The 144,179-nt window shown below is 36.8% G+C and overlaps 3 protein-coding genes across 3 annotated transcripts; all 3 read left to right on the top strand.

The window, feature by feature from the left end:
- The first annotated feature begins 56,836 nt into the window (after positions 1-56,836).
- Positions 56,837-72,201, top strand: LOC134848101 (ADP-ribosylation factor-like protein 8B). Its single transcript, XM_063865449.1, has 3 exons — positions 56,837-57,016; positions 67,719-67,904; positions 70,601-72,201. Exons 1-3 carry the CDS (start codon positions 56,840-56,842, stop codon positions 70,790-70,792), a joined length of 555 nt encoding a protein of 184 aa, XP_063721519.1. The 5' UTR covers positions 56,837-56,839; the 3' UTR covers positions 70,793-72,201.
- A 2,405-nt stretch (positions 72,202-74,606) lies between these two features.
- Positions 74,607-77,085, top strand: LOC134856944 (transmembrane protein 17B-like). Its single transcript, XM_063873238.1, has 2 exons — positions 74,607-75,005; positions 76,459-77,085. The coding sequence occupies exons 1-2, from the start codon at positions 74,664-74,666 to the stop codon at positions 76,735-76,737; spliced, it is 621 nt and encodes a 206-aa protein (XP_063729308.1). The 5' UTR covers positions 74,607-74,663; the 3' UTR covers positions 76,738-77,085.
- Positions 77,086-82,858: 5,773 nt separating this feature from the next.
- Positions 82,859-95,900, top strand: LOC134848094 (RAC-alpha serine/threonine-protein kinase-like). The gene is made up of 5 exons (XM_063865440.1): positions 82,859-83,287; positions 85,823-86,208; positions 88,472-88,727; positions 94,110-94,516; positions 94,590-95,900. The coding sequence occupies exons 1-5, from the start codon at positions 83,008-83,010 to the stop codon at positions 94,992-94,994; spliced, it is 1,734 nt and encodes a 577-aa protein (XP_063721510.1). The 5' UTR covers positions 82,859-83,007; the 3' UTR covers positions 94,995-95,900.
- Positions 95,901-144,179: the final 48,279 nt, after the last annotated feature.

The raw sequence follows: 144,179 nt of genomic DNA, 5'->3' as shown, positions 1-144,179 counted from the left end.
GGTTGAATGCGTATTGTTCCGCTGTAAAATATGATCAACAAATCTGTTCAGAGTTGGCGATTGGTTCACCACGCCAAATTTAATTGTATTATGACAATGTTAAATAAGCTTTTCAAAATTGAATTTGAAAGGGGGAGCTGGAAAAGAGCCGAAAACTTTTTTAAAAAAAACAGGCAAAAAAACGGCGTTTTTAGGTACTTGTTGCAAAATTTTGACCCAAAAAATTGTGTTTTTTCGCGCGCGCTCTTTTTACTCAGGTAAGTTGGAGAGGGGGAGGAAAAGAGCCACAACTATGAAACCCCAAATCACCTGAGGAAAAGCTTTATGGTGTAATGAGGGGTTTGACAAGGTTAATTATGGAGAACAAATATGTTTGTCATGGCCTAATTAGTCTGTATATCAGTTTTCGTAACAATCGCACACTGTGAACAAAACTTTTACCTGTAAACTGTTGCAGGTAGGGTAAAAGGAAAAAGAGCCATAGTTGTTTTACGGGATCAGTTGAGCAATCTCCCTCCTGCGGGGCCTAGGAAATTGGACGACAGCCATATTAGACGACCATAATAAAACAAAGTTTAGGCAATAAATTTCTGATAACTTTGACAATTAAGGACTAGGCTAACAATATTGTTTATTTAGGTTGTTTGAAGCTATGCAAAAACAAAAAGAGTATATGACACAAAACTGATCTGAAAGGTTATCGTAAGCTGATTACAAAAGGATGTAATCGAAAAAAATAAATAACAATTTTGAAATGCATAAATTATAAAAATGAGACCTTAGTAACCTGATTGCTGGTTGGACAACCAGTACTCACTCAACCAAAAACAAAATTTAGGTCTGTAAACATATTTGACACAATTTGCACGCAAGTTATCGTCCAAATTCCGCTATTTTCTGGTAGTCTAATTTGCTTGTCGTCTTACTTTCTAAGCACCTCTCCTCCCCATTCTCGCGCGGGTAGGAGATAGCTCACTAGCTACTTGAATTATCTTTATAATCACTTGAAAAAAGCAACCATTGAACCACCAAATACTATAATTGTACAAATCAAAACAATACTTGCAAAATGAGAAAAACTTACGCCAACTGATGCAGACGTAGCCGTTGTTTTCAGTTGCAAATGAACTAATGCTATCGCCTACAATATTGAGGTGCTGCAGAGAACAATTTACGGTTTTTAGATACACAGTTAGACAACTTGCTACTCTTGTAGCATAGACTGTCCGAGCAAAAGATCGCAGAAAAAAGTTAATTTAAAGGATAGTAAATTTTTTCAAACCGATTTGAGGTGAAAAGAGTGATCAGATTTGACTAGTGAGCTGTTTTGCTTTTTCTCGTTATAAGACCATAGGATGTTTTTCTTTCATATTTTTCAACTGCTAAAAAGACGTTGAAGATGATGATGATGATGATGATGATGATGCTGATGATGATGATGATGATGATGATGATGATGATGATGATGATGATGATGATGATGATGATGATGATGATGATGATGATGATGATGATGATGATGATGATGATGATGATGATGATGATGATGATGATGATGATGATGATGATGATGATGATGATGATGATGATGATGATGATGATGATGATGATGATGATGATGATGATGATGATGATGATGATGATGATGATGATGATGATGATGATGATGATGATGATGATGTTGATGATGATGATGATGATGATGATTATGATGATGATGATGATGATGATGATGATTGTGAGGATAATGATGATAATAATGATACGTTCGATCTGCTGATCCACTTAAGCTCCCCAGGCAATATAATATCTACTGGGTCTTCTCCATGTGTTTTCATAATCTTTGTGGGCCGACTCTACGGACAAAGTTTTCTGCTCCGAGTCTTTGGGTCCAGCCTCACTCAGTGCCTAATTGTGAGTCTCAAAGGTGACTGTCTTCTTCTGATTTTCTATCTTCTTCTGCCGTGCATTTAATGGTATAGTTATCAACACACTCTAGGCGATAAAGTAGACCAGCTGATGAACTACTGTCCTACAGAACCTTTCGTTCCCATGATGCTGACGTTTTGACGGTTTGGTCCAAATTTTCTCGTCACTTGATTTTTCATTCCTCAACGTTCTGTGTTAACTTCCACCTTTTATCTATAGTCACTTGTCTTTCCACCCTGTAATGTTCTGTGTTTACTTCCACCGTGTTATCTTGCAATGAGAGACTGTTTATTTTTATGCAAGTCAGTTCCTGCTGAAAACGAAAAATAATCCTTTATTGCTGCCTGAGTGACTTGCTTCTGTTCCATCTTTTTATAAAACCTGTCTTTTTGCTAAGGCTGTAAACATTTTGGTGCTTGTCACGCATCCTATACTCAATTATCATGAAATAACTATCCAGCCGAACTATCCAAAAACGAAGGTTACCCCGATCCATAGCGTACGGCTTCAACCCGTATAAAGCTCAGCTTAAAGAGGCCACTTCCTGAATAAGCGCGATATTTCTCAACAAACTTAACCACCGCAGACGTCCTGCTTTTGACTCACTATATTTCTTCAACTATCGCTCAATACTTTTTTTCTATTTGCCATGGGACAGAGAACAGTTCTCTCATTCCATTCTTGTTCTTGATATAGAGATTATTCCAGAGATGGCAACTACTGAGGCATTAGTTTCGAGAGGATACAAGTCTTCTGTAAGCATGCACAGAACTGGTACCTCCCACTTTTTGTTTCTCAAAGGCTGCTTGAGCCTTTTCATTCCAATCGAGCTTCCTATCTTTGTTGCTGCATTGGACAGATTTTATTTGCATACATTTTCACAGTTTTCTGTAGTAATTCGGGAACTCTAAGAAGCCAATCAATTGCGTGTCTGTTTTGGGCCTTCCATGTCAACACGGCTTCCACCGCAATAGGATCCGGCCTCACACCATGCCTACCCACCATCCTACTCAGGTACTTTTGAATTCCTGAGGATTTCGCATTTCAAGGGTTTTTATTTTGAGCCAGCTCCTTTCATACGATCAAGAACTTCAACTAGCCTGTCAATATGGTCCATCAAGGTGGGTGCCGCTATCACTACATCATCCACAAAGCACATCACGAGGCTTCCCCTTTTCTTTGTCACGCTAGTTAAAGCATGATCCAGTTACAACTTGAGTCTCTGAAAGGTCGCCGTTGCCTTGCACAAGCCGACGGACATCCTATTCCATTGACAAAAGCCCAAATCGTACTTCAAACCCCTCTTTTTGTATACTTTTTGCACATTGGGACTCGCCAAAAGAAAGAACATAGGTCCATGTTAGCAAAAAAAACTTGGCATCTCCAAGTTTCGACAGGCTGTCATCAATGCGAGATACAGAATACGCATCCTTCATTGTTACCGCAGTGAGGTAGCAAAAATTGCAGCAGAATGTGAGTGGTCCTCCATCGTCTCGAAACTGATGCCTCAGTAGTTGCCATCTCTGGAATAATCTCTATATCAAGAACAAGAATGGAATGAGAGAATTGTTTTTTGTCCCATGGCAAATAGAAAAAAAGTACTGAGCGATAGGTGAAGAAATATAGTGAGTCAAAAGCAGGACGTCTGCGGTGGTTAAGTTTGTTGAGAAATATCGCGCTTATTCAGGGAGTGGACTCTTTAAGCTGAGCTTTATACGGGTTGAAGCCGTACACTATGGATCGGGGTAAGAAGAATGGAGGACCACTCACTTTCTGCTGCAATTTTTGCTACCTCACTGCGGTAACAACATGCCCATGGCAATTTCGAGGGCTCTATCATGTCGTAATGCAGCCACATTTTCATCTCTGATTGTCATGCCTCTGACTTGTGGGGTATCATGCGTCTTGCTCCCACTCTGAAGGTTCAAATTGTATCTCGTGCTCAACAAACTTACAACAACCTGTGTCCGCTTTGTGTTTTGACAAAAAATTCTGGGTTCCGGTTTAAGATATTCTCAAGCATCTCAATTCTATATCCTATATTTTGCTTCTTCATTTCTCTATTTCTGGTGAAACATGATTATTAGACGCCAACTCGTATGACGAAGCGCGTTCCAGAAAACTTGAGCTCCTCGATAAGCCATCATCTGTCTCAAACATCATTGAAAACATTTTGTTGAAAAATTTTATTTCAATGATTCTTTTCAAAACTAGGTCTCTATTTGCATCATTAGGGCAGTCCATTACTCGATTTTTCCCGAGTTTGATTGTTTTTTCATAAATTTTCCTCATCGGCAACTGTTATTCAAATGGGTTCTCAATGGGTTCAAATTTCTCATCAAAAAAACCACTACGACTGCCAGCCTGGAATTTAATTTCTGTCCAAAAAAATCAGCTTCTTGTTTTCATTTTTTACTATCCTATTTATTGGTCTCTTAAAATAGTTCCTTTTCCTTTCTGGGTTCCTTATCCCTATCATTCCACTATTCAGATCATTCATCACGTCGGAGTTCCTGACAAAATCACACCCCAAGATGAACTGATGCGAGTTGTCCAAAGTTTCCTACATCCCATCCTGAAGGCTATTTTTGGATTAGATGGCTTTCCTATTAGCTGCTGTCGATGCAAACTCATTCTATCCCATTTTTTGATCCCAATCACAATGATCACTGTCGAGAAATTCTTTGAGATACTGTTGATCTCCTATTTTCATTACTCCTATTACCTTTCTCCTGTCTTCATTCCACTCGTTAATCCTATCTTCATTTCATCTGTTTCCAGCATCCATCATGGCGTCGTGGCCAATTCTCCGGGCATTCAACTTCTTTTGACCAAGGTATAGTTGTCCCATCTGGTCATTGTCAGTCGCGACCTAAGTCTTATTGTAGATGCTATTTCTAATCTATGTTCAGCATCACTTGATAAGGTCCGCCGTACTGCTTGTCTCAGATAACCTTATAAATGTCCAGATGCATCATTGTGAACACTGACGGATAAATCAGATTTCTGATCACCTGATATCCCTCACCGCGATAATTGACTGTATCTTGCATCCCTGAGGCACTTTTCCAAATATTTGATTATGCTCAAGCTACTCGGTGGTTAGGTTTCTTCCACTGATGATTCCTCGAAAGCGTTTTTTTGTTCCTGCTCTTTCTCAGCCTTTTCAGTCCAAGCCTGACTTTCTGTTCCTTTTCTCTAGCTGCCATTCCTGTTGTACCCTGTTCAAGGCATCTCGCGGCAGCTTTTTATGCGATTCTAAAATCCTGCGCCACTGTCTCGGCTTTGGCTCCGGTAGTTTCCTTCATTACGGTTTGCATCTTCTTCGTGGCTAACATTTGATGCTTCTCCATTTTTTGTGGCTTCCGCTTCACTAATTCATGCTTGGGAAGCTTCATATCTGCCATCGCACCCTAAACTGTAGACAATCCGAATGACACTTTAAGTTAGCACCTGGGGCCAAATTTTGAAGTTAATCCCCAACAAAAGTTCTCATGATCGATGCCTGATGCATCTTCGTCCTCTAAGCAAAAACTGATTGCTTTCACGCCTTGTTTTTACATTGTCTTGAGTCCATGTCATCTCTCTGTTTTTACCAACTGATGCGTTAGTTTGCAGATCCATTGCTTAAATTGCCATAAATGTTTTTGTAACCATTTCATCTCTTTGATGGCTTCAGCAGTAAGATCTTTTTGAACTTGAGTCTCAACTCTTCCGCAGTTCAAGCATTAATTGAGAGAAGCGTATAGTGAGTTGCCATAATCGTTCCGAGCTCGTCACTTTTCACACCATCAACAGATTTTGAGGCAACTTCCAGATTCAATCTACTAATTGGTTCGTCCGGTTGGCTACGTCTTCTTGGCATCTCCAGGTCATCTAGTAAACTGTCTATTGTTTCTTCCTCGTGTTGTCGTCCTTCTCAAAGCGCATCATTGCTTGATAGCCTTGGAATCGGACACCAAAACGATTCAACAGTATCTCAAAGAATTTCTCGACACTATCCCGTTGTTTTTGCTTCTTCGCCCTTGCAAAATTCAGGGCTGTTCCTTTCAAGTTACTGGTGAGCGTGCTGCTCTCCTGTATTTCAGTCAAGTCTTCGTCCTCAGATTTCAACTTCATCACCTCTATCCAGGTGTATACGCAACCTTCTGACTATATTCAATGCGTTCATTTGTTCTGGATAGTCTTGCGAGGAACGTTTTCCTAGTGATTGTTTTTTCCGCCTTAATATCCTGAGCATACCTCCATGCACTCCTGTACATCAGACATTTGAGGCTCTGGAATGTCTTGTCTACCAGAATCGCTCAATTGGGCCCTTGCCGTGTTCGAGTGATTCCATCCTGAAGAGCCACTTCTCCTGTTCGCGTAGGCCATCCGCGTAGCTCGGTTGGTCGCGGCTGGCATACTGCCAGTTGAGCTTCCTCTATAACCATTCTTGGGGTTCACTGTGATGTGATTCCCAGTGGAGTTGTTGGCTGAACTGCCCCTTTATGTTGGCTGAACTGCTCGCATATTATGAAACGTTATGCCGTTTTTTATTCCGTTTCCTGTGTTCAAGAAGTCTTTTAACCTCTCCATTATGGTTTGAGTGTATCTTTTTAACGTGGCATCCAGCCTAGTGCCTAAAGTCCCAAGAGAATACTCTTGTTAGCTCGATATCTTCTCTCAACCGTTTTGCCCACAGTTCTGCTTCTCGACTCATTCGCGACATGATCCTGGCCAGGTTGTCATCCCTTCTTTTCTTCATGTGCTTCTTTGGTTTCGGCTAGTTTCTTGCCTGTTGCGAAGTGTCTTTTCTCGCAAAAACTCTTGTTTGATATAAACAGCTCTTTCTATTTGACTCATCCTGATCGAAACATGTTGCTCTTGTTCGCTTTTCTTGTCCATGATCCTGTTATAGGCCTCTTCCACTGGTATCCCATCGTTGACCAGGGGTGTAAATATTGGTGGCGTCACCCTTTCATGACAGGCAAATTGGTGCTAATCGAAACTCAAGCCGCATCCTTCTGTCTCGATGACCCATCGTATTTCACTTTCATTTTTCTCAGTGTCCTTCCTGGCCGCGTGGCTGACGTCGTAGTCAATCTAGCATTGCCACAAGAACTGGATAAAATCACTTGTATGCTGCATTTCTTTTGAAGCCGCGCCAATTGTTCTGACCGTGCCAAACTGATCTGAAGAAGCGTTCCCCGTAGTCACGAGCATTTTCTCTCCGTTGGTCGAAATGTTGAAACTCAGCTATGTTTTTTAATCTTCTTCTTCCCACGTATCTGCTTCTTTGTGGGTGTCAATCTCCTCACCAGCTCTTGTTACCCTCAAAAACGGGAGGGAAGAGAGTGAAGGAGGAGTGATTATTTTTTTGGACTCCCATTGGATCATCGTGGCGTCAGTGGGTCAACGTTCAACTGCTGGTTTTTCAATCGAAACATCGAATAGTTCCGACAATTCTCCCAAATCAAAAATCCAGTCGAAGTCGCAAAGTCATGTTCCTACTAGCATGTAGTAGGTTCACTCGCCAGTCGTCTCATCTCGGTCCCCACGGCTTTAACATCTGCCGGATCCTTGTTGTGGACTGGACCCCGGTGTTTCTCGAACTCCAACGTTACTTGTTTCTCTTGGTCTTCAGAGACCTTCTGACTCTCGGTTTTAACCAGTTCGTCTGAAAATTTGTTTTCTTTTGTTTTCCCGAGACTTCTGGTTCCTCGCCACAAAAATATAATTCATCGAAAATTTATCTTGTTTTGGTGCAAACATCTGAGGGCTGTCGCTCAGCTTAGGTACCGTCGAATTGTCTATACTTATCTTAATCTATCACTGTTTGTCGCTTACTGACTCAACTAGCTTAACTACTATCATGTGCTAAATGATAGATATTGCAAACAGAACAAATCAATGTTCGAGTTTTAAGCTAACGAGTGACCTTAGTACTGACAACCTTACAGTAAATTTTCAATTTTATACACAAAAATGGTTAATGAATACTTGAATGCAATGCTAGCACGATATTATGATACCAGATTGGTGTAGTAAACAGTAAACTAATTAACCGATTTTGATGTAAAAATATTTGTTCAATTCAAAAAAAAAAGAATCAAATAAATGTGAAATGCAATCAGTCTGTCGCAACTTGATAGTTGAAATACCTCCCAAGGAAAAAAAATATTTTTTCAGTACTGCACGAAACAGACAAAACGTGCAAGCAATTATCTTGTATTGCGCCCACCGAGTTCTGTACTGCTATTCTGCCTCCAGGTTACCCGAGCTAGGCCTACTAATATCCTCAATGCAACCACAGTTCTTTCCCCAAAAGTTTTTTTTTCCGGGATTCCAATCCTAAGCTTCTATTCAATAGGCTATTTTTATTGACGTTTTAACTTAGAGTCGCAAATCTGTGGGTTTGGTTTCGCTTTCGTCATATTTCGATGCTTGCTTGTTTTACTTTGCCCTACCGTGGCGACTTTTTTGTTTTGCTTATGGTGGAGTTTTTATTTTGCTGACACTTTCGGATCTACATCTACGTTCACGGACGGTGAAGGGTATCTTCTATAACCCATCCTGATCAGCGAATGATAACGCTTCCGGATCGGGACACTTCCTGATTGGCAAAATGGCGAAACCTCCGGGTACTTTCTAAACTTCTGGACCCTTCCGTATAGGTGAAAGAGACGTGATACCCGGATTGGGGTAATTCCAGATCGTAAAGACTTTTTTGGGTAGGGTCCTAAATTTCACGATCCTTCCTGGTTTGTTCCTTGAATCAACCAAAAGGGAAGACTCTGTTTTGAAATTGGACCCTCCGAAAGCAAACTAAGCTGCTGATTTTGCAATTTCCACTAATGGGAGGGTTGTCTCAGAAGATTATTTGTCCTTTTTTGCTTATTTCTTGGGTCGTTGATTTTTCTTAAATGTTAGTTAACCGTTACTACCGTTTCGTGGGGGTACAAAAGCTTTCGGAAGCATTTTCTATGAACAAGGAAGGGTCTACCCTCAAACCCATATTTTTTGCTGGAAACCTTTTTAAAAAAATTCTGTGGTCAAATTTTTCAAACATAGTTCATTCACGTGTAAGATTATTAAGTTTACAATCTAATGGTATCAAAGAGAATCAAAAGTGTTCAAAGATTCTTGAGTTATGGAACGAATTGTATTTCGTCAAAACTCAAAATAATTCGGCTCGTATAGGTTTTGCCTAACTTTTTCGCAAATTTTGTTTTTTAGACTTAAAAACCATTGTTTTGAGCTCAAAAGGCCTACATTTTTAAGTTCAACGCAAAAGAAAATTAAATTCAACGTTTCGCTTGAAAAAAATTCGGGAAAACCATACAAATTGAACCCCTTCGGATTGATGAAACTACAAAATCAAACTCGCTAAGACCATTTTCCTGGAATCGAGAAGCTTGCCGGTAAACTGGTGTTGCAACTTGTTGATTCACTAGTATACATTACCTGAGCAATAATTCCAAAACTCTCCGTTTCGCGTCTCCAAAATTAGTGAAAAATCAGATCACGGCATTTATTTTTTTTTTAGCAATATTGAGACTAGTTTTAACCGGTTCCAACCATTATAAAAATGAAATACAAAGTAGTGCAATAATTTAGCAGTTTTGGCCCATAAAAGACAGAGATATGCCAAAAAATTTCAATCTCGAAACGCTCAAAATATCAATTTTTTGGCCTTAAATTTTATTCTGTTGCTGGACTATATGGCTGAAAAACGGCTGAAAAACTGAAATGGCTGAAAAACTGATACTTTATTTAGTAATGCTTGTAATATTGTTTCCCTCCGGGTCCGTTCAATATCCGAATTAACTTGCTTTAGGTGAGAATTCACTTCAGTGCAGTCACTGTCGTGCACCCCAGGGATCGACTTTGTACTTTCTTTACTGAAAACTATACAAAGTTGTTTAACGATCACTAAAAATTGAGTTTTGTTGTCCTTGTCCTTTTGTTGAATCTGACGTGGGCCTTTCAGCAAACAATAGATAAAAGACTGATTTCAGTCGTCAGTCAGGCTAGAACCTGTATTGATTTAAAAACTGTTTCAATATATTATTTTTTGGCCTTGAACGAAAACGTTTTAAATATTTTTTTAGTGTTATCGTGCGAAGTTTTCTCATATTCCCAGCTGCAGATCCCATGGCCCTGCTATACTATCCTAATACCTTTGCAATATTACCTTAATCAACTTAGTTAATAAACCAATTCAATTTAAAAGTGTTGCGATCAGGGCTACTCTTGATTCAAGCTCAGGTTCGGCTTCAGCAGTTTGAGTTATCGGAATTTTTGCCCTCGAGCGATGTTCATGTGTTACTTCCTGTGGAGGTATACTGTTTCCTCTGTTTTTGCAAAGATCGTTATTGTCCAAGGCTATCAGTAGTGCCACGCAAATTAACCTAAGTTATAAGTGAATATAGTGAGCTCAAGATGTCAATCCTAAGAACCCCACTGGTACACTATCATTATCAAACTACTATTTTTCGGTTGTTTTCGTACAGTAGAAAAAAATTACCATTTCGGGAATCAGGCCATTCCTGGAAGCTTATATCTGTTTAACTTATAGTTCTCCAGTTCAAAAAGAGACCTTTGGGGAGAAGCCCACTTCACTGTAGAAACTCTTTCTTCAGCGCCAGGAAGGGTTGCTAACGGCACTTCTAGACTTACCGATCGGCAGAAAACCTCCTGTAACAATTGAAACTTCGAGCGCTTCTGAATAGTATTTTTTTAGGCGACCACAACGAAGATGCGAGGACTTGAGACGCCTTATCTCGGCGTCGGTGCTTCGATTCCAGGAAATAGTTACACATGCGATAAGCAAGGTATTGCAATCGGCTACAAGACGTTTACCCGTAAAAAATTTTTGTTCACAGGTTGATCTCCGGTTTTCGGGTTTCCTTTTTCAATAATTTGCTTCTTTGACAGTCTTTAGAGTTATTGTGCCTAGGGTTTATGCGTGTCTGGATCTATTCGAAAAAAAATCAGATACTTGATTGTTTTTTTTTGTAAGCTTAATTGATTTCCGCCCAACTTTCCGGCTTATTTGCTTTTTTTTCTCAAATTTTTGTTTGATTGCTAAATTCAATTCAAAGAAAATAGGATGATGTAGGCCGTTTCAAAGATGCTAAAAATTTCACTTTGAAAACAGAACAAATTCAAGCAATTTTGTTCGGTATTTATTTATTTCTTTTTTTTAGATTGCGTATTTTTTGAGAATAACTTCAAAATTAGTCAACCATCCGGCGCATGTGCGTACAAGTGACAAACCTGCTTGAGACAGCAAAAGCATGTGGTTCGAAATCGAGCGGGACCTGTTTTTACAGACTGGAAATTTGGCTTTTTTGGTTTATCGTCAGTCTGCCCATTTTGTCAACTTGATTATCCAGCCTATTTTCTGAAGTTTCGGCTTTTTTCCAAATTATAATAGCACCGATGCTTGAGACAACAGAGCGAGAATTTAGATTTCAGTTAAGACCGGTTTCTTTGTAAATTGAAAATTTCTGGCTATTTTAGATTTTGTTGTCTGCTTTTTTCACTGACTTAATTCCCACAGCAAAGAGCTTTTTGAAAGTTCAGCTTTTTTATAGCGGTTCAGATAATTTTAATCTGGAAATTTTGAGCTTTAGCATTTTTTTTCTTTTTGTTTCAGACATAGTCATTAATTTATGAATGGCAAGTGGTGCAATGCTCAGTTTTGCTAATGTTACGAGTAAATTGAGTGTTCTCTGGAATCTGACGTGCGCACTCTTCGAAAATGAGGGTGACCTTCAGGTAACAATAGATATAAGACTGGTTTCAGTCGTCAGTTAGGCTAAGATCTCTCAGGAAGAAAAGACTGTTTCTATGCACTCTTTTCCAGTTATAATCAAAAATGTTTAGAACATTACTTTAACATTAATCGTGTGACTTGTTCTCCTAGTCCTTGCTGCAGATCCAAGGGCCCCTCTGTCTTATCCTATTACGTTTGTAATATCAACTTAAAACCTTGATTAGCAGTTTTATTTTAATTAGTATTGCTTAGAAGTTTGAGTTAGGGGACAGTTTGCCCTCAGGCGGTGCTCAAGTATTACTTCTTATGGAGTTATAGTGTTTCTTCTGTTTCGCAAAGACGATGTGTGTGAAGAAGTACAGTCCACCGCGGTTCATTTTGTCTCTTTTAGGATCGTAGATGGGTATGGAAGCTTCTTTCAAGTGCCAATTCTGCATGAAGTCTCGCAGTTGTCGTCTCGCACCGGTTTTCTTATTCGCCGAATTCCTAGTTCCTGAACCGTAAATGTAACATTCGCCCCTGAACTACCTACCGACGCAAAATGAAACTGAAACCTAATAGGTATTAATAGAGCTTTTCGTGCTTTTACCGTCTTTGCCGTAGCTAATTCAATGTGGTTCACAAAAAATTGGGCCGACAAAATCATTACTGTATAAGGCTATCAGCCGAGCCACGCAAACTAATTCAACCTATATAAGAACTCAGCGAGGTCATGACTTGCTGTCAGTCAGTATTCCCAGACCACGAGGTCACTCCTTAAATCAGGACTGGTACACTATCATTATTAGATTACTTTATTACTAATGCTTTTATACAGTGGAGAAAATCGCACAAACGCACTTTATCCATCGGCGATGAATCAATGCTATTCCTCAACTCCTAGTTTTTCATAATCTGAAAAACAACTATGATGTTATTAAACCAAATTCTGGCCAATCTGTGAGGCTAAAAACGTTAAAGTTATAGATTCCCTCACTTCACTGAAGAGGCTATTTCTTTAGCGCCAGAAAGGATTGCTACCCACACTTCTAGATTTCCCGATCGGCGGAATACCTCAAGTAACGATTGATATTTCGAACGAACCTTACACGTTTAACTAATTTAAAGCTACCACGGCACAGATTCGAGGACGTGAGCCACCTTGTCTCAACATCGGTGCTTCGATAGCAGGACATAGTTATCTATGCGATTAGCAAGGGTTTTGCAATCGATTACAAGTCTTTTTTTGCCGTAAAAAATCTTTGTTAACAAGTTGATCTCCACTTTTGGGACCTCGTTTTCAGTACTTTGCTTGCTTAACAGTCTTTAGAAATAAGAACCAAAAACTCGGGAAAGAAAATTGAAGCAAAAAAAAATCTTTTTATTGTGTGATACGTCCTGCAAATTTTCTTCGCAAAAATTATGTTGACTCCCGGAATTATGAAGATGAATTGATGAACACCTTAAACCATATCTTTAAAGAAAGCCTTCCACAAACAAGTAAGAAACGCATTTAGCTCCCTATTTCATACAGTTCTCATACACTGCATCTGCACAATCAATTCAAGTCATGTTCGAAAAAAGTTCAAAAGTGCAATCGCCCCTCAAACTCACGACTACTGAAACTACCTGGAAAAAAATCTGGAGATTCAGTAGATCTTGAGAGTGCTGTCTTGATTGGCGATTTTATTATAAACCGGAATGGAATATCCGATTGTTACAAGCTCGTGAATCTGCTGAAGAAAAGAGTTACTAAGCCAATTAAAATGAAAGACAGAAACAAGATATGTACAAGTAATTCTGATATCAACGAGTTTTTTACTTCTGTTTATTGCAAGCCTTCATTGCAGGAGGACTCGGTGTTCCATTGAAATATTTGACTATTGGACTAGTTTTTGTCGAAGGTTCCTAGTCAGGAGATAAACACGGAGCAGGCCCGGCAAGTATTCCTGGCGATGCTCTTTCGCAACCCACTAGTTCCCTTTCTCCTCCTTGGCGATGCCTCTTCAATTGTTTTCTAGAAACCGCTGAGTACCCAAAGCAGTGGAAAACATGCACCATCACTCCTCTTCCTAAAGGTGATTCTAAAACCGTGTGACAAAGGTGATTCTAAATGCTTCAAACTATCGGCCAATCAGCGGTCTTCCAAATCTCTCTTTTGCGTTCGAACGTCTTCTATTCAATAAACCCTATGAATATATTGCTCCGAATTTGGGGTTCACCATTTGTCACTCTGCAAAAAGGTGAATCAATGTTTCTGATTCTAACAAACTCATAACGATTTTGTAGATAAGGCGATAAAAGTTTTTGAAGTTTTCTTCCAATACCGAACTTCAAATTTTGATATTAGGATAGCAAGTTCGTGAAGTCACTGATGTGGTCTTCGGAAAAACAGATTGACAACTCTACAGCTACTCATCTATCTAGAGGAATGTTACACAAACTTCAATATATCAGTGCCCTCACAAGCTTGCGTTATATTTCCAAAAATCTTTTGGTAAAGTCCTTCATGATATTCTAATATCAAAGTAGGGAAGTTCGATATTGGAGAAAATTTTCAAAAAATATTATCGCTTTATCTACAAAATCGTTATCAGTTTGTTAGAATCAGAAACATTGATCCACCTTTTCGCAGAGTGACAAGTGGTGTACCCCAAATTCGGAGCAATATATTTATAGTGTTTATTGAATAGAAGACGTTCGAATACCAATAAGAGATTGGGAAAACCGCTGATTGGGCGATAGTTTGAAGCATTTAAAATCACAAGTGACAAGTGGTGCACCCCAAGGCTCTATTCTAACACCGCCACTTTCCCTAATCGTTATCGACGGTTTACCATAATCTTGTTTAGAAGCTATTTCTATTTTTTTCCGATGACAGTAAGATTGTATCCTATACAAAACAGTACATCGAGAAGATTTCGAACGCCTGTTGTTGTGGCAAAATCAAATTAAATGATTTTTAACGAAACGAAAAATCAACTGATTGAATTTTCTAACGCTCGTGCAGAAAATGAAACAGATGAAATTGAAGAACTGGTCTTTTTTCTTTTTTTTTCAGGTCATTCTGAGTTTTTTTTGTCCAAGTGTTGGACACTTGGACAAAAAAAACTCAGAATGCCTAAAGAACATATTTTGGACTCAAACATTCCATTCCATCCACATTGCCAAGAAGTATAAGGAGAAGCCTTCACAAAACCTATCTACTGTTTGCTCTCTTATACTGTTCCGAATGTTGGTATCCAAACCTGACTCAGTTAATCAAGCCAGAGAGTCTCCGTGAAAATAAAATCAAAACGGTTCTGGAGTGATGAACCTTACAAAGATAGGCTATAAGCTTGAATTGATGAAGATGAATTGATGAACACCTTAAACCATATCCTTAAAGAAAGCCTTCCACAAAAAAGTAAGAAACGCAATTAGCGCTCTATTTCATACAGTTCTCATACACTGCATCTGCACAATCAATTCAAGTCATGTTCGAAAAAAGTTCAAAAGTGCAATCGCCCCTCAATCTCACGACTACTGAAACTACCTGGAAAAAATCTGGAGATTCAGTAGATCTTGACAGTGCTGTCTTGATTGACAATTTTTTTATAAACCGGGATGGAAAATCCGATTGTTACAAGCTCGTGAATCTGCTGAAGAAAAGAGTTACTAAGCCAATTAAAATGAAAGACAGAAACAAAATATGTACAAGTAATTCTGATATCAACAATTTCTTTGCTTCTGTTTATTGCAAGCCTTCATTGCAGGAGGACTCGGTGTTCCCATTGAAATATTTAACTATTGGACTAGTTTTTGTCAAAGATTCCTGGTCAAGAGATAAACCCGGAGCAGGTTCGGCAAGTATTCCTGGCGATGCTCTTTCGCAACCCACTAGTTCCCTTTCTCCTCCTGAGCGATGCCTCTTCAATTGTTTTCTAGAAACCGCTGAGTACCCAAAGCAGTGGAAAACCTACACCATCACTCCTCTTCCTAAAGGTGATTCTAAAACTGTGTGACAAAGATGATTCTAAATGCTTCAAACTATCGGCCAATCAGCGGTCTTCCAAATCTCTCTTTTGCGTTCGAACGTCTTCTATTCAATAAACCCTATGAATATTTTTTCCGAATTTGGGGTACACCATTTGTCACTCTGCAAAAAGGTGAATCAATGTTTCTGATTCTAAAAAACTCATAACGATTTTGTAGATAAGGCGAGAAAAGTTTTTGAAGATTTCTTCAAATACCGAACTTCAACTTTTGATATTAGGATATCAGGAGCAACTTTACCAAAAGTTTTTTGGAAAAAAAGATAGCAAGCTCGTGAAGTCACTGATGTGGTCTTCGGAAAAACAGATTGACAACTCTACAGCTACTCATCTATCTAGAGGAATTTTATACAAACTTCAATATATCAGTGTCCTCACAAGCTTGCTTTCTATTTCCAAAAATCTTTTGGTAAAAACCTTGATGATAATCTAATATCAAAGTAGGGAAGTTCGATATTGGAGAAAATCTTCTCAAAATATTATCGCTTTACCTACAAAATCGTTATCAGTTTGTTAGAATCAGAAACATTGATCCACCTTTTCGCAGAGTGACAAGTGGTGTACCCCAAATTCGGAGCAATATATTTATAGTGTTTATTGAATAGAAGACGTTCGAATACTAATAAGAGATTGGGAAAACCGCTGATTGGGCGATAGTTTGAAGCATTTAGAATCACAAGTGACAAGTGGTGCACCCCAAGGCTCTATTCTAGCACCGCTACTTTTCCTAATCGTTATCGACGGTTTAACCCAATCTTGTTTACAAGCTATTTCTATTTTTTTCCGATGACAGTAAGATTGTATCCTATACAAAACAGTACATCGAGAAGATTTCGAACGCCTGTTGTTGTGGGCAAAATAAATTAAATGATTTTTAACAAAACGAAAAATCAACTGATTGAATTTTCTAACGCTCGTGCAGAAAATGAATCAGATGAAGTTGAAGAACTGGTCTTTTTTTCAGGCATCTTGACTAGGATTAAACACTTGGACAAAAAAAACTCAGAATGCCTAGAGAACATATTTTGGACTCAAACATTCCATTCCATCCACATCGCCAAGAAGTATAAGGAGAAGCCTTCACAAAACCTATCTACTGTTTGCTCTCTTATACAGTTCCGAATGTTGGTATCCAAAGCTGACTCAGTTAATCAAGCCAGAGAGTCTCCGTAAAAAGAATATCAAAACGGTTCTGGAGTGATGAACCTTACAAAGATAGGCTATATGCTTCCAATCTCTAATCAAATACACTAAAACTTTTATGGATAGACGTATCATTGCTGACGGCCTCCTCAATCAAAACTGTCGAAGATTATTCAAAAAATATTGTCTGGAAGGTTCCGGCAATTTTTTTCACTCGTAGTTTTACCAGGTACTTGGGTTCTTCTAACGTTTTGTTTGAAGTACCCAACACTAATTCGGAAAAGGAAATTGAAGCAAATGATTTTCTACAGTGTGCTATTGCCGACTTTCTCTCCACAGTTACACCGATATAAATTCTGTTGAGATTCAACAGTGGCAGCCTATCGAAAAACGTTGAAACTTTATTAAAACAGCTTCAAAAATTGCCAAAAAATTGCTTCATTTAACGCTAAAAAACAGAACTTAACATCTTCAGAAGAAAAAGTTTCAGAAAAGATGATCAAAAACAAACAATTGTACTTGACAAAACTTTTATTTAAGAAAATAGTCATTGTGAAATATCTCGGAGTAACACTTGATCAGTTTTAAACATTTCAAGTCGATTTGAAAATGATCTTAAGAAAACTGGCCTCTGGGATTAGCACACAAATCAGTCGATCAAAAATCAACTCCTATCAGAAAAAGACTACTGATAATGAACGCACCTACCTTACCCTGCAATCCTTTTGAACGAAACTCCAGCAAATTTGATAATCTCATTAGAAAGACAACTTAGTTGGGCAGTTAAAACTTGTGTTGATCGTGCAAAGCTAGATTTATCATCTGGTCATGAATTAAAACAATGTATTACCAGTAACAATGTTTCTTGACTGGAAAACAATTTGCCTTTTCCGGAGAACAAAACACACTTTTTATCGCCAGATGACAAAAAACTCAAATGGAAAATAATCACACAGTAATAATCACAAGAATTAAAAAATTAAAAATTGTCAAAAAATTTGATGAGCAAAAAATCAGAAATCTTTTTTATGAAAAATCACTCACAATTTGAAAAAATTACATGATGAGAGAATCAATTTCAAGAGTATTCTCACGCACAGAAAAGCAAAAACAAAATTTAAGAATTTTTACTTTCTATTTTTTAAAAACGAGCCAACAGTTCCACCCAATGCAAAAAACTCATGAAGACTTTTCAACTTTCTGTATTGAAAGTTTCAAAGATAGTGATACGATCAATTAAACGCGTCAAACTGTTTTACTAGAAAATCACAAACAATGAATTTCCCGTTAGTGTAACATTTATATAAAAGACACAAAAACATGCAGTGTATACTTTTAGTGTAGTTTATAATAAATTTTCGCAAACTTTTATATGTATTGGAATAATTTTAAGTCACTTCAACATACTTTGATGGACCAGGAAAAGTTTTTTTTTGTATCTTATCTAAGATGTTGTTCTGCTCGTCGGTAGTTGTAATGAAGCTTTTTATAATAACACTTTCATCAAAGATTTTACTGTGAGAGCGCATGATACAGAGGAGCTTCTCGTGCGAGGAAAAAAATTCCCGGTTTGGTAAGTTTAGACCCTTTTCCGAACTGAAAGCAGGTTTCTGCTAGAAAATTTTTTGTCCACAATAAATTGATATTCTTTAGTCAAGAAGAAGTCTAATTGGTAATAAGCCAATATTCGAATTAAGTTCAGCAGAGGTAATAATTTTGCGTTTATAAAAGCAGGCTTTGGCGGCCAAACTTGGCGGCTAATTTTCTAGTGTTAAGATAAGATTTTGATATACTGTCGCAAAGATCGCCGCCGAAAATTGTAGATGACCTAAGACCAAGGTATTGATTATGTAACGGCGCCTACTTAAGTCACATTTGAGGCTAAGAGAAAAAAGCCCAATAACCATTGGCTGAAGATTCAGGGACACTATCTCTTGTGTTTTTCTACCTCATGCGGTCGGAGCCAATTCGTTTCACTTGCGACATGAGACTACAAACCGTGTTACAACTTAAAGGCTACTACCAAAATACCCCCACTCTAGAAATAAGAACGCCCACATGTTCACGTCTCAAAATACTTAAAACACGCGAACGCCGTAAAAAACAGGGTCGGAACCTTAAGTATGTTGTTAGTTTTTACCGGACAGTGGACCTTTGATCAATTTCAGATGGATCAACCTAAAAACTCTCCTTAACTCAACATAATAACAGAAAAGACACTCAAGAAATTTAAATTGGGTACTCACATACCGACACGACCTCTAGAAATGAATAACTAGTAAAGTTAAAGCAACTCTAGAATTGGTATAGGGTAATTAAGTTTAACAAGAAATAAGTTTTATAGGAATAAGTTTTAATTCAAGCAATAAACTTTCTGTTTGGACCATTGGGCAGCTCCAGTTGTCCACCTTTCCACTCATGGTTCACTTTGGTCCACTTGAACGCTCCTTCTATCTGTTCTCCATCAGTCCTGATTCTCTGCAGGAACAAGACAGCTCTACTCTCGATTGATTTGTAGTAAACTTGCGAATAGCATTTTTACTCCACAATATTTCAGCTACTTTGCCGCAATTGTTACTCAATTCTTCTGATTGATTTCTTTTTGCATTTTCAGTTGTCGCACAAAACCAGAGCATGACAGGATCAATTCGACTATTTAGTCTTCAAAAATTACATTTCTCCCCAAAATCAAGACCAAACGTTCAGCTCAAGGTCAAACTTTCAAATATGACCGACTGGCACATACTCACCGGACTCAAGATCGATGTCCTAATCTTGAGTCGTCGTTTATCAATGAGCCCCCAGAATGCTGAGTGCGTCTCAAGATACAGTGCCAGTGGTCATTTACAGAAGTTTGCAGCATACTTAACTTTATCTACACCGAAAAATTCACAGTCATGCAAAATGCTCACATTATCGCTAAACAGCAATCAAAATCTGCATCCAATTGCATCCTGAATTCAGCTTTATAAGCTATTCATTAAACTTTTTTTTGACCTATCCAATCAGAAAAACGTCATGCAGCATTTTGATTCATAGACTAAATATAGTATACTAATAACAATATTTTGTATATTAAAATTTCTTTTTCGTGCCCTCAGATTTCATCTGATTTCACACTCAAGCCCCTTTTGCCTTCCACGCTGAAGACTCAAGAACCAGCCCCTGAGCACCCTGCTCAGTTCGCGCTCCCGTCTTTGAGGTTTTGGGTCCGAATGCACCTGACATCGTAATTTGCATCGATAATTCTTTTTCATCATTTGAACTGATCACAATTTCTTCCCATGCCTTCAGCTGTTTGTAGGTTTGCATCCATTCCCTTTGCTCTTGCAATCTCTTCGCCTGGTTCAGTAGACTCTTCACTTTAGATTCCATGTTCAAGCAAAAGGAGTTGTGCAGGCTCAAGTTCACGTTCTTCGCCAAGTCCTTCTCCAATATCGATTCCCTCGCTTTGGTATTATCTCAACGTTACCAACCCTTTTCCCACTCCTGGTTTTTTCATTGCGATGTGTTAGTAAGGGTCTCTTGAAGGCCTCCAGCCCGATCTCGGTCAGGAACCGACGATATTCTTTGTGACGCTTCTTCATGTGATTCTTCGTCAACGTATACAGCCAAGACGTGAGTGTCGCCCGAAACCATGAGAAGAATCGTATGCGAATCCAGGCGTGCCTCACCTCCATGGGTACAGCGAACACTTTGCACACAGTATCAATTACCATGAGAAGAATCGTATGCGAATCCAGGCGTGCCTCACCTCCATGGGTACAGCGAACACTTTGCACACAGTCTCAATTAACTCAAGCCTCCGGTTTTAGTAAATGGCATGTAACGATTCCACTGTTGGTGTCTTCGACTCCCGATACTTCGTTACGTTCTCCTCAATCCATCGAGCATCGAGCTCACCACGAAGAGAGTGATCTTCTGTTGATGATCGTGTAGCCCTATCGACCAAATTTTCTCCCTATCCCATATCAAGTAGAGGCTCGACTGCTCCGGGTACCATACTGTCTGTGCCAGACAATGACATGGGCATTCCCCGTGCGTCAAGTTGATGCTCCGAAGATTGCGCTCTCCCTAAGCTTCACGCAGAGGTAGTAACCTTGCGTGTGTCGCGTCAACTTCATCCACGGCTTGGGCAGTATTCGTTGTATTCCCAATCGCATTCTGCCTCTCGAAGTCACTAGCATTCTCTTTTTCCAAACTCAAGAGTTCTTCCCCCCAGATCTCAGTGAAGTCCTCCCTTCGATCTCCAGGCAACGCTCCTAGCATCTTCCGCAACAACCGATGTGAGTGATGCGACATCCACGCCAAGCGCACGCACTTGGGCACGGATGTGTATTGGATAATGGCTTCCGCACAGGTTAGCCATGACTGATCTCACCAGAGACTTCGCATTCATTGGTAGACTGTAGGCCTCGCTCACAGGAAACCCCATTTCTGCCTCATGACCGATTTTCTATCCCCTGATGTGCTTGTGAACCATCTGCAGCACTCCAGGCCAAGACTCCACATTTAACGTCGTCACCAGATAGTGCTCGGACTCTAGCATCTCCAGTGACTATAAACTACACATCCTTGAGAGGAATCCCAACGCCGTTGCCAGATTTACGGTGGCGCTCGCGTAACACTCAGCCACTATTGGCACCTCGCTCTTCTCCTTCTCAGTGATGTCACCAAACCAGGTGGCCAGATCTTCCCTTTGAAAGAATTGTATCCGGACACAAGATGGTCCGTCACAAGAATGCTCTCCACCTCCACTCGCTAGATCAAGACAACTGCGCGGCTCCAAATTCTTTATTAACTTATCCGGCGTGTGCCTCAACCGCCCCGTGACTTCTTCGTTTAGACTCGACGAGGGATGTGGGCACCAAAATGGTCTCAACAACTTCCAAATAGTCCCCAGGTTCGTAGACAACACGTTGTCTTCGCCTCCCAGCCTCAGCTCCTTCTTCTTATCGCGGCACACTGACGACTTATGGCATCTTCTCAAGTAGCAGACCTTGACGCGGTCTCTCCTTTTCCGTCTGATCCATCTCAACTATTTTCTCTGTCCAGAATTTCAACAATTCCGCCACCTCAAAATTCATTTAAGCAGCCCCAGCCTCCGGATCCAAGAAGGGGTTGTAGGATATCCCCATCACACCGGATACGTACTGGTACTCTCCCGCTTCGTGGGCTTCAAATAATCCTCTGCCACAGCCTTGCTACGATGCACGTCATGATCCTCATCTAATCTCTTGTTGGAGAACCTCCGTATCTCATCAAGCTTCCCATGGTTCTCCAGAGACTGCCTTGAACCATCTCCCTTAGCGATCCCGGTACTCTGGTACATGTTCAAGATGACGGTTGAGACTCGCCTCTCCCTCGCTTTTTTTCCTGTCACTTTCTGACTACATGCCTGGACGGTGATGTCAGGCATCAGCTACATGTTCCATCTCAAGAATCAGGTGGCATCTTTCCTCCGCGCCAGAGTTAGTCCCGAATTGTCCCGAGCAATATGCAGCAACAACATCTGGTACACGCGCAAGCCCTTTTTGGGCAGCCCAATTCCGACGGTTCCTGGATATCCCGCAATCAAGTTTCTTCAGGCAGCTTACCAATTCTTTCGTGGTTTCTAGGACTATCCACCAGGGGCGAGCGGTGTTTCTCGTTGGTCCTCTTCCAAGAGGGCCAATTGTCACCTGTTTCCCTATACTCTGGTGTTGAGTCGAAATCCAATGTTTGCCCACGTTTACTTTCCAAATCTGTCCACTGGTGGAACCCCTTTTTGCAATCGCCTTATGAGCTTTGAAGTCTTCTTCCGTTCCCAGAGGCGTGGAGGCTTCCATTTTGATTAACAATTCAGTCAACCTCCGGGCCGCTGAATTACCCTTGTAGGCCGCCGTCTTCCACCTCGCTAGAACCATGGGAGCCGTCTCCTTCAAGTTCTTCTCCGAAACCGCCTCCGTGGAAGGAGACGCTTCTTCTACCTCACGTTTCCTTTTCCTAGATCTCACTCCTTTGCTCGGGGGCGTAGTCACAATCATAACTGACACCACTTCTTTGTCCGGATCTCCTTCATCCGACTCTTGCCTCCTCCTTCTCTAGCCTATAAGAATATTATTATCTTTAATTATAATATCAGTTTTACTCTTATCATCAATTTCAACCCTATTTTCCTTATTTTGAGTCTTTTCATTTAGAAGAGAGCTATCTTTACAAGATTTGGCCTCGGTACTCTGCTTCTGCTCCCTCAGCCGAACCATTTTTTCGGGCAGCTCTCCTCTTGCTTTCTCGTGTAGTCCAGTGGCCATCAAGACAGGTTCCCCAAAACCCACTCTAGTGTCCCACAACTCTTCATTGAAATCGTCCAACTTGACTTTACGTTCCATTTCTGATTGAGTTTGCTCAAAAAATCCCGGCGTGCCTTTTCATCCAGCGTGCTCAGAAACATCCACTTGTTCCCATCAAAGGTATTTTTTTCCCTCGCTTCATCGCTCAACAGCACCATCCCATTAGAGGGTTCACTCGGCAGAGGCAGCTCAAGATTCTTGCAAAGAGACCCCAAGGGTGGGGTGGCCGTGTTCGCTCAGCCATCACCACTCAAGTCTTGCAACAGCTCACGCGTGGTGCCAGGACTAAAATTCCCGGTCACTGCTCCCTCGTCGGACGTAGTCCCCAACTCCATTTCTTCTCCAGCTTCACTGAAAGATTCTTCCATACTTTCTCCCTATCCTGACTCCGCTTAATCTCTCTCCAATGCATCCTTGAATCTATTTTTTACGGGAAGACTTCTTCTATTCCCTGGGGTGCCGAATGACGGGGTGAAGGTATTATTGGGTCTGTTGCCTTGTGTTCAGCAAGGGGCACATAAAGGGTCCCTACCGCGTCCAATTTTTGTCCCTCCTGTCTCAACTCCACCTCCTCCAAGCCATAAGGTGCTAGATGCTGTCTCGTAGTGCACGTTATGTCATCCTTCAGAGCTATGTGACCTTCCTGCATGAACATCCTCCAGTTGTCGTATATGGCCATCTTGCTTTCGAATCCAGTGTCTCAAGCGTCTTTAGAACTTCCCAAATTTCATACTAAGGAGACATCGAACCCCGCATCTTCTTTGCTTGAGTAGTCCACGAACTTATTTTAATTTCGCAAGTGTGGAAGTACACCGCTTCCAAGTAACCGATGAATAAGGGGACCCAGCTGTCCGTGAACACCTTCTACTGCCACTCCACCGCTTCTTTCGCATGTATCGACGGGACTACCATCGGGCTATTCATCCCCAACGTCATCCGTCTCACCGTCGGGAACTCGGGGATCATAGCGGGTAGCACGTCCTGCTCAAGTATCGTTTCTTAATCCTTCTTCTCGAACACAAAACTCTTCAACCACGCCGGGATCCTCATGACCTCTCTTGTGTTTCATGCCACTGGATTCAAGTTCCAGAACTTCGGGTAGGCCTTGATGGGACCTTTTCGTTTTGCCCCCATCCTGCACTGGAGCTGGCCACAGGAGTTGAGCACTATTAACTCTGGATCCTTCACTTTCCTGAACAGCACCGTTTTAATCATCTGTGTTCTCAAGTCCTCCTGCTTACACCAATTCAGCGCCGTCCCATCCAGAATGCTGGTTAAGCTCACGTGTACCATTGAATGTCGATACGCCGCAACAAGTGGGTCCGGCAGGCATACGTCACGGCTGGCCTGTAGATGCAGGTCACTACCTCCCCCAGCCCTCTGATCATTCCCAAGGGATCAGATCTCATCGCCAGACACAATTCGGTTAGGAGAGTTATGCCTCCATTTGCCTCCCTCATCTCTTCTCTAGTCTTCGGATTCCATTCCTTTCCTTGCCAGTCAGGTTCTGCATTAAGAGGTATTCCACCAGCAGTGTCTTCAACCCAGCAGCAGATTCGTAGGAGTAAATCTCCACACTCGGGTGGGCCTTTCTCATCGACAGGGGCTACCCATACTTCATCAGTCGATGAAACGCCGTCAGGTTCCCATGCGTCAACAGTACCAATGTCAAGTATCCGTCGATCCTGAGCGTGTCTGCACCTCTACTAAACATACATGCCGGACCCATGTTGAATAAGTACCTGGGGTATATCAGATACAAGGCTAGTGGGAGTTGATGGGCATGTTCAAGAGGTCCTGCACAAATGCATCGAAGATGGTATTCCCCGCGTAAAACATTTTATTCATGTATTTCTTCTCCCAGCATGGACTCAAGAATCTCAAGATTTCGTATATCTTCCTGGTCCTCAGTTCAATATTCGCATGCTACCTCCAGAAACCACCGATAGTTAGCTCATTGGCTGTAATGACCTATCTCCCTACTGTCATTTCTCTCTTCTCTGCGATTTCAGGCTGCTCCTCCAAAAATTCACGGATCTGCTTAACCAGGGGAGGTGCGCTCTCCATCATCTTGTCCTTGACATTCTCCAGTCTCGGTGTTAGGAACGGCCACCTTCCTCTTTCCTGCGTCGAACGATATCCCATCGATTCCAGTTGTTTCTCGTTGTCGGCTGCCGCTACATTCCTTCGTTCATTGTTTGGCCCTCTCACACTGCTGGTGGAGCTCGTTCTAGAAAGATCTATGCTCCGGAACCACAGGCTGGCTGTCAAATGGGTTATCACGGGATGATCGTCCCATACCTCTGGGTTGAATTTCAACTGGCGGGGGCAAGATTCGACACCTCAAGACAAAGGACCTCATCCAACACAATCAAGATGACCACAAGCTCTTAAAACCCCTCAGAGCATGGAACACATCCTCGCATGTTGCGCCACTTCCGATTTCAGAAGCCTCAAGTTTATAGGCTCTAGCTCACGATTCGGGGCTGCCGTAAGCATTCGCCATCCGTTGCCTTCTGCTATCAGGATCAACATTGCATACACGAACTGTAGAGCTGGTGGCATGCGTGCGTAGGCTGGCGATGATGCAAACACCACCTTCGTTTTTGATCCCAATCGGGAAGCTACCAACTCCTGCACTTCGTTCATTGCTGCAAACAGCGTCTGGATTGCCTCCCAGGTCTTCCTTGGCGTCGGCTCCCCAACCCTCAAGTGCTCAAGTAATCCCGATGCGTGTCGGTGGTCATTCATTCCCGCAAATAACAACAGCTCCGGCTCACGCGGCGTCTCCGACTTTATTGCCACAATCAGAGTCAGCATCTGATTTAGCTCCGCGCCTGGCAATAGATATACCAACGTTTCCGGCCAATACAATTTCGGGGACGTCCCCTCGAAGTCCGAACCCGCTACAATCATGGCTCTCGCTGCTCCAGGATCTGATCGATCAGAAACTGCCAACGTTTTGGCCAGCTGCGAGTTTCCATAGGATCTCCCGTACCTTGGGTCTTCGGCCAGCTTCGGACCCGTTTATACAGTGTCAGTAAGCCCCACACTTTTCGGCTCAAGAAGCTTCTTCACTGCCCTCAGCTGCGCGGGAATCGCCCATTCTGATCCTCGCAATACTGGTCCGATGCTTCGGAGGCTCCACTATGAGGCCTGGGCTACCCAGCTCCTTGAGGGGCATGTAGTTGACCGGCCCCATTATAGACTCCTTGGAAATCCCCGTCAAGTCTGCTGCTTTCTTGGCTTGAGAAAAGTGCGCCTCGTGTACCTTCAGCCAATCCACACAATAATGTTTGCTCAAGTCCTCATGTGACAGACTCTTGAGTACTAGGACCTCCACTAAATCTTGTCTACAGGCCAGATCCTCGAGATCCAGATCTTTCACTCGCTCCAGGTACTGGGCTCTGCTCACTTCTCCAGGACCTTCTGCCTTCTTCTTGCTGTCAACCACCACTACCGATGACATTACCGAGCTCTGGGGGCGTAGAAGACTCCGCTTCGTCTATCTCCATGGGTGTTAAACCCAGTTGTCTACTTCTGGGAGTTGAATCCTGTTGTCTCCTCTAGAATCGACCCTTCCTCCCAAGCGATCAGCCTAGCCGGGAAGAAGGAAGGTCTCGGGGTTGAACCAAAGGTGAACTGACCACCAGTTTCCACCATATCCGACTCAAGAAAGTTTTTGTGCTTCTTGAAGACACCGTTCAGCCACTCCGTGCCACTGGGCCTGTCGAAATGGATGCCGTCCGGGGATGAGCTTTCCGGAAGGCAATCCTCCATCATTCTTGCTACGTCAAGCAATCTCACGGCCAGTACGCTTCTTTGTTGAATTTGCCTATTGATTTCGTTGATGTGGCGCACTCTTTCATTCATGTTCGTCACGTTCTGTCGGACATCATATTGTAGGGGACAGTGCAAATGGTGAGTATGGCTGGGTTCAGATAGATTCTCAGCTTCTCAAGAATGCAACCCTTTTGGCATGCAGCCTCATCATCTTCCTTGATTCACCTCTGGAAACTTCGTTGGTCCCTATCATTAAGGTGACCGTGTATATTTTCCCCATCTCAAGCATCTCTAGCGACGCCAACATCTATGGCCCTGCTGCACAAGAGAAACACAAGATCCCCACTTGCCACTGCGCCTGGATTCTTGTCAGGACCCGGGCAAGACTGTCCCCAATGATCAAGTGGACTGCACCTTCTGGTATTCCAGGCTGCGTGAAGCCCTCAGCCCAAGCTGCATCGTGGTAGGCATCCCTCCTCTCACGTTGCGCCGTCGTCCAATTCTCTTGGTTGTGCCTGTGATGAGCGCCGTCGGTGTTCTTCTTATAATTCGCTATGATGACACTCCTCACTGGATATTCCCTCCAGTTGGCCGGCTGCTCCTCACGCGCTGGACTCTGGAGAGCTCTTGACTGCAACCTTTCCTGCAACTCCTTGAGGCGTGATGTCCCCATTCCAGTTTGAGTTCCACTGGTCGAACTGGGCGTCAATCCTGGCAGTGCAATGTCCATTAATGGTCTGATTCGACCTACCTCCAGATTTCTCATAGACGAGACGAGCTCGGCAGTTGTCCATGTTTCCAGGCCTTCATTCATGTGCTCCTGGGCCACGCGATTCAGATTTAAGCGACCGCTCGACCTGGGGGCTTCATCCACTTCCATCCTCGACTCTGGTCTCGATCTTGTCACCTCACTTATCTCTCTTTCAACCAGGAAGTCCCTAAGCCGTGTCAACGCCAGCATCACATGTAGGTAGCCCAATTCCGACGCTTCCTAGATATCCCGCAATCAAGTTTCTTCAGGCAGCTTTCCAATTTTTCGTGGTTTCTAGGGCTATCCACCACGGGCGAGCGGTTTTTCTCGTTGGTCCTCTCTCAAGAGGGTCAATTAACACCTGTTTCCCTAAACTCTGGTGTTGAGTTGAAATCCAATCTTTGCACACGTCTACTTTCCAAATCTGCCCACTGGTGGAACCCCTTTTTGCAATCGCCTTTAGAGGTTTGAAGCCTTCTTCCGTTCCCGGAGTCGTCGAGGCTTCCATTTTGACTAACAATTCAATCAACCTCCGGGCCGCTGAATTGCCCCTGTAGGTCGCCGTTTTCCACCTTGCTAGAACCATGGGAGCCGTCTCCTTCAAGTTTTTCTCCGAAACCGCCTCCGTGGAAGGAGACGCTTCTTCTACCTCACGTTTCCTTTTCCTAGACCTCAAACCTTTGCTCGGGGGCCTAGTCACAATCATCACTGACACCACTTCTTTGTCCAGATCTCCTTTATCCGACTCTTGCCTCCCCCTTCTCTAGCCTTAAGAATATTATTATCTTTAATTATAATATCAGTTTTACTCTTATCATCAATTTCAATCCTAATTTCCTCATTTTGTGTCTTTTTTTTGGATAACTTTACATGATTTGGCCTCGGTACTCTGCTTCTGCTCCCTCAGCTGAATCATCTTTTCGGGCAGCTCTCCTCTCGCTTTCTCATGTAGTCCAGTGGCCATCACGACAGTTCCCCAAATCCATCTACAGTGTCCCACAACTCTTCATTGAAATCGTCCAACTTGACTTTACGTTCCACTTTCTGATTGAGTTTGCTCAAAAAATCCCGGCATGCCTTTTCATCCAGCGTTCTCAGGAACATCCACTTGTTCCCATCAAAGGTAATCTTTTCCCTCGCTTCATCGCTCAACAGCACCATCCCCATGTTAGAGGGTTCACTCGCCAGAGGCAGCTCAAGATTCTTGCAAAGAGACCCCAAGGGTGGGGTGGCCGTGTCCGCCCAGCCATCACCACTCAAGTCTTGCAACAGCTCACGCGTGGTGCCAGGATTAAAATTCCCGGTCACTGCTCCCTCGTCGGACGTAGTCCCCAACTCCATTTCTTCTCCAGCTTCACTGAAAGATTCTTCCATACTTTCTCCCTATCCTGACTCCGCTTAATCTCTCTCCAATGCATCCTTGAATCTATTTTCTACGGGAAGACTTCTTCTATTCCCTGGGGTGCCGAATTACAGGGGTGAAGGTATTATTGGGTCTGTTGCCTTGTGGTCAGCAAGGGGCACATAAAGGGTCCCTACCGCGTCCAATTTTTGTCCCTCCTGTCTCAACTCTACCTCCTCCAACCCATAAGGTGCTAGATGCTGTCTCGTGGTGCACGCCATGTCTTCCTTCAGAGCTATGTGACCTTCCTGCATGAACATCCTCCAGTTGTCGTATATGGCCATCTTGCTTTCGAATCCAGTGTCTCAAGCGTCTTTAGAACTTCCCAAATTTCATACTAAGGAGACATCGAACCCCGCATCTTCTTTGCTTGAGTAGTCCACGAACTTATTTTAATTTCGCAAGTGTGGAAGTACACCGCTTCCAAGTAACCGATGAATAAGGGGACCCAGCTGTCCGTGAACACCTTCTACTGCCACTCCACCGCTTCTTTCGCATGTATCGACGGGACTACCATCGGGCTATTCATCCTCAACATCATCCGTCTCACCATCGGGAACTCGGGGATCATAGCGGGTAGCACGTCCTGCTCAAGTATCGTTTCTTAATCCTTCTTCTCGAACACAAAACTCTTCAACCACGCCGGGATCCTCATGACCTCTCTTGTGTTTCATGCCACTGGATTCAAGTTCCAGAACTTCGGGTAGAACTTGATGGGACCTTTTCGTTTTGCCCCCATCCTGCACTGGAGCTGGCCACTGGAGTTGAGCACTATTAACTCTGGATCCTTCACTTTCCTGAACAGCACCGTTTTAATCATCTGTGTTCTCAAGTCCTCCTGCTTACACCAATTCAGCGCCGTCCCATCCAGAATGCTGGTTAAGCTCACGTGTACCATTGAATGTCGATACGCCGCAACAAGTGGGTCCGGCAGGCATACGTCACGGCTGGCCTGTAGATGCAGGTCACTACCTCCCCCAGCCCTCTGATCATTCCCAAGGGATCAGATCTCATCGCCAGACACAATTCGGTTAGGAGAGTTATGCCTCCATTTGCCTCCCTCATCTCTTCTCTAGTCTTCGGATTCCATTCCTTTCCTTGCCAGTCAGGTTCTGCATTAAGAGGTATTCCACCAGCAGTGTCTTCAACCCAGCAGCAGATTCGTAGGAGTAAATCTCCACACTCGGGTGGGCCTTTCTCATCGACAGGGGCTACCCATACTTCATCAGTCGATGAAACGCGGTCAGGTTTCATGCTTCAACAGTACCAATGTCAAGTATCCGTCGATCCTGAGCGTTTCCACACCTCTACTAAATATGCATGCCGGACCCATGTTGAATAAGTACCTGGGGTATACCAGATACAAGGCTAGTAGGAGTTGATTGGCATGTTCAAGAGGTCCTGCACAAATGCATCGAAGATGGTATTCCCCGCGTAAAACACTTTGTTCATGTATTTCTTCTCCCAGCATGGACTCAAGAATCTCAAGGTTTCGTATGTCTTCCTGGTCCTCAGTTCAATTTTTGCATGCTCCCTCCGGAAACCACCGATAGTTAGCTCATTGGCTGACGTGACCAATCTCCCTACTGTCATTTCTCTCTTCTCTGCGATTTCAAGCTGCTCCTCCAAAATTTCACGGATCTGCTTAACCAGGGGAGGTGCGCTCTCCCTCATCTTTTCCTTGACATTCTCCAGTCTCGGTGTTAGGAACGGCCACCTTCCTCTTTCCAGGTGGCCGGCTGCTCCTCACGCGCTGAACTCCTTGAGACGTGATGTCTCCATTCCAGTTTGACTTCCAATGGTCGAACTGGGCGTCAATCTTGGCAGTGCAATGTCCATTAATGGTCTGATTCGACCTACCTCCAGATTTCTCATAGAAGAGACGAGCTCGGGTGTTGTCCATGTTTTCAGGCTTTCATTCATGTGCTCCCGGGCCACACGATCCAGATTTAAGCGACTGCTCGACCTGGGGGCTTAATCCACTTCCATCCGCGTCTCTGGTCTCGATCTTGTCACCACGGGTTCAGTCATCGTCTTCTTTTTTCTCTCCTTGCTGTTTGCAAACTCTTGCTATCTCCTTTGTAGTCGTTCGATTTTTGATTTTATCTGCTCGCAATTCGCCGCACTTTCTTGCAATTTCTGGGCTTTTCCCGTTCAGCCCTCACTAATTTCAGATCGAGAACCGCTTGTTTCCGCTCAAGATTCGCTTCTTCCATGTCAAGATTGCCTTTGTGCCGTTCCCTCTGGGCCCTTTCCAGTTCCCATTTGAGGTTGCTGAGATCCAGATACGTCTCCTCCGTTTGTTGGGACCGTATCATTGATAATAGCTTGCTGGTAGACTGGGTCCCTACCCCTGCTGGTGGACTGGTCAGAAGAAGAAATTCTCCCGCGCCATGTTCCGTCGTGTTACCCAATCCGGGGATCCTCGCAAAGTCAAATCCCCTCACGCCTCTGTCAACATTCCAGGATAGCCATCTGATTTGCTCTTGATTCGAGATCCTATCCGAAGTGTAACCCACCATTAGCACAGCTTCGGTCGCTGATTCCCTGCATTATCCTTGCGACTCCAGTTGCAGGATGGCATTAAGCATTATTGCGAGCCTCTCATCCACTTGCGTGCATGAGCTTCTCCCTTCAAGGTGTCTCGAGCACTTGTAGAGCTCGTCGAGTGTGGGTTTTCTGTTTCAGCAGGAGAAGTTGCAGTCAAGAGTGTGGGCACAGAATTCCAGAAACGATGTGCCATTACTGTTTTTCTTTTCTCAAGAGATCTCACGAAACAGCTTGCTCAAGAAATACCTAATCTAGATCAACTCAAGAAAAACCCTTGCCAGATTAATACTCAAGAAATACCTTTATTCAATAACGATTGCGAAAAGCTGTTCGATGTCTTTGTTTTCTTCTGTTACTCTTGTCTTTTCAATCCAGTTATCGTTTTTATGTTTTTGATTCAAAACCAATCTGAAAAAAAAACTGAGTTATAGACCAATGTTTTGCTCATGACCAGCCTAAACCTCCCCCCTTGGTACCTTTGAAACATTATTCTGACATTTTCTGATTGAATGATTCAATTAGGTATTAAGAACATGCAGATCCATCCTATGTTTTAGCATCATATAGTTCGAATTGAAAATTCTGTTTTAATTGTCATGCCAATCATTCTAAAGCCAATTTTCCTGACGTGTGCCCCCTTCATACCTAGCTCAAGACCCTCGTGCCCCCAACTCGAGACTCTTGGTCCGCTCGTGGTTCGCCTCATCTCGCTCAAGATTCGCTTCTTCCCTGTCAAGATTGCCTTTGAGCCGTTCCCTCCGGGCCCTTTCCAGTTCCCATTTCAGGTTGCTGAGATCCAGATACGTCTCCTCCGTTTGTTGGGACCGTATCATTGATAATAGCTTGCTGGTAGACTGGGTCCCTACCCCTGCTGGTGGACTGGTCGGAAGAAGAAATTCTCCCGCGCCATATTCCGTCGTGTTACCCAATCCGGGGTTCCTCGCAAGGTCAAATCCCCTCACGCCTCTGTCAACATTCCAGGATAGCCATCTGATTTGCTCTTGATTCGAGATCCTATCCGAAGTGCAACCCACCATTAGCACAGCTTCGGTCGCTGATTCCCTGCATTATCCTTGCGACTACAGTTGCAGGATGGCATTAAGCATTATCGCGAGCCTCTCATCCACTTGCGTGCATGAGTTTCTCCCTTCAAGGTGTCTCGAGCTCATGTAGAGCTCGTCGAGTGTGGGTTTTCTGTTTCAGCAGGAGAGGTTGCAGTCAAGAGTGTGGGCACAGAATTCCAGAAACGATGTGCCATTACTGTTTTTCTTTTCTCAAGAGATCTCACGAAACAGCTTGCTCAAGAAATGCCTAATCTAGATCAACTCAAGAAAAACCCTTGCCAGATTAATACTCAAGAGATATCTTTATTCAATAACGATTGCAAAAAGCTGTTCGATGTTTTTGTTTTCTTCTGTTACTCTTGTCTTTTCAATCCAGTTATCGTTTTTATTTTTTTGATTCAAACCAATCTGAAAAAAAACTGAGTTATAGACCAATGTTTTGCTCATGACCAGCCTAAACCTCCCCTTTTGGTACCTTTGAAACATTATTCTGACATTTTCTGATTGAATGATTCAATTAGGTATTAAGAACATGCAGATCCATCCTATGTTTTAGCATCATATAGTTCGAATTGAAAATTCTGTTTTAATTGTCATGCCAATCATACTAAAACCAATTTTCCTGACGCGTGCCCCCTTCATACCTAGCTCAAGACCCCCGTGCCCCCAACTCGAGACTCTTGGTCCGCTCGTGGTTCGCCTCATCTCGCTCAAGATTCGCTTCTTCCCTGTCAAGATTGCCTTTGTGCCGTTCCCTCCGGGCCCTTTCCAGTTCCCATTTCAGGTTGCTCACGTCCAGATACGTCTCCTCCGTTTGTTGGGACCGTATCATTGATAATAGCTTGCTGGTAGACTGGGTCCCTACCCCTGCTGGTGGACTGGTCGGAAGAAGGAAGTCTCCCGCGTCATATTCCGTCGTGTTACCCAATCCGGGGTTCCTCGCAAGGTCAAATCCCCTCACGCCTCTGTCAACATTCCAGGATAGCCATCCGATTTGCTCTTGATTCGAGATCCTATCCGAAGTGCAACCCACCATTAGCACAGCTTCGGTCGCTGATTCCCTGCATTATCCTTGCGACTCCAGTTGCAGGATGGCATTAAGCATTATCGCGAGCCTCTCATCCACTTGCGTGTATGAGATTCTCCCTTCAAGGTGTCTCGAGCGCTTGTAGAGCTCGTTGAGTGTGGGTTTTCTGTTTCAGCAGGAGAGGTTGCAGTCAAGAGTGTGGGCACAGAATTCCAGAAACGATGTGCCATTACTGTTTTTCTTTTCTCAAGAGATCTCACGAAACAGCTTGCTCAAGAAATGCCTAATCTAGATCAACTCAAGAAAAACCCTTCCCAGATTATTACTCAAGAAATACCTTTATTCAATAACGATTGCAAAAAGCTGTTCGATGTCTTTGTTTTCTTCTGTTACTCTTGTCTTTTCAATCCAGTTATCGTTTTTATGTTTTTGATTCAAAACCAATCTGAAAAAAAACTGAGTTTTAGACCAATGTTTTGCTCATGACCAGCCTTAACCTCACCCCTTGGTATCTTTGAAACATTATTGTGACATTTTCTGATTAAATGATTCAATTAGCAATTAAGAACATGCAGATCCATCTTATGTTTTAGCATCATATAGTTCGAATTGAAAATTCTGTTTTAATTGTCATGCCAATCATACTAAAACCAATTTTCCTGAAGCGTGCCCCCTTCATACCTAGCTCAAGAACCTCGTGCCCCCAACTCGAGACTCTTGGTCCGCTCGTGGTTCGCCTCATCTCGCTCAAGATTCGCTTCTTCCCTGTCAAGATTGCCTTTGAGCCGTTCCCTCCGGGCCCTTTCCAGTTCCCATTTCAGGTTGCTGAGATCCAGATACGTCTCCTCCGTTTGTTGGGATCGTATCATTGATAATAGCTTGCTGGTAGACTGGGTCCCTACCCCTGCTGGTGGACTGGTCGGAAGAAGAAATTCTCCCGCGCCATATTCCGTCGTGTTACCCAATCCGGGGTTCCTCTAAGGTCAAATCCCCTCACGCCTCTGTCAACATTCCAGGATAGCCATCTGATTTGTTCTTGATTCGAGATCCTATCCGAAGTGTAACCCACCATTAGCACAGCTTCAGTCGCTGATTCCCTGCATTATCCTTGCGACTCCATTTGCAGGATGGCATTAAGCATTATCGCGAGCCTCTCATCCACTTGCGTGTATGAGATTCTCCCTTCAAGGTGTCTCGAGCGCTTGTAGAGCTCGTCGAGTGTGGGTTTTCTGTTTCAGCAGGAGAGGTTGCAGTCAAAAGTGTGGGCACAGAATTCCAGAAACGATGTGCCATTACTGTTTTTCTTTTCTCAAGAGATCTCACGAAACAGCTTGCTCAAGAAATGCCTAATTTAGATCAACTCAAGAAAAACCCTTCCCAGATTATTACTCAAGAAATACCTTTATTCAATAACGATTGCAAAAAGCTGTTCGATGCCTTTGTTTTCTTCTGTTACTCTTGTCTTTTCAATCCAGTTATCGTTTTTATGTTTTTGATTCAAACCAATCTGAAAAAAAAATTGAGTTTTAGACCAATGTTTTGTTCATGACCAGCCTAAACCTCCCCCCTTGGTATCTTTGAAACATTATTCTGACATTTTTTGATTAAATGATTCAATTAGGTATTAAGAACATGCAGATCTATCCTATGTTTTAGCATCATATAGTTCGAATTGAAAATTCTGTTTTAATTGTCATGCCAATCATACTAAAACCAATTTTTCTGACGCGTGCCCCCTTCATACCTAGCTCAAGAACCTCGTGCCCCCAACTCGAGACTCTTGGTCCGCTGGTGGTTCGCCTCATCTCGCTCAAGATTCGCTTCTTCCCTGTCAAGATTGCCTTTGTGCCGTTCCCTCCGGGCCCTTTCCAGTTCTCATTTCAGGTTGCTGAGATCCAGATACGTCTCCTCCGTTTGTTGGGACCGTATCATTGATAATAACTTGCTGGTAGACTGGCTCCCTACCCCTGCTGGTGGACTGGTCGGAAGAAGAAATTCTCCCGCGCCATATTCCGTCGTGTTACCCAATCCGGGGTTCCTCTAAGGTCAAATCCCCTCACGCCTCTGTCAACATTCCAGGATAGCCATCTGATTTGCTCTTGATTCGAGATCCTATCCGAAGTGCAACCCACCATTAGCACAGCTTCGGTCGCTGATTCCCTGCATTATCCTTGCGACTACAGTTGCAGGATGGCATTAAGCATTATCGCGAGCCTCTCATCCACTTGCGTGCATGAGTTTCTCCCTTCAAGGTGTCTCGAGCTCATGTAGAGCTCGTCGAGTGTGGGTTTTCTGTTTCAGCAGGAGAGGTTGCAGTCAAGAGTGTGGGCACAGAATTCCAGAAACGATGTGCCATTACTGTTTTTCTTTTCTCAAGAGATCTCACGAAACAGCTTGCTCAAGAAATGCCTAATCTAGATCAACTCAAGAAAAACCCTTGCCAGATTAATACTCAAGAGATATCTTTATTCAATAACGATTGCAAAAAGCTGTTCGATGTTTTTGTTTTCTTCTGTTACTCTTGTCTTTTCAATCCAGTTATCGTTTTTATTTTTTTGATTCAAACCAATCTGAAAAAAAACTGAGTTATAGACCAATGTTTTGCTCATGACCAGCCTAAACCTCCCCTTTTGGTACCTTTGAAACATTATTCTGACATTTTCTGATTGAATGATTCAATTAGGTATTAAGAACATGCAGATCCATCCTATGTTTTAGCATCATATAGTTCGAATTGAAAATTCTGTTTTAATTGTCATGCCAATCATACTAAAACCAATTTTCCTGACGCGTGCCCCCTTCATACCTAGCTCAAGACCCTCGTGCCCCCAACTCGAGACTCTCGTGTCCTCCCGAAGCTTAGGCGATGCTCAAATAGTACTTCTTGAGTAGATGTACCATTATTTCCGTTTCTGCAAAGATCACGTGCAGGATTTGCGCATAGAATCCTAGGGCTCAACCTTCCCCTGTTCGGATCATAAACCTGCATTGAGACCTCACTTATCTCTCTTTCAACCAGGAAGTCCCTAAGCCATGTCAACGCCAGCATCACATGCTCAGGATCTATCACGTTTCTCTCGCTGACTCTTGTCACCAAAAATACAGGTATTTGCCCGTGATCGGGATGTTCTCTGAGTACTCATTCGGTATCTCGGAGAAATTTCTTCCGATGGTAGGCTCGGCTTCTACCTGATCCATGTCAGCCCATTAGTCTCTCTCATTTCCCTGAGCTTCTTTATCATCAACTTTTCGGTGTGGGTAAATCCTACCCCCGCTCCCCGGGCAAAAATATTTACCGACGTCCCCGTCGATGGTGCGGGGCTCAACTTGTCACGTGTTATGTCCGTTGACCTGTCTGTCGTCGTCCAACCAAACAAAGGGTTCCCTGCCTTTACATGCTTCCCTGCTGATACGTCGACTTGTTGGATACTTTGCGCTTCCTTCTCTTCAGCCTCCAGATTATGCATCCACTCCAGTATTATCAGGTTTGAATTCTCCCTTCTTTCCAGCTCGCTCTGCTCTAGGTCCATTTCTTTCTCTGATGAGGTGTGATCGCACTTTCACCATCTCTTCACCTAGCTCTTCTGGCCGTATTTTGTCATACTTGTTGTACCTCATGCCTGTTCTCTCGCGCTCGCCTTTTCTCGTTTCCGTCGTCATGGGCATATGTGGTTCTGACCACTTCGGCACCTCGCTTTGCTATGGATAATTCCAACCCTCTTCTGCGAAAGATCCTTTGTCCGAATCTGCTTCTATATTTTCGTTGTCATCCATACTCATGTTCTCGCTGCCATCATTCTTCTCCCTGATGCCTTTCTCATTTACATCGCATGCTGGCTCCACCAGTAAATACTCGAGTCCTTCCGTGTTCCTTGGTACGCACCAGTCTTCCGGGACCTGAGGTTTCAGATTTTCGTAATGCGCCGCACGCCCTCGGCTCAAGCGATAGACGCGACCCTGCTGGTGCACTTCCGTTATAATGAACGGCCCTTTCCATTTTAAGTACCTTTTTTGTCCCAGGCATATTGTCCCACATCATATGGCTTCGCCTGAAGTATCTTTTTGTCGTACTTAATCCACTGTCTCATCTGTGCTTGTGCTTTATTTCTCCTGCACAGCTCATTCAACTCTTGTTGTCTTCTAACTGTTTCCTTCGCATATGCCTGAGGCGATGTTTTTTTACCTTCATAATACGGATAGAAGAAAATCAGGGGCATTACTCTCTCTCTCTTTCTCTCTCTCTCTCTCTCTCTCTGCCAGTTAACATCGTGAAGGGATTGATACCCGTTGTTGAGTGCTGCGTGCTATTGTACGCCCCTACCACTTGTGGCAGATATTTGTCCCAGTCTGTCATATACCTCGAGCAATATACCCTGAGCATGTTCACTAGCGTTCTGTTCTGCCTCTCCACTAGTCCATTCGTTTGTGGTTGGTAGGTCGTCGAGTGTGTCTGCGCAATGTGGGATCTTTTCATGAGTTCTTTCGTCAGTTCCCCAACGAAGGCTTTCCCATCATAAGATTGGAAGGTCATCGGACGACCATACCGTGAGTACTCATTCGGTATCTCGAACTTGGTCGTGAAATTTCTTCCGATGGTAGGCTCGGCTTCTACCTGATCCATGTCAGTCCGTTAGTCTCTTTCATTTTTCTGAGCTTCTTTATCATCAACTTTTCGGTGTGGGTAAGTCCTATTCCCACTCCCCGGGCAAAAATATTGCATGATAGCTACCTAAAAGGTTTTCCTGAAACTGCAATCATCTCAAGCTCTTCCCCTCCATTCACGTCATGATACTCCAGATTGTTTGTCCCTGACAAGAGATCAGTTTGCAATTCCCTTTCGTGATACCTCCTTTTTTCTTCAGCTAGTATCAAGCAGAGACTAGCTTGTTCATCATCACTCTTCTTCGAACCTTCGTCCTATTCTTCCGACTCCCCGGACAAACTTTCCTCTTCGCCATCCCTCTCTGGTTTTGGCCACTCCCCGGACTCTTGATCTAGTCTGAGATGTTCAACTCCCTCCTTAAACGACACTCTCTTCCTTCGAAGCGTGGTTCGCCTGAGTATGTACTCCGGGATTCTCTCAACTAGTGATCGCACAACCTCCTTGTTCTCTGGTTCCCTGGTTTTTATCGAGTTCCCACCATGTGTTTCTTACCTTTTCATTATGGTGACTTCCGGACCGTAATTTTCACTGCTCGAGACCACGGGTTTGTCATCAGCCAGTTTCTCAAGCAGTCTTCTCATATCCTGTCCTACTGTCTCCTTTCCTGTCTCCATTTCGTCGAGGTCGTAACTTTTTGCCCTCAGCGTCTCCTTTACTATCTTTGTCTTAATAATTATTTCCATCGGCATCCCAGAAGTTCTCTCCAGAATTGCTTTTCCTTGATGCTCAGTGGATAATTCGGGATGTCCCTCTATCGGTTTGCCTGACTTGTCGAGACATCTCGTGAGCGGTAGGCTATCATACGTTTCCATGTCCATAAACGAAAAGCCTTCTTTGATCTCCGGCCTATCAGCCTCTCTCTGCTCGTAGAACTCCGTCTTTTTGCCCAAGCTGTCGGCATTCTGGTGCTTGTCCCTCGTTCTATGTTCAATGACCATCCAACCGCACTATCCATCTCCCGATGTAGCTCTGATTCATTGAGTATGTCTTCAACCAACTGATTGCCCTGTTGTCGACCCGTAGTTTGAAGGGTTCGCTGCCTAGATCTGCCCTGTATTTTTCCACAAAGGTGATAACCGCGAACATCTCCACTTTGGGTGCCCCGTACTTCATTTCCGTGTCACTCAAGAATTTGCTCCCGTAAACTATTGGTCTCAAGACTGTCTTCCCGTTCCACTCCTAATCCTGACGGAGTATGCCAGAGATCGCAATCACCGATGCGTCAGTGTCCAGTATGTACATTCCTTTCTCTGTTGGCATGCCTAGCATAAGTGCTTCACACAGTTCTTTCTCTATTCTTTGAAATGACTCCTCTGCCGCCTTTTTCCACGTGAGCTTCTTGACTTTGTGCCGCATTGGGTATACTTTGTCCCAAAAACCCAAAAAGCTCATCAACTGGTGATCAATTTTTGGCGATTTCCAAGTTAGGCTCTGGTCGGATGCCATGTTTATCTACCATCCTCCCCAGGTCTTTTATCGAGTCCTTCAGAATCTCACACTTCGAATTTCAATCCTGCTCTCTTCATGCAAGCGAATACCTCATCCAGTCGTTCGATTTGGTCTTCCAGGGTAGGTATTTCAATCACCACGTCATCCACATAACACATTACCAATGAGCCAATTTTTTTTGTCACGCTTTTCAGTGCTTGTGCCATCAGTCGCTAGAATGCGTGGCTGTCGCATTGCAAAGTCCGAAGGGCATCCTTTTCCATTGGAGCAATCCCAGCTCGCACGCAAATCCCGTTTTCTCCCTGTCTTGTTTCCTTAGTGGTACTTGCCAAAAAGCCGACCCTAGATCAAGACTTGTAAACTTTTTTGCGTCTCATAATTTCGAAAGACTATCATCTATTCAAGGTATGGGATGGTCATCCTTCACCGTGACGGAATTCAGATATCGAAAGTCACAACAAAATCTAAGTTGATCCCCTTTCTTTTACTACTCAAGTCAGGCCATCACTGCCGCTCTTCATACTTAGGCCATCACTACTCCACGGTGATTTGGACGGTTCTATCAGGTCATACTCTAGTAAGGTCTCTGTTTTTTTTCTACATGTATCCAATTGGCTGGGGTCATGCACCTCGCCCCCTCCCTGTATGATACCGCCGATTTCTCTAGCTCTATTTCTTGTTCAAAAAATTACAGCGCCCTATGTCTGCTTAATGTCTCGAAAAAACATCCTGATTCCTATCTAGCACGTCCTTGATGGCTTCAAGCTGTTCGTCGTCTGTTACCTTTCCCCTAAAGTGTTCAATTACTGCTAATACCAGTGTATCCATTTCCAATTCCTCTGTTGTGGGTCTTTCTGGAAAACTCGAACAGCTCGAAAGTCCATCATCTGTCTCTGATTTAAGTGACTTCACAAGACTTGATGAATATTTTCATTTTCTTCAATCTGCTTGAGATACAAATCTTGTCCCTACGGTTGGGGCAATCAAGAACTTCACATTTTTAGTCATTTCATATCTAGTTTTCACGGGTAGAGCGTATCCCAATTTCCTTCCCCTCTGAATTGTGATTGGTATATCAAGAGTATTCAACAAGACACTGACGCAAAGGCCACTCTTGGTTATCAAGAAGGATTTTCCTAAAACAGCACACTTTGACTATTCGGATTCGGTACTCTACATCCTTGTTATGGTCACTTAGTTCATTACAGTTCTTCATCCTTAAACTCACTACTGCAGCCTCGTTCGCGTTCAACTTTACCCTCCTACTCAAGAAAACTGGTGCCTTATTCTCATTCGCCATTATCAAATTTATCGGCTTAATTAGTACTTCCTTTTCGGCTTTCGAATCCTGAACATCGCATTGTCTAGATCAATTGTTACATCGAAATTCCTGATAAAATCTCTGCCTAAAATGAATTGGTCAGACTCATGTAGATTCTCCACCACCAGGAAACTCATCCGCAATTTGCGCTTCCCTAGATTTAAGGATATTATTGATGTCCTGACTTGAAGCTTCAACACCCCTATGTTTGCTGCTGGTAACCGTAAACTTGAATCTATCAGGTCATTTTTGTCGAACCCCATATTTTTTCATGTTTCAATTGGTATTACACTCAAGACGGTCCCTGAGTCCAATAGTCCTCGTAGTTGGGTCTTCTTCCCGCTTATGTCCAGCACATGGGCAGACACGTCTGCTTCCGTACCCAGGTGCATGGCATCTTCTTCCAGCATGGCGCAATGCCCAATTGATCTCACTTTGAGTTCTTCTCGACCTTCATAGATTTGACCAGCTAGATCTTTGTCAAATGTATCATCGTTTTTGTTGAGATGTTGATTCCATCTATGTTCAACATAACTTCAAGAGGACCATAGGCTTCCGTGTACTTGCTGTGTATCCTGACTGATTTACCCCCGCCTCTCGTGAATAATGCCCTGAGTGGTCTAGAAGAGGGGGTTTTTGGGCTTATGGTGCGTAAGTAATCCGCATAAACATCAATGCGTATTAATGTTTGATGACTCGGTTCACGCAGGTTCCTCGTTACTTCATGACCACCCACTGTGATTATGGACATAATCCTTGCCCCAATCTTTGTGATACCGAAGGGTTTCCGGTCACCATTTTCAAGGTGTTGCAATTACTCCTGCCTGCCTGCGCATGTGCGGTCTCTGGTTCTGGTCTCGGCATCCAGAATGTCTCATTCATCTTTTGTCTTTCTATTGCCTGTTTTAACCGTCGCTCACTTTCTTTGGTTGCCAATTCTTGCTTCACTCTGTTGATAGCCTCTGCAGCTGCCTTCTCATAGTTTATCTCTATTGGACCCTTTTCTCGGCCCTCCAGCATCTCTAAACTGTGTCACGGCCTTTACAGTCTTTGTTGATAACTCACCGCTCGCTGCCTTTTTGTTCTGCAAGTCATTTTCAGCTTGTCTATTCCTGGTGTTTTGCAACGCAGCTAGTGCTAACTTGTGTTTTGGGTGACTCTGATTCTTCACTGCGTTCGAAAACAGGGGACAGTCCATCTTGATTGCAGAAAAAACACCTCGCGCCTATTTTGATGATTAAAACACTGTAAAACTCGTGTTCTTCCGTTTGTGTCATGTCTTCTTCCGTTTGGCTTATGTCTTCATGCCCTGTTTGTATGTTGTGCAATCCGCAACAAGGTGATCCGCCGATTCACAATTCGCTCGTTACCTTCGTTTGTCCATGTCATCTCTGGACTTAACCCATGTTGACCTTTGTATTTAGCCTCCCCCTTGCATGTTTCTGCTTTCCGAAAACGAATACTTCTTTGGTTTCATTAACATATACTCTCTTGATTTCTGTCTCATCTCCTCTGGGGTCGGTGCGTTATCTTTCGATAGTGTTTAATACGTTGCCAACATCGTTCTCAAGTCGTCACTTTTCACCCCGTCGATAACCTTTGAAGCGATGCTAAAGTTTCTACTGTTAGTCGATTCCTCTGGATCGCTTCTTCTCCTCAAGCTCTCCAGATCATGCAGAAATCGGTCGATTGTTTCGTCATCTCTTTGTCTTGTTTTTTAAATCTCATCATTGCTTGACGAACTTTCATGCCTGATCCAAATGGATTCAACAGTATTTCAAAGATTTTATCTGCGGTATCACGCTTCTCTTCCTTCTTTGCTACCACGCACTTTAGATATTGGGACTCTTCACTCAAGTGTTGGGACCCTTCGTTCAAAGTGTTGGGACCTCTCGGTAGAGTCTTGGGACCCTTCGAAAAAGTCTTGGGACCATTCGATAAAGTGTTGGAACCTCCGCTCAAGTGTTGGGACCCTTCGCTCAAGTGTTGGGACCCTTCGTTAAAGTGTTGGGACCCTTCGCACAAGTGATGGCACCCTTCGCTCAAGTGTTGGGACCCTTCGAGAAACTCTTGGGACCCTTCGAGAAACTCTTGGGACCCTTCGAGAAAGTTTTGGGACCATTCGATAAAGTGTTAAAACCCTTCGGTAAAGTCTTTGGACCTTCGATAAAGTGTTAAGACCTTTCGGTAAAGTCTTGGGACCTTTCGCTCAAGTGTTGGGACCCTTCGCTCAAGTGTTGGGACCCTTAGATCACTATCCCAGGACTCAAGTGTAGGGAATCTTAGATCACTATCCCAGGACTGGCACAAAGACTCTTGTACCGTTTCCACTGCCGTAGATCACGTGTTTGGCCACTTCCGGATTCGCGTGAAGAACTTCGCTGCCCCATATTTCAAGTGCTGGGATGTACAATCCACTATCCCAGTAACACCTCTAGTACTAATTTCCCAAAAATCCAATTCTGTTAACCAAAATTTTCTGAGTCCCCTGAAAATTACCTTTGTTTTCTGGATCCAATGCAAGTCGAAATACGACTTGTTTTTAACCTTGTTTTATGATTGTTGTTTCACTAAAATTCAGTAACAGTCAAAACCAAAAACAGTAAAAGTCAATTGAGAAAAGTAATAAAAACAAGAAAAATGAGTATACCTAAAATACAAGGGCGACAATGGTACCGTCAAAAAAATTGTCTGGTATCTGACTGTCACGCGCTTTTGCTCCCCCCAACTAGCGGTCGTATGAGATTTTCATCTAATGGTTTCCAAAAACTGTCTATTTCCGATCTCGCACCCGATCCGGCCAAATTACCTACCTTAATTTGAGTTTACTATCGAATACCTTGGCGTTGCTACTCTTGTTGTGAATCTTTAACTAGGTTGTTCTAATGTAATTAAAATGGCGATATCGATTGTTTAGTTACTGCAGGAAAGCCCCCTTTTTACAAATTTCAACCACCAATCTCTATCTTAACCAGCCCCCCTGCTAACCTCCCCCCTATCTAGCCCCGCACTTAAGCCGAAAATTACCCTAAGCACCATGGGTGCTGAATCTCTCGAGTGAAAGTCCGTAGAACCTGTTTCCAGACTCTGCTCAAGCAAAAACGTTTCCTCAAAACGGTGAGGACTGGCTTATTCACTTTTACACCTACCTTCTATGGTACAAAGTGGATTTTAACGATACCCGTTTGACCAGGCAGAACAACCTTGTAATCCCTTCTCACTGCTGTGCTGCTTTGATCACGCTACTGGTATCCCCCTCCCAACCGCGTGTCCTCTGTCTTTCAGGTTTCAGTGTTGAGAACCACATTCCCACTAGCAGTTCCAGTCAATTCTCCCAGTGGTCTGCTGAGGTTGCAAGGCTATCTGAAAACCCTTTCAACGCCCCAAACCCGGGCACCTGTTCAACGTTGCTGATTTGATCGAGACGATCGGTCTTATTTGAAACCAGTATAGGCATACTATTTTAATAAGCAACAGGCTTGATCCACCTAACCTGGAAATCAAAGCCACTGTCATTTTTTATATTTTTTCCTTCTTTTGTTACTATTTTTAATCTTTTTCGATTTTTGCTTCGCTTTTTGTCTTTTACCCGTTTTTTGTCCCCCTAGTGGCCCCTTACTCGGTTAGCTAGGCCTCGTTTCAGAAAGCGCGCCGGGAAATTTCATCCATTTTTCTTAAAAAGCTACAACCGATAGCTACTCACGGTACAATCAGAAGGTGAATACTTTCCCATTGAACCGTACCATTGGTACTCTAGAATGGGCATGTAGCCCGGAGCTGTGTCAAAGGGGTTCGATCCTGAAGTCGTGATGTCGTAAGATACCCAGGAGTGCCATAAAATCACTATGTAACAGTCGCCTAATTAAGTCACATATGAGGCTAAGAGAAATAGGCCCTATAACCATTGGCTCAAGAGTCAGGGACACTATCTCTTGTGTTTTTCTACCTCATGTGGTTGGAGCCAATTCGGTTGTCTTGCGACATGAGACTACAAACCGTGTTACAGCATAAAGGCTACTTACACCAAAATACTCCCCACTCTAGAAATAAGAACGCCCCATGGTCATGTCTCAAAATACCTAAAACACGCGAACGCCGTTAAAAACAGGGTAGGAACCTTAAGTATACCGTTAGATTTTATCGGACGGTACTATATAGATTTAAAAGAAGAGGCCCTAGAATGGTTCTTGTGGCACGCCTTTACTTACTACAATTCAATTGGATCCAGCATCTGTTATCAAAATCTTATGATAGCTGTTAGCTAAATTTCTTTTTATAAGATCAAGGGAAGACCTCTCGAAACCTGTATTTTAGGTTTTCTAAGTAAAAGTTCATGATCTAATGAGTCCAAGGCTTTCGATAAGTCTAGAGGTGCGGCTGTTAAAATTTCATCTTCATCATTTTGGCTCAAATTGTTTCGGTCAATTATACAAGAGTATCCTTGGTTGAATAATTTTTCCTGAAACCGAATTGAGTAAGATTACGAAAATTATTTTGACTAAGATATTCCGTAATATGATTTTCTTTTAATTTTTCAATTACTTTTGTCATGACCGGAGCAATTGATATTGGTCTGTAATTTACTGCATCTTCAGTGCATTCCTGTGTAAGTAAAGGGGTAATAATTGCCAGTTTGAGCTGATGTGGAAAAAACTTCTTTCGCATTTATTGATTAAAAGACTAAGAGAAGACATTTATTCATTAAAAATTGGAGCAGAAGAAGGACTCAGGAGTTTCATTTAATTTAAATGTAACATACGCCCGGGAATACATATCGACGGAAAATAAAGCTAGGTTCTAAAACGACTGGCTAGCGTCTAAACACAGCTCTACGTGCTTTTCACCGTCTCTGCCAAAGCCAGTTCTTTTGGTGGTCTTTCTAACATCGGGTCGACAAAAAAATTTACTGTTTCCGGCTTCGATCGGAACGCTCTAATCAACTAATTTACATGCAAAAACAGTGAACTCATGGCTGGGTCTCAGTATCCCCAGACCACGAGGTCACTCCTAAAAACAGGGCTACTACTTATTTGTTATATTACCAATGTTTTTGTTCAGTGGATAAAAATCATCATTCCCATCGAAGATGGATCAACCCTTTCCCTCAATTCCTAGCTTCTCATAATTTGAAAACAAATTGCATGTTTTTAATTCGATTCAAAACATCTCCAGGAAGCTAAAGGTTTTTTAAAATAATGTTCAAGTTCTCTCCCGAGACCGCTCCGGATTCTGGAATCCGGGGAAATAACGTCCTTATTTCTTTCCGGAAGTCTGAACACGTCGTCCCAACACCCTTCCTGGTTCTCGTGAATTGCCTTGTAACGATTGTAACAGGACAATCCTTACAACTCGGAACGGTCTTCCAACAATAATTTCAATTGCTATTCCAATTTGTATCGTTCACCTCGTCTCTTTCAACGAATACAAGAAACTTTTGCCAAAAAGTAAAACTTGAAAAATTTTTGCAACTATGTGCATCGTCAGGATTTTTACAATAAACTAATCTAAGTGACGATAAAACATCAATTTACAAATGTTATTTACAGTAATTCACGTACAATTTGGTTCTAAACCATCATGTTAAAAAATTAGCCAATCACAGTTGACCTCTAAATTACAATTAAAATTAAAATACTTGTAACCTCTAAAATTAATCAAACATTTTAAAATTAATTTGTCTTGAAGTTACTGAGTCATAATTTCGATTTAGACATGTACGTTTTAAATAAAAAACGAAAAATATTTTGGGACTAAAATTTCAACGTTATTTCCCTGCTCCTAAACTCATCGCGCGTGTTCAAGCCCGGTTTCTCTTTCCTGATATGTATTGCTTCTAGTGTTAACAATTTTATTTGGTTGTTTGACCTATCTATAATTTCCCAACTAAGATGAGCGCTATTTCCCTCAAGTTGTCATTGCTGAAGGTGGAGGCCTACTGGTGAGTCTGCTTTCTTATGTTCCTCAATTCTAGTGGCCAAATGTCGAACAGTTTGTCCGCCATAGTTGGAAGTGCATCCACTACATGAAAATTTATAAACCACTCTTAAAATGAGGTCATTAGAAAATGCTGACTTCAGTGATGGAAAACATGATTCTAATTTTCTTGTGGTGAAAACCAATTGAACGTTAGTTAATTTTCGTAACCTGTTAGCAAAATATTGGCTCCGGTTACCTCTATATTGCACCATCAGCATTGGGGACTTCACATCCTTTGGTGATTGAATTGACAAACACCGCTCACTATCTAGCGGCCTGCCCTTACCCTCGATGATCTTGCACAAGGCGTCTGAAGCCACCTTTGCGGACCATTTTTCAGGGTACTGATTTGTCAGCCATTGCGCCCTATTAGTTTCCATAGCCTTATCAAATTGCTCCCAGCTAGATGTACTCCTAAAAAACCTCTGTACAGTACCTTCGATAACACTACGCTTATACTGAGTTGAAACACAGCTTCTATAGTTCAGTATAGTCCCTGTATCCATTGGTTTTTGATACCAACTGCAAGTTACCAGCCTACCCTGCGATACATTTATGTTCAAATCCAGGAACGGCAAATTCTCCTCCGAACTAGTTTTCTCTAAAGTGAACTGCAGATTTGGATGAAGAGAATTGGCGGCATCGAGAAGACAACTCGGCTCCCCTCTGACTTTCTAACAATGTCATCCACATACCTGGGGAACAATTCCACCTGGAGAGTATCCTTCTTCTTGATCTTAGCTCGGCAGCAGCTTTCACAGTACCAGACTATCCCGGTTATTGATCCGCGTATACATTATCGGATATTTTTCCGCATTTTAGATGATACCAGTTTCGGAAACTCTCGCATTCAACCCCCTTTGTTCTATATGTGACTTTCCTGCTGCAACATGGGCACAAGCCGTTTTTGTCATTAATGTTGCTGTATCTCCGTTTCCATCGGTATTTCTTTATTTCTTTTCTTAGAGCAAACTCGTACTCTTTCAGCCATAAGTTTGCCGAATTACAGCGAGGGACGCGCCCATTGCTAAACCATCAACTTGAACATACCATGAATCATTACACTTGAATTATACTTTGCTGACCGCCATATTCAAAAGCCTTTTCATGGTTGCTCTTTGAATTTCAGGAGGAGACTCCTGGCTGTACAGTTTCTGTAAAGCAATTGCAATTGCCTACTTCAGGGGAACGTTGGTGTACAAACTTTTCACATCAAGAGATATTATGGTTTCATCCGGATCTAGAGCAATGTTTTCAATTATTTCTCTGGCCTCTTCAATATTGGTTTCTATATTGGCTCCATCAATGTTGTCAAAAAACTTTGCAAGCAATTTGTTAAGATTCTCATACGAGCTGCCTGGAAGTGATAGTACTGGTCGTAGGGGTGTCTCAGCCTTGTGTACTTTAGCTAAACCGTACAAACGGGCGGGTTGCCCCCTGTTGATCTGATCTTAGAATATAACTGATCACTTATCTCGTCTCTTTTGTTCATGGCTAGTAATTCTTTGTTAAGTTTTTTCTCAGTTTTCAGTATAACCTCGTCAGTGGTTGCATCTTTTTCGACGAACTGAGCAATTTGCAACAAGGATTCCAGCTTTGATTCGTACGTTTGTTTCCTCATTATGCAGAAACCAACCCCCTTATCAATGGGCACAGCCCGCGAGCCATTATCTTTGAGATATTTCCTCGTTTTTTCAACGGCTTTGTCTCTTGGGGTTTGCCTTACGTTTTTTGCAAATGCCTTTGTCGCGGCTTCTATTTCACATAACGTTTCACCAGTTGCTTTCGGATTTTTCAGTTGTGAGAGGAAAATGTCGATATCCGCCAAAAAGTGTGTTTCGTTAAACTTGTCTCTAATGGGATGCTTCGAGCCCATTGATAGCACTTCGTATACCCATCCAGGCAATTCAATGTTATCAAGTACCTTAAATGATCGCTCTTTTCTCCCCCTTAAGAGGTTTATTTTGTCTCTCGGACAGTTTGTCTAACTTTTTTTTATGGTTTTCTGATGTTGTCTTTAAGCTTGCCTCAACTTGACGCCTCACGAAGCGGAAAATGAATGCCCACCACTGTTCGTCAATTTTTTTTTGCACCAGTGATCTTGCTTTCATTAGTATCTCCTCGTACATTTTCCTATCCTCCTTTGCCCTAGAAGTTTCAGTCCTTAGTAGTTTTAATTGAAAATTATGCTTAGCATGGTCCGAAAAAACCCGTTCTCGGGGACCCTAAACTTCAAAAAATCCGGTATTAGATCGTTTTTTAGACATTTTCTCAAAAACTTCAGTCTATGTACAGATATTTGAACTTTTTAAAGGAATTTTAAATATTCTAACACAATTTTCTTTTTAGAAAGTTAGTTTTCTTTTTAAAACTTGTCTGAGCCAAACAGCAGGCAAAAGTAGAGTGGTCATTTCATTGCAGGCCACGAGTAATGAAACTCACAAGGCACAAAGCAAAACAAATCCTACTCTTCTCATCCCTGTCTTAGAAGTGCAGACACATCCTCTGCCTTCAGCTTCTGCTCACGTCTTGCTTTCGCTTTTCTCCTTGTCTGTGATGATCTCTGTTGTTTGTCCCTGATAGTGCCACTACCAATCGCAGCGATTTCTGCTCCAATTCAGCACTCTGGTGCAGCTTCAAATATTCCTTGAGCTGCTCCGGGTAGTTTTACTTGCTTTGGAGAGTAGCCGTTTTGTAGCTGGAATAATGAGCACTCCTGTGCCGAGAAGCTGACTAAACAAGTCGGGCGTTCCTTCCCTTCTGCAATAGACAATCGCCAAAATCTGCTGCTTATTCGACTTCAAATAGTTTGTCAGCTCCTCGACACCGGTTGAGCGACAGTTGTTTGTTCTGTGGCTGCTAATGTTGTTCTTTACCACGTCGTGTCACACAACCACTTTTTTCTTCTTCAGTGGAACAGCTTCTACAATATGAAAAAAATTGGTAACTCAAATTAAAATCGGTCATATTTCGTATCGAGAAAAAACACTATAAAAATTCCCTATACATTAATGAAAATCATTAAACATTTTTATACTGACCCTTTAATGGGAAAACAATTGGAATTTTAAGCTCTTCGCTTTCTGGTTTATCACGAATTTACAAGTAAAATTGAAGAAATTTTTTGCTAAAAAGTAAATTTCAAACTTTTTTGCAACTATGTGCATCGTCGTCAGCATTTTTACAATACACTAATCTAAAAAACGATAAAACATCATTTTACAAATATTATTTACAATAATTCTCATACAATTTGGTTCTAAACTATCATGTTAAAAAATTAGCCAATCACAGTTGACCTCCAAATTACTATTAAAATTAAAATACCTTTGACCTCTAAAATTAATCAAACATTTTGAAATTAAATTGTCTTGAAGTTACTGAGTCATAGTTTCTATTTAGACATGTACGTTTTAAACAAAAAATCAAAAATATTTTGGGACTACATTTTTAGTTTCTTTTCGTTGCTATATTCGCTGCTTTTCAAAGCAACGAATATAGTTGTTCTCTCTGAGAAACTTGTTGTTGTTGTGTTTCGCCGTTTCTGTTGGTGCGAAATCTCAAGGTCAACGAATTTTTAAAAATTAAAATGAAACTTCAAATTAAACCTTCCGAGTTCGTCAAAATGAACGTTTGAGACCTCTAATTGATTAAAACCATCAATCTACTCGGTCAGATGCATCAATAAGGAGTAAAATTTAACAGCTAGAAATCAGTCGGCTTTTTTTGCTCTTTTTTCATTATTTTCGCCTTTGATCTTTCTGACCTTCAAACACTAAGGAAAATTTTCTAAACACAAAAATACAGTCGTTTACATAGAGATTAGTCTAAACTAGAAAATTTATTCGAATAAAAACAAAACATCCGTGCATTATATTATCAAATCTTAAAATTTGGAAAATTCCATACATGCTTTATTCGAAAACCTGTATTGAAAAACCGAATTTGGCAAAACAAAAAGACAGTTACAGAAAAACAATTTAGAAGAAAAAGAAAATTATAGCTATTCAACAGAAAAAGACAAGTGCTTTACAGAAAAATTATTTGACAGAAAAAGAAATTTTTTTTGCAGAAAAAAGTTATTTCTAGCAGAATATATTTATCAGCAGAAAAACAGGTAGTCATTGCTTGATTGAATCAGACGAGCGAACAAAATCAATTTGGAAAATAAACTTATATTTGCAGAAGAAAGTTATAGAGCAGAAAAAAGGAAATTATTTTGCAGAAAAAGATAGTTATCTCAGCACTGTAATTAAATTATTTAGCAAAAATACAGGATCTGAAGTCATTATCAAATAATGTCCTTCCAGTTACCAGTCATTTGCATCCATTTTAACCATGTCAAGCAAAAAAACTTTGCCAAGAAGAATTTAATGGACTTCAAAAATCAGCATTATACAAGATTTACTCCGATTTGTACGACCAAAAGGAAGATTATCGTAAAATAATGGAGTTTATTGAGAAAACATCGGAAGCAGACAAGGATGGCAAACTACAGTCAACATCGACGAAAGCAAAAGAAGCATCAAAAAATGTGATAAACTTTTCGCCTTTTCCTGTACCAGAGCAGTGTGTAAACTTGATTTTGGGTTCAAGTATAATTGCTAGGGTAAAAACTGAAACTTTTCCCAATGATACGATTGGTCATGCGTACAGGGGTAGCTCCACTGATGAGAAATTAAAAGTGGTTGACCAATATAGTGAAAAAAAAACTTAAGTGTGTGATAATCCAAGATCGGACAAACTCCATCTTAAAAAAAATTTACTCAACGATTGATGAATTTAGCGCCAAATATGAAGAACTTGTCGCTTTAATAACTGCAAAATTTTCACCAGATTCGATTGTTATTTGCAAAATACCACCAATACTTAACAATGATGATGCTAATGACAAAATTGATCATTACAATCGTTTTCTGAATGAAATGTATGGTTCGGCAACGGGATTTGAGGTGCTAAATCTAAACTCAAACATCAAAAACTTGGAGAGCTATCAGAGTTTATATTTTGACACTATACACCTGAACGATGAATTGGTATACCATTCTTGCGCAATTGCCTCGGCTCATACGTGTTCAAACACTCAAGTAAACTCCCGAGGGTAAAACCAGCCCCTGATTATACTGGAAAAGCAAATTCCAACCAAAAATCGCTTTCCAATTATCAACATAAAATTGTTTATAGGTCTACCAATAGACCCTATAGTAACGATCGCATGCATCCATATGGCAGACAAACTGGTCATGGCCGACAAACTGGTCAAAATAATTTCATCAACAACTCATGGGGCTGTGATAGTAATTATAACCATATCCTGAATCGTAACCAGCAGTCATATAACTACTCGCAAGGTTTTCATTATTAAGTTATACTACTTAAGACTATCTTTTTGATAAACGACTGTTAATTGTAATTTTAACTATAATTGTTCTACAAAGCGATATGCTGTTACTTTTTGCCTTAACTAGCATATCTGTCATAAGCTTCTGCAAAAGCAATCAATTTGTAGCTTATGAGGTACTGAATAAAAGAAAAGGAAAGTATCTTTTTCCATGAGTTGCCACAATATACTCGAACAAACGTTATTGCACTATACTTATTAATATAAGCTATTTCTATTACAATTATTATATAAAAAACACAAGCAAGACTTTTAAAAAACAAGAAAGGTCCCTTCATAAAACTCTCTTAATATCAGGGGATATCCACCCAAATCCAGGACCCTTCATGAAATTCAGTCAACTAAACAAAAAACTGGAAAACTACAACAACAACTTAAAAGTACTACATCTTAATTGAAGAAGTTTAGCTAGAAAGCGTTCAGATCTCAAACAACTTATCAAAACTTTTAATGATAATACAATTTTTGGATTTTCCGAGACATGGTTCAATGATACAAATGACAATAAACTATGGGCCATAGACAATGACAAACATAAGTTATTCCGATGTGATAGAATTTATGAATCAAGTAAAAAATTGAAGGGTGGAGGGGTCATGTTACTGGTTACGAAAAAGTTAAACCCAAAAGTAAGACATGAATTAAGCAGCATGCACAAAAAGTATGATAGCATCTGGTTAGAATTTAAAGCCGGACTCAACAAAAATGATAGAACCACTCTATTAAACCTAGCCTACAATCCTAATAGAAACAACAAAACAGACTTCTTAGAAGATCTAGTCAAATCAATTGACCATGCACAGTCATTTAATTCAAACCTGATTTTACTAGGAGATTACAATCTCAACTATCTCAACGAAGACGACAAACAGTCTTTAGATACAATCCTAATACCATATAATCTGGACGTCACTAACAAATTAACACCTACTCACTCAAAAGCACTAATTGACTATATTATCATCGACCTAGGCATAAAATATCTAACAAATAATTCAATAGTATTCACACCACCATTTAAGACCGACCACCAAGCAACAGCATTCATTACAGAACTTAAGTTGAACAACAATGTAAGACAAATCAAACATAAAATATTTGACAAATCCAATTACTCCAATTACAAATTCAAACAAAAACTATCAGCTATAAATTGGAGAAGTTTCTATAGCAATAATAATCCCGAAATAATGCTCGACATCCTCACATCTAACATTGCTGACACCATTAAAGAATGTGCCCCACAGAAGGCTATTTTCATTCGCAACGACAAACCAAAGGTAAACTACGAAGATGATAAATTTATATCCCAACTGTTTAACTCGAAAAAAAGCGAAAAAATGGAGTATAATAAACAATACAAGAAACTCAAAAAAATCTTCCAACCTCATTCCATTACTTAGAAACTCCTTCGGCGATTTCATAACCAATAATTTACAGATGGCGAACCTGCTAAATTACAAGTTCTCAACTCTTGGATGCTTTTATGAGAAAAATTCAAAAATCAGGCAAAGTTCACCGACTTCTACATGCAAAATTCGAAATAAAAATAAAATTTCATTCCGATTCATCACATCAGCTGAATGTAAAAAAAGAAATACATAATTTAAATAGTCAAAGGGCACCAGGTCGATCCAAAATTCCAGCCTGGGCATTGAAGGATGGCTGCAATAAAATATACACACATCTGACATCTCTATACGATGAGTTTTTGAAAAACAAGACATATCCTTGCAAGCTCAAAAAAGCAATTGTCACACCAATATACAAAAAAGAAGATCCAGAACTACCAGAAAGTTATAGGCCTATCTCTATAACTGGGGCTCACTAAAAATTTTTTGAAAAATTGTTATATAAACAAATCAACGAATATCTGATATCCCAAAAATTACTAAGTAATACCCAGTTTGGGTTCAGAACATCATATTCAACAATCGACGCTATTCTTTATTGCACTGAAGCATTCAGAGAAGCAATAAACAACAAAAAAAACTGTAGCATGTTCCTTACTGAATCTCTCTAAAGCATTTGATTCTATTGATCATATTTATCTTTAGCAGAAACTAAAACGGTTAAACTTTTCCGAAGAAGCTATAGAAATGATCAATTCCTTTATCACCAACCGAAGCCAGAAAACAATTGTTAACAACACCGAATCCGATTAGATTGCACTTGAGCAGGGTGTCCCACAGGGCACTGTCCTTGGCCCTCTAATATTCAATCTTTACATTAACGATCTCAACAAACAAATTGAGAAAACATGTAAAATAGTTCAATATGCGGATGATACTTTACTATTCTGTGAAAATAATGATCCACAAAAAGCTATTAAAGCACTCAAAACCAATTGCAGTCTGTTGTTAAATTATTTTTTTAAAACTCACTTCAATTGAATGCAAAAAAAAACAGAACTCATCGTTTTCAGCAAAAAAAACATTCAAGGAAAAAGGATGAAAAGTATAGTATAACTCTAGATGACAGAATAATTGAGAAAAAAACCAATGTTAAATACCTAGGAGAGTAGTTTTAGATCAGTTTCTCACATTCCAAGATGAAATCAAAAATATTCTCAGGAAAATGGCATGCGGAATAAAAACACTTCAATCAATCAAAAAGCCATTGCCAGTGAAAACAAGACTCTTGATAATGCATGCACTGGTAATTAGTCATTTGCATTACCCAGCAATTCTTTTAAGTGGAATATCCGCTAACCTAATGATATCTCTGGAAAAACAGTTAAGCTGGGCAGTAAAAACTTGCTGCGATCGTGCAAAATACGACTCACCTTCAGACTTGAAGCTTAAACACAATATATTACCAGTAACAATGTTTCTGGACTATAAAATATTATGTCACTTTTGGAAAATACAACATCAATTATTGCCAGCCTATTATAACATTGAGTATGATAACCACCAAATAGATACTAATACAAGAAACAAAAAATTATATTTTGGCGACAGATACAATGGGCAAAACATAGAAAATTCCTTCTTTAAAAAGTCCGTCATAATCTGGAACAAACTAACAGATGATAAAGTCAACTTTAAAGACATAGTAACATACAGAAAAGCAAAGATAAAATTCAAGAATTATTATTTATTATTATTTAAAGAAGACCCCTCTGTGGCAACTCCTGGTAAAGTTTCATGGAAAAGCTTCAAGTTTATATAATAACATTTATATTTAAAACCACCTTGAAGCTCTCAGGTGAAAAGTAATCATCGATAATTGTGAAAGATTTTGTTTTGTTTATTGTTATTGTAACTATGTATATCTAATGATGTTATGATATTTCTATGAACTGATAGAAAAAAAAAACAGAAAACATTTGACATACACTTGTGTATTAAATTAATTTCGATGTGCAATTAAAGTGTTTTTTTTTACATTCATATGATGTAACGAAGATGGAACGGAAAGGAAAAGATCTTTTAAACGCTACCAGGGCGGGGATAGAGTTATAAGAATTTAGTAGGAAACCAAATTCGCCTGAGTTTCTGAATTTGTAATTGATCGTGTTAAGGAGAAGTGTATTAAATTTGGGTCTAGGACAACAAGCAGACGGTAATTCAAGTCGAAGGGAATTTTTTCATCTGTAGTACGTTGCTTTTCAAAATATTAGGGTAGTTTAGTCCATAATAAGCGTTATTTATGACAATGAATTACTTAGGATTGGCATCAGTTAATAATATCAGCCGTTTCTTGAAATGCATAAATTATAAACAAAAAAAACCTTCAACCGTGTTTTATTATTCAACTTTCCTAAACATCATTTGGAGGCTTAAATTTTATGAAAACGCTTATAATTACCGAATAAAGATCATGAAATTGAGAAATTTCTTAAAAAGTTTTCAAATAAACCTTATTTCATGACTTAATGAGAAAATTTTCGGCTTGAAGTCCCTTGTTTTACGATTCGGCTTGAAGTCCCGTCGGCTTGATGTCCGGCACCCATTAAATTTGTGTGTATTTGAAAATAATTGTTATCTAAATTTGATTTACATTTGAAAACACTTCAAACTGGCAAATAAAGTGTTTTTTTTTGTTATTTCATTCCGGATATTTTGGGCTTATGCATTTTTTTTCAGTTTTTATTCTTTCAATCATCATTTTTAAATCGCAAGTGGTGCGAAGCTCAGTTTTGCTTCTGTGTAAGAGTACCTTGTTTTTCCCTTATTTCTCTTTTAGTTACCCTTTAGCGCTATTTACCGCTCTCTCGCTTGTGTTTGCGAAGCACTTTTACATCTGAATGTCGATTACAGATTCAAAATGCTTCGTTTCTTTCGTTCTCTTCTTGACTGGCTCAGAGGTTTGTTCTGGAAACAAGAAATGGAGATGACATTGGTCGGCTTGCAATGTAGTGGAAAAACAACATTTGTTACAGTCCTGACTTCCGGTCATTTCCAGGAAGATCAAATCCCAACCGTTGGGTTTAACATGCGTAAGGTACATTTGACAGGCATTAAATAATTTTGCCTTTGCATGGCCAATTCGAAAAAGATCTGATTACTTCACAGTCTACGAGCTCGCATGGAAAACTGAAAGTGATCCATATATATTGCCTTAATTGTTTGAAAGGACCAAGTGTATTAGTTGGGTCCTGTCGGAGCAAACAAAGCATCTTTTAAATGGCAAGATAGTTTGTTCACATGTAAACTCAATTAAAAATTTAGTTTTCCCATAACTTATTGATTTCATTTACCCGCAATTTATTGTAACTAAATCATCATTAATTCATTTTTCATACGATACAGTCGCTTTCCAGCTATCGCGAAATATTCCTTCTGGTCCGCTCCATATCCTAAGGAAACTAAGCACACTGAATAAGCCTACTACAGAAAGACAAACTCCATCAGCGCTAACTCCATGGAGAAGCTTAAACGAGCTTAAAGAAACTGTCTGCGAGTTCTGAAACGGCAAATTTCTCAAGTCAGTGACATTTGTGCTAGCCTCAATAGTAACCAAGACGAGTTGAGCGATAAAACAACCGAACTTGAGCATTGCTTGAGTCAATCCTCAACTGCTGATCACGAGCTGCTTGACGCTATCACCGGTGATGCAGAATACGATCAAGTATTCGATCAATATCAGAACACCCGGAATGATGCTCTCCAAACTCTACAAGCCGTAAAGAGAACGATAGCCGCATCTAGTCAGCCTATCAACCCTGTTGCAACTATGCAGATTGAACCTACAAGGATCACACCAAGATTGCCTCAGATCAATCTGCCTAGCTTCAGTGGCGATTTCGCTGCCTTTCTAAGCTTCATTGATCAATTTCGGTCAACTGTCCATGACAATGACAAGTTGTCACCGGTTCAGAAATTGATGAATCTCAAGAGTTGCGTTACGAGTCATGTTTCTAAGCTCATCATAAACTTGAAGACAGCAACTACGAGGTAGCGCTTCAAATGCTAGAGCAGAGATACAAAAACGATCGAGTCATCCTTCGAAAGCTTTTGTCGCGGATTCACTGCAGTTCGAACGGAGAATGTGTCTCAGCTTCGTCAGCTACACTCAATCATCAATGAGACTTCGGTCAGTAGATAACGATTTATGGTATTTCCTTCTCTTCGAGAATCTCGATCCTGAATCTCAGAAGGCATGGGAAACTGCAAACGATGGGACTGAAGCTCTTTGAGTTCGATCGACTCATGGTGTTCTAAGACAACAGAGTCAGTTCTTTAGAGGTGGATGAAGGATCTCATTCCAGATCCTTTAAGCCAGAGCGTGAGCAGCAGATGTTCTTGACAGAAAAGAACGGATCTCATAAGAATGGCTATTCTTTACCACAGTGTAAAGTTCAAAACTGCCGAGAGCGACATCCAATATGGCACTGTGCGAAATACAGATTGATGACAACGTCAGAAAGAAAGAATTACGTGACTAGCAACAGGCATGACAAATCACGGCATGACAAATCACTGTGCAGAGGTCCTTCAACATCACTGCAAGACATGTCAAAAGGAGCATCTTACAACTCTTCATGGCAATTCTTGTCAGCCGGGTCCTCATCTCGCAGCGACAATAGATGCTCTGCAAATCAACCGAACTGGAACCATCACAGTTCTTGCAATGGCAAACGTCAAAGTTCGATCTCAGAACGGTCGAATTCATCACTTGAGGGAGCTCGTTGACAAATGTACTCAGACGAACGTCATCACCCTACAGGCCATGCACCGACTTGACATCAAAGAAACAGAAGCTCCAGTTTGCATAGTTAGAGTGAGCCAGAAGAACGCTGTCTAATCATGGTCGAATGAGTCTCACAATTCTACCAAAGTCTGGTAACAATTTCAAAGTTTCTTGTGCGGTGCTGGAAAACATCACGGATCACGAGCATCCAAACTCACAAATCGCAGCCACAGACCTACGAAAGGTGAGCAATTACAATTTAGCAGATCCAGCTTTCGACAAGACCAACACAATTGATCTACTGTTTAGACAAGCCGTCCAGACACAAATTGTGAAGTCACGGAATGTCAAGGAAGGAACTATATTGCTAACCGACACGATCCTTGGTTGGACAGTCTCAGGTGTCGCTGATACCGATCACGCAGTCACAACACGAAGACACTCGCCATGATATGGAATCAACTTCCTTGACAGCCAGTCATCCACATTTGACAGATTTTGGGAATTTTCCTTCATCTCCAGAATCCCAACACTCATCCAACGAACTTGAGTGTATCCGATATTTCGATCAGACTACGACGTATGGCCCAGACGGACGAGCCATGGCGAGATTGCCAATCATTAAATCACAGGGGATCTATGACGAAAACAACCATGAATGGTTGCCCGATATTGGTCACTCAGCACGCAAAGCTTTCCGGCAATTCAGTTCTAATGAAAGGAAGCTTCGACAGAACCGTGAAGCCAAGGACCATTTTAACGACTTCTGCCAAGAGATGATTGACACTAGCCATATCGAGCAGGTACCTGTGTCAGATCAATTTCTGCCAGTCGGTAAGTATTTCATCGTGCAGTTTGGAAGTCGGACTCAACAACAAAGTGCAGAGCTGTTTTCAGCGGATCAGCTCCAACTTCAAATGGAAAGTCGTTGAATGATTGGCTACTGGTTGGTCACAAGCAGCAGCCAGGCCTCTTCAACATCCTTGTCCGGTTCCGATTCTACTAAATTGCACTATCTGGTGACATCATCAAGATATAGAGGCAAATACAACTACACCTCAAGATAGAAATCTACATCAGCTCTACTGGAGAAAAGAAGAGAAATCAATTGAGAACTACCGGATGACTCGTGCCATCTAAGATATAGCATCAAGTAGCTATCACGTCATACGAGTCTTGTCAGACACCGCCGACACAACAGACGATGAACAGACAAGGCTATCAATTTGCGAGTCCTTCTACGTGGACGACTACATTGGTGGTGCAGATACTGAGGAACAAACCATCAGAATCCGCCAGAGTCTCACGGACACTCTAGAAAAAGCCTGCCTACACATTCCGAACTGAGCAAGCAACCGCAAGGTTGTCATGAACGATATACTCGACAAATTGCATGAAAACAAAGATATATTCTTAGCAGAAAATGACCACAGCGTCTAAACTCATTCAAAGTTTGGCATCCAGTTTCTGATTGTTTCCAGTACCAGTGTATGGATAAATTGGACTCAGTGAAGCCTATAGGCTTGCCCTAAGACACCGCAAACCTTATCTAGCCTGCTGAGGACTCGAGTGTTGATTTTGAAGCAATTCCAGAAGCAATCCAAAAAGTCAAAAATGTGGCTAAGTTCAGCCCCAGATGACAAGAAAAGAGGAACCTCTGGAAACCAGGATCTGATGCGTTCAGACCCCAGCAGATGCTTGATGAATCGCCTAGATTTTTGCCAAGGATCAAAGTATTTAGATGCCAAATTTCACGAAGTACCAAATCACATTCTGGTCAACTCCGGACTCTTGAAAAGAGTTGAAAAAAAAGCAAAGAGCAACCAAAGCTTGACAGTCTCATTCACCATGTTTGTCCCAACACGACTACACATGAACTGGAATCAAAAAATGTTTTTTCAATTTTCGAGGTCGATTTAACCCAAAAAGTGACCAACTTTGAACAAAGTTTTCCGATCAAAAAATCAAAAAATGGGAGCAAACCGGCTATCAGCACACTTCACTCGCGACTGACAGGAATCATCCAGATGCCTCATACGAAAATTTTTTGCAAAAATCGAGCCCAGGTAACAGGAGCCTGAATTTGCTTCGACGGAAATTTTCAAACTGAAAAATTCAAAAACCAACCCAACAAAAAGGGCAAGAACGCGTTTCAACCATGCCCCAAGATATTTTCGGACGTTTCACTCAAAGTTGTTTAATTTGCAGAAAACACATACAGGATCCTCTGGTCAGCTAAATCGCGCTAAAATAAGAAGAAAGACACGCATAAATCCATCTACATTGATCGAGACCTGCTCATTAGCTTTGCCCGAAAGTATTCGAACTGCTACAGTCACTCGCCGGATCATAGCTAGCAATTTGGTACGAGTTTTTGATCACCTTGGACTAGTGACCCTGTAACGATAATGCCGAAGATTTAGTCCAAAAAAGATGGGACAGGGATTTGGTATGGGATGATATTGTTGGGGCACATATAGCGAACCAGTTCTAACACTGGATGGATAGCTTCGAACTTATCTTCCCTGGCTGTATCTCGGTACTTGGCCAGGGACAGCTTTCAGCAAGTCAATCTTTATCTCTTCTGCGATGCATCAGAGATGGCTTATGGAGCAGCTATCTATGCCAGAACAACTTCAGACGCAGGAAGCCACACTTCATTGCTAGCCGCCAAGTCACGACTTGCACCAAGGAAGACAGTTTGCATTCCAAGACTTGAGCTTTGTTCAATGGTTCTGGGCTGTAAACTCCTGAAATGTGTCTTGAAGTCAATCAAGACTTTGCAATTGACGGTAGATGTCAGCGCATGGAGTGATTCAACAATAGCACTTGCTTGGATCAGATCAACTTTTGTGGCCAACCACATTGCCAACGTTGAACAGATGCTACCAGCTGACAAGTGGAAACACGTTTTGACTCATCGAAACTCAGCCGATCATACAACGCGACCAGTAGCAGCAGCTGAATGAAAAAATTTGCAGCTGGTCAGGGTCCTCTTAGTTGCAGACAATTGAAGTTTGTATTCCATCGCAACCAAAAATTCTCGAAGCAAATGAAGAAAAGAACAAGCTCAAACGTTCATTCGACGAAATCATCCTGCTCACTCAGGCAGCTGGCGGGGAAGAAACCATGCAAGCAGTAAAAGCAACCAGGACTTAACGTCGGACAGACAAAAAGAGCGAAGAGTTCTTCGATTTTGAACGATGGGGACTTTTTGGTAAAGCTATACGCATTTGAGCCTCCGTAGGAAAGTCCGCCCTGAAACTTCTGAAGAAGACCACCGACGGTCGTAATCAGCTTCAAAAGTTAGGACTAAACTTTCTTGTATAAGACGTTCAGGAGCAGCAATCGGAAACGGTCAAGATATTAGCCGGACATCAAACCTCCTTCATCTATATGCGTTCGTAGACGATGACAGATTGCTAAAAGTTGGTGGACGACTCGCAGCTGCTAAACGTGAAAGCAAAATTTCAGATGATCTTGCCTCCGAACTGTGAACTTGCCTCATTTTTCGAGAACTGTGATCCACCACAGTCACATTGTTCAACTACACTGTTTACTGAATACCACTGTTGCTCACACTCGGCAGCATTTCTGGATCGTACGATTCAAGACGATGGCGCGAGCAATGATAGGCAACTGCATCACTTGCTTCATGTTCTATAGTTGAGCAATGAATCAGCTGATGGGAGATTACCCTGGTGAGAGAGAGTCAATCCATCACCACCATTCTCCATGTCGGTATCGACTTAGCCTGACCAATGTAGTATAAGAAAGCCGATCAACTACTCAAGTGTAACATAGTAGTTTTCATTTGTTTTTTTTTTACAAAAGCAACCCACTTGAAAATTTGAAAAGCCTTGGACACTGAAGAATGTTTGAATGTTATCAGAAAGTTCATTGCTTGACGAGAATGTCCCAAGATTTAGATTTTCTCCGATAATGGAATCAACTACATCGAATTACTCAACGAGCTGATTAAAGTGAAGAGACTTATACAGGATAGACACAAGATAGACAGTCTCCCTGATCATGTTCGAGACTTAGGTATCAATTGGACTACTATACCTGCAAGGGCTCCAAGCTTCAGAGGGCTATGGAAAGCTACTGTTGAATCAATGAAACTACTCTATCACAAGACAATAGGCAATGAAGAAAAACTTAAACTTGATGAGATGTACACAGTACTTTGTCAGATAGAAGCTATAGTCAACTAAAGACCGATCACAACGAGCTCGGATGATGTCAAAGACAGTGCGCCACTCACTCCATCAATGGAATGGAAATGGGTAGCGTAGTACACGACCGATATGAAGATTGCGGAAATTTCCGATGAAAGACGATGAGAGATAAAAACAATATATTATTCAAACAAACAGATCATAAACAATATTTTTAAAAAATGGTCAGTCATTCAACTCCTCGTCCTCGTTCTTTCAAACCCATCCTTCCGATTCGACTCCTTTTCTTCGCCACAGGATCAGGGGCTGCATCAAACTACTCCATCCGCCTGAGGACCGCCCGACACTCCCAATTCACCTTCGACACCTTCACACCCGCCTTCTTTTTACTGCATCCAAATTTTATCTCCATCTGAAATGTGAAAAAATTGATCATAGACCAACGGGGGTGGCAATATTGGAGCAAACAAAGCATGATTTAAATCGCAAGATAATTTGTTCACATGTAAACTCAATTAAAAACGCATGTTAGTTTTCTCCATAACTTGATGATTTCATTTACCCGCCATTTATTGTAACTAAATCATCATCAATTCATTTTTCATACGATACAGTCGCTTTCCAGCTATCGCGAAGTTTTCCTTCTGGTCCGCTCCATAACCTAAGGAAAGTAAGCACTCTGACTAAGCCTACTACAGAGAGACAAACTCCATCAGCTATGGAGAAGCTTAAACGAGCTCAAAGAAACTGTTTGCTAGTTCTGAAACGGCTAGTTTCTCAAGTCAGCGACCTTTGTGCTAGCCTCAATTGTAACCAAGACGAGTTGAGCGATGAAACAACCGAACTTGAGCATTGCTTGGCTCAATCCTTAACTGCTGATCACGAGCTGCTTGACGCTATCACCGGTGATGCAGAATACGATCAAGTATTCAATCATTATCAGAACACCCAGAATGCTGCTCTCCAAACTCTACAAGCCGTAAAGAGAACGATAGCCGCATCTAGTCAGCCTATCAACCCTGTTGCAACTATGCAGATTGAACCATATATATTGCCTTAATTGTTTGGAAGGTACAAGTGTATTAGTTGGGTCCTGTTGGAGCAAACAAAGCATGTTTTAAATGGCAAGATAATTTGTTCATATGTAAACTCAATTAAAAACGCATGTTAGTGTTCCCATAACTTATTGATTTCCTTTACCCGCAATTTATTATAACTAAATCATCATTAATTCAATTTTCATACGATACAGTCGCTTTACAACTATCGCAAAGTATTCAGGTCCCTTAATATAAAATTTTTTCTGGAAAAAATATGCAGGCCCTAAAACATGGTTCCCATTTGATCGCTTGAGTTTTACACTTGCGAGAGCAAGTGTCTTGTAATGGGGAACTAGACTTTTTTCGTAAAATTTTTTTTACAAATATTTTTTTTGCTTTTCTGACTTGCTTTATTATGTGGTAGATAAGCAACAGCTACATATTACATAGAGAAACTTTGGGAATAAATCGAGACACGCAGTTTCAGATATTGCCACAGTTTTCAATTATGGCGCGGAAACATACTGAAGATGTGTTTTTATTGAACTGAACCTTAACAAATTCCAGGTTTATACTTTGCCTAGAGGTAACGTGGTTGCATTGGCACTCTAGGGTGTGGGAATGAGTACCGGACGGGCCTTTTTTTGCTATTCCGGTTCAAAATTGAGTTGCCAACTTTCGTTTGTCGGCTAAAAGTTTTTTCGGCTTAGCTGTAACATCACAGAACTTTTGTTCCCATTACAAGTTTTGTTCATTGTAGTTTCAGGGGGCTTTTACAATAACATTTTTTTAGCTCAACTGGTGTCTTCTCAATGAAGGTCAGCTTTGTTTCAGCTTCTTAAGTTTGGTTCCTCCGTTGCTAATTTGATATTCAAATATTTTGCTCTGCATGTTTGCCTAGAATCAACTTGTATCGAGACATACAAAAGTTTTGGTAGACTTAGTTTTTTGTTTGTTTTTCTACTTTTGCTTGTGCTGTATCGCAAGTGATGTCCTTTTCCGAGAATCTGTATTGATTACACTTGCGATAGAAAGTGCATTGTAACCGGGTACCAGAGTTTTTCCCGTAAATTATTTGTTCGCAGGACTTGATCGACTCATTTTCTGGAAGCCTCTGTTAGCAGCAAATTTACTAGTACATGCGTATTCTGTGCATCTTAGCATTTCAAATATCTTTGACTTGATATAACCATTTTGAGTTTTTTTTTATCTCTAGCTTCGAAGGAACTTTTTTTTCCAAGTTAAGTCGCAAATAAAAGCGCTCATTTGGTGGCATTTTGGGTTTATTTCAAACCACACGCAATTTAATAGCATCCGTTGTAGCTTTTTTAAAGCTAGTGTTAGTTTAATTCCGAGCGACCGAATTTAATCCGAATTTGATACTTACTGAATTAGCCAAATTCGGATACTTAATGCGCGAATTTTATCCAGTTTTCTATTGACGCGTGTATCGTGGCGAAGTAAGCTAGCTGAAATATCCTGCAAAAAAAAACTTGATCAACGCAAAAAAAAAACGATCGAACTGTTGTGTCACTAGCCCCACATTATATCGTTTTGTATTCACACAAGCAATGCTTGTGTTATAGTATGAACTATCTTTTTTTCCAACCTAAGTCGCAAATATTGCTGCGACGCAAATTTTGTCGCGATAAAAATGTCTTCATTTTGAAAGTGTTAATTTTGAACAATAACTAGCTATTAAGTACAGCCAATGCTATAGAGTTTAACTCAGACTAATATTGTTTCGACTGTTGTAACGAAAGAAACGGAATATTTGTGCTCGGGGTGGTTTTTTCACACAAATTTGACTTAATAACTAGCCATTTTTGACAGGATTTTTTAAATGTCATTCAAAAGGTATTGTTGTCGTGAGCTTAAGTTTGGAACCATGTTTCACCTGTGATTATTTTTCGTAAAGTTATGGCGGTTTAAAAATGGCCATTTTGGCGAATTTGGGTTAATTGACGCGCGTTATATTGCGCGCTATTAACGCGTAAGCGCAGATTTAATCCCTCATAGAAATCGTTCCAAAGTGGTTGAAGGAAGCTTATTTGCCAGAATTGATTTGTTACTAACAGCAAATATTATCACTTTGTACTTAATATGATGGCTTGTGGGGAGTTGATTTTCACAAAAAATCTCAAATTAAAAAAAATGTCAAATTTTTTTCATGTAATTACTGCTCCATAGACTGCTCTATAAATTGAGAGACGTGAGTTGGTAAATTTCTTTTTTTTTTCAAATTGACTGGTACTGCTTATGCGTCATAATTGACGTGCGTCACTTAAGAAACTTTCTAGACTCAAAATTTTGCTCATTCAGTTTTTCTCAGTAGCGTTATCGGTCATATTTTTGCTTGTGTATGCGAAGTGCAACTTCGACTCGGTGTTTTCATTGTTGTGTGTTGGTTTTTTCGGAAAATTCAATTTTTGAACGAAAAAGTAGTCCAGACACTAGGACAGTCGTGAAAAGCACCTACTAATGTATTTTTTTTTTCAATTTAGATGATTTTTATCCATCAAATTCAACGAGCCTTAAAATTCTACAATAATCTGTATTTGGAAAATGGAAGTTTTTCCTTATAAAACGATAGTTTTTACAGGTTTTCTTGTGTTCTTGTCCATGCTTGTTGGCTACATTTGCATTCTGTTTGTCTTTGCTCCCTTATTCAATCTCTGTTTGAGAGACTGAAATAAGCAAGCGTTTTCAAATCTCTGTTTGAGAGGCTCACAATAAGCAAGCGTTTTCAAATCGGAATTAGGACACTTTTTTTGTTAACAACTAAAATTATTCGGCGCAACAAATCGGATAGAGGCAGATTATTTGGGGAAGCAGCATATCTTTTCTGATAGAATGTCTGGCAAAGAGATGTTTTTTGAGCAGGTCTCCATTTTAAATTGTCGTTCTATTCGAATTTATTTTGTTTTATGTTAACTAGCTCCTAAATTTTGTATTTCGTTTCTGGCTTATTATGTTTTTTTCTTCAATTTTGTTTGGCTTAATTGGTTGCGGGGTGTATTGCATCTGTTTAGTTGTCTCTTATTAATTAAAATCGCTTGTGCTCAGGTGGGGGTAAAACTTGAGCTCATTCTTTCCGGCTCAACTGTCGTCTACACGAGAATTGTCTGCTTAGTTACCCTTGTTAAATTTTGGGTTTCAGTGCATATTTAGGACTGGAAAAGGTCTTTCTCAGCATCTTTCCGCTGCAGCAATTGAACTGGAATTGTTCGGCGATTTTTTCCGGTTTTTTGATTCTGAGGCTTTCGTACTATTTTTTTGGCTAGCTTCGTGATATTTTTTTTGCCACAAGCGGTCGCAAGTTGCACTTCGTCTCTTATAAATTTGTGAATGTTGAGTGTAATTCTTCTGTGAATATTCTTATTAGGTGATTGTTTTAATCAATGAGCCAGTAGATTAAACAAAATAAACATAATAAAATGTTGGTATGCTAAAAGATAACGGCGAAGACATTATATCAAACATTATATTAGACATTTTATTAAACATAATATAATGTTGGTATGCTAAAAGATAACGGCGAAGAACAGCCTCGTCGAACGTTTATGCTGAGTTCGACTTTTCAAAGAACGGTTTTGATTTTTTTGATTCAATTGAGTTTAGACTGAAAATTTTTTTCCGTTTGCTCTTTTTTCGCGAACCTAAAGTCATAGAAAAAAATTTCTATGACTTTAGTTCTCAAGTTCTTGTAAAAAAAAGTGTAATAGCGGTACTGGATATGTTTTTCTTCAAGCATGATATATGGATGCTAAAATATTTTGCGCTTCTCTTTAGGTATCCAAGGGTAACGTGGTGATCAAAGTGTGGGACATTGGAGGCCAGCCTCGCTTCAGAAACATGTGGGAGAGGTACTGCAGAGGAGTAAATTGCATAGTTTACATGGTGGATGCAGCAGACACTGAAAAGCTGGACAGCAGCAAGAGTGAACTTCAAGCCTTGCTGGAGAAGCCACAATTGCAGGTAACAAGACAACGCCCAGATCTTGGTGAAAACATGGTAGATTCCTTCGCAGATTTGCCTTATGATTATGATTTTTTTGTGAACGATTATTAATTAATTAGTTGTTTCCTTCTTTCGAATCTCCACTGTTAAAAGCTGCTGATTCAATTTGGCTGAAGCATACATAGTTTTTAGCCTTTATGCAGCTTTTCATTATTTTTAACAATGACACATGTTTCAGGGTAGCAAGTAATGTGAATTATCACTTCGCCTGTGTGAGCATATTGCATTTCATAAGCTGCTTCTAGGAATGCGTTATTTAAAAATTTCACTATTTTTTGCTTCAAGTGCATGCCGCTAAATGAACGCTTACTTCCAGAAATGGTTGGATTTATTTTCATAATCTGAAATGATGCATTGAAAACAATTTTTTTTTACTTGCAATAATTGATCAAGAATATAGACAGCTGAAAAAGTTTCGGAGTTTGTAACTTGCTCATTGGTCGTCCCATTTTCTCAATTTGGTTTTTTATTTATTGCATGATATCAACATTCTCGACTAGTGTTTCTCGACTTGTTTTTCTTGAACATCATACGAGAGATACGTAGCTATAGTTCGAAAATTTTCTCTTTTTTCAGTTTCGTGGCTTTCGTTACGTTTTCTGTCTGCTAACTTGCAAAGCTATACCTGTATCGAATCAAATCAAATTAAATGATTGTAAATTCAAGCAGCTTTAAGTTCAAATTTTTGAATTTTTTCCAAAACAAGTCTGGTGATATATTATAATAGGTGGCAGATGCTTTTGATTTAACTCGGCTTGTTCAAAGGAAGGCAAACTCCACTATCAAAAGTGTAAGGGCCAGGAAAAACGTGACCGACTCTTAAGTTTCGAAAGTGGAATTTATATTCAGATTTCCCAGCGGAATGAAACATTTTCCTATTGATAAATTTTTCTCAAATTGGGTTAATTTTATCGAAAAAATGTTGAACATAAATTGTCTAAGAGTCAATGAACGTAATTTAGACTCTTATATAGGTCGTGATATGTTTTTTCCGTTTTTTACGAAAGATTAAAATATGTTCAAGCTCTTTTACTTTTAAGCGGTTTCACTTTTAATTGTTCCAACCATTGAAAATGGGGAGCAACTTTGTATGGTGTATTGGTTTTTTTTGTTTTTATGCAAAATCAGGTACGACAAACAATTATCGGAATGGGTCGAGTGATATATCAAATTAAAGCCCTTTCAGTCGTGATTCGAACGACATTAAAAGATTTTGAAAATTTTTTCACATTGTTGAGAAAAAACCGGTTTGCGATTTTTGGTCTAATTTCGAGCTAATAAGTTGACAGTGTAGGCTTTCGATAGCTGATTTAGGCTTAATTTAAGCCGTGAAATCTTAGTTATACTCAGGTAATGGTAGTGTGTGGAGTTTTTAGCCCAATTTCGGGAATCAAAAACTTGAAAATTCAACAGTTTCCTCAAAACTTTCATTTTTTCTCTCGTTTTTCTAGTAATTTTTCTTCAAAAACTGTTTTCCAATTGACCTATTTTTTATGACTCTCAAATATGCCTAAATTTTTTTTTCGTTCAGATCTTTGTTATCACAACATGCCGAAAAAATGACACCAAGTTAAAAAAAAACTTTTTTTTTGTATTTTCTAAGACTGATCGGAATATTCTGTGCTACTTGTTTCTTTTTAAGTTCAATTCATTTCCTTTGTTTACACTTGCGAAGCGAGTGTATTAGTACAAGCTTTCTTTTTTCGAAACTAAGTCAAAAATATTAGTGCACTTTTTGGGGCGCCTTTACAGCTTTTTCATAGCATGTGCTTTGACATTCGAATAGTAATAATTTAATTGTTGATGCATTTTTAATTGCTGAGATAATTAATGAACCGAAAGAAGTGATTTGTGTCAAACAACAATAATAATGAAAACTCGGTTTCAGAAATTTTCTAACTCATTATATCTCGTTTTTTTTTTAATGAATAATTTATACATAATGTGGCTTTATGCTTTGCGATTTGTCACATGCCAATTTAGTGTGGATGCCTTCAGTTATATTCCAAATTATTTCTTGCAAAATTGCATCTATTTGTATTTGGTGTCACTTATGCTGAATGGCTTTTGCTATTATTAGCATATTTAGCTACTTTATTCGTGACTATTGTTTGTCGGTGGTTTAGCTTGCGTGGCTGAGTGGATAATGCATGAGACTCAAAATCTCTTGATTGCAGTAGGTCGCAGATTCGAATCCTACACATAGCCGAGTTTTTGCTGATCCGAGGCTTGTTTCTACTTTTTCTTATTTCACTTGATAGAGCTGCTTTTGATCGTGCTCTCGCAAGTGCTTGCGAAGCGCAGCTTCGTCTCTGTGTAAATGGAAGGCTAAATCTACAATCGAACAGCAAAAGTGTAAAGGTCACGAAAATGATCGAATTCTAGTTTCGAAAAATCAATTTTCAGATTTTCCAGCGAAATAAAAAATTTACTTATTGGTCCTGATTCCTTAAATCTGGTTGATATCATCAAAAAGGATCCAATAGCAAATTGTTCTTCAAATTTAAAGAGCTTCAAGGCCATTTTTTTGAGAGTTATAAAATATATAAAGCAACAGCGGTTGTAGTAGTTTTCAGTGCTGCTGTACAACCTCTGCTCATGTTTGTTCATGTGCATGTCTTTCACCTAGCTACGTGATTGTTTGATGTCTTCAGGGCATCCCCTTGCTGGTTCTGGGCAATAAAAAGGACCTGCCAGATTCTCTGACACAAGAGCAACTGGTAGAGAGATTCGAACTGAACTCGATTGCCGACCGAGAAGTGGCCTGCTACTCGATCTCGTGCAAAGACAAAATCAACATCGACATCACCCTCAACTGGCTAATTGCTCACTCGAAGAACAAGTGAGCATTCCTCGCCTCCTTTTTACGAACATCAGCCGAAGAAATTTCAATATTTACCCTGTCACTGTATACTTGAAAACAGAAAATTAATGCGAATTACCAAATCCTAAAGCAGCATTGGTGCTTACCACGAAGCGGCATTGGTGCTTAAAAAGAAGGAATAAAAATCGGATTGTAGTTTTGACTGTCGCAAATGAAATGTAATTGTATCTTTATTGTGCTTTTTCTAGCTCTTCTTTACTCAAATAAACAACTTTTTATTTGAAACGATCTTTGAAGACTGAAACTGAGCATTAAAATCTAATGAACTGTACTCTTGATAAAAGGATTGCTTGTGTATCAGAATAATTTGGTTTGTATTGTTAAAATAAGGTAATTCAAAATAGATATCTAAGCGATTTAAAAAAAATAGGGAAAATCAATCGATCGGAAAAGCATATATACATTGTTCAGATCTTGATGAATTATTCTATCCATCTCTTAACTTCATATGCTATACAAAACTTCGACTTTACAGTTTAAATTAATTAGTAATTGTCTCCAATTCTCAATTGCAAAAACGTTCATATCTACCAATATTTTGAAGTATTTTTCTATATTCTGAAGGATTCGAAGTTCTGAATTTAGTTTAATGGATATTTACCGGTTAACTTGTTTTTATCAATTTCGTTGTGCTTTTACCAAAATTGACTGCTAAGTTTTGAGTGTTAATGAAAAAAATATATTCAGTAAAGAATATTTGGTCATAAAAGATTTTCCTTATTAGATATGATTTGAACCTCGTTTTTGAATTTACTTTCTAACTAGACCACAAAGAACGCTCTTTTGACAACAAGGAAATGAAGCCAAAATATTCTCTTTCCTTCTTAATTTCAAAATTGATTTGAGTTTTCAGAACCACCTGAAAACTATGTCTATTGGTATTTGAAATCGGTTAACTTCGGTGTGAGTGGTATAAATTCGGCATAAATAGGTTGAATTTCGGTATAAATAAGTTCACATTTTTTTAACTTGAATTGCTGTCTATTTACCTTGTTCTTTGACATTTTTAACCGTATCTTGGCGATGTAATGGTTGTCTGTCTTTAACCGGCATTTAAATGATCCTTCAAGCTTAGTTAAAACTTGATCAAAAAAGCTATTTAAGATAGCTGTAAGCAAAACTTCCGGAACAGTATGACCATTTAAGGCGACTTGATGTGTTTTGGTGAATCGTCAGATGTTGCTTTAATTTAGTCAATAAAATAAATGAGTTGAGCTACTGTACCATTCATGCTTCTGTGTTTATAATTTTAACCTTCATGAAAGGACCTTCAGATAGTCGCATATATATTTATATAGACCCCACATTGAGTTGATAAATTTGTTGAAATGTCAAAATTATAGTTAAAAATACTACATTTTTAGAAAATTATGAGTTTTAACGAGAGCCAGCAAGCAGCTGTGGCTGATTAAAAGTCGATGAGCGTAGCGAAGACTGTTTTATAGGGTGTTATTTTTTTCTGGAAAGTCAAAAAATTTATTCACGCTCAATTTTGATTTCATTTGTTAAAAAGGAAGGCAAGCTTCTCTATCATAGTTTAAAGGTGACGTCAAACGTGATCGGCTTCTAGGTACGAAAGTGGACTTTAATTTTCAGATTTCCACTGGAATGAAAAATTTACCTTTCAATCTAGTCTTCATAAGTCAGTCATAAGTTGTTAAGAGTAGTGAACGTAATGAAGATTCTTATACAGGTCTTGGTGATATATTTTTTAGGAAAGTCTTAGTGTTCACCTTAATTTTTATTTTTAGTGGTTGGACTTGTGATTTCTTTTAAAGTTCAGTGCATTTTCATTGTTAGAAGGAAAGCTAACTCCAATATCGAACAGCAAAAGTGTAAAGGTCACAAAAAACGTGATCGACTTCTAGTTTCGAAAGTAGAATTTAATTATCAGATTTCGAGCGAAGTAAAATCTCTACGTATTGATCCAATTTTCTCATATTGGGTCAAATTCATGAAAAAATTGTCTTTGGTTCATTACTCTTTTACAAATGTCAGTTGGCTATATTTCAAGCTTCCAAGCAATCTATTTTCAATTTTTGATTTTTTTTGATTTTTAAAATCAATATTTTATGTTTACTTGATTATTTGAATACTTGAATATTTACTTGAAAATTTATTGACTCCTTTCAATTGGTTTTGATTTTTTTTAAAATCAATATTTTATGTTTACTTGATTATTTGAATACTTGAATATTTACTTGAATATTTATTGACTCCTTTCAATTGGTCTGTTGGCTGTTTGTTATTTTGATTTGTGTACTTGTTGTTTGTCAGGGCGCCTGCGATAGTAGAGTTGAACGAAAGAGTAAGTTGATTTCCGGCTGCCAGCTAAAGTGAAGTATAGGTTGCAAGATGGCAGTGGTAAATTGTAACTTGATGCCAAATTGGGACTGGTTCAGCAATATATCAATAACTCAATCTTAGTCGCCTGAATATAAGGAAGGCTGGTGATAACTGAAATAAAAAACGTTGAAATAATTTCGGTTTTTAGTTGTTAAGGAAAGTGATGTGCAAGAAAGTGAATATGAAATTAATTCAGAGCGTTCTAAGAGTTCCAGAAGTAATAAGTTTCTTTTTACAAAGAGTTTGTGAAAATGAAAAATATGAATTAACGGATGTTCAATTTGAAAAAATTGTGAATACTATTCAGATGATTTTCATGCAATCCGAGCTTATTTCACTTGCGAGAGCAAGTGTACTTGTAATTGAGAACTAGACTTTTTCCCCGTTGACAACTTTAACAAAATACTGCTGCAGTTACTTGAAAGTGCAGCAGTTACTTTCAATTGTTACAGTTACTGCTGGGCTGATATGCCCAGCTTCTTGAAACTTCAAATAAAATGACCTTGTAGTCATCATAGGTACTATTAATTTTTTTAAACAAAAGAATTTTTTTTCGGATTGGTAGCTTTTGTCCAAATATCCGTCGGCTCTTTTCGGTTTTTTTCTAATGCAATTTTTTGACTTAAAACGCGTATTAGCAGCCTAATTTATAGAGAATGGTTTTATTTTAATTTTTAAAATATACTTTAATTGAAGATTGTTTTGTAATTTGTAAAAGTATTTGAAAAGTATTATTCTTTTCTATTTTTCCATCAATTTTTTTCTACTAATGTGATATCATCGTAGTCATCTTATATTGCGCTGTTTCGAATGCAAAATTTTTTCCTATGCTCTTGTGGGGGGGGGGGGGTTTGGTCGTATAAACTTGCAGTTTCAAAATTTGAGAGCTTAAAACTTTTTATGACAACAGTTTTATTTTCGGCTTAACGGTGTTTGCCCCAATATCGGGTCCATCCTGTTTTCTTTGAACGGGTTGGGCTTTAAACAAAGTGCTAGTCATGAGCAGTTTTTGAAATTCGAAGTGCTACAGCTTGATCTATTTTTTTTATTGAAAGTTAATAATTTCAACAATTTTCAATCATTTTTTTGATACATCGCCTCTGCGTGAAAGTTGCTCATGCTCAGATTTGATTTTTGCAGTTTGACTTTTGATTTATTTTCAAGTTGAGTTCGTTTCATATGTGAGAAGGAAGGCAAACTCCCCTCAAATGCATTCTAAGGGTGTTTTTGAATATATTTTGTGACAAATGTTTTGTTAAAATGTTTCGACTTCCGTCTTGTCTTGTCTTCTTTGTATTTTATTTCGATTTTCGTTGTATCGCAAGTGTTGCGAAGCTATGCTTCGCCTCTGTTTAAGATGGTTAATTTGGCATACTGAGTGTCTTCAGTCTGTTGAGTGCTTTCAAATATTTAGATGATATTTCAGAGCTGGTATGCAAATTTGTCCACTTTGTGTATAATCATCATACATTTGTCTCCTACAAACTATGCAAGCAGCAAGCTCAGCGGCAATGCCTCAAACGGCGAGACAAGCTATGGTAATGTTAACACAAAGCATGTTCCCTTACCATGGCAAAGTGGATCCAATGGACAAACACATTATCCAGATGAGCAACCAGCTAGCGAGCAGTACCCCATTCCAGATATCTCTCTACTTCAATGCCTACTTTTTCCCCTTCTGGGCCACGTCCAACTTTGTCATGTTGGCCCTGAAGTTCGACGACCTCTCAGCCATCTATCAGATTCTTCTCCTGGCCTGTCTTGTGTTCATGACGCTGCTCGAAGTAGTCAGACTGTACTTGGGATACGTGGGCAATCTACAAGAACAGGTCATTTCTGTTTCCTTTTTTGAAGAAATTTTTAAATCTGAAGATGGAAAGGGGAGGCAGACAACGGGACTTTTCTGCTATACATGAATTTTTACCCACGACAAGTTTCAACAAAGTTTTAACAGCTTTTTTGCTACTTTCGTGGGGGGGGGGGGCGTTTAGTTTAGGATTCGGAGTGCGCACTAGTCCTCATATAGTTAAAATTGACTTTTGAGAGCAGTATAATAATTTTATGAGGGCAGCGTCTTTAAATTGCGCTTTTGATTACGTGCCCTCGAAAGAAAATCCCAAAAGAGTCAAAATTACAGGAGAGATATAAAAATGCACCGAAGTGCAACGATATTTGAAAATACTAAGCATGCATGTTTTATTACCCTTGTGATAAGCAAGGGTGTTGCAACCGGGTACTAGACTTTTTTTCCGTAAACTACTTTGCTTTCCAAATGGAAGAAGTGGCTATCATTGTAATAATATCATGATTATTGTAGTGTATAGTAGTAGTTGCATGCTAGGAATGGGTTTTGGTGGCTGTTAAAAGTATTCTAAGAGTATTTTTTCTGTTCCGGCGCTAAAGGGTTGGCTTTAATTTCGACGGCTTAATTTCGGGAAGTTTTATTTTCTTTTAATATTTCTTGGTGTTATATTGTAGTGATTGAGTTCGTGCATGAAATCTTCTGGGAAAAGTCTAAACCAACCCCCCATACCTTCCTTAACAAAATTGAAAAAAGCATAAAAGTTTAATAAGTTTTTCCTAGTTCGCGTAACAACTTTGTTTCAAAACTTTGTTGCTTTTGGCTTTTCGATCGACTGTATTCGTGCAGATCACATATTTCATGAGTTTTAGCAAATATTTTTTGCTTTCGTGGATGCTTGGTCAATTTAAAAATTTGTAATTTGACATGAAATTGAAAGCTTTGCAGAGTTACTGTTTTTCTGACAGATGCTAACAGAATAAATAATCCGGAAAATCATAGAGGTTACTTGAATTGTAAGAAAACAGTCAGCTTCTTAGGACGCTTTTTCGGTACTTTTTGCTGCAGAACCTTCAATATACCAGTCAAATTTAATATATTTTGCCTCCTTTCGAGTCTGGTGTTTACATCATGTTTTCATTAAAAAGACTTGTTTTCGAAGGTGTCATATTTATCTCAAGAAATTCTGGGGTCGTTTTCTTTTATTTCGACTTTGTGAAATATAAAGACATTTTGTAAAAGAAATTTGTATGCCGCACATAACCAACTTTTACTTCGATGTTTGTGCTGTGTATGGTCCATTTAAACGTTCCGTAAGCTTTTGAATTTTTAGTTTGAGCGTAAAACTATGCTTGTATTCAAAAGACATCCGTAGAGTAATGTCAAGCATAGTGGACTTTATAGTTGTTTTGGTGAGGTTCATGACATTTTAACAATTACTCTACTTTAAAATACGTTCTCTGATTTTTTTCGTATCATAGGTGCCAGAATTGGCAGGATCTTGGCTGCTGACTACAACTCTCCAGCTTCCCTTGACTCTAATCGTCTTAGTGCTGCCAGACATGGATGTGCTTCCGTTGGACTGTGTCGTCAACATCATTCTGCTGTTATTTGTGGTGACTCAAATAATATTCGGTCTGTTTGCTCTCTACTTCCTATCGAGACAACAGGTCGTCAAATTTCAGCTCCAGCAGTTCTATGACGAAACTATGGGAGTGGCGAACAATCCTGGGTTCGAATTCGAACCCATAGACACCTAATGACGACCCTCAAAATAGTTGTGAAAAGAGTTAATAGAAAAAATGTGCTATAACAATCGGGCTATTCGAAAAATAAAACGTCAGATGTTTCTGTCTTGGTGTTTAATTGGGCGTGATTTTTTTTCTTTGTCAGTCGAATACTTTTTACTGCATTCTGTCCGAAAGTTTTGGCAAATGCGAAGGTTTACGTTCTGTTGTCAAAAGAATGTCTTTGAGTGAAGTTATAGAAATAGAAATATAAATAGTGTAAATTAATAATTGTAAAGTAGTTGTAAATTTAGTGTACATAGATTCTAATCAATGTTTTACTTTACAAAGACATGGATCTCATTCAAAGTAGAGTGGCAAGTTGTTTTGTTTTCCTTGGAAAATCTACTGAACATAGTTCATGCGCTCAACTCTCCTTACCGGAAAGAAGCATTTCCTGGAATCTGAGGGATTCATGGGAACAAAAAGTTTCAGATCGCTTACTTTTTGCTATTCTCAGTCGTAGCTGAGGCGATTAATCAAGATTGCAATTTTTTATCAGAGCAGACTTATTACTAATGCGCGGCGTGCCAAACATGTTTTTCCAAATATAATTCGTACTTTTCATTGCAAAGATCCTGTGGCTCGGTGTCAGCCTAGGCATGCGCTTCAAAATATAATTTAATATCTTGCGTTTTAAGGAAACCAATTATGAAGTTTTAAGCGCGAGATAGTGGAGTGGAATGTAATCACTTTTTGCCAAATCATTTGCTCGCTTCTTTTTACTATTGCCTTTTACTTCTTTGGATTTACTTCTATGCGATAAATGTAGAACAAAGCAAAAATCTGAGCAATCCAGGAAGTTGAATTGACTGTTCCATATTAAAAATCAGGTCAGGAGCGACTCACCGCAATCACGCCTCTACCGCAAATTGTTCTGAGAAGTTTTTCGAAACCGAGAAAGAATTCTAAATATCTTTTGCAACCGAAATTACATCTGAACGAAAAGTTTTTTTTTATATTACCTTGATTGTGTGTCAAGAACGAAGTGAGAACACTTATATATGTCATGTTGTTTTTTTCACATTCCTAAAGTAACAATCAACATAATGAAGTCGTCTTTAAAGGTAGATTTTTGCTGTTGTTTTTTCAGGAAAAAGTCTAAAGTTTGTTCTCACTCCATATTTTATCTTGCAGTTCGACTTTTGATTTTTTCTAAAGTTCAATTCAAATTTCATTTGATAGACGGAAGGGAAATTGAGCTCTCTAATTGCGAAAGTGGCGCAGCAAAAAAAAAACGAACAACCTGTATCTCAGTGGAATAAAAAGTAAAATTTCGAGTCTATGAACGCTGTTCAGACTCTTACACTAGTGGACAAAATTAAGCGCAAATTCAGGATTTTATTCTGTAAAATGCCTCTTTTCAATGTTCGTATGGGATAACATTTCCTTCGAAATTCAGTAAAATTTTTACATAGACCGAGAGCAAATGATCAGATCTACATTTGTGAAAGAATCAATATTTGGTTTCAATGATTTACCAATGTCATCCGGGTCTGAAAATGTAGTTTTCCTCATCTGCACTAAGCTTTTTATTCGCATTAATAAGTAACAAACATCTAAGTCTAGTAAAAATTTCACACTGACTGTATCCATTTTCTCGCTAAGAATGTTTCACGTTGCATGAAAAAAATTTTTACTCCGCTTAATCAAGAAAGATTTCACTGCGATGCAAAATTTAGCGCAGATGAAGAAAACTGGCATTTTAAGACCCGGATTACATTCGTAAGTCATTGAAACCAAATATTGATACTTTTACAGATGGTAGCTCTGGTCATTTTCTCTCGGTCAATGCAAAAATTTTACTGAACTTCGAAGGAAATGTTGTCCAAAATTTACATAGAAAATCTAGAATCTGCGTTTATTTTTGTCCACCAGTTATCATTTTTTTAAAAAGGAAAAATCAACTATTCAGCAGCAAAAGTGAAAAGGTAAAAAAACTCATTGACTTCTAATTTCAAAAGTGGAATTTAATTTTCAGATTTCCCAGCGAAATAAAACTTTAACTATTGAAAAGTGAAGTTTCTCAAGAAATAATTTAGTCTCTTTTTTTTTTCGTTTTCCTTGTTTTCGTTGGCAATTTTTCGACTGTCGGATTCTGAAAAAGTTATAGATTGCTGTAGTAAGTACACAAGTGTATTCTTACATATAAACGCTTCTATGTACTTTTTCAATTCAGTTTCCTTTTTTACACTTGCTAGCGTTAGTACGAACCTTCTTTTTAACGGCCTAACACGCAACAAAAGTTTTCACTTATTTGGAAGTTTCCTTGTAGCATTGGAAATTGCATAGCATCTCTGTTCTGCTTTTTTGGCCAGTGTTTGTGATTGAATTAGCGTCCGTGGCCGAGTGGGAAGTTTGTGAGACTCGTAATCTCTAAGTCGCAGGTTCGAATCCCGGATGAGACGTAGTCGACTCTCCACTAATTCGAGACTTATTTTCACTTTTTGTCGTTGCTAATGCTTTTTTGTTCCAAATGTCCTAATTGTTTTTGTCGTGTTCTCGCTAGTGTTTGCAAAGCTAAGCTTTGCCTCTGGGTTCAAAGTGCTAAAAGGATGGCAAAATCACGCTCTTCATTTTCGAAAGCTCAATTGGCGCGAAAAAAAAAACGTAAATCTGTCTATCTATATATATATATATATCTCTACTATATTCAAATGCGTGTGGCGCGTATATCCTCATGTTTAAGCGTATTAATTTTTGCGTGTTTAACAAATGAATTTTAACAAGAAATTTTTCGATTTTTCAGCTTCTGAATGCTAGCTCATTTGAAATGTCCGATTGTGAGGTTGTAGCATTGATGCCAGTTTTGAAGTGAAGGAGGAGGGTAGCCCGGTATATTGTAGTGTGAAGAATGGATTAAACCATCTATACATCAAGTAACGGTCGTGTTTCATTTCAGCGTTTACTTCATCTAGTGGGAAATAACCCTATGATGGAGTGCTATGATGGATTGTCCTAGGGGTTGCGAAATTGGGCTCCAATTATGAATACCTAAATTTTTTTATTGTCTGAGATAATACGTTTTTATGATTTCTTGAAAAGTTTTCAAAGAAACATAGATTTCAAAATCTTCACCTTGGAAGTTCGCAGGGTACACTCAGGGGTTTTGAAACTTGCCTCCAAATAAGACTTTCTAAAAGCTTATAATTGTCGAGATATGCCGTTTTCCATGATTTTTCACTTTTTTTGTTGAAACCCATTGATTTCAAGATAAACTCTGGGGTTATAAGTCTGGACTTTAATTTCACTGCTGGAATCCTGGTTTCCGAGATTTTATTTTACACATTTTTCTGTCAAAAAATTTAGATTTTTGAAGTACTTACAAAAATTCAAATTCTCAACCCTGTGGTGGGGTGCTCTTCGGGTACAATATTAGGATCCAATTGTGCCCTCCAAATTTGATTGCTAAATTCTTTTTTTTGCTTAAAAAAACTTTTTGTGTTCTGAAAAAAATTGATACTTGTTTTCTTAATTTTATGGCGGGGTGCTACCAGAGTACATTCAGAGAGCGCAAATCTGGACTCTAAAAATGACTGCTCAAAACATAATAGTTTCTGAGATAAGTCGTTTTTTAAATGATTTTCAAAGTTAGATTTAAAACATTTCGCTGAGTTTGAAATACTCAACACCAGTGTGGGGTGCTGTCGAAGAAATCTCAGCAGTTTTAAGTTTTGCTTTTAGTTAACCACTGCTCAAAGCCCTTCGGTTTTTCAGATATAATTTTTTCTTTACTTTTCAAAACTTTTAAAAAATAAAAAAATCCTCAAATTGTTTTTAATCGTCAACACTTTGTTGTGCTGGTGTCAGTTTACTGTAAGCAATTGCAGATATTGCCTTCATACTTATAATTATTCATACTTTAACCTTTTTTAGCTTCCGAAATTTGACGTTCTTTTTTTGAAAGTTATAAAAAATGCATTTTTGAGGTTATCGACCCTCCGATGGCATGCTGTTAAGTTACTCTCAGAATTTGCAGAACTCCAGACGTAACTGCTCAGATCTTGTCAGTTATTAGACATCCAACCAGCTTAATATCGAGCCATTCATCCAGCCATCGATCCTTTGATACTTTCAGCAAAATATCAATCCATCTAGCCATCCATCTATCTAGCTATTCTTCAATTTAGCGGTCCATCAATCCAACCAACGATCCACCAAGCCATCCATCAATCTAACCATCCATCCATCAAGTCATCCATAGAATGATTCATCAATCCCTCCATCCAACAAGCAATCAACCAACCAGTCACCTATCAATTCAATAATTTATCCATGAAGCTATCCATCGATCTTGCCATATCGACACAACGATATATGGGTACGTACATCAAGCGCAAAAAAAATGCCTCCAACCAAGTCATTTATTCGTTTAGGCATCAAGCCAATTATTGCTAAATCGTCCCTTCATATAGCCATTCATAAATTGATCCATCTAGCCATTCATCAATCCAAAAAGTCAGCCATCTCTTCATCCATCAAGACATTATCTCATCAGGTGATTCAACCAGCCATATAATCCAATTATCAATAAAGGCATTAAGCTATCCAGCTATTGAGCCATCCAGCCATCGATTCATCAAGCTTTCCATTTATCAAGCCATCCATCCATTTAGCCATCCATTCAACGACCCTGCCATCAGTCGACCCCTTATCCAACCAGCTATTCAATCGTCAAGCAATTAGTTCAACCAGATAACAACCAGTCGTCCATCCATCTAGCCATCCATCCATCCATCTAACCAAGTCCAATCACCTGTCTATGAGGCCATCCATCTAACCATCCATCTAGCCATCAAGTCATTCAGCACTCTATCCCTCCCGCCATCCATGCACATACCCATTCTTCCATTTAACCAGCCATCCTCCATTCAGCACTCTAGCCATCAAGTCATTCAGCACTCTATCCCTCCCGCCATCCATGCACATACCCATTCTTCCATTGCATCCATTTAACCAGCCATCCTCCATCCATTGATTCATCTATGCAGCCAATCGTCTATCCAGCCATCCAACCAACTAACTTTCTTCTAACCAGCATTTATCCGGCAATCCATCTGGCAGTCCATTCAGATGTTCAGCTAGTCATCCATCTAGACATTCATTATCGATCCAGCCACGAATCCATCTAACCCTCCAACCAGCCAGTCATCCGACCATATAACCCATCCATCCATGATCTCGTCAGTTGAGCCATCCACCCCAACACATCCTTCGATCCAGCCATCAGTCAAGCCATCCATCCCTCCAACCAGCCGTCTAGCCATCCGAGCCAGTCATCCATCCTGCCTGCAATTCATCCAATCATTCATCCAGCCATACCTATAACCAGCCATCCATCCAACCTATTTTTCTTTTTAAGATAGTGCCCTTTTTTAGAAGCAGATTTAGCTGCAGTGGGCCTGCTAGTTTCTTTTAGGTTCAAAAGAAGACATAATTCCAGATTGCCCAGCGGAATAATAAAATACCTTTGAATCCGTTTTCTCTTAGTGATCTAGTTTTACGAAAAAAATCAAGCTTAAAAGATTTTTGAAACTCAGTTTTGAACTACATTCAAAATATTAAAATTGGTCAAAAAGTCAATGTGACTTGCTATAAGATTTTGCAATTCTTTAAAACAAAAACAATTTAAGAATGAAAGTTGAAGGACAGTTTCAATATACTGTGGTTTGCACTGACTGGCAGAAGAAGTCTAGTTGTTATTTCATGTTGTCGGTTTTCATGTTGTTTTTCTAATTAATAAGCGTAATTGAACAAGTCCCCATAATGATACTGAAAGAAAGTTGGCGGTTACTACGTAAACAGCTAATGAGTACATTGTTTTATAATAATAATAATGGTCGTGGGAGTCATACCGTTGTGATGACCTTAGAGGATGTCAGGTTTATGACTTATAGTACTGAAGTTTTATATCACGCGATTTCTTGTTTGTATTGTCTAGGTTCAAAGTTTTCGGCCGAATCGTTGTGAATTTAGAGGTCAAGCTACAAACATACGACGTGTGTTCATGCGCTCGTTTATCGTTTTGTTGTTGGCTGTGATCTGAATTGAGACTTTGAGAATAAATTAAGGATCAGTATTTCTATTTCAGAGTATACAGTGTGATATTTCCATCCTTCAAATTGACTGACCAATCGGCGAATTTGACAGCTGTGCTTGATGTTTCTTCAATGAGTAATTTCTGCGTAATGAAGACTTAATCTTGGATTGTATTTGCGTTTGAACATTGAAGAATCCGCAGCAATGTCAAGAAGTTCCCTGGAGAAGTCAGGGTTCGCTTTGGGATCCCTCGTGAAAGAAGGTCGCCTTTTGAAAAGAGGAGAGTATATTAAAAACTGGCGCAGTCGCTATATGATGTTATATAGTGGGGGTATTATGTATGGGTATAAAAATAATCCCGCCGATGCGCCCCCAAACGAGACTGAAGAGCCCCTGAACGAGTTCGACTTGAGACACGGACACGTGAAGGCCACTGAGAAGTCTTCAAAGTCTGGCTGCACATTCACAATAGGATTTTTACAAGGTTGGTCAATTTAAATTTTACATTTTTGGTTCATTTTGCTTCTACGTAAAAATAAGCTGTTCCGCTCATCATGACATAGTGCTGATCAGTCTTTGATCAAGATGTACATTCCATTTGGAGGAATGGTCAGAGGTTCAATATCGATACCGAGTATCAGTTTTGTGTTTCAAGGCTTGTTTTCGCCTTTTCTTTTCTAATTTTCCCTCTTTTTGTCGTTTTCTCGCTTGTGTTCGCGAAGTACAACAGCGTTTCTATGTGAAATATTTACCCTCATTTGGTTCCTCTCATGAGAACACCCCGTTAAATTATATTAATATAATAGTCTGTCTGCTTTTGGGCCCCTCGAAATATTCCGAGCCTTTTTAAGATATAGATGTGATAATTTCGGGCTAGCAATACATCTGAATTAAAATAAGGAGTTAAAGTGCTATTTAAGTTCCATTGCATCTAAGCAACTTGGTTTTCTGTCCCAATTTTGGAGGTAAGTGCCGTAAAATGTGCGGATAGTTTGGCCGGATAGTTCTCGAGAAAGGTCAAAAATTTTCAAAAACAAAAAGTGTGTTCTCGGAAATGTCAACTATCTGATTTTGGACATCAGGGGGAACAACCTCAGGAACTATCTGATATGTTGACCGTTTTTTGTACTTTCTCCATAATTATCTTGTCAAATCTGATATTATAGGTATAACCGACAGAACAGGTTGTTAAAAGCTTACCCTTATAATTTGCCACGCCTAGTTTCCTGTCAAAAAAAGTTATGGCCTTCAAACTTATTAAATTTTGAATCTTTGTTTGTTTTTTGTAGGTTTTTTACTCTACTGGAAAAATACCGTGCCAAATCTTAGGTCAAGTGTTTAATAGAGAAACCTGATCTTGAAAATGTTCTCAATTTTACCGGCCACTACCTGCTTTCAACAAAAAAGTTACGGATTTCGGAAATTCAAGTGTTTGACATTTACTGCTTGTTAGAAAATTCTATTGAAAAGTACCCTATCAAATCTGAGATGAACAGTTCAATATAAAGAAGCAGTTGCGCAATTTTTCCTGCAAAAGCAGCTACTTCTTCATTTTTGTATGAGAAATTTTTTGTCTTGCTTATAAGAAAATTCCAAAACCTCAAACAATTTAACTCTTTTCACTTGTTTAAGTAGAGAAACAGCTAAGGTTTTGGACAAAGTCAAATTTTTGAAATTACGCAATTATTCCCCCATCAGTATAACAAATTCAAAAATTATCAAACGCGTACCTCCAGCTTCAACTGGGCCCTAGGTGTCTGTCATCGATACATACGAAATTTTTGGTTCACCTAGTTTTTTTTTCATTTTTTGGACTGATTTTTTTATGATTGTATTGTATTGCAAGCGGTGCAAAGCTCTGCTTCGCCTTTTCTAAAGTTCATTCAGCTTTTTTTGTGAGTGATGCGATGAAAGGGTCTGAAGAAAAGTCTACATTTTAGACATTTCCAATAGGCATGTTCGACAAAAACCCTTCTTCGAAAAATGATTTCACCAGATTTTTCAGGACTTGAATTAAAAAAAATTAAGGTCTTTTTTTTCACTAATAACACTGCGAATCTTCTATAATAACCCTGCTCGCTCGCTTTACTTGCTCGAAATTGGACCAAAAATCTAAAGTTTCAATTAAGTTTTTCTCGACAGAAAATATTTTCGAAATTTTTTATTGTCGTTCGAATCACGACTGAAAAGGTTTTATGTGATATATCAGTCGACCCATTCCGATGATTATTTGTGGTTCCTGATTTTTCGTGGACAAAAAAAAAGAAAAAACTTAAGTACATCGAATTCAAAGTTCCTCCCCTTTTCACTGGTCGGAACAAAAAATATATCATTTTTTCGGCAAGAAGTTGCATGAGATATGTTAAAGGGCAGTCGAAGCGTTTATGACTTTACCCTGATACGAGAAGTTGGGATTTCAAAGGCAAGAGGTTATAATGATGTAGGCTTCCGCTGAGTTTCTATTGCATTAGAAAAATAAGTTGCATGTTAGGAATAAAATTGTTCCCAATTTAAACAATTTCTGATGAAAGATTTAGTATTAGTCACTATAAATAATTAATTTAATTATAATTAGTTACAGGTCATTATCATTATTTAACTAAAATTAAAGAGTAAATGTGTTCCTAGTTTAAACATTTCCTGATGAAATATTTGATCAATATTTCAAGGTCAAGCTTATCGCAGCAACGGGGTTGCTCTTTGATATCAGAAATTAGAGGTCATGTCATACAGTATTACTTACTGATTGATTTTTCTGCTTTCAGTTGAATTAATTGGATATTTATTACAACAGTTTAGTGTTTGTCAGATATCAAAGATAATTGTTTGTCATTTTTTTTTCGAGGTAATTCTCTGATAAAATATTCGTTTTCCTTTTTATGGCAGTGCTTGATTATTTTTTGGGGAAATCAAATTAAGTCTAATTTAGTTTGCGAATATGCACGATGTGACTCGAACCCTCAACCATGTTGTAAAAGTGAATTTTTTCTCAGCGATGACATAGTGTTTGCTTTTTCAGTGTCGCATTATATTGAGCGACACTTTAGCGCGGAAAGCGAAGCGGATCGCAACGAGTGGATTGAAGCCATACATCGTGTGTGCCACAGTGGCGAAAGTGACGTCATACTCCCAATTCCTCGCTTCGCCCATACCACCTCAGGGGGAACAACCTCAGGAACGGGCAGCCAGCATGATTACACAAATGAATCGTCTGCCACCAGCTCTCCATACCTGAACAACCATGCCGCCACCTCCAATACAGCTCTGACGTCATCAGATGACTCACTGTCTAGGAACCAGGCGACACACCTCAGCCAATCACAGCACTCCTCGGCCTCCAACCTGAGATCCACTCATCAGAGCTTACCTGTATACCCCACATACGACGATTTTGACAAACTCAAGGTAAATTGCAGCGAATCTAACTCCGTGATCTACGTAGACGCTGAGCTCATTATCGTTGGTTTAGGAACAGGTAACACTTTTCAATTCATCCGACAGCTCAACTAATTTCCGATCAGGTTTCTTAATTTTGAGAATTGTATGCATAACTATATAATCATGGGATTTTCAGTTTTTTCCGTCTGTTTAGTTTTCAACTAAAGAATTTTCGGCCTATTTTTTGTCTTATCTTTCAGGAAATTCGAAAAATGTTTGATTGTGATGATATCTCAAGTAGTGCTTAGACGCTTAGAGGGGACCTAGGAAATTAGACGACAAGGAAATTCGACGACCGTAAAAGAACGGAATTCAGACGATAAGAACTTGGCCAACAACTTTTTTTTGTTCAGAAGGAATTGCACTAAAAGAAGAAGAGTATGTGATCACAGAACTGATTACACTTGCGATCAGCATAGTGGTTTTTTACGAACCTTCTTTTTTCTAATCTAATCGCATATAAAAGTGTTGACTTCTTTCGGAGTTTCAATGAAGCGTTGGAAATTGCATAGCATCTGTTCTCTGGTTAATGTGAGCCTAGTCCTTGGTATCTATAAAGCTTCCCTGGCTGAGTGATTATCGTCTGAGTCTCTTAATAATAAGGTCGCAGGTTTGAATCACAGAGGTGGCGGAGTTTTACTACTTCGAGGCGTATTTCTAATTTTTATTATAGCACTTTATAGAACTGCTTTTTGTCGTGTTCTCGCAATTGTTTGTGAAGCGAAGTTTCGCCGCTGTGTCAAAATTTTTATTGTAAGCTAATTATTAAACATTAATCAAAAAAGCAAATAATATTTCTGAAATGCATAAGTTATACAGCTGTGACATTAACAACCTGATTTGTGGTTGGACGACCAATATTTACTGAACCAAAAGTTAACTTGAGTCTTTAAAAAAAGTTTCACACGATTTGCACGCAAGTTGTTGTCTAAATTCCATTATTTTCTGGTCGTCTAATTTGCTTGTCGTCTAATTTCCTAAACCCGGAAATATATTGCACTTTTTATTGTTCTTGGCTTAATTACTTTTGGATTTTATCTGTTTGCTTTCTTCAGACACTGCTTGCTTTCTTCCCAGAGGGCTATTCGTTTACTGTATCGCAGGTGGTGCGAAGCTCAGCTTAGCCTCTGTGTCCATAATTCTTTTATTAGGAATCAGTTTATGAGATTGTTTGGCAATGGATAGCTGTTCCTCGTGAAGTATTTCTCTATTTTTAAAAGTAATGATTGTAGTGAGTACTCTTATATAGGTCTTGGTGATTTTTTAGGTTTTTTTTAAAGGAAAACGTCTTTGAATTTGTTCACGCTCAATTTTGATTGTTCGCGGTTTGCGGTTTTTTTCAAGTTCAGTGCATTTCCGTTGTTAAAATGAAGGCAAACTCAGCTATCGAATAGCATAATTGTAAAGGCCACGAAAAACGTGATCGACTTCTAATTTCAAAAATGGAAATTAATGATCAGATTTCGCAGCAAAATAGAAGTCTTACCTATTGATGCAGTTTTCTCAAATTGAGTTAATTTTAACAAAAAAGTGTCCATAATAAATTGTTCTACAAATGCAAAGAGCATTAAGGCCATCTGTTATTTTCTTCGAAGTTCAAATTTGAAGATTTTTGAATAAACAAGTCAGTTTTTTTTCAGTTTCCTTGCGTTCATTACTTTTTTCCAGCTGTCAGTTGGCTATATTTTTTTCAATGAAAGGAGTATGTAGCGTTTCTCTGCGTTTTTGTGTTTAAAAGTCAATGAACGTAGTGAAAAATCTTATGTATGTCGTGATAATTTTTTTGTTTTTTGTTCATGCGCTCAAATTTGGTTGTTTGCTGTTTGACTTTTTCTTTTCAAGTTCACTTCATTTCCTTTGTTGAAAGGAAGGCAAACTCCCCATATCGAACAGCGAAAGTTTAAAGGTCACGAAAAGCGTCATCGGCTTCTAGTTTCGAAAGTATTTTAATTTTCAGTGAATTAAATTAATCGTGAAATAGCCAGCAATAATATCTTATTTGATACTTTTTCGTTTGGCTGAATAGTTTTAAGTTTCTGAGCTATTCTATCGGGACGCAAATATTCTAAGAATGTATCTGTAAGTTTGAAAACGAGATGGTTTAAGACTGAAAACAATTGAAAAATCCTGTCACCTAACCTGAAAGGTCAGTACAATCCAAAAACTATTATGGTAGCACGAGAAGAAAGATGGTGCATTTAGTCAGTAAGTATACAGTGATATTGCGTAGGTGCTTGGACAAGGATCGTTTGGGAAAGTGATGCTTGTGCGTGAGAAGTGCAATGGTCAGCTGATGGCCATGAAGATCCTGAAGAAGAGCACTTTGGTGGCGAAGAACGAAGTGTCCCACACTCTCACAGAGAAACACGTGCTACAGTCTGTGTCCCATCCCTTCCTCACCCAACTCATCTACGCCTTCCAAGACAAGTTCAGACTGTTCTTCGTCATGGAGTATGCGCACGGAGGAGAACTGTTCTACCATCTAGGCGAGTTAACTACGCTTTGTTCAAGTTGTGAAATTAGAGGCTTGGGCCTGAGCTTATAACTTCATCTAATTATTGGTTTTCTTACACTTGTGATTTATAACACGCAATGTATGATTTCTGGGCCGGAATTTTTTCGCGCATTGACTTTTCAGCTCTTTTCAGGGTTAATTTAAATTCATTTTCTAAATGGAAGGCAAACCATCTTTTGACCAAGTTTGCTAATTGAGTTTGTTTTATGAAAAAGGTGTCAATCGTAGAAGATTAGTAAATTCAAGGGGCTTTAATTGATATATAATTTTTCTCGAAAATTCGGTAATTGAAAAATGTTCAAAAAAACTTCAATCATGTTTTTCGGTTTTCTTGATTTTATTGACACTTTTCCAACTGCCTGTTAGCTATGTTTAAATGTTAGTGAAACTTTCACTAAATAAGATCGTTTGGTTTTCACTCTCAAATTTTCCTTTTGACGGCTTGCCTTTTGATTTCATCCAAGCTCACTTCAAGCTCATTTCCTGGTTAGTAAAAAGTAAATGGCGCAAAAAACGTGAATGGTTTTTAGTGTCATTAGGGTATTCTATTATTAAAATTTCACAGCGGGATAAACATTTGCTCAAATTGGGGTAGTTTTTATCAAGTGTTAAAAATTTAAGATTTCTGAAATTTGAAGAGCCGTAAGGTGATAAATATATATTTTTTTGAATTTCAAAAAGTGATAAGTTGTCTGGTGTCTATATTTTATACATATTTGATGTTCTAATATTTTTTTTGGTTTCGACCTCTTTGTGAAGCGGAAAAATTGGTCTTGAGTTCAAGAAAAATTATTTGTAGGAACCAGAAAAGCCTGTCGATATTTTCCTGTCGATTGCTAGCATTGTGCATACCGCATACCACGTGCGCTTCTATGAGAAGCTAATTATCTGGGAAGAAAAATGAAACCGGAAAACCATATATGTCACAGTCACTTCACATACCCTCGCTAAAACAAAAAATCCCTCGCTAAACTGTTAGACGCTGATTTGGGCATCTCAAGCACAGCTTTTTGTACCGCCTGGAAATGATCCCCTTGCGTACAGCGTCGAATCTTAACTGCTATACTTCAGAGCCCTTGTAATCAGTATCCGAGCTTGTGTATTGATATGCTAACGAGGTCGGTGATGATACTGCTAAAGAGGACAGTGACAAGAGTGTTGGTAATTTGTCCGGTTCCTTTTTTGTTTCGTTTGTGGCTTTGAGTATTTGGGCCCACTGCAGATTCTGTCTTGTTCTGTAGCCCGCCCTTGCGCAGCCTTGACTTCTGAAAATAAGGGTTTAAATCAGCGGGAACATGTATCTAAGTTCGGCCTCAAAGATACATACATTCTGAGTCATATTTATTCAGGACGTTCAGAACCCGTTTTAAACTTGTCAATGATGAGAATAGTTTTTTTGCCACCAAGTCAAGTCATGCTCTCAGTATAAAACGTTCGAATCGGGCTAGACTTACCTTGATTTCGATTTAGTCAGTGACCTTACTTAGGCCACTCGAGTTTTTCGTTATAAGGTTGCGATGTTGCGAGAATAAACGTCATCAAACGACATTAAAGTTCTCGTTTTTGAAAACCCGTTCAACAACTTCGAAATCCAAACTTCCTAAATCTTACCGTTTTCTGTTTGTCATTCCACAAAAAACTTGTAATATTAATGAAAAAACTACAAATAAGAAAAGATTGAATTGTATAGGCATTGGCGACGGTTAAAGCATGGGGGCGTTGCAATCAGCGTATTAACTTGAAAAATAGAAATGGAAATTATGAGTATATAAAACAGCACATAAATGATTCTGATTGGTTGACTGAGTAAAGGCTGAGAATGTGAAAGCTAATAATTTAAACAAATCAACTAAGCCGACTGTCCGTTTAAGGTCGCCGGTGGGCGCGTGTCGTTGTTTTGCGGCGTAACCAAAAAAACGATTCGAACTTTTGTATAGATTCTCACCCTCTGTTGGTGTCACCCAAGCTCCCAACACGTTGGAGCGACTGCAGCCGTCACTTTTTGGCTGTTAAGGGTGGTTAAGTCTATGCCATTTGAACCGGTATGCGGCTCATAGACCGCACAAGTTGTGTGCTCATAGACCGCACACCAAAACAACGTTTAGATTGGAGACCGGCCTATAAGCATGCGTCGATTAGCATGCCTATGTAAAAGAATATAGGTCGAAACTCGTTATTTCACGTTTTGTTTACTCAAACCCTGTCAAGAAAGTGTCCAGAACAACCGTTTGGATTTTTTAGGGGTAATGAACGTAGTGAAGACTCTTACTTAGGTCTTGCTGATTTTTTTTTGTTTTTTTTTCTAGTTTCGAAGTTTCTTTTAACCCTTTCTTGAAAATTTAAATGTTGTTTTCTTTTCTGTTTGTTTTTTCAAGAAACTGTTGTCATATATACCTGGTTTATTATAACTATCAATGTTCCCAAGTTTTCGGCTTTCATTCAGATCCTCGCATTAAACCATGAACAAAAACAACAAAAATGAGACTGGAACTTTCTGTGCATTTTGCACTGCAACCGCCTAGCCGAGTTAACCACTGTTCTTGTTGCACTAGCGAAAAGCTTAGTGTATTAGTACCCACCTTCTTTTTTTTCTAATCTAACTCGCAAATAAAAGTGTGCATTAAGTGTTCAGTTATTTGGAAATTTCACTATAGCATTGGAAATTGCATAGCATCTGTTCTCTGCTTTGTGTGGCTAGTGTTTGGTATCTATTAAGCTTCCCGGCTGAGAGGTTAGCGTGTGAGACTCTTAATCTCTAGATCGCAGGCTCGAATCTCAGCCGTAACCGAATTTTTTCTAATTCGAGTCGTATTTCTACTTTTTCTTATTGCACTTTAGAATGCTGTTTTTGTTGTGTTCTCGTTAGTGTTTGCGAAGCAAAGCTTCGCCTGTGCAAATTTTCTTGAACCCTGGGTTCACCTCAACTTCGCCCAGAGAATTTTCAATAGAAATAGTTACCGCCATAATTCAGATAGCAACTTTTACATTGCATTGATAGGACTCATAAGAAGAGCTCATACTATGAAATTATTTCTGGAACTTTTCTGGAAGAGCTTTATTTGAGCGTTTTTTTTAAATTTCATAGTTAATACGATTTTGATTGATTTGATGTGATGTGATTTAATCTGGAAAATAGCCCGGAATGTTAAAAAGAAATATGATCGCTAATACTTTAGGCAAATCAACTAAGCCGACTGTCCGTTTAAGATCGCCGTTGGGCGCGATCGCAGCTTTGCGATATAACCGAAAAAACGGCTCTAATCTTTGGATAGATTCTCAACCTCTGTTGGTCTCACCCAAGCTCGCAACACGTTGGCGCGACTGCGGCCGTCACTTTTTGGCTGTTTAGGGTGGTTACGTTCATGCCATTTGTATGCTGCTTAGGTTGTATGGCCATAGACCACACATCAAAACATCGCTCATATTGGAAACCAGCCTATAAGCATGTGTGTCAGTTAGCATGTCCATGTAAAAGAACATAGTTTAAAACTCGTTATTTCACATTTTGCTAACTCAAAACCTGTCGAAAAAGTGTTTGGAATTTTTTGTATGCTTTCGATCTAAGTAAATGAAGCAATACGTTTTTATAATGTAATGAAGCAATTTGTAATGAAGCAATACGTTTTTATTTATGACATGAAAAATTACTTGTATTTAATCCACTGAAACTAGTTACGAAGTTTTTTAGCGCTTTCTTGAGAATTTAAAGTTTTTTTTTGCTCCTCTGTTCTTTTTACCAAGAAACTCTTGTCGAAAATGCTAATTTACTGTAACGATCAATATGCCTAAGTTTTAGTCTTTCATTCAGATCCTCTCATTAAACATGAACAAAAAACGACACAAATGAGGTTAGATTTTTCAGCGCAACTTGTTATGCTACCGGCTAGCCTTGTTAACCATTGTTCTTTTTGAAACTTCTTTAATCCTGGGTTCACCTCAACTTCGTCCAGAGAAGTTTCAATGGAAACCTTTAGTTTCAACAATATTTCATATCAAAATTTTTGAATGCATTGTTAGGACTCTTTCATAAGGTAAAAAAATATAGTTGTTGATGTTTCATTTGAATATCTATTTACCTTTTCGATAGTTACCCTTGCCATAAGCAAGGTGTTGCAATGGGGTACTAGACTTTGTCCCGTAAAGAACTTAACGCATAGAAGGGACGAAATGGTAATCGCCGTAATTTATTACCATTGAATGAAAATAATAGAATGGCTAGTGTATTGGTTGCAAATGTACCTTGGGTGCACGTTAAGAGTTTAAACGTAATTTTTATCTGTGCCGATAATTTTCGGTCACGAGATTGGTCGGCTTTTTTTCTTGTTTTATATGTTTACATTGGTAGTATATAAGATTACTTGATTTCTAACGACGTTTTTTGAAATGCAGCACCCTTTCAAGCCCACCGTAATAAAATTAGAAAAATTGAGCATAAAAAATGGTCACGACACTTGAATTTTCTTGCTTTTTTCAGATTTTTAGATCGTTTAACAACTTTAGTCGAAACCTTTGTAGTTTTTAGTTGTGAGACCGGCTGTAGTTTTAGGCTTGCGACTAGCAATCGTTAACAAATCGGAATATTCAATTTTTTCTGGGTTAAGGACTTGTTTAAGAAAATCACTGAACCATTTTCTCTGTTTACTTTGAAGGTAACATCCATGCTTAAAATGGCACGGATTATAGGTTCGATGCTGGCCAGGAGCTGATTTTTTTAAATAAAAATGTTTTTTTTTTCTGGGAGAAATTTAATTATCCGATATTTTTTTTGTCTGCTTATTTCTTGTCAGCTTGCTTTCCAAATTGAAATTTTTTTGGTTGAAGCAAGTTTTGCAAGAATTGAAAGTGGCTCTCGATAAATTGTTTGGAATAGTAATGTAGCGCTGTTTCTCGGGAATTACTCAACTTGAACATCATTCAAGACAAATGTTTGAAGTTTTTATCGATGTAGTTTTTTTAAATGTTGGTTTTTTCCGACATACGGGCCTCTGTCCCATTTTCTACGTTTTAGTTATGGTGGAAAACTCTGCTTCACCTCGGTAAAATGTTAAATTGCAATCAAAAGTTTCAACTGTATCTAGGCCTTGAAGAAACTCCAACGTGGTACTGTGATTTAGGTATTGAAATAAATGTACCTTGACTGAGTTTTCGGTTATTCTGACCAGTTTCGTTAATCAATTAAGAAGAGAGTTTCTTTAAACAGCTCGCGTAGATCTAAATAGGCTTACAAAATGTAATTTTGAATTTTCAAAGGATTTGTCTTTGATATTTCGTCCGAAAATGTGTATTCTCGAGCAGCGATAAGTTCTCGAGCAGTTTGCTCATTTCAAGTGAAAGTTTTTTTTGTTTTTTACAGGCAAAGAAAGGCGATTCGAAGAACCCAAAGCTAGGTTCTATGCAGCCGAAATAGTGCTGGGCATCGGGCACCTTCATAAGCATAACATTCTCTACCGAGATATAAAGCTGGAGAACATCATGATAGACCACGAGGGTCACATAAAAATAACCGATTTCGGGCTGTGTAAAAAGGGGATAGATGATGCGCAGACTTTCTGTGGTACCCCGGAGTACCTGGCCCCGGAAGTGATAGCTCTCCGAAGGGACTTTGACATCGTCGGCTGCACTAGTGACGACGGCTCGGGTGATTCAGACGAAGACATAGTGTATGGGCGGGCAGTGGATTGGTGGGCTCTCGGAATTGTGCTCTACGAAATGCTCTTTGGACGTCTTCCGTTTTTTGGCTCCAACCAAATGGACGCAAAGGTATATATTTTATTAATTTCCAGTGTTTTTTTTCCTGTTTTTTTAATTTTCTTATGATCGTTTTTTGTTGCAGTCCAGTCAAAACGAACTCTATCGTAAAATCTGTCAGGCACCCCTTAAGTTCCCACAGCCTCGACCAATCAACTCAGCTCAAGGAACCAGGACCACAACCCCTGTGTCAGACGCTGCCAAGAACATACTGCTGCGGTTCCTGGAAAAAGACCCGAACAAAAGACTGGGCGCACGTCATCCACCCGAGGGCCTTAATGACATTAAACAGCACAGCTTTTTTTACGCTTTCATAGACTGGGATGCTCTAGAATCGAAGAAAATCCCACCCCCTTTTGTGCCGGAAAAAGACGAAGAGTACTTTGAAAAAATGTTCACAGACAAGCCAATTGAATTGACACCGCCTGAAAGGGATTCGCGCTATAAAAGCAAACACCAAGATGAACTCTTTAAAGACTTTAACAAATGAAACTGAGTTAGATTCGTATCATTAAACCCGCGAGGTAAAGTTACTATGACACCTTTATTGTATTCCACAAACAGGTTTTCTGTTCAAATTGTTCGGAAGTTCGAGTGCTGCTTCTTTTTGTGAACAAAGCTCGAGGTGTTTAAGCGTTCATTTACTGTCTATCAATTTTCAGTGCTTTGTAAAAAGATAAATAGCTTAGATATGTATTTTAAACAACCCATTCTAAATTTTCCATTGCTATTTTTAGCACCAATCTTAACAGCCAATTATTGAGCAGCAAATTCAATTGATAACACAATTTTGTTTTATAAGAGAGCCCTTATTTTTGTCATTTTAAGTCAATACTTATGGAATAGTTATGGCCCAGGTTGTTAATTATAATGTAAACTAACCTGTTTTACCAACTGCACTAAAATGAATGGCCATGTCTAATTTGAGCGTAGAATTTCCATTTCTAGTGCTCGATTTGTTATAAACAAGCTCTCCATTGTCTATCTCGCCTCAATATGTTTTCTAAGCTACTGATTCACAAAAATCAGCTTTTCTGTCAAACAACCCCCCACCCCCTCGACTATTGCTAAATAAAAAAATGACTGGAAATAAAATAATTCATTTTTTGAGCCGTGTTTTAAAAAAATTGAACTGAGCTTGTCTGTCGTTGGGTCAAAACAGTTAATGAAACTTAAAATGTCACTTGAAATAATGTTCGAAAGGAGTGGAAAAATGATAAAAAAAGCTGAAATTTAATTCTAACTTACATTCTATTTTTCATTCTTGTCTATTCTGAAATTAAAGACGGTGCTTCCCTGACGATGCGTTTCTTTCAATGCAGTTTAAGTAATTTTGCTTCTTAAAAGCTTATATAGAATGCGAAAAATTTAAGCTTCAATTTATCTTCTACGTCCACTTTTTCCTGTATTACGAAGCCAACTCTTTCCAATTGATCATCTAATAATTTGCTTTCTACCAGTATTTACACATGCGCAGCGTACTTTATTATTACGTTATCCGCTTTAATATAATCTAAGTCGCAAATAATAGTGGTCATAAAAGCGACACTGCATTTTTGTATATTTGGTTTACTTTTGCTGCATAGCATTAAATTTTTATATCTAGGTTTTTGGTGGCTAGTTCCTGTTTTTAAGAGTCGATGAGCATATTTTAGACTCCTAGAGAGATGCGGATGATTTTTTCGGCTTTTTTCAGGAAAATTTGTTAAGGCTCAAATTAACGTTTTCGCGGTTTGATTTATGATTTCGTAATTTCAGCTCGTTTCCTTTGAAGGAAAGCAAACTCCACTAAAGAACAACAAAAGTGAAGGTCTTAAAAACCGTGATCGACTTCTAGTTTCGATTTAAGAGTTCAATTTTCAGATTTCCCAGCGCAATAAAAAGTTTACCTTTTGATCCAGTTTTCTTGAATTGGGTGGAATCATAAATTGTTCTTAGAAATCTAGGAGCCTTAAGGGCACCTATTTTTTCTTCAAATTTTGAAAGTAAAGATTTTAAAAAGAAAATAAAGTAGTGTTTTTTGTGTTTGCGTTCCTTGACTCTTTTCCAACTGTCTGTTGGCTATGATTATTTTTTCAAACGTTTTCTCGAGAACGACCTTGTCAATTTTTTTAAAGTGGTAGAAATTCAACGGAAAGACCGGGTACTTGCCTCTCAGTCAGGATACTCCAGTAGTCTAATCTTTTTAGTCGACGTTCCACAGCTTCCGAAAATTTCAGTGGGAGTGGGGGTTAGTTTGATCCATTTGTTTTTAGATTACTTCTCCGAAAACTGGCCTGGCAAATCTGCGACTAAGTGATTAATCGAAAGAAAATGTTTTCAGATCTACCAATGCATAAGCTGCCACACCTTAAGTTGTAAAGAAAAAGAGTGACTACCTTTTCTCGTAACTTTCCTTGCCCAATCTTATAAGCCAAATCTTCCTTGCCAAATCTTAAATCATAATTATCTTGTCTCGGAACTTTCTTTTCATAGCGGCTACGCCGTTTTTGTTCTAGAAATAAAGCAATGTTGGAAACCACAGTCCATTTTTTGAGTTTTTGGAAATTTAACTTTCGCATCAGTACATTTTAAAAAAAAATTTAATCAAACAGGTAACTCAAACTCTAGCTGGTTCCCTAGAGTTTGACTTTTGTGAATCGGTAAATGCGCAGATGCTAAGACAAGTGAAGTTCAACCTCGAAGTAAGTAGTTCGATTGTCCAAATCAGAATTTTAGCTTTACCTTTTTTCCTCTGTCAATTTTTGACCAATTTAGGGCTACTTTTTTCCTCATATATGGCAACTAATCAAGCAATAGATTCTCTGTTGTTAACAACGGAATGCCAGTAAGTATCAAGAAAACAACAATATGTATTGTCGCTTTCGCACAGCCATATCTCACTTAATGCAATTAGAGACGGTAAAACCTTCAAAGTACTGATATAAGCCTGCAGTTTTAGGTAGTGGCATCTTAAAGATCTATATTCAAGATCTGTATTCAAGGATCTATTTTCCAAGATCTATATTCCAGCTTTCATGGGTCTCTTTCACTCATTGATATTATTTAAAGAACAGGTTGGGGTATAATTAACTTTTTGGTGAATTCTAGATAGCTCAGCTTCTAGAAGCTGTGCTCTTCTTTCGCCAGCTGCATCCCTCGGACGGTTAATAAAAACCCGGTTGCAACCTTAAAATACTTCTCGTCCACTGTTACCAATTTTGAATGAGGACACTGCCTTATTCTTTCTCTTGATCGCTCGGGATTGTAGATTTTGAGAGTTCTTTGATTTTGCACGAGAATTGAAGTTTGGGAGCCATCCTCATTTTGGCAGAAAGCTTTAAGTCACAAACTGTGAGTTTTTGTAAGGTATGTTCTCTCATAGGCAACATTTTGTAGCTCAGCATCACCTTTTATGAGACATTCCTTGCAAAAATGGGCTTCGCATTGCTTTCCTTTCGATCACCCGACGATGATATAGGTTATCCTCTCTATTGCCCTTGTTGAGAGGTTTGACAAGATTTTATATACGCCGGAACAACTTTATACTCAAACTTTTGCAGGAACAACTTGCATATACTTTTCCTGAGGTTATCCAGGATCAATTCAGAATTTTCAATAACAAACCAGTAATTTGATATATACTTCATGTTTTAATATACGCAGTTCTTTGTCTGTTAGTTCACTCTTCATTATCACGATTTCCCAACTTTGTTTCCCGATTTTTTTTGTCTTTATTTCGGAGATCTTCAAGAAAATTTTTCAGAATCTCTTTCTTTGATTGATCAGCATTTGCGAATTCAATGTTTTGAAACAATATATTGATCTTCATTTCCGCCGCTATGTGTTGAATGCGTTTTTCACAACAACAAAATAGCTCAGTCGAATGTTAGCGCAGCGATGCGATACAAATTGAGTGTTCTTTGAATTCCTCGTGTCTCGTTTGAAAGTTTTAAACTTACCGTGGTGACCTACCGTAGAATGTCCTCCCCAGGCAAATATTATTTTTTGAAAATTATTTCCGCATAAAATATTCATTTCAAACGATCGCGCTGAGTATTTTGCTGAAAAATTTTTCGATACCGAATATCTAATTTATTCTGCTAATATTGTAGTATAATAATCATAAACTGTATTTATCGATTTTTTTGACTAATCAATTTATTTTTCCCTCGAGGTTAATTTCTGAAAAACCAATTTTAAAATCGATTAAGTGGAGGGAGTAGGAGGATTACACTAAATATAAACTGTCAAATCAGAGTTTGCACTTGAGTTGATAGGTTGTTTGATGAGCAAAAAGTTTTTTCAATGGGTTTTTGCTCTGAATCAAGTTACTATTTTTCCGACGCAACGGCGGGCTTGTACCGAAGTATTGCCTGCTCTGTTACCGCTTTTTGAATTTTGTGTCAAAGTTTTTTTAATTGGTAAACTTGTTTCTTCCTATGCGGTCCTCAACTGAACTTCATTCGAGGGAAAGGTAAAAAAATTTTCTTGATGATATTTTTGTCGAAACTTCAATTTTTTTTTCAACTCATTTGCTTTCGCCGGATTCCCTTTCAGATATTTGTGATGCTATTTTTGTATTTTCACGAGTGATGCGTTGCTCAGCTGCGTCTGTGTTTTTATTTTTGATACTCAACGTAGTAATTTTAATTCCGGGAAAAAAACTACTTGGGAGAACCTTCCTTTATGGTGGTGCTGGATTCGAAAATGAGCGCTCAAAAGCCTCAAAAAATGTTCCAAAAACCTCGAATATACCAAATAAAGCAAATGCATTAAAATCGTCATTAACCTCGTTTGAAATCAGCAGATACTGCAATCGTGTTGATTTCGTGTCAACGCAGACACAAAAACTCGGTTGTTATCGGTGCAGAGCGTCGACCAGCGTGATGCTCCAGTCATCCACTGGTATAGAGTTAATAAAGGAAAAAACGATTTTCTCATGGGCGTCGGAAAATAAAAGACAGAGAAATACTTTTCTATATTTAACTCTATACCGGAAAAGTTCACATATGATAGATAGAGCAAGGCCTAGGAAACACAATTTAAAACTTTGAAAGTGCCTTCAGTGCTGAACTTGAAGATTTTTCGTCGCAGCCAGTATGATTTCTAAGCCAGAAGAACTACTCAGACTTAGGAATACCGCTGTTAATGGCTACTGGCAACTCAAATAATTGGTTATTCAACAAAGTATGGTCACTTAATAACCACAAAACACTTCATAATGAGCGCTAAGGTAAAGTATAACGTGAATTCAAAATTGATCTTAGAACTATTAGCCTCGGTTATACTGGATCCCTTACCGAGAACAAACTCGTCAAGGTCAACCTCCAAATCATCCCCTGCACAGGCAGCCAGAGAAAAATGATCTAGTTTTACAATGAAAGAATTTGCTGAAGACCTTGTTGCAAGTAAAATAGAACAAAAAGATGAATTGCACGAGCATCTAAAATAAAAGTCTAAATTGGACAGGCCCATGAACAAAAAAAGAAAAGTCTAGCTTGGACATACCATGAACAATAAAAGAAATGAATAGAATCGATAATTATGTCGTGTACAAGACTTTGGTACAGGAAACCCGGGATTATTCATCAACCATGCAGCAACACCTGAGTCGGCACCCTCATCAGCATCTAATCCGTATGAACAGTGTTTAGACTAAGATAAAACCGATTAGGACATTTCAGACACAGAAAACAAGTTTGACATCCACGTGTTGGAGAGTTCAAAAGACCTAATACTAATCGCTATAATAGGGACTATGTTTTATGGCGCAAGAACCCCAAAGTAACTTAATGGTATTCACAACTCTATGACTCTCGACGCAAGAGAAAAGTAATGCAATCATTATCTATAAGTTCATTTTTATCTCTAAGGTATCTCTAAGTTCAATTTTAGTTTCTTTTTGAAATATACGAGAAAGGCAAAAGAAATACAAACAAGGTGGAAACAAAGCGAAACGTTTTCTGGAGACGTGCACAAAAGTTTCAGTTTTTCAAAACGTCATTCTACATTTGGAAACATTCAACGCTTTTTCAAAATAAGCTCCAAATTTATGAATCAATCCAAAACTTCCAAAACCCACAATGTCAAGGCAAATCTATTTTTTGCCTTGAAACGAAGCGCAATGAGGCGAATAAGTCTATTTGTTGAAAACCAAATTATGAAACAAAAACAAATTTGCAAACCCGATTTGTGAAAATTCTTCTTTTCCGACCTGAAATACTTTACATCTAAACTAATTTCCGGTCAGAAGCTCTTTTTGAAATGTTTAAAAATGCAGTGATTTTCTATAAATTGTTTATTTCTCATCTTAAATCTGATCAGAAATTAGCTAAAACTAGGCTATTTCTAGCAAGAAAAAGTCTTCTGGTGGGTCTCGATGCACTGACCTTCAGTTTCTAGGCTGTTATGCTAACCACTATGCTACAGGTAGATTGCTAGGTTTAGCAAAACAACACAAACCCGATTCGAGAAAAAATTTCATTTCTGACCTGAAATACTTTACATCTAAACTAATTTCCGGTCAGAAACTCTTTTTGAAACGTTTAAAAATGCAGGGATTTTCTTTAAATTGACCTCGACAAACTCGTCAAGGTTAAGCTCCAAATCATCCCCTGCACAGGCAGCCAGAGGAAAATGATCTAGTTTTACAATGAAAGAATTTGCTGAAGACCTTGTTGTAAGTAAAATAGAACGAAAAGATGAATTGCACGAGCCAGCTACTTTGACGAACCAGAGTTTCAGAAATTTAACCAAATTTAGGGCTTCAAATGGTAATTATTTGGTTATATGGCATGTGGGGAGATGGTTTTCATAAAAAATTTCAAATTTTAATTTAAATCATTTAATTTTTTAAATGTTATTACTGCTGCTCAATAAACCTTAAAAGGCAATCTGAACATTCAGGGCTTCGCCCTGATACGAGCAATCTTGTTGTTCCGACTTTCTATACGAAAGTAACGGAATATTTGTGCTCGGGGTGGGTTTTTTTTCTTCAGACAAATTTCGACTTTTAAACTAGCCATTTTTGACAATTTTTTTTTGTATCATTCGAAAACTATTGTTGTCCTGAGCTCAACTTTGAAAAGATATTTCACCTGTGATAATTTTTCGTAAAGTTATGGGGGTTTAAAGATTGCCATTTTGGCCAATTTGGGACAATTAACGCGCGATATATTTCGCGCTTTTAACGCGTAAGCGGAGAGTTAATCCGTCTTAAAATCGATCCAAATTGGTTGAAAGAAGCTTATTTGATATAAATGATTTGTTACAAGGAGCGAAATCTATCCTTTTGTACTTTATATGGCGTGCGGGGGGATGATTTTCATAAAAAATTTCAAATTTAAGAAAAATTTTTTTTTTTCATTTTATTTTATTACATTTAATTTTTTGATGCTATTACTGCTCCATAAACCCTTAAAAGGCAGTCGGAACATTCAGGGCTTTGCCCTGATACGAGCAGTCTTGTTTTTATTGGCTTCACTCTCCAAAGCATGACATATTTTTTCTCATATCAAAGAATCCTTTTTCTTCTGATTTAAACAGTTGTAACTATAACTTCAATTGTTCCTGTAATTTGTAAGATTTGTAATTTGTCTCACTGTAAATTGTAAGTCTTTGTGTAAACTCTGATTTGTTTTTTCTATCTTGATAAATTTGTTTTCGTTTAGTAGTTTTCTTTATTATTCGCCTTTATTATAGAATTTTCGCCTCATTGCGCTTCGTTTCAAGGCAAAAAGTAGATTTGCCTTGACATTGTAGGTTTTGGAAAATTTGGGATGATTCATAAATTTGGAGCTGATTTTGATACAGCGTTGAATTTTTCCAAATATAGAACGACGTTTTAAAAAACTGAAATTTTTATAATTGCCACTAGCGGAATTTCTACCTTTTTAAAAGAATTTTGCATTAAGAGCAGCTACTGACTTGCTCACTTTTCGGAAACTCAATTTAAACTACTGGATCACTAATGGCCGCTTCAATACACTTTACAAGTTATATTAATATATTTTAATTGCATTTTCTTCTTGGTAGAAATCAAGTGTTGGTCTCTTATCTATCTGCTAACTTTTTATCAACTTAATTTGATTTTCTTATAATCAAATTGATACTCAGTCTGATTTATTTCTGTTATTTGTATATGTAACACGTCAAAAATTTCTAGGAAACGATGATTTTGTTTTTGACTATACTGGCATCTACCAATGTTTTTTCAGCTTAGTTTCTGCTCGGTTTTCAATTTCACATGCTTGCACCACTGTAATACTTATGTTTTTTAATAAGTTTCCCTGAAACTGAACATCATACGAGATAAATGTATAAATTTTTGTAGCTTACGTTTTATTGGATTTTTTAAACAACAATTTCTTTAGATTTTAGTGGCCCTTGTCTCATTAATTTTCTGCTCTTTTACAAAAACTATTCATGCGTATGTTGTATTGAAACTATATGTGTGCTTCCCCTCTGTGTCCAAATGTAAAATTTCCTCATATGTGTACTAATGAGATTTTCTTCGTGCTTTTTTGAGTTATCCGGATGAATCGAATGAAACAAAATGTTTTAAAAAAATTTTCTCAGCCAATACTGAACTTATACTATGCGAAGTTTGAACGGGCAAAGGTCTGGTTTCTTAGAATGAAACACGCCCTTCACTTTGGTTGATCAACAAAAGCAATATCTCCGAATTTCAAAAAAACAGGCTGCTGTAAAATACGAACTGTTGATACTGTTTATACGAACCGAGTGCTGCATTTAATCAATATGCAAAATGCTAAAACTTGATTAATTGTGACTAAGTGAACAATCTCCTTAGAGTGGAGATTATCCTCCATTTAGGGTCGAGGCGCTCACTTTATGTTTCGACCGTCTCGAACAAAAATTGGTTTGTTTCGATCGCTTTGTCCGAAACTTGGTATATTTTGACCGTGCTCGACCAAAAAAATTGTGCTCGACCGTGCTCGACCTAAGCAAGAAAAATTTTGACCGTGCTTGACCAAAACAAAATGTGCTCGAATGTGCTCGACCCAAGCAAGATAAGTTTCGATCGTGCTCGATCAAAAAGTTGTGTTCGACCGTGCTCGACCGTGCTCGACCCGAGCAACAAAAGTTTCGACCGTGCTCGACCCAAGCAACAAAAGTTTCGACCGTGCTTGACCAAAAAAAAATGTGCTCGAATTTGCTCGACACAATCAAGATAAATTTTGACCGTGCTCGAACGGAAAAATTGTGCTCGACCGTGCTCGACCCAAGCAAGAAAAGTTTTGACCGTGCTTGACCAAAACAAAATGTGCTGGAATGTGCTCGACCCAAGCAAGATAAGTTTCGACCGTGCTCGATCAAAAAAACTGTGCTCGACCGTGCTCCACCGTGCTCGACCCGAGCAACAAAAGTTTCGACCGTGCTCAACCCAAGCAACAAAAGTTTCGACCGTGCTTGACCAAAAAAAATGTGCTCGAATTTGCTCGACCCAAGCAAGATAAGTTTCGACCGTGCTCGATCAAAAAATTGAGCTCGAACGTGCTCGATCCAAGCAAGATAAGTTTCGACCGTGCTCGATCAAAAAATTGTGCTCGACCGTGCTCGACCGTGCTCGACCGTGCTCGACCGTGCTCGACCGTGCTCGACCCGAGCAACAAAAGTTTCGACCGTGCTCGAACCAAGCAAGAAAAGTTTCGACCGTGCTTGACCAAAACAAAATGTGCTCGAACGTGCTCGATCCAAGCAAGATAAGTTTCGACCGTGCTCGATCAAAAAATTGTGCTCGACCGTGCTCGACCGTGCTCGACCGTGCTCGACCGTGCTCGACCGTGCTCGACCATGCTCGACCGTGCTCGACCGTGCTCGACCCGAGCAACAAAAGTTTCGACCGTGCTCGAACCAAGCAAGAAAAGTTTCGACCGTGCTTGACCAAAACAAAATGTGCTCGAATGTGCTCGACCCAAGCAAGATAAGTTTCGATCGTGCTCGATCAGAAAGTTGTGTTCGACCGTGCTCGACCGTGCTCGACCCGAGCAACAAAAGTTTCGACCGTGCTCGACCCAAGCAACAAAAGTTTTGACTGTGCTCGGACAAAAAATTATGCTCGACCGTGCTCGAACGAAGCAAGAAAAGTTTTGACCGTGCTTGACCAAAACAAAATGTGCTCGAATGTGCTCGACCCAAGCAAGATAAGTTTCGATCGTGCTCGATCAAAAAGTTGTGTTCGACCGTGCTCGACCGTGCTCGACCCGAGCAACAAAAGTTTCGACCGTGCTCGACCCAAGCAACAAAAGTTTCGACCGTGCTTGACCAAAAAAAAATGTGCTCGAATTTGCTCGACCCAATCAAGATAAATTTTGACCGTGCTCGAACGGAAAAATTGTGCTCGACCGTGCTCGACCCAAGCAAGAAAAGTTTTGACCGTGCTTGACCAAAAAAAAATGTGCTCGAATGTGCTCGACCCAAGCAAAATAAGTTTTGACCGTGCTCGATCAAAAAACTGTGCTCGACCGTGCTCCACCGTGCTCGACCCGAGCAACAAAAGTTTCGACCGTGCTCAACTCAAGCATCAAAAGTTTCGACCGTGCTTGACCAAAAGAAATGTGCTCGAATTTGCTCGACCCAAGCAAGATAAGTTTCGACCATGCTCGATCAAAAAATTGAGCTCGACCGTGCTCGACCCAAGCAAGAAAAGTTTTGACCGTGCTTGACCAAAACAAAATATGCTCGAATGTGCTCGACCCAAGCAAGATAAGTTGCGACCGTGCTCGATCAAAAAATTGTGCTCGACCGTGCTCGACCGTGCTCGACCCGAGCAACAAAAGTTTCGACCGTGCTCGACCCAAGCAACAAAAGTTTCGACAGTGCTTGACCAAAAAAAATGTGCTCGAATTTGTTCGACCCAATCAAGATAAGTTTCGACCGTGCTCGAACGGAAAAAAAACGGATTCGATTTGCTCGACTCAAGCAAGATATGTTTCGACCGTGCTCAACCAAGTTTGGGTTTGCTTCGGTCTTCAAATAAAATGATTTATCTGAAATTGACCGTAACAGTTTATGCTTTTCGGTTAACATCTTACGATGCTTTTTTATCAGAAGGAAATGCTTACAGTTAGTTGTAATTTAAATGCTCTGGAGAGATGATCTATTAATCAGCTATTTTTTTCCATCGTTTAAAATTTGAGTCGAAAATGTTTAAAAAACTATGTTGATATTTGAAGAAAAACTTCGTTATGAATCCCAATTACCGCCTGGCAGTTGGTATTTTTCGACCGTGCTCGAGGCATATTTCGACAATGGTCGACCGTGCTCGAATTGTGTTTTGACTGTGCTCTTTGTATGTTTCGACCGTTTTGGAGGTATGTTTTGAATTTGTGCTCCACCCAAATACCTGAGTCGACTATTCTATTTCGGTAGAGCATTGATATGTGCTCGCCTATGAGAATCGAATCAGAAAGTGAGCACCTCGACCCAGGATGTGAACAATCTGCAATAATTTGATTGTTTTATCTGATCTTGCACTTTATGCAACTTTATGACCTAACAAAAGTGTTTTAATTTAATATATATTTTTTTAAAGCAACTGGCTCTGTCGAACCCTCATTTCAGTTTCATGGACAATAGTCATTTTTATTGCTTTTTTATAATATGTATCTCTATAATTCGAAAACAATCAATCGATTAGACTTAATGAAAATCGATTCTAATATGACAATTTTCTCAGCAATAAATTCCGTTCGTAATCTATTATAATCAATTATTTTCAACTTGCTTTCAAAATTTTATAGAAAGAAACTTAATTCATATTAACCAATTGTAATGAAATATGGAGGACGAGAGGGCGTAGTGGGTGGCTTGGTAGGTTGACGTAGTGGTGTTTTGAAATATGCAAAAACCAGACTAAGTTTTTCATCTTTACAAAAAATAATCAATTTTCATGGATTTTTTGACCAAAAAAATATTAGATGATATTGAAAGTAACATTGGATTACAATAAATTAAAATAATTGATAATTGTTTCATGTAAAAAAATTGATGATAAATTACTAAAAATCAATTTCATAGTCTAAATTTGCTGCAAAAATAGGTTATCTATACTTTTTTTGCCAACGAAAAGCCTGATAATCGATTGAGCAGAGATCGAGAAACAGTTGGGTGACATTCAACTATAAAGCAAGAATTCAAACTGAAGTTTAAAAATTTCTTCTCACCTTTGAATTAAAGAAAGTTTGTCTTAAAGCTTTGATTATATTCTTTCGAAAGTCATTATTCAAGATGGAGCCAATTGTGGATGACACCATGGAAGCCGTTATTAGTGACCAGCTAGCTGGGCCATTTGTGAGTACAGAAAGATTTAAGGGAATAAAATAGATGATATTTTAAACGAGGCTCTACAACTAAGAGCCCCAAATGACAAACAACAAAAAGGATTGAACGTTTTGGAAAAAGCAAAAAAAAACTGGTTGACCTTCTAAAAGCCCAAGAGCGTAATGCTAGCAAAGATTGTGTGGTTATTTTTAACACGCAGCTTGATGCTAGAAGAGTTTCAGATGTTGCTCAGAAAACATTGCAATTTTTTGCTAGTTAACGGGAATAACACTGAAACACGAGAAAACAAAAGCATGCCACGTACCACCAGAAGACACTCATGGCACCTTTCCGAGGGTGATTTGCAAACTCATAGTAATTTTAGACATGCATAAAGTTTTTCACGCGAGAAGAATTCTGCAGAAAAGTATAAACCTTCAACACTAACCAATATATGTGTTATAATGACAACCTGCAACGGAAGCCAAATTCATAGCAGAGGCGGCGAAACGTGGTACGACCACCGTTACCAATAACTGCATGATATCCATGGACATCAATGACCCTAACTGGTTAAAATCATGTGATAAACTGATCAAGATAAAGTGGAAAAAACTGTCATGAAGCACAACTTCAACAATAGTGTCAATGCCGCGTACATTTCTGCTTCGAATGAGTAAATATCTCCTGATCACAAACGCCAAAACAGAAGATTTTAATAGAAATGACATTAGAAAAAACTAAATTGAAACTAAATTAAAACTATAAAAAAATTCTTTGTTGACTTTGTAAGACACTTGAGATTTTGTAAAAACTAGCACCAAAAAAATCCAAATTGCTCAAAGAGCAGAAAAAAGGCCTCAATTACAAGTTTTTTTTTGTTTTTTTTTATAACCAAAAAAATCAGCATTTTTTTGGATTTATTTGCAACAAGAATAACAATTTTTTTATTTTTTTTTATTAGTAATTAAAAAAAAACTAATGAACAGCAAATTTCTCAGCCTTCCTGTGGCTATGCAGAGCGTTCTGGCTTGCTGGCTAGCGTGCTGTCATACGCAGCTTTGAGGCCATGACGGCGATTCTGAAAATCGTTTATGCGATGCATATTTGTGATTACGCAAGGAAAAACTGCTCCGTAAATAAAGACAACATAGAAAAAAATCTAAAAATAAGTTTGCCAAAGTACGAAACTGGAGCATAAAGTAATTTAAAAATTAGTAGTAAAATTTTTTTTCTCAAAAAGATCAAGTTTCAAGGCAGAATACAAACTGTGTCGAGGGAACAAAGCTCTAGTCAATTTCTATATCGAATGATATTGGCCAACTCTGAAATTTTAGGAGAAACAAAAATCCCAATAATACGATTTTACTTCAAAATAATCGCTCAATTAGAAAAAAGATTGATTGGCTGCAGATTAAATTTGAGCTACTGGAGGAATTACTCATAGCAATATGTGTAACGAAAACATTGTTGAAACCGGATGGTTCAAAATTAAGGTTCCAATTAAAAGGATACAAAAACATCGAGACTAGTGATAGGAACAAAATGGTGGAGGTGTAGGTGCAAGGATACTCGATATCAGATAAAGCCAAAAATTAGCGACAATAGTGATCAGTGATAACTTTGGAATTGAACTTCAGAACCTAAATAAACTTAACCTGAAGGTACATTCCTCCGAGTGCAGTTATGAAACAGAAAATTACCAATTTACCAAAACGTCTTGATAATTTTGCAATTGACTCAGGATCTTATCAAATAGTATGCGGAGACTTCAATTTAAACCGTATAAGTACCTCAAAAAATGGACTCAAATTGGTAGCTTAATGATGAGGAATGAACTTTTCTGCATGAACACCAACAAATGAACAAGGTTAACAACCAAAACGAAAATGTGCATAGATTTTTTCTCAACTCACAAAAGAATCAGTACGGTAAGAAACACTATTTTCTAGAGAAAAAAATGTATATCTCAAGAAAGTGGTACCTATTCAACAGAAAAAATTTTATAGAACATTTAAAAAACCAGCTTGAAATTTGACTTAGACTAGTTAGAAGAAAAGGCGAATGATTTAGGTTGCGAGGAATGCTTCACTCAAACTCACGCAATGCATATTGACAATTTGAACAAATTTATCCGCGAGAAACTCAAAAAGGTAACGGAAGACAAGACCAGATTGATGGATTGATAACAAAGTTATGGATTGTTAAAACGAATAGCTTCCAGATAAGGAAAGAACTGGGCATTGTATCGGTGCGGTGAAAAATTGAGAACAATGCACAAGAGCGAATCGGCGACGTTTTGCGCATGCCCAACTCCAGGATCGTAAAACGTACAGTCCTTGGCCACTGGAAGCGAGAAGCTACACAAAAAGTTTGCTTCCGCAATGAAACCCTTGAATACTGGTGCAGGCTCCTCAGTGAAATACGGAAGGGCTGGACGAATCTGCAGAACCTGACGCGGGATCGGAAGAGGTGGAAGGCGCTGATAAGAGAGCGCACCGCTTTCATCGAAGAATTGGAAGCACAGATGTGTAATGTCAGCAGCTGAGACCCGAAGCCAAAGAGATCCCAAGTTACGACTGAAGACAGAAATCAAGGTTTCAGGTGTCGGTGGGTAGGCTGTGACAGGATTTGTGCCAACAGGTCAGGCAGGACTCAACAAGAAAGGAAAACACACCAAAACAGCACTCGGCATTCGCAAGTTTTGGTTGTCAGCGAGTATTCAAAGAGAAAGGGCTAAGGACGAACTACGAACGTGCGTGTTTGATAAAGACAGAGACACCAGAGCCTGAATCCAGAATCCCGTCAACTGTGACATCTGTGGCACGGAGCAAAGCTCCTCGAACATCACCAGACATATAAGAAACAAACACACAAACATCCGACGGAGTGGAGTAAGCGTTGTAAAAGTCCCAAAATCTAGGACCCCCAAGGGTTGTTACACAAAGAAGAAGAAGAAAAAAAGAACAAAATTAAACGTGCTGCAATCAAAATGAATAAGCTAAGAAAGTTGTTTCTAAAAAGTTGGACTGGAGAAGCTAGAGATAAGAATATATTGCAAAGTATGTTGGTGAGAAGATTGATAGCAAAAAAGAAAAAAGAATTTTATCAGCACACACTACAGACGCAAGCCGAAAAAATAAACAAAAAAAGAAGTTTTTCAATTTATTAAGATTCTTACTGGGATTGCTAAAAACGAGTGATTAACAAGGTAAGAATTAGCACACATGCGTATTCAGCATTAATTTTCAAATATATGCAAAAAATTGGCAAAAGTTTTCCATAAACCACACATCAGAAATAACAGCAAACAAGATGTAAGAAAATCAATGTTTTTGAAACCAGTGACAACCTCTGAAATTAAGCAAATCTTGGAAAAATGAAAAACAAAACTAAGCTTGGATTGCCACAACATTAATAAAGTTTACATACTCTGAATATGAGAACTTTTGGAACCTGTTCAAACTTTTTTCTTTCAAAACTGTTTCGACAACAACTGTTTCAGATGCTCATCAAAAAATGCAAAATCGATACTTATACATGAAGAAAGGATTGAACTCGAATCTTGCAGTATTAGACCAATCTCATCGTTAGCTGTCATTGGCAATAAAACTACAACAACTAATTTACAACTGAACTTTAGTTTTTGTTTTTTAACAAAAAAATAACATCAATCTAAGTCGGGATTCAGAGAGAAAAAGGTACAGTTGACGCTTTTGCTTCTCTTGTAGAAAAAGTTTGATTTGATCGGATCAACCAAACCATTGAAACAGCGTAATTTTTTTGGTTTAAGAAAAGCGTTTGATACTGTTGATCACAAGCTTCTTTCAAACAAATGTTATGATTACGGCATAAGAGGACCATCACGTGATTTTCTAGTTTCATTTTTATGAGAACGTAAAAGGTTTGTAAGCTTCAACAGGATCAAATAAAAGAGTCAAAAATTTAAATGCGGATCCCCGCAGGGCTCAATTCTAAGACCTCTATTTTTCATTCTGTATACTGATGATATACCAAAACTGAGTGCAAACACAATTGCCCTATCTCTATGCCGATGATACAGCTATTAGAACTCAATTTGAAAAACTAATATTGAACCAAAACATAAAAATGCCTTGAAAACAGAAAAAAAATTTGGTTGGACGAGAGCAGACTGACTTTGAACTTAGTCAAAACTAAAACAGTTGGGTTCACAAAACAGAATGAAAAAATAAATACTCAATTAAAACGAACAACAAAGACAATGAGCAAATTTCTGTTGTTTTGCATCTCCGTAAAAAACTGGAATTCTAAGATCACATTGAAAATGTTAATAACAAGCTTATTTAATTCTGTGGAGTACTTTGAATAATCAGCAAATCTCCCAGTTTCACCAAACATACAATAAAATTGTTGTTCAATATGGCGTCTGAATATACAGTTCGACTTTCAAATCAAACCTTGACATGATTGATCTCAACATCAACATATTAACTAGAGTTTTAACTTCCAAGAAAACGTTCGAATCAGTGTTTTTTGGGGGACAAATGAAAATGTATCATGGGAAAGGCGCGTCATTCGTACTAACTCCTAATACTTTTTAAATAAAAAATATTCGCAATCAATGTGAATTTGTGAGTCTCGGCAAAATAATCACATCTGACAAGCTATTCAAAATACATCATAACCATAAACGAGTAAAGAAAGTTAGTGATCAGCCCTAGAAAAAAAAGACTAAGTTTTCAATTGATACCAGAACTCGAAAAAATTCTACAATTCTCTCAAATATTTTTTTCCAGTTTCCTTAAAATTTATTTGAAAAATGACACGGAATGAAACTAACAACTTTCTTCACAAGTTTCTAGAGACCACAATTATAGGCAATAAAGAGTTAGAAAATTTATTTTTCTAGTTTTTCTCATAGTATTGGTTTTTGTCCAATGTTTAGAACCCACTCAAATTTTTAATTTTGGTTTTTTCAAATTTTTAACTGAATAGTTTTTCGTTTATGTAGTTTTGATATGCTTCCATTCTGTAGTATTGTAAAAAAAAAGTAACGGTGGTATTACATCAGCGTCCCAATTAAAACCTGTTCTTTTTTGCGCTCGGAGACGCTTTAAAACAGGCAGAATTTTTCTACTGACGATCTCCCACACTGAATTTTTTCAAGTGGTCATTTTTATAATTTATATTGATCAATGTGAACCTATAACGGAAACATTTTGTTTTTGTGATTATTATGATTTTTAACCATGAAATTTTTAATTTTGTCGTTTTAAAATGTTAAATCAATAAGCTATCTCTTTATTTCAAGCTTAACAAAATTATGTTGGTGCTAGGAAACGGCGCAAAAGAAAATGATCTTACACTCGCTCGGTTTTATGACAGAATAAAAGTTTGATTGCTAGCTTCTGATTTCCGCAGCACTTTTTTTTAAATTTGTTAGAGTTTTTTCAAGATAATAAGTCCAGTGACAAAAGATGCCAAAATGCATTGCAAAGTTTTCTGGCAAATGAGTGAATCCAATGAAATTGGTAAGCCTTTGATAAACTAATGTCTATGATCAAGCCTTTGTCTTTCAATTGCATCTCTTCGGCATGCTGTGGTTTCTTGACAAATTGATAGAATTAAGAAACAAAGTCCATAAAACTCAACCCTTTTACGTAGCAAGCGTCTTAAACTCAGAATAGAGGAAAGTCATACTTTTTTTTCGTCGGAATATTGGCAAATTGAAGCAAAAACTTGAAGTAGAATTATATATTTGATAAAATTGAATCTCAATTGAGCATCAGCGGATTTAGAGAAGCTAATTCTTGAAAAAAAAACAAGAACGCAGAATGGGCATTTCATTTCCAAAAACCTGTCACCAAATACGGCTTTTCTAGAGATTCTGCAGGCTTGAAACGACAAATGACTGACATAAAAAGGGTAGAAATTTTTTTGAAAACAGCCACATAGTCAAAACATTCATTTTTTAACTTTTGAAATAAATGCAGATCAGTTCCGTATATTTGATTTTTAGTCACTACCTGAGCTCAATTTACGGGCCCATTTTCAAACTTTTTATTTCTAAAATTCTAATTTTTGATTTCCAGTCCTATTATGGGACACAGTATCCTTCTTTTTATTAAGTGGTTAAAAACATTTCTAATTTTTTAATTTTTGATTTCTTAATTTTTTATTTTTTGATTTTCAGTCCCATTTTGGGACACAGAACACAGAACCCTTCTTTTTATTCAGTGGTTAACCCCATTTCTAAGTTTCTAACTTTTGATTTGCAGTCCCATTTTAGGACACAGAATCCTTCTTTTTACTTTTTATTCAGTGGTTACGCACATTTATAATTTTTTAAGTTTTGTTTCTAAAATTCTAATTTTTGATTTCCAGTCCCATTTTGGGACACAGAACCCTTCTTTTTAATCACTGGTCAAGCAAATTTCTATTTTTCTCAGTTTTTGATGCTAAATTTCTAATTTTTAATTTCCAGTCCCATTTTTGGACACAGAATCCTTCTTTTTACTTTTTATTCAGTGGTTATGCACATTTATAATTTTTCAATTTTTTGTTTCTAAAATTCTAATTATTGATTTCCAGTCCCATTTTGGGACACAGAATCCTTCTTTTTACTTTTTATTCAGTGGTTATGCAATTTATAATTTTTTAAGTTTTTATTTCTAAAATTCTAATTTTTGATTTCCAGTCCCATTTTGGGACACAGAAACCTTTTTTTAAATCACTGGTCAAGCCAATTTCGATTTGTCTCAATTTTGGATGCTAAATTTCGAACTTTTAATTTCCAGTCCCACTTTGGGACACAGAATCCTTTTTTTTTACTTTTTATTCAGTGGTTATGCACATTTATAATTTTTTAATTTTTTGTTTCTAAAATTCTAATTATTGATTTCCATTCCCATTTTGGGACACAGAACAGTTAATTTTTTTCAGTGGTTATGCACATTTCAATTTTTCTACATTTTGATTTGCATACCCATTCTAGGACACAGAATTCTTCTTTTTATTCAGTGGTTATAAGAAATTCTAATTTTCTAAATTTGGTTTCTAAATTTTTAATTTTTGCCTTCCTGTCCAATTCTGGGACACAGAATCCTTCTTCTTTTTATTCAGTGGCTATAAACGTTTCTAATTTTTTAATTTTTGCTTTCTTAATATCTAATTTTTTATTTCCAGTCCCATTTTGGAACACAGAATCTTTCTTTTTATTCAGTAGTTATGCATATTTCTAATTTCTAATCTTTTGTTTCTAAAATTCTAATTTTTGATATCCAGTCCTATTATGAGACAAAAAAACCTTTCTTTTTTATAGTGGTTATGCACATTTTTAGTTTTCTAACTGTGATTTCTAAATTTTTGTTCTTTGTTTTCCAGTCCATTTTTGAGACACATAATCTTTCTTTTTATTCAGTGGTTATGCTTATTTATAATTTTTTCAATTTTTTGTTTCTCAAATTTTTATTTTTGATTTCCAGTCTCATTTTGGAACACAGAACACTTCATTTCTTAAATTTTGAAATAAATGCACATCTGTTCCGTATATTTGATTTTTAGTCACTACCTGAGCTCAATTTATGGGTCCATTTTCTAACTTTTTGTTTCTAAAACTATAATTTTTGATTTCCAGTCCTATTTTGGGACAAAAAATCCTTCTTTTTATTTTGTGGTTAAAAACATTTCTAATTTCTTAATTTTTGATTTCTAAATTTTTCAATTTTTGATTTTTAGTCCCATTTTGGGACACAGAAAACAGAACCTTTCTTTTTATTCAGTGGTTATCGCCATTTCTAAGTTTCTAACTTTTGATTTGCAGTCCCATTTTAGGACACAGAATCCTTCTTTTTACTTTTTGTTCAGTGGTTATGCACATTCATAATTTCTTAGTTTTTGTTGTTTCTAAAACTCTAATTTTTGATTTCCAGTCCCATTTTGGGTCACAGAACACTTCTTTTATCACTGGTCAAGCAAATTTCTATTTTTCTCAATTTTTTGTTTCTAAAATTCAAATTTTTGATTTCCAGTCCCATTTTGGAACACAGAATCTTTCTTTTTATTCAGTAGTTATGCATATTTCTAATTTCTAATCTTTTGTTTCTAAAATTCTAATTTTTGATATCCAGTCCTATTATGAGACAAAAAAACCTTTCTTTTTTATAGTGGTTATGCACATTTTTAGTTTTCTAACTGTGATTTCTAAATTTTTGTTCTTTGTTTTCCAGTCCATTTTTGAGACACATAATCTTTCTTTTTATTCAGTGGTTATGCTTATTTATAATTTTTTCAATTTTTTGTTTCTCAAATTTTTATTTTTGATTTCCAGTCTCATTTTGGAACACAGAACACTTCATTTCTTAAATTTTGAAATAAATGCACATCTGTTCCGTATATTTGATTTTTAGTCACTACCTGAGCTCAATTTATGGGTCCATTTTCTAACTTTTTGTTTCTAAAACTATAATTTTTGATTTCCAGTCCTATTTTGGGACAAAAAATCCTTCTTTTTATTTTGTGGTTAAAAACATTTCTAATTTCTTAATTTTTGATTTCTAAATTTTTCAATTTTTGATTTTTAGTCCCATTTTGGGACACAGAAAACAGAACCTTTCTTTTTATTCAGTGGTTATCGCCATTTCTAAGTTTCTAACTTTTGATTTGCAGTCCCATTTTAGGACACAGAATCCTTCTTTTTACTTTTTGTTCAGTGGTTATGCACATTCATAATTTCTTAGTTTTTGTTGTTTCTAAAACTCTAATTTTTGATTTCCAGTCCCATTTTGGGTCACAGAACACTTCTTTTATCACTGGTCAAGCAAATTTCTATTTTTCTCAATTTTTTGTTTCTAAAATTCAAATTTTTGATTTCCAGTCCCATTTTGGGACACAAAACACTTCATTTTATTCAGTGGTTATGCACATTTCTAATTTTCTAACTTTTGATTTGCAGTCCCATTTTAGGACTCAGAATTCTTCTTTTTATTCAGCGGTTATAAGAAATTCTAATTTTCTAAATTTTGCTTCTAAATTTTTAATTTTTGCTTTCCAGTCCCGTTCTGGGACACATAATCATTCTTCTTTTTTTTCAGTGGCTATGAATGTTTCTAATTTTTATTTTTTGGTTTCCTAATTTTTAATGTTTGGATTCCAGTCCCATTTTGGAACACAGAATCTTTCATTTTATTCAGTAGTTATGCACATTTCTGATTTTTTATTCTTTTGTTGCTAAAATTCTAGTTTTTGATTTCCAGTCCTAATTTGGGACACAAAACCCTTCTTTGTGCAGTGGTTATGCACGTTTCTAGTTTTCTAATTTTGATTTCTCAATTTTTGCTTTTGTTTTCCAGTCCATTTTTGAGATGCATAATCTTTCTTTTTATTCAGTGGTTATGCACATTTAAAATTTTTTCAATTTTTGTTTCTAAAACTCTATTTTCTGATTTCCAGTACCATTTTGGGACACAGAACATTTCATTTTATTTAGTGGTTATGCCCATTTCCAATTTTCTAATTTTTGATTTGCTATCCCATTTTAGGACACAGATTCTTCTTTTTATTCAGTAGTTATAAAAATTTCTGATTTTTTAAATTTGTTTACTAATTTTTTAATTTTTGCTTTCCAGACCCATTCTGGGACCCAGAAACCTTCTTTTTTTAGTGGCTATAAACGTTTCTAAATTTCTAGTTTTTGGTTTTTTAATTTCTTATTTTTGATTTCCTGTCCCGTTTTGGAACACAGAATCTTTTTTTTCTTCAGTAGTTATGCACACTTCTAATTTTCTTTTCTTTTGTTTCTAAATTTCTAAAATTTGATTTCCAGTCCTATTTTGGAACACAAAACCTTTCTTTTTATGCAGTGTTTGTGCACTTTTTTAGTTTTCAAACTTTGGTTTCTAAGTTTTTGTTTTTTGTTTTCCAGTCCATTTTTGACACACATAAAATTTCTTTTCATTCAGTGGTTATGCACATTTCTATTTTTCTATTCTTTGGTTTCTTAATTTCTAATCTTTGGTTTGCAGCCCATTTTGGGTCACAGAACACTTCTTTTATCACTGGTCAAGCAAATTTCTATTTTTCTCAATTTTTTGTTTCTAAAATTCAAATTTTTGATTTCCAGTCCCATTTTGGGACACAAAACACTTCATTTTATTCAGTGGTTATGCACATTTCTAATTTTCTAACTTTTGATTTGCAGTCCCATTTTAGGACTCAGATTTCTTCTTTTTATTCAGCGGTTATAAGAAATTCTAATTTTCTAAATTTTGCTTCTAAATTTTTAATTTTTGCTTTCCAGTCCCGTTCTGGGACACATAATCATTCTTCTTTTTTTTCAGTGGCTATAAACGTTTCTAATTTTTATTTTTTGGTTTCCTAATTTTTAATGTTTGGATTCCAGTCCCATTTTGGAACACAGAATCTTTCATTTTATTCAGTAGTTATGCACATTTCTGATTTTTTATTCTTTTGTTGCTAAAATTCTAGTTTTTGATTTCCAGTCCTAATTTGGGACACAAAACCCTTCTTTGTGCAGTGGTTATGCACGTTTCTAGTTTTCTAATTTTGATTTCTCAATTTTTGCTTTTGTTTTCCAGTCCATTTTTGAGATGCATAATCTTTCTTTTTATTCAGTGGTTATGCACATTTAAAATTTTTTCAATTTTTGTTTCTAAAACTCTATTTTCTGATTTCCAGTACCATTTTGGGACACAGAACATTTCATTTTATTCAGTGGTTATGCCCATTTCCAATTTTCTAATTTTTGATTTGCTATCCCATTTTAGGACACAGATTCTTCTTTTTATTCAGTAGTTATAAAAATTTCTGATTTTTTAAATTTGTTTACTAATTTTTTAATTTTTGCTTTCCAGACCCATTCTGGGACCCAGAAACCTTCTTTTTTAGTGGCTATAAACGTTTCTAAATTTCTAGTTTTTGGTTTTTTAATTTCTTATTTTTGATTTCCTGTCCCGTTTTGGAACACAGAATCTTTTTTTTCTTCAGTAGTTATGCACACTTCTAATTTTCTTTTCTTTTGTTTCTAAATTTCTAAAATTTGATTTCCAGTCCTATTTTGGAACACAAAACCCTTCTTTTTATGCAGTGTTTGTGCACTTTTTTAGTTTTCAAACTTTGGTTTCTAAGTTTTTGTTTTTTGTTTTCCAGTCCATTTTTGGGACACATAATCTTTCTTTTTTTCTTTTCGTTCAGTGGTTATGCACATTTAAAATTTTTTCAATTTTTGTTTCTAAAACTCTATTTTCTGATTTCCAGTACCATTTTGGGACACAGAACATTTCATTTTATTCAGTGGTTATGCCCATTTCCAATTTTCTAATTTTTGATTTGCTATCCCATTTTAGGACACAGATTCTTCTTTTTATTCAGTAGTTATAAAAATTTCTGATTTTTTAAATTTGTTTACTAATTTTTTAATTTTTGCTTTCCAGACCCATTCTGGGACCCAGAAACCTTCTTTTTTTAGTGGCTATAAACGTTTCTAAATTTCTAGTTTTTGGTTTTTTAATTTCTTATTTTTGATTTCCTGTCCCGTTTTGGAACACAGAATCTTTTTTTTCTTCAGTAGTTATGCACACTTCTAATTTTCTTTTCTTTTGTTTCTAAATTTCTAAAATTTGATTTCCAGTCCTATTTTGGAACACAAAACCTTTCTTTTTATGCAGTGTTTGTGCACTTTTTTAGTTTTCAAACTTTGGTTTCTAAGTTTTTGTTTTTTGTTTTCCAGTCCATTTTTGACACACATAAAATTTCTTTTCATTCAGTGGTTATGCACATTTCTATTTTTCTATTCTTTGGTTTCTTAATTTCTAATCTTTGGTTTGCAGCCCATTTTGGGTCACAGAACACTTCTTTTATCACTGGTCAAGCAAATTTCTATTTTTCTCAATTTTTTGTTTCTAAAATTCAAATTTTTGATTTCCAGTCCCATTTTGGGACACAAAACACTTCATTTTATTCAGTGGTTATGCACATTTCTAATTTTCTAACTTTAATTTGCAGTCCCATTTTAGGACTCAGAATTCTTCTTTTTATTCAGCGGTTATAAGAAATTCTAATTTTCTAAATTTTGCTTCTAAATTTTTAATTTTTGCTTTCCAGTCCCGTTCTGGGACACATAATCATTTTTCTTTTTTTTCAGTGGCTATAAACGTTTCTAATTTTTATTTTTTGGATTCCAGTCCCATTTTGGAACACAGAATCTTTCATTTTATTCAGTAGTTATGCACATTTCTGATTTTTTATTCTTTTGTTGCTAAAATTCTAGTTTTTGATTTCCGGTCCTAATTTGGGACACAAAACCCTTCTTTGTGCAGTGGTTATGCACGTTTCTAGTTTTCTAATTTTGATTTCTCAATTTTTGCTTTTGTTTTCCAGTCCATTTTTGAGATGCATAATCTTTCTTTTTATTCAGTGGTTATGCACATTTAAAATTTTTTCAATTTTTGTTTCTAAAACTCTATTTTCTGATTTCCAGTACCATTTTGGGACACAGAACATTTCATTTTATTCAGTGGTTATGCCCATTTCCAATTTTCTAATTTTTGATTTGCTATCCCATTTTAGGACACAGATTCTTCTTTTTATTCAGTAGTTATAAAAATTTCTGATTTTTTAAATTTGTTTACTAATTTTTTAATTTTTGCTTTCCAGACCCATTCTGGGACCCAGAAACCTTCTTTTTTTAGTGGCTATAAACGTTTCTAAATTTCTAGTTTTTGGTTTTTTAATTTCATATTTTTGATTTCCTGTCCCGTTTTGGAACACAGAATCTTTTTTTCTTCAGTAGTTATGCACACTTCTAATTTTCTTTTCTTTTGTTTCTAAATTTCTAAAATGTGATTTCCAGTCCTATTTTGGAACACAAAACCCTTCTTTTTATGCAGTGTTTGTGCACTTTTTTAGTTTTCAAACTTTGGTTTCTAAGTTTTTGTTTTTTGTTTTCCAGTCCATTTTTGGGACACATAATCTTTCTTTTTTTCTTTTCGTTCAGTGGTTATGCACATTTCTAATTTTCTTTTTTTTTGGTTTCCAAATTTCTAATGTTTGGTTTGCAGTCGCATTTTGGGACAAAGAATCCTCTTTTTAATTAGCGGTTATGTACTTTCTAATTGTCTGTTTTTTGGTTTCTGAGTTTCTAATTTTTGTTTTTCAGTCACATTTTGGAACACAGAATCTTTCTTTTTTTCAGTGGTTATGCACATTTATATTTTTGTAATTTTTTGTTATTAAATTTCTAAATTTTGATTTCCAGTCCTATTTTGGGACACAAAACCCTTCTTTTTATGCAGTGGTTATGCACATTTCTAGTTTTCTAATTTTGGTTTCTAAATTTTTGTTTTTTGTTTTCCAGTCCCATTTTGGGACACAGACCCCTTCTTTTTAATCATTGGTCCAGCAAATTTCTATTTGTCTCAATTTTTGATGCTAAATTTCTAATTTTTAATTTCCAGTCCCATTTTGGGACACAGAATCCTTCTTTTTACTTTTTATTCAGTAGTTATGCACATTTATAATTTTTTAATTTTTTGTTTGTAAAAATCTAATTTTTTATTTCCAGTCCCATTTTGGGACACAGAACCTTTCTTTTTAATCACTAGTCAAGCAAATTTCTATTTTTCTCAATTTTCGATGCTAAATTTCTAATTTTTAATTTCCAGTCCCATTTTGGGACACAGAATCCTTCTTTTTACTTTTTATTCAGTGGTTATGCACATTTATAATTTTATAGTTTTTTTGTTTCTAAAACTCTAATTTTTGTTTTCCAGTCCCATTTTGGGCCACAGAACAACTTTTTTTATTCACTGGTCAAGCAAATGTCTATTTTTCTCAATTTGGTTTGCTTAATTTCCAATTTTTAATTTCCAGTCCTATTTTGGGACACAGAATCCTCCTTTTTAATTTTTATTCAGTGGTTAGGCACATTTCTAAGCTTCTAAATTTTGATTTGCAGTCCCATTTTAGGACACAGAATCCTTCTTTTTACTTTTTTTTCTGAGATTATGCACATTTATAATTTTTTAATTTTTTGTTTCTAAAAATTTAATTTTTAATTTCCAGTCCCATTTTGGGACACAGAACCCTTCTTTTTACTTTTTATTCAGTGGTTATACACATTTATAGTTTTTTAGTTTTTTTGTTTCTAAAACTCTAATTTTTGATTTCCAGTCCCATTTTGGGCCACAGAACAACTTTTTTTATTCACTGGTCAAGCAAATGTCTATTTTTCTCAATTTGGTTTGCTTAATTTCCAATTTTTAATTTCCAGTCCTATTTTGGGACACATAATCCTCCTTTTTATTTTTTATTCAGTGGTTAGGCACATTTCTAAGCTTCTAAATTTTGATTTGCAGTCCCATTTTAGAACACAGAATCCTTCTTTTTAATTTTTTTTCTGAGATTATGCACATTTATAATTTTTTAATTTTTCGTTTCTAAAATTCTAATTTTTGTTTTCCAGTCCCATTTTGGGTCACAGAACACTTCTTTTTATTCACAGGTCAAGCAAATTTCTATTTTTCTTAATTTTTGTTTCTAAAAATCTAATTTTTGATTTCCAGTCCCATTTTGGGACACAAAACACTTCATTTTATTCAGTGGTAATGCACATTTCTAATTTTCTAATATTTGATTTGCGGTCCCATTTTAGGACTCAGAATTCTTCTTTTTATTCGGCGGTTATAAGAAATTCTAATTTTCTAAATTTTGTTTCTAAATCTTTAACTTTTGCTTTCCAGTCCCGTTCTGGGACACATATTCCTTCTTCTTTTTATTCAGTGGCTATAAACGTTTCTAATTTTCTAGTTTTTGGTTTCCTAATTTTTAATGTTTGATTTCCAGTCCCATTTTGGAACACAGAATCTTTCTTTTTGTTCAGTAGTTATGATTTTCTAATCTTCTGTTGCTAAAATTCTAGTTTTTGATTTCCAGTCCTATTTTGGGACACAAACCCTTCTTTTTATGCAGTGGTTATGCACATTTCTAGTTTTCTAATTTTGGTTTCTAAATTTTTGTTTTTTTGTTTTCCAGTCCATTTTTGACACACATAAAATTTCTTTTCATTCAGTGGTTATGCACATTTCTACTTTTCTTTTTTTTTGGTTTCCAAATTTCTAATGTTTGGTTTGCGGTCGTATTTTGGGACTTAGAATCCTTTTTTTATTCAACGGTTATGTACATTTATAATTTTCTAATTTTTTGTTATTAAGTTTCTAAATTTTGATTTCCAGTCCTATTTTGGGACACAAAACCCTTCTTTTTATGCAGTGGTTATGCACATTTCTAGTTTTCTAATTTTGGTTTCTAAATTTTTGTTTTTTTGTTTTCCAGTCCATTTTTGACACACATAAAATTTCTTTTCATTCAGTGGTTATGCACATTTCTATTTTTCTATTCTTTGGTTTCTTAATTTCTAATCTTTGGTTTGCAGCCCATTTTGGGACACAGAATCCTTCTTTTTTTTCAGTGGTTATGCACATTTATAATTTTCTAATTTTTTGTTTCTAAATTTCTTATTTTTGATTTCTAGTCCTATTTTGTCACACGGAACCCTTCTTTTTATGCAGTGGTTATGCACATTTCTAGTTTTCTAAGTGCGATTTTTAATTTTTTGTTTTTGTTTTCCAGTCCATTTTTGAGAAACGTAAACTTTCTTTTTATAAAGTGGTTAAAAATATTTATTTCTTATTTTTCGTTTTTTGGTTTCTAAATTTTTTAATTTTTGATTTTCAGTTCCGTATTGGGACACAGAACCCTTCTTTTTTCTTTTTATTTAGTGGTTATGCACTTTTATAGTTTTTTAATTTTTTGTTTTTAAAATTCTAATTTTCGATTTCCAGTCCCATTTTGAGACACAAAACACTTCATTTTATTCAGTGGTTATGCATATTTCTAATTTTTTAACTTTTGATTTGCAGTCCCATTTTAGGACTCAGAATTCTTCTTTTTATTCAGCGGTTATAAGAAAATCTAATTTTCTAATTTTTGCTTCTAAATTTTTAACAGTGGTTATGCACGTTTATAGTTTTTTAATTTTTGGTTTCCTAACTTTTAATGTTTGATTTCCAGTCCCATTTTGGAACACAGAATCTTTCTTTTTATTCAGTAGTTATGAACATTTCTGATTTTCTTATCTTTTGTTGCTAAAATTCTAGTTTTTGATTTCCAGTCCTAATTTGGGACACAAAAGCCTTTTTTTATGCAGTGGTTATGCCCGTTTCTAGTTTTGGTTTCTCAATTTTTGCTTTTGTTTTTCAGTCCATTTTTGAGATACATAATCTTTCTTTTTATTCAGTGGTTAAGCACATTTAAAATTTTTTCAATTTTTGTTTAGAAAATTGTATTTTTTGATTTCCAGTACAATTTTGGGGAACAGAACAATTCATTTTATTCAGTGGTTATGCCCATTTCTAATTTTCTAACTTTTGATTCGCAGTCCCATTTTAGGACATAGATTCTTTTTTTACTCAGTAGTTATAAAAATTTCTGATTTTCTAAATTTGATTTCTAAATTTTTAAATTTTGCTTTCCAGACCCATTCTGGGACACAAAAACCTTCTTCTTTTTTTAGTCGCTAAAAACGTTTCTGAATTTCTAGTTTTTGGTTTTTTAATTTCTAATTTTTGACTTCCTGTCCATTTTGGAACACAGAATATATTTTTTCTTCAGTATTTATGCACATTTCTAAATCTCTTTGTTTCTAAATTTCTAAATTTTGATTTCCAGTCCTATTTTGGAACACAAAACCCTTCTTTTTATGCAGTGTTTATGCACTTTTCTAGTTTTCAAACTTTGGTTTCCAAGTTTTAGTTTTTTGTTTTCCAGCCCATTTTTGGGACACATAATCTTTCTTTTCATTCAGTGGTTATGCACATTTCTACTTTCTTTTTTTTTGGTTTCCAAATTTCTAATTTTTGGTTTGCAGTCGTATTTTGGGACTTAGAATCCTTTTTTTATTCAGCGGTTATGTACATTTATAATTTTCTAATTTTTTGTTATTAAGTTTCTAAATTTTGATTTCCAGTCCTATTTTGGGACACAAAACCCTTCTTTTTATGCAGTGGTTATGCACATTTCTAGTTTTCTAATTTTGGTTTCTAAATTTTTTTTGACACACATAATATTTCTTTTCATTCAGTGGTTATGCACTTTTCTATTTTTCTATTTTTTGGTTTCTTTGTTTCTAATCTTTGGTTTGCGGTCCCATTTTGGGACACAGAATCCTTCTTTTTTTTTCAGCGGTTATGCACATTTATAATTTTCTAATTTTTTGTTTCTAAGTTTTTTATTTTTGATTTCTAGTCCTATTTTGGCACACGGAACCCTTCTTTTTATGCAGTGGTTATGCACATTTCTAGTTTTCTAAGATCGGTTTTTGATTTTTTGTTTTTGTTTTTCAGTTCATTTTTGAGAAACGTAATCTTTCTTTTTATTAAGTGGTTAAAAATTTTTCTTATTTTTTGTTTTTTGGTTTCTAAATTTTTTAATTTTTGATTTTCAGTTCCATATTGGGACACAGAACCCTTCTTTTTACTTTTTATTCAGTGGTTATGCACATTTATATTTTTTTAATTTTTTGTTTCTAAAATTCTAATTTTTGATTTTCAGTCCCATTTTGGGACACAGAATCCTTCTTTTTACTTCTTTTTCAGTGGTTATGCAAATCTATAATTTTTCAAGTTGGGACACAGAATCCTTCTTTTTATTCAGTGGTTATGAAAATTTCTAATTTTCGGAATTTGGTTACTAAATTTTTAATTTTTGCTTTCCAGGGCCATTCTGGGACACATAATCCTTCTTCTTTTTATTCAGTGGCTATAAACGTTTCTAATTTTCTAGTTTTTGGTTTCTTAATTTCTATTTTTTGCTTTCCAGGGCCATTCTGGGACACAGAATCCTTCTTCTTTTTATTCAGTAGTTATGCACATTTCTAATTTTCTAAACTTTTGTTTCTAAATTTCTATTTTTTGATTTCCAGTCCTATTTTGGGACACATAACCCTGCTTTTTATGCTGAGGTTATGCACATTCTAGTTTTTTTTAATTTTGGTTTCTTAATATTTGTTTTTTTTGTTTTCCAGTCCATTTTTGCGACACATAATCTTTCTTTTCATTCAGTGGTTATGCACATTTCTAATTTAACTTTTTTTGGTTTCTAAAATTCTAATGTTTGGTTTGCAGTCCCATTTTGGGACACAGAATCCTTCTTTTTATTCAGCGGTTATGTACGTTTCTAATTGTCTTTTTTTTGGTTTCTTATTTTCTAATTTTTGTTTTTCAGTACCATTTTGGAACACAGAGTCCTTCTTTTTTTTCAGTGGGTATGCACTTTTATAGTTTTTTATTTTTTTGTGTTCTAAATTTCTAATTTTTGATTTTAAGTCTTTTTTTGGGGCACGGAACCCTTCTTTTTATTCAGTGGTTATGCTAATTTCTTATTTTCTAAATTTTGGTTTCTAAATTTCTAACTTTTGATTTCCAGCCCCATTTCGAGACAGAATCCTTCTTTTCATTCAGTGGTTATGCACATTTCTAACTTTCTGGTTTTTGGTTTCTAATTTTCCAATTTTGAAGTAAATGCTGATCAGTTTCCAAAATTTTGATCTTTTTTCCACTGCCTGGGTTTAATTTCCGGCCCATTTTGAGACATAGAATTCCTCCTTTTAATCGTGGTAATGAACTTTCAAATCATTCACGCCCCCCCCCCTCCTCCGGACACATTCAGCTATATTAAAAATGTTACAAATTGAATTTTAAATATTATGACATATTTGAAAAAGTAAACACGCTAAGTAAAACTCTATCATACAATTGCATATCAAGGGTCGTTTTTATACGACCCAAAAATTAGATTTTTTGTATTAAATAACTTCAATCAATGATGAACAAGCAAATATAATCGAAGTAGAAACCATACAAAAATATGGTTTGGATAGCAGTGAGAAACAACAAAGAAAGTTCATTAGAACCATACTACAACGCCCAAACATTATTTCAAACTAACATTAAAAGAACTAGTGACCTCGCCTCAGACAGCCCTAGTCGATAGAGGATGGTTATCTTATCTTGCAAGATATTGCATGATTTTTGCAAACAACGCCGTGACAACGCCTTGAAACAAAATTTAGGTCTTTTAAAACAAATTACTTCAAAATTAGGAATTACTTCAGTTCAAGAAATCATGAGCAAATTGGATTGATTGCAAATAACATGATTCTTTAAGCAACTAGTGTTAACAAGAACTTTTAATCGCTTTTCTGCAAGAGTTGTTAAGCAGAAAAGATTATGGCAGCTTATAGAACACTTATCATGAGGAAAATGATAAAAACTAAAAAAAAAAACATTGAGTTGGAACCAACAATTCATGCAGTAAATGTCTAAATGATGACTGAAGCACTATTGAAAGAACTTTCTATCAACTTTATCTCAGAAATTAAACAGAATCTTAACATTCAAATCATGGCTTATGAAAATGTCAAACATCCTCGCAACTGGCCATTAACCTTCGGAAAGGCATGACTTTCGAGATCGATTGGCTGCTTTATGCAGTAAACAGTACACATTAAAAATTTTGGGCACTTTTTGGCAGCGCTCCTGAAAAATTCCAAATTTTTTGGCTTGCGCTTTTCGCAAAACCAGTTTTTAAATCTTCATAAAACGTCGGCCAAAAAAGGAAGAGACCCTTTGAAATAATTTGAAGGGCACCGTTGGATAAAATTGAGGTGGAAAGGCGTCAACCCCCTGGCACGCTACTAATTTTGTGGAAAAGTTACTCGGCCACGTTGAAATTCCTAGTAATCCATACACAAATATCGCAACATTTATTCAAAGCGCAAAAGGCATGTTACATACACTGAATTGCAATAATTTTACCTCACAATTTTTTTTCAACATCCTTTATCATGGGCCGATTATAAGTTTAACAAGACTGCCGGTGTCAAGGCGAAGCCCTGAGTGTTCTGATTGTCGTTTAAGGTCTATGGAGCCAGATTAACATGGAAAAATTAAAAATGAAAAAAGGGGCGAATAAAATGTTTTTTTTTTAATTTGAGACTTTTCCCCCCACATCCCATATAAAGTACAAAATGATGGCTTTTGCTTCTAGTAACAAACCAATTAAGGCAAATGAGCTTCCTTCAACCAATTTGAAACTATTTCTAAGACGGATAAAATCTCCGTTTACGCGTTAATAGCGCAAAATATATCGCGCGTTAATTGTCAAAAATTAGCCAAAATGGTAATCTTCAAACCTCCATAACTTTACGAAAAATGATCACAGGTGAAATATTTTTTCAAATTTGAGCTCAGGACAACAATACCTTTCGAATGATATAAAAAATCCGTCAAAAATGGCTAGTTAAAAACTCGAAATTTGTCTGAAGAAAAAAAAACCCACCCCGAGCACAAATATTCCTTTACTTTCGTATCGATAGTCGGAACAAAAACCGAACTGAGGACGCGTTTGATTTTTTACAGTAACAGGTATAGCGTAACAATTAACTACCAAAATTCACGAAATTCTAATGACTGACCTGACATGATATAACTGACATAATTTGAGAAAAGTGGATCATTGGCGTTTTTTTTACCTCCTTTGGTAATTTTGATTGTTAAAATCCTCTTTTGAAACAAAAAACATGCAAGTTTTTGGCGCCATTTGAAATTTGTTGCTTGAGAGCGGAATTTGATTTGTTTTTGACAAACGAATTTGAATTGAATTTTAAAAGAAAACAAAATTCAAACGTCAAAAAAATTAAATTTGATCCTGAGAACAAAAGAAAAAAACCACACGATCTAAATAACTAATATATTACATTATGTAGTATATAAACTTTCTTCAGACAAATTTGGATTTCTAATTTTCTGAATTTGGTTTCTAATTTTTTAATTTTTGCTTTCCAGGGCCATTCTGGGACACAGAATCCTTCTTCTTTTTATTTGTCTGAAGAAAAATTTGTCTGAAGAAAAAAAAACCCACCCCGAGCACAAATATTCCGTTAATTTCGTATCGATAGTCGGAACAAAAACCGAACTGAGGACGCGTTTGATTTTTCACAGTAACAGGTATAGCGTAACAATTAACTACCGAAATTCACGAAATTCTAATGACTGACCTGACATGATATAACTGACATAATTTGAGAAAAATGGATCATTGGCGTTTTTTTTACCTCCTTTGGTAATTTTGATTGTTAAAATCCTCTTTTGAAACAAAAAACATGCAAGTTTTTGGCGCCATTTGAAATTTGTTGCTTGAGAGCGGAATTTGATTTGTTTTTGACAAACGAATTTGAATTGAATTTTAAAAGAAAACAAAATTCAAACGTCAAAAAAATTAAATTTGATCCTGAGAACAAAAGAAAAAAACCACACGATCTAAATAACTAATATATTACATTATGTAGTATATAAACTTTCTTCAGACAAATTTGGATTTCTAATTTTCTGAATTTGGTTTCTAATTTTTTAATTTTTGCTTTCCAGGGCCATTCTGGGACACAGAATCCTTCTTCTTTTTATTCAGTGGCTTTAAACGTTTCTAATTTTCTAGTTTTTGGTTTCTTAATTTCTATTTTTTGATTTCCAGTCCCATTTTGGAACACAGAATCTTTCTTTTTTTTCAGTAGTTATGCACATTTCTAATTTTCTAAACTTTTGTTTCTAAATTTCTATTTTTTGATTTCCAGTCCTATTTTGGGACACATAACCCTTCTTTTTATGCAGTGGTTATGCACGTTTCTAGTTTTCTTGTTTTGGTTTCTCAATTTTTGCTTTTGTTTTTCAGTCCATTTTTGAGATACATAAGCTTTCTTTTTATTCAGTGGTTAAGCACATTTAAAATTTTTTCAATTTTTGTTTCGAAAATTGTATTTTTTGATTTCCAGTACAATTTTGGGGAACAGAACAATTCATTTTATTCAGTGGTTATGCCCATTTCTAATTTTCTAACTTTTGATTTGCAGTCCCATTTTAGGACACAGATTCTTTTTTTACTCAGTAGTTATAAAAATTTCTGATTTTCTAAATTTGATTTCTAAATTTTTTTATTTTTGCTTTCCAGGACCATTCTGGGACACAAAAACCTTCTTCTTTTTTAAGTCGCTAAAAACGTTTCTGAATTTCTAGTTTTTGGTTTTTTAATTTCTAATTTTTGACTTCCTGTCCATTTTGGAACACAGAATATATTTTTTCTTCAGTAGTTATGCACATTTCTAATTTTCTATTCCTTTGTTTCTAAATTTCTAAATTTTGATTTCCAGTCCTATTTTGGAACACAAAACCCTTCTTTTTATGCAGTGTTTATGCACTTTTCTAATTTTCAAACTTTGGTTTCCAAGTTTTTGTTTTTTGTTTTCCAGCCCATTTTTGGGACACATAATCTTTCTTCTCATTCAGTGGTTATGCACATTTCTACTTTTCTTTTTTTTTTGGTTTCAAAATTTCTAATGTTTGTTTTGCAGTCGTATTTTGGGACTTAGAATCCTTTTTTTGTTCAGCGGTTATGTACATTTATAGTTTTCTAATTTTTTGTTATTAAGTTTCTAAATTTTGATTTCCAGTCCTATTTTGGGACACAAAACCCTTCATTTTATTCAGTGGTTATGCACATTTCTAATTTTTTAACTTTTGATTTGCACTCCCATTTTAGGACTCAGAATTCTTCTTTTTATTCAGCGGTATTAAAAAAATCTAATTTTCTAAATTTTGCTTCTAAATTTTTAACAGTGGTTATGCACATTTATAGTTTTTTATTTTTTTGAATCTAAAATTCTAATTTTTGATTTCCAGTCCCATTTTGAGAAACAAAACACTTCATTTTATTCAGTGGTTATGCACATTTCTAATTTTTTAACTTTTGATTTGCAGTCCCATTTTAGGACTCAGAATTCTTCTTTTTATTCAGCGGTATTAAGAAAATCTAATTTTCTAAATTTTGCTTCTAAATTTTTAACAGTGGTTATGCACTTTTATAGTTTTTTAATTTTTTGTTTCTAAAATTTTAATTTTTGCTTTCCAGTCCCGTTCTGGGACACATAATCCTTCTTCTTTTTATTCAGTGGCTATAAACGTTTCTAATTTTCTATTTTTTGGTTTCCTACTTTTTAATGTTTGATTTCCAGTCCCATTTTGGAACACAGAATCTTTCTTTTTATTCAGTAGTTATTAACATTTCTGATTTTCTAATCTTTTGTTGCTAAAATTCTAGTTTTTGATTTCGAGTCCTAATTTGGGACACAAAACCCTTTTTTTATGCAGTGGTTATGCACTTTTCTAATTTTCAAACTTTGGTTTCCAAATTTTTGTTTTTTGTTTTCCAGCCCATTTTTGGGACACATAATCTTTCTTCTCATTCAATGGTTATGCACATTTCTACTTTTCTTTTTTTTTGGTTTCCAAATTTCTAATGTTTGGTTTGCAGTCGTATTTTGGGACTTAGAATCCTTTTTTTATTCAGCGGTTATGTACATTTATAATTTTCTAGTTTTTTGTTATTAAATTTCTAAATTTTGATTTCCAGTCCTATTTTGGGACACAAAACCCTTCTTTTTATGCAGTGGTTATGCACATTTCTAGTTTTCTAATTTTGGTTACTGAATTTTTATTTTTTTGTTTTCCAGTCCATTTTTGACACACATAATATTTCTTTTCATTCAGTGGTTATGCACATTTCTACTTTTCTTTTTTTTTGGTTTCCAAATTTCTAATGTTTGGTTTGCGGTCGTATTTTGGGACTTAGAATCCTTTTTTTATTCAGCGGTTATGTACATTTATAATTTTCTAATTTTTTGTTATTAAGTTTCTAAATTTTGATTTCCAGTCCTATTTTGGGACACAAAACCCTTCTTTTTATGCAGTGGTTATGCACATTTCTAGTTTTCTAATTTTGGTTTCAAAATTTTTTTTTTCCAGTCCATTTTTGACACACATAATATTTCTTTTCATTCAGTGGTTATGCACTTTTCTATTTTTCCATTTTTGGTTTTTTAATTTCTAATCTTTGGTTTGCAGTCCCATTTTGGGACACAAAATCCTTCTTTTTTTTCAGCGGTTATGCACATTTATAATTTTCTAATTTTTTGTTTCTAAATTTTTTATTTTTTATTTCTAGTCCTATTTTACCTCACAATTTTTTTTCAACATCCTTTATCATGGGCCGATTATAAGTTTAACAAGACTGCCGGTATCAAGGCGAAGCCCTGAATGTTCCGACTGTCTTTTAAGGTCTATGGAGCAAGATTAACATGGAAAAATTAAAAATGAAAAAAGGGGCGAATAAAATGTTTTTTTTTTAATTTGAGACTTTTCCCCCCACATGCCATATAAAGTACAAAATGATGGCTTTTGCTTCTAGTAACAAACCAATTAAGGCAAATGAGCTTCCTTCAACCAATTTGAAACTATTTCTAAGACGGATAAAATCTCCGTTTACGCGTTAATAGCGCAAAATATATCGCGCGTTAATTGTCAAAAATTAGCCAAAATGGTAATCTTCAAACCTCCATAACTTTACGAAAAATGATCACAGGTGAAATATTTTTTCAAATTTGAGCTCAGGACAACAATACCTTTCGAATGATATAAAAAAATCCGTCAAAAATGGCTAGTTAAAAACTCGAAATTTGTCTGAAGAAAAAAAAACCTACCCCGAGCACAAATATTCCTTTACTTTCGTATCGATAGTCGGAACAAAAACCGAACTGAGGACGCGTTTGATTTTTTACAGTAACAGGTATAGCGTAACAATTAACTACCAAAATTCACGAAATTCTAATGACTGACCTGACATGATATAACTGACATAATTTGAGAAAAGTGGATCATTGGCGTTTTTTTTACCTCCTTTGGTAATTTTGATTGTTAAAATCCTCTTTTGAAACAAAAAACATGCAATTTTTTGGCGCCATTTGAAATTTGTTGCTTGAGAGCGGAATTTGATTTGTTTTTGACAAACGAATTTGAATTGAATTTTAAAAGAAAACAAAATTCAAACGTCAAAAAAATTAAATTTGATCCTGAGCTCAAAAGAAAAAAACCACACGATCTAAATAACTAATATATTACATTATGTAGTATATAAACTTTCTTCAGACAAATTTGGATTTCTAATTTTCTGAATTTGGTTTCTAATTTTTTAATTTTTGCTTTCCAGGGCCATTCTGGGACACAGAATCCTTCTTCTTTTTATTTGTCTGAAGAAAAATTTGTCTGAAGAAAAAAAAACCCACCCCGAGCACAAATATTCCGTTAATTTCGTATCGATAGTCGGAACAAAAACCGAACTGAGGACGCGTTTGATTTTTCACAGTAACAGGTATAGCGTAACAATTAACTACCGAAATTCACGAAATTCTAATGACTGACCTGACATGATATAACTGACATAATTTGAGAAAAATGGATCATTGGCGTTTTTTTTACCTCCTTTGGTAATTTTGATTGTTAAAATCCTCTTTTGAAACAAAAAACATGCAAGTTTTTGGCGCCATTTGAAATTTGTTGCTTGAGAGCGGAATTTGATTTGTTTTTGACAAACGAATTTGAATTGAATTTTAAAAGAAAACAAAATTCAAACGTCAAAAAAATTAAATTTGATCCTGAGAACAAAAGAAAAAAACCACACGATCTAAATAACTAATATATTACATTATGTAGTATATAAACTTTCTTCAGACAAATTTGGATTTCTAATTTTCTGAATTTGGTTTCTAATTTTTTAATTTTTGCTTTCCAGGGCCATTCTGGGACACAGAATGTTTCTTCTTTTTATTCAGTGGCTTTAAACGTTTCTAATTTTCTAGTTTTTGGTTTCTTAATTTCTATTTTTTGATTTCCAGTCCCATTTTGGAACACAGAATCTTTCTTTTTTTTCAGTAGTTATGCACATTTCTAATTTTCTAAACTTTTGTTTCTAAATTTCTATTTTTTGATTTCCAGTCCTATTTTGGGACACATAACCCTTCTTTTTATGCAGTGGTTATGCACGTTTCTAGTTTTCTTGTTTTGGTTTCTCAATTTTTGCTTTTGTTTTTCAGTCCATTTTTGAGATACATAAGCTTTCTTTTTATTCAGTGGTTAAGCACATTTAAAATTTTTTCAATTTTTGTTTCGAAAATTGTATTTTTTGATTTCCAGTACAATTTTGGGGAACAGAACAATTCATTTTATTCAGTGGTTATGCCCATTTCTAATTTTCTAACTTTTGATTTGCAGTCCCATTTTAGGACACAGATTCTTTTTTTACTCAGTAGTTATAAAAATTTCTGATTTTCTAAATTTGATTTCTAAATTTTTTTATTTTTGCTTTCCAGGACCATTCTGGGACACAAAAACCTTCTTCTTTTTTAAGTCGCTAAAAACGTTTCTGAATTTCTAGTTTTTGGTTTTTTAATTTCTAATTTTTGACTTCCTGTCCATTTTGGAACACAGAATATATTTTTTCTTCAGTAGTTATGCACATTTCTAATTTTCTATTCCTTTGTTTCTAAATTTCTAAATTTTGATTTCCAGTCCTATTTTGGAACACAAAACCCTTCTTTTTATGCAGTGTTTATGCACTTTTCTAATTTTCAAACTTTGGTTTCCAAGTTTTTGTTTTTTGTTTTCCAGCCCATTTTTGGGACACATAATCTTTCTTCTCATTCAGTGGTTATGCACATTTCTACTTTTCTTTTTTTTTTGGTTTCAAAATTTCTAATGTTTGTTTTGCAGTCGTATTTTGGGACTTAGAATCCTTTTTTTTGTTCAGCGGTTATGTACATTTATAGTTTTCTAATTTTTTGTTATTAAGTTTCTAAATTTTGATTTCCAGTCCTATTTTGGGACACAAAACCCTTCATTTTATTCAGTGGTTATGCACATTTCTAATTTTTTAACTTTTGATTTGCACTCCCATTTTAGGACTCAGAATTCTTCTTTTTATTCAGCGGTATTAAAAAAATCTAATTTTCTAAATTTTGCTTCTAAATTTTTAACAGTGGTTATGCACATTTATAGTTTTTTATTTTTTTGAATCTAAAATTCTAATTTTTGATTTCCAGTCCCATTTTGAGAAACAAAACACTTCATTTTATTCAGTGGTTATGCACATTTCTAATTTTTTAACTTTTGATTTGCAGTCCCATTTTAGGACTCAGAATTCTTCTTTTTATTCAGCGGTATTAAGAAAATCTAATTTTCTAAATTTTGCTTCTAAATTTTTAACAGTGGTTATGCACTTTTATAGTTTTTTAATTTTTTGTTTCTAAAATTTTAATTTTTGCTTTCCAGTCCCGTTCTGGGACACATAATCCTTCTTCTTTTTATTCAGTGGCTATAAACGTTTCTAATTTTCTATTTTTTGGTTTCCTACTTTTTAATGTTTGATTTCCAGTCCCATTTTGGAACACAGAATCTTTCTTTTTATTCAGTAGTTATTAACATTTCTGATTTTCTAATCTTTTGCTGCTAAAATTCTAGTTTTTGATTTCGAGTCCTAATTTGGGACACAAAACCCTTTTTTTATGCAGTGGTTATGCACTTTTCTAATTTTCAAACTTTGGTTTCCAAATTTTTGTTTTTTGTTTTCCAGCTCATTTTTGGGACACATAATCTTTCTTCTCATTCAATGGTTATGCACATTTCTACTTTTCTTTTTTTTTGGTTTCCAAATTTCTAATGTTTGGTTTGCAGTCGTATTTTGGGACTTAGAATCCTTTTTTTATTCAGCGGTTATGTACATTTATAATTTTCTAGTTTTTTGTTATTAAATTTCTAAATTTTGATTTCCAGTCCTATTTTGGGACACAAAACCCTTCTTTTTATGCAGTGGTTATGCACATTTCTAGTTTTCTAATTTTGGTTACTGAATTTTTATTTTTTTGTTTTCCAGTCCATTTTTGACACACATAATATTTCTTTTCATTCAGTGGTTATGCACATTTCTACTTTTCTTTTTTTTTGGTTTCCAAATTTCTAATGTTTGGTTTGCGGTCGTATTTTGGGACTTAGAATCCTTTTTTTATTCAGCGGTTATGTACATTTATAATTTTCTAATTTTTTGTTATTAAGTTTCTAAATTTTGATTTCCAGTCCTATTTTGGGACACAAAACCCTTCTTTTTATGCAGTGGTTATGCACATTTCTAGTTTTCTAATTTTGGTTTCAAAATTTTTTTTTTCCAGTCCATTTTTGACACACATAATATTTCTTTTCATTCAGTGGTTATGCACTTTTCTATTTTTCCATTTTTGGTTTTTTAATTTCTAATCTTTGGTTTGCAGTCCCATTTTGGGACACAAAATCCTTCTTTTTTTTCAGCGGTTATGCACATTTATAATTTTCTAATTTTTTGTTTCTAAATTTTTTATTTTTTATTTCTAGTCCTATTTTGGTACACGGAACCCTTCTTTTTATGCAGTGGTTATGCACATTTCTAGTTTTCTATGTTCGGTTTTTGATTTTTTGTTTTTGTTTTTCAGTCCATTTTTGAGAAACGTAATCTTTCTTTTTATTAAGTGGTTAAAAATTTTTCCTATTTTTTGTTTTTTGGTTTCTAAATTTTTTAATTTTTGATTTTCAGTTCCATATTGGGACACAGAACCCTTCTTTTTACTTTTTATTCAGTGGTTATGCACATTTATAGTTTTTTAATTTTTTGTTTCTTAAATTTTAATTTTTGATTTTCAGTCCCATTTTGGGACACAGAATCATTCTTTTTACTTCTTTTTCAGTGGTTATGCAAATCTATAATTTTTCAAGTTGGGACACAGGATCCTTCTTTTTATTCAGTGGTTATGAAAATTTCTAATTTTCTGAATTTGGTTTCTAAATTTTTAATTTTTGCTTTTCATGGCCATTCTGGGACACAGAATCCTTCTTCTTTTTATTCAGTAGTTATGCACATTTCTAATTTTCTTGACTTTTGTTTCTAAATTTCTCTTTTTTGATTTCCAGTCCTATTTTGGGACACAGATTCTTTTTTTACTCAGTAGTTATAAAAGTTTCTGATTTTCTAAATTTGATTTCTAAATTTTTAATTTTTGCTTTCCAGACCCATTCTGGGACACAAAAACCTTCTTCTTTTTTTAGTCGCTAAAAACGTTTCTGAATTTCTAGTTTTTGGTTTTTTAATTTCTAATTTTTGACTTCCTGTCCATTTTGGAACACAGAATATATTTTTTCTTCAGTAGTTATGCACATTTCTAATTTTCTATTCCTTTGTTTCTAAATTTCTAAATTTTGATTTCCAGTCCTATTTTGGAACACAAAACCCTTCTTTTTATGCAGTGTTTATGCACTTTTCTAGTTTTCAAACTTTGGTTTCCAAGTTTTTGTTTTTTGTTTTCCAGCCCATTTTTGGGACACATAATCTTTCTTTTCATTCAATGGTTATGCACATTTCTACTTTTCTTTTTTTTTGGTTTCCAAATTTCTAATGTTTGGTTTGCAGTCGTATTTTGGGACTTAGAATCCTTTTTTTATTCAGCGGTTATGTACATTTATAATTTTCTAATTTTTTGTTATTAAGTTTCTAAATTTTGATTCCCAGTCCTATTTTGGGACACAAAACCCTTCTTTTTATGCAGTGGTTATGCACATTTCTAGTTTTCTAATTTTGGTTTCTAAATTTTTATTTTTTTGTTTTCCAGTCCATTTTTGACACACATAATATTTCTTTTCATTCAGTGGTTATGCACTTTTCTATTTTTCCGTTTTTGGTTTCTTAATTTCTAATCTTTGGTTTGCAGTCCCATTTTGGGACACAAAATCTTTCTTTTTTTTCAGCGGTTATGCACATTTATAATTTTCTAATTTTTTGTTTCTAAATTTTTTATTTTTTATTTCTAGTCCTATTTTGGCACACGGAACCCTTCTTTTTATGCAGTGGTTATGCACATTTCTAGTTTTCTATGTTCGGTTTTTGATTTTTTGTTTTTGTTTTTCAGTCCATTTTTGAGAAACGTAATCTTTCTTTTTATTAAGTGGTTAAAAATTTTTCCTATTTTTTGTTTTTTGGTTTCTAAATTTTTTAATTTTTGATTTTCAGTTCCATATTGGGACACAGAACCCTTCTTTTTACTTTTTATTCAGTGGTTATGCACATTTTTAAAGTTTTTTAATTTTTTGTTTCTTAAATTTTAATTTTTGATTTTCAGTCCCATTTTGGGACACAGAATCCTTCTTTTTACTTCTTTTTCAGTGGTTATGCAAATCTATAATTTTTCAAGTTGGGACACAGAATCCTTCTTTTTATTCAGTGGTTATGAAAATTTTTAATTTTCTGAATTTGGTTTCTAAATTTTTAATTTTTGCTTTCCAGGGCCATTCTGAGACACAGAATCCTTCTTCTTTTTATTCAGTAGTTATGCACATTTCTAATTTTCTAAACTTTTGCTTCTAAATTTCTATTTTTTGATTTCCAGTCCTATTTTGGGACACATAACCCTGCTTTTTATGCTGAGGTTATGCACATTCTAGTTTTTTTTAATTTTGGTTTCTTAATTTTTGTTTTTTGTTTTTCAGTCCATTTTTGAGACACATAATCTTTCTTTTCATTCAGTGGTTATGCACATTTCTATTTTTACATTTTTTGTTTCTAAATTTCTAATGTTTGGTTTGCAGTCCCATTTTAGGACACACAATCCTTCTTTTTATTCAGCGGTTATGTACGTTTCTAATTGTCTTTTTTTTGGTGTCTTATTTTGTAATTTTTGTTTTTCACTACCATTTTGGAACACAGAATCATTCTTTTTATTCAGTAGTTATGCACATTTCTAATTTTACATTTTTTGTTTCTAAATTTCTAATGTTTTGTTTGCAGTCCCATTTTAGGACACAGAATCCTTCTTTTTATTCAGCGGTTATGTACGTTTCTAATTGTCTTTTTTTTGGTTTCTTATTTTGTAATTTTTGTTTTTCAGTACCATTTTGGAACACAGAACCCTTCTTTTTACTTTTTATTCAGTGGTTATGCACATTTTTAAAGTTTTTTAATTTTTTGTTTCTTAAATTTTAATTTTTGATTTTCAGTCCCATTTTGGGACACAGAAACCTTCTTTTTACTTCTTTTTCAGTGGTTATGCAAATCTATAATTTTTCAAGTTGGGACACAGAATCCTTCTTTTTATTCAGTGGTTATGAAAATTTTTAATTTTCTGAATTTGGTTTTTTAATTTTTGTTTTTTGTTTTCCAGTCCATTTTTGAGACACATAATCTTTCTTTTCATTCAGTGGTTATGCACATTTCTATTTTTACATTTTTTGTTTCTAAATTTCTAATGTTTGGTTTGCAGTCCCATTTTAGGACACAGAATCCTTCTTTTTATTCAGCGGTTATGTACGTTTCTAATTGTCTTTTTTTTGGTTTCTTATTTTGTAATTTTTGTTTTTCAGTACCATTTTGGAACACAGAACCCTTCTTTTTACTTTTTATTCAGTGGTTATGCACATTTTTAAAGTTTTTTAATTTTTTGTTTCTTAAATTTTAATTTTTGATTTTCAGTCCCATTTTGGGACACAGAATCCTTCTTTTTACTTCTTTTTCAGTGGTTATGCAAATCTATAATTTTTCAAGTTGGGACACAGAATCCTTCTTTTTATTCAGTGGTTATGAAAATTTTTAATTTTCTGAATTTGGTTTCTAAATTTTTAGTTTTTGCTTTCCAGGGCCATTCTGGGACACAGAATCCTTCTTCTTTTTATTCAGTAGTTATGCACATTTCTAATTTTCTAAACTTTTGTTTCTAAATTTCTATTTTTTGATTTCCAGTCCTATTTTGGGACACATAACCCTGCTTTTTATGCTGAGGTTATGCACATTCTAGTTTTTTTTAATTTTGGTTTCTTAATTTTTGTTTTTTGTTTTCCAGTCCATTTTTGAGACACATAATCTTTCTTTTCATTCAGTGGTTATGCACATTTCTATTTTTACATTTTTTGTTTCTAAATTTCTAATGTTTGGTTTGCAGTCCCATTTTAGGACACAGAATCCTTCTTTTTATTCAGCGGTTATGTACGTTTCTAATTGTCTTTTTTTTGGTTTCTTATTTTGTAATTTTTGTTTTTCAGTACCATTTTGGAACACAGAATCATTCTTTTTATTCAGTAGTTATGCACATTTCTAATTTTCTAAACTTTTGTTTCTAAATTTCTATTTTTTGATTTCCAGTCCTATTTTGGGACACATAACCCTGCTTTTTATGCTGAGGTTATGCACATTCTAGTTTTTTTTAAATTTGGTTTCTTAATTTTTGTTTTTTGTTTTACAGTCCATTTTTGACAAACATAATATTTCTTTTCATTGAGTGGTTATGCACTTTTCTATTTTTCTATTTTTTGGTTTCTTAATTTCTAATCTTTGGTTTGCAGTCCCATTTTGGGACACAGAATCCTTCTTTTTTTTCAGCGGTTATGCACATTTATAATTTTCTAATTTGTTGTTTCTAAAATTTTTATTTTTTATTTCTAGTCCTATTTTGGCACATGGAACCCTTCTTTTTATGCAGTGGTTATGCACATTTCTAGTTTTCTAAGTTCGGTTATTGATTTTTTGTTTTTGTTTTTCAGTCCATTTTTGAGAAACGTAATCTTTCTTTTTATTAAGTGGTGAAAAATTTTTCTTATTTTTTGTTTTTTGGTTTCTAAATTTTTCAATTTTTGATTTTCAGTTCCATATTGGGCCACAGAACCCTTCTTTTTACTTTTTATTCAGTGGTTATGCACATTTATAGTTTCTTAATTTTTTGTTTCTAAAGTTTTAATTTTTGATTTTCAGTCCCATTTTGGGACACAGAATCCTTCTTTTTACTTCTTTTTCAGTGGTTATGCAAATCTATACTTTTTCAAGTTGGGACACAGAATCCTTCTTTTTATTCAGTGGTTATGAAAATTTTTAATTTTCTGAATTTGGTTTCTAAATTTTTAATTTTTGCTTTCCAGGGCCATTCTGGGACACAGAATCCTTCTTCTTTTTATTCAGTAGTTATGCACATTTCTAATTTTCTAAACTTTTGTTTCTAAATTTCTATTTTTTGATTTCCAGTCCTATTTTGGGACACATAACCCTGCTTTTTATGCTGAGGTTATGCACATTCTAGTTTTTTTTAATTTTGGTTTCTTAATTTTTGTTTTTTGTTTTCCAGTCCATTTTTGAGACACATAATCTTTCTTTTCATTCAGTGGTTATGCACATTTCTATTTTTACATTTTTTGTTTCTAAATTTCTAATGTTTGGTTTGCAGTCCCATTTTAGGACACAGAATCCTTCTTTTTATTCAGCGGTTATGTACGTTTCTAATTGTCTTTTTTTTGGTTTCTTATTTTGTAATTTTTGTTTTTCAGTACCATTTTGGAACACAGAATCATTCTTTTTATTCAGTAGTTATGCACATTTCTAATTTTCTAAACTTTTGTTTCTAAATTTCTATTTTTTGATTTCCAGTCCTATTTTGGGACACATAACCCTGCTTTTTATGCTGAGGTTATGCACATTCTAGTTTTTTTTAAATTTGGTTTCTTAATTTTTGTTTTTTGTTTTACAGTCCATTTTTGACAAACATAATATTTCTTTTCATTGAGTGGTTATGCACTTTTCTATTTTTCTATTTTTTGGTTTCTTAATTTCTAATCTTTGGTTTGCAGTCCCATTTTGGGACACAGAATCCTTCTTTTTTTTTCAGGGGTTATGCACATTTATAATTTTCTAATTTGTTGTTTCTAAAATTTTTATTTTTTATTTCTAGTCCTATTTTGGCACATGGAACCCTTCTTTTTATGCAGTGGTTATGCACATTTCTAGTTTTCTAAGTTCGGTTATTGATTTTTTGTTTTTGTTTTTCAGTCCATTTTTGAGAAACGTAATCTTTCTTTTTATTAAGTGGTGAAAAATTTTTCTTATTTTTTGTTTTTTGGTTTCTAAATTTTTCAATTTTTGATTTTCAGTTCCATATTGGGCCACAGAACCCTTCTTTTTACTTTTTATTCAGTGGTTATGCACATTTATAGTTTCTTAATTTTTTGTTTCTAAAGTTTTAATTTTTGATTTTCAGTCCCATTTTGGGACACAGAATCCTTCTTTTTACTTCTTTTTCAGTGGTTATGCAAATCTATACTTTTTCAAGTTGGGACACAGAATCCTTCTTTTTATTCAGTGGTTATGAAAACTTTTAATTTTCTGAATTTGGTTTCTAAATTTTTAATTTTTGCTTTCCAGGGCCATTCTGGGACACAGAATCCTTCTTCTTTTTATTCAGTAGTTATGCACATTTCTAATTTTCTAAACTTTTGTTTCTAAATTTCTATTTTTTGATTTCCAGTCCTATTTTGGGACACATAACCCTGCTTTTTATGCTGAGGTTATGCACATTCTAGTTTTTTTTAATTTTGGTTTCTTAATTTTTGTTTTTTGTTTTCCAGTCCATTTTTGAGACACATAATCTTTCTTTTCATTCAGTGGTTATGCACATTTCTATTTTTACATTTTTTGTTTCTAAATTTCTAATGTTTGGTTTGCAGTCCCATTTTAGGACACAGAATACTTCTTTTTATTCAGCGGTTATGTACGTTTCTAATTGTCTTTTTTTTGGTTTCTTATTTTGTAATTTTTGTTTTTCAGTACCATTTTGGAACACAGAATCATTCTTTTTATTCAGTAGTTATGCACATTTCTAATTTTACATTTTTTGTTTCTAAATTTCTAATGTTTGGTTTGCAGTCCCATTTTAGGACACAGAATCCTTCTTTTTATTCAGCGGTTATGTACGTTTCTAATTGTCTTTTTTTTGGTTTCTTATTTTGTAATTTTTGTTTTTCAGTACCATTTTGGAACACAGAACCCTTCTTTTTACTTTTTATTCAGTGGTTATGCACATTTTAAAAGTTTTTTAATTTTTTGTTTCTTAAATTTTAATTTTTGATTTTCAGTCTCATTTTGGGACACAGAATCCTTCTTTTTACTTCTTTTTCAGTGGTTATGCAAATCTATAATTTTTCAAGTTGGGACACAGAATCCTTCTTTTTATTCAGTGGTTATGAAAATTTTTAATTTTCTGAATTTGGTTTCTAAATTTTTAATTTTTGCTTTCCAGGGCCATTCTGAGACACAGAATCCTTCTTCTTTTTATTCAGTAGTTATGCACATTTCTAATTTTCTAAACTTTTGCTTCTAAATTTCTATTTTTTGATTTCCAGTCCTATTTTGGGACACATAACCCTGCTTTTTATGCTGAGGTTATGCACATTCTAGTTTTTTTTAATTTTGGTTTCTTAATTTTTGTTTTTTGTTTTTCAGTCCATTTTTGAGACACATAATCTTTCTTTTCATTCAGTGGTTATGCACATTTCTATTTTTACATTTTTTGTTTCTAAATTTCTAATGTTTGGTTTGCAGTCCCATTTTAGGACACACAATCCTTCTTTTTATTCAGCGGTTATGTACGTTTCTAATTGTCTTTTTTTTGGTGTCTTATTTTGTAATTTTTGTTTTTCACTACCATTTTGGAACACAGAATCATTCTTTTTATTCAGTAGTTATGCACATTTCTAATTTTACATTTTTTGTTTCTAAATTTCTAATGTTTTGTTTGCAGTCCCATTTTAGGACACAGAATCCTTCTTTTTATTCAGCGGTTATGTACGTTTCTAATTGTCTTTTTTTTGGTTTCTTATTTTGTAATTTTTGTTTTTCAGTACCATTTTGGAACACAGAACCCTTCTTTTTACTTTTTATTCAGTGGTTATGCACATTTTTAAAGTTTTTTAATTTTTTGTTTCTTAAATTTTAATTTTTGATTTTCAGTCCCATTTTGGGACACAGAAACCTTCTTTTTACTTCTTTTTCAGTGGTTATGCAAATCTATAATTTTTCAAGTTGGGACACAGAATCCTTCTTTTTATTCAGTGGTTATGAAAATTTTTAATTTTCTGAATTTGGTTTTTTAATTTTTGTTTTTTGTTTTCCAGTCCATTTTTGAGACACATAATCTTTCTTTTCATTCAGTGGTTATGCACATTTCTATTTTTACATTTTTTGTTTCTAAATTTCTAATGTTTGGTTTGCAGTCCCATTTTAGGACACAGAATCCTTCTTTTTATTCAGCGGTTATGTACGTTTCTAATTGTCTTTTTTTTGGTTTCTTATTTTGTAATTTTTGTTTTTCAGTACCATTTTGGAACACAGAACCCTTCTTTTTACTTTTTATTCAGTGGTTATGCACATTTTTAAAGTTTTTTAATTTTTTGTTTCTTAAATTTTAATTTTTGATTTTCAGTCCCATTTTGGGACACAGAATCCTTCTTTTTACTTCTTTTTCAGTGGTTATGCAAATCTATAATTTTTCAAGTTGGGACACAGAATCCTTCTTTTTATTCAGTGGTTATGAAAATTTTTAATTTTCTGAATTTGGTTTCTAAATTTTTAGTTTTTGCTTTCCAGGGCCATTCTGGGACACAGAATCCTTCTTCTTTTTATTCAGTAGTTATGCACATTTCTAATTTTCTAAACTTTTGTTTCTAAATTTCTATTTTTTGATTTCCAGTCCTATTTTGGGACACATAACCCTGCTTTTTATGCTGAGGTTATGCACATTCTAGTTTTTTTTAATTTTGGTTTCTTAATTTTTGTTTTTTGTTTTCCAGTCCATTTTTGAGACACATAATCTTTCTTTTCATTCAGTGGTTATGCACATTTCTATTTTTACATTTTTTGTTTCTAAATTTCTAATGTTTGGTTTGCAGTCCCATTTTAGGACACAGAATCCTTCTTTTTATTCAGCGGTTATGTACGTTTCTAATTGTCTTTTTTTTGGTTTCTTATTTTGTAATTTTTGTTTTTCAGTACCATTTTGGAACACAGAATCATTCTTTTTATTCAGTAGTTATGCACATTTCTAATTTTCTAAACTTTTGTTTCTAAATTTCTATTTTTTGATTTCCAGTCCTATTTTGGGACACATAACCCTGCTTTTTATGCTGAGGTTATGCACATTCTAGTTTTTTTTAAATTTGGTTTCTTAATTTTTGTTTTTTGTTTTACAGTCCATTTTTGACAAACATAATATTTCTTTTCATTGAGTGGTTATGCACTTTTCTATTTTTCTATTTTTTGGTTTCTTAATTTCTAATCTTTGGTTTGCAGTCCCATTTTGGGACACAGAATCCTTCTTTTTTTTTCAGCGGTTATGCACATTTATAATTTTCTAATTTGTTGTTTCTAAAATTTTTATTTTTTATTTCTAGTCCTATTTTGGCACATGGAACCCTTCTTTTTATGCAGTGGTTATGCACATTTCTAGTTTTCTAAGTTCGGTTATTGATTTTTTGTTTTTGTTTTTCAGTCCATTTTTGAGAAACGTAATCTTTCTTTTTATTAAGTGGTGAAAAATTTTTCTTATTTTTTGTTTTTTGGTTTCTAAATTTTTCAATTTTTGATTTTC

This window comes from Symsagittifera roscoffensis, chromosome 1 (assembly GCF_963678635.1).
Source record: "Symsagittifera roscoffensis chromosome 1, txSymRosc1.1, whole genome shotgun sequence".
In the NCBI taxonomy this organism is placed as follows: domain Eukaryota; kingdom Metazoa; phylum Xenacoelomorpha; order Acoela; family Convolutidae; genus Symsagittifera; species Symsagittifera roscoffensis.
Note: the sequence above shows the minus strand (reverse complement) of the source record. Positions and strands in the feature narration are given on the sequence as shown.

Bases quoted from the DNA above. Each gene is read 5' to 3' on its own strand.
- LOC134848101 (XM_063865449.1), top strand. From the start codon at position 56,840: ATGCTTCGTTTCTTTCGTTCTCTTCTTGACTGGCTCAGAGGTTTGTTC. The intron at 57,017-67,718 runs GTACATTTGACA...GCTTCTCTTTAG, and splicing joins TTGGGTTTAACATGCGTAAG to GTATCCAAGGGTAACGTGGT. The intron at 67,905-70,600 runs GTAACAAGACAA...TGATGTCTTCAG, and splicing joins TGGAGAAGCCACAATTGCAG to GGCATCCCCTTGCTGGTTCT.
- LOC134856944 (XM_063873238.1), top strand. From the start codon at position 74,664: ATGCAAGCAGCAAGCTCAGCGGCAATGCCTCAAACGGCGAGACAAGCT. The intron at 75,006-76,458 runs GTCATTTCTGTT...TTCGTATCATAG, and splicing joins TGGGCAATCTACAAGAACAG to GTGCCAGAATTGGCAGGATC.
- LOC134848094 (XM_063865440.1), top strand. From the start codon at position 83,008: ATGTCAAGAAGTTCCCTGGAGAAGTCAGGGTTCGCTTTGGGATCCCTC. The intron at 83,288-85,822 runs GTTGGTCAATTT...TTGCTTTTTCAG, and splicing joins CACAATAGGATTTTTACAAG to TGTCGCATTATATTGAGCGA. The intron at 88,728-94,109 runs GCGAGTTAACTA...TGTTTTTTACAG, and splicing joins AGAACTGTTCTACCATCTAG to GCAAAGAAAGGCGATTCGAA.